Genomic DNA, 144,179 nt, shown 5'->3' on the forward strand with positions numbered 1-144,179 from the left:
CATTCAAGAAGTTTATTAACCCTTTAGGTGCGTCACAGGAATTTTTTTGAATATTTAAAAAAAAAAATGAACATCTAACTTTTTTCATAAAAAAAATACTTCAGGTTCAATTTTTTTTTATTTTACCAAGGGTAACAGGAGAAATTGGACTGCAAAAGTTATTGTGCAATTTGTCCTGAGTACGCAGATACCTGATATGTGGGGGGGAACCACTGTTTCGGTGCATGGCAGAGCTCAGAATGGAAGGAGCGCCGTTTGACTTTTTCAATGCAAAATTGGCTGGAATTCAGATTGGACGCCATGTCACGTTTGGAGAGTCCCTGATGTACCTAAACAGTGTAGACCCCCTACAAGTGACCCCATTTTGGAAACTAGACCCCCCAAGGAACTTATCTAGATATGTGGTGAGAACTTTGAACCCACAAGGGCTTTACAGAAGTTTATAACTTACAGCGGTACAATTAAAAAATCATATTTTTTCCACAAAAATGATCTTTTCACCCCAATTTTTATTTTCCCAAGGGTAACAGGACCCTAAAAGTTATTGTGCAATTTGTCCTCAGTACGCTGATACCCCACATGTGGGGGTAAACCACTATTTGGGCGCATGGCAGAGCTCGGAAGGGAAGCAGCGCCATTTGACGTTTTTGGCTGGAATTGAGATCGCACACCATGTCGCATTTGGAAAACCCCTGATGTACCAAAACAGTGGAAACCCCCCACAAATGACACCATTTTGGAAACTAGACCCCCTAAGGAACTTATCTAGATGTGTGGTGAGAACTTTGAACCCCCATGGGCTTCACAGAAGTTTATAACATAAAGCCATACAATTAAAAAATCATATTTTTCCCACAAAAATGATCTTTTCACCCTCAATTCTTATTTTTCCAAGAGTAACAGGACCCTAAAAGTTATTGTGCAATTTGTCCTGAGTACGCTGATACCCCACATGTGGGGGTAAACCACTATTTGGGTGCATGGCAGAGCTCGTAAGGGAAGCAGCGCCATTTGACGTTTTTGGCTGGAATTGAGATCGGACACCATGTCGCATTTGGAAAACCCCTGATGTACCAAAACAGTGGAAACCCCCCACAAATGACACCATTTTGGAAACTAGACCCCCTAAGGAACTTATCTAGATGTGTGGTGAGAACTTTGAACCCCCATGGGCTTCACAGAAGTTTATAACATAAAGCCATACAATTAAAAAATCATATTTTTCCCACAAAAATGATCTTTTCACCCTCAATTCTTATTTTTCCAAGGGTAACAGGACCCTAAAAGTTATTGTGCAATTTGTCCTGAGTACGCTGATACCCCACATGTGGGGGTAAACCACTATTTGGGCGCATGGCAGAGCTCGTAAGGGAAGCAGCGCCATTTGACGTTTTTGGCTGCAATTGAGATCGGACACCATGTCGCGTTTGGAAAACCCCTGATGTACCAAAACAGTGGAAACCCCCCACAAATGACACCATTTTGGAAACTAGACCCCCTAAGGAACTTATCTAGATGTGTGGTGAGAACTTTGAACCCCCATGGGCTTCACAGAAGTTTATAACATAAAGCCATACAATTAAAAAATCATATTTTTTCCACAAAGATGATCTTTTCACCCTTAATTCTTATTTTTCCAAGGGTAACAGGACCCTAAAAGTTATTGTGCAATTTGTCCTGAGTACGCTGATACCCCACATGTGGGGGTAAGCCACTATTTGGGCGCATGGCAGAGCTCGGAAGGGAAGCAGCGCCATTTGACGTTTTTGGCTGGAATTGAGATCGGACACCATGTCGCGTTTGGAAAACTCCTGATGTACCAAAACAGTGGAAACCCCCCACAAATGACACCATTTTGGAAACTAGACCCCCTAAGGAACTTATCTAGATGTGTGGTGAGCACTTTGACCCCCCCAGTGCTTCACAGAAGTTTATAATGCCCGGACGTGAAAATAAAAAATTTGTATTTTTTCCACAAACATGATCTTTTAGTCACCATTTTTTTATTTTCACAAGGGTACCAGGAGAAATTGGACCCCAAAAGTTGTTGTCCAATTTGTCCTGAGTATGCTGATACCCCATATGTGGGAGAAAACTACTGTATGGGCACACGTCGGGACTTGGAAGGGAAGTAGTGACGTTTTGGAATGCAGACTTTGATGGAATGGTCTGCGGGTGTCATGTTGCCTTTGGAGAGCCCCTAATGTACCTAAACAGTGGAAACCCCCCACAAATGACACCATTTTGTAAACTAGACCCCCCAAGGAACTTATCTAGATGTGTGGTGAGCACTTTGAACCCCCCCAGTGCTTCACAGAAGTTTATAACGCCCGGGCGTGAAAATAAAAAATTTGTATTTTTTCCACAAACATGATCTTTTAGTCACCATTTTTTTATTTTCCCAAGGGTACCAGGAGAAATTGGACCCCAAAAGTTGTTGTCCAATTTGTCCTGAGTATGCTGATACCCCATATGTGGGAGAAAACTACTGTATGGGCACACGTCGGGGCTCGGAAGGGAAGTAGTGACGTTTTGGAATGCAGACTTTGATGGAATGGTCTGCGGGTGTCATGTTGCCTTTGGAGAGCCCCTAATGTACCTAAACAGTGGAAACCCCCCACAAATGACCCCATTTTGAAAACTAGACCCACTAAGGAACTTATCTAGATGTGAGGTGAGCACTTTGAACCCCCAAGGGCTTCACAGAAGTTTATAATGCCAGGGCATGAAAATAAAAAAATCGTATTTTTTCCAGAAACATGATCAATTAGTCCCCAATTTTTTCATTTTCCCAAGGGTAACAGGAGAAATTGGACCCCCAAAATTTGTTGTCCAATTTGGCCTGAGTACGCTGACACCCCATATGTGGGAGAAAACTACTGTATGGACACACGTCGGGGCTCGGAAGGGAAGCAGTGACGTTTTGGAATGCAGACTTTGATGGAATTGTCTGCGGGTGTCATGTGCGTTTGGAGAGCCCCTGATGTACCTAAACTATTGAAACTCCCCACAAGTGACCCCATTTTGGACACTAGACCCCCCACAGAACTTATCTAGATGTGTGGTGAGCACTTTGAACCCCCAAGTGCTTCACAGAAGTTTATAACACTCGGACGTGAAAATAAAAAAATCATTTTTTTCCACAAAAATGATATTTTTGCCCCCAATTTTTTATTTTCCTAAGGGTAACAGGAGAAATTGGACCCCAAAAATTGTTTTGCAATTTGTCCTGAGTAGGATGATACCCTACATGTGGGGGTAAAACACTGTTTGGGCGCATGGCAGAGCTTGGAAGGGAAGGAGCACCATTTGACTTTTTCCACTCAGAATTGGCTGGAATTGAGATCAGACGCCATGTTGCATTTGGAGAGCCCCTGATGTGAACAAACAGTGGAAACCCCCAATTCTAACTCCAACCCTAACCCCAACACACACCTAACCCTAATCTCAGCCCTAACCCTAGCCCTAACCCTAGCCCTAACCCTAACCCTAGCCCTAACCCTAGCCCTAACCCTAGCCCTAACCCTAGCCCTAACCCTAATGGGAAAATGGAGATAAATACTTTTTTTTTAATTTTATTATTTTTCCCTAACTAAGGGGGTGATATCGGGGGGTTTGATTTACTATTTATGGCGGTTTTTATATTTGGCAGCTGTCGCACGCTAAAAGACGCTTTTTATTGTAAAAATAGTTTTTGCATCACCACATATTGAGAGCTATAATTTTTCCGTATTTTGACCCACTGAGTCATGTGAGGTCTTATTTTTTGCGGGACGAGTTGACATTTTTATTGGTACCATTTTCGGGCACGTGACATTTTTTGATCGCTTTTTATTCCTATTTTTGGGACGCAGAATGAACAAAAACCAGGGTTTCATGAATTTCTTTTGGGGGGTGCGTTTACACCGTTCCGCATGCGGTAAAATTGATAAAGCGGTTTTATTCTTCGGGTCAGTACGGTTACAGCGATACCTCATTTAGGTCGTTTTTTTATGTTTTTGTCGGTTTTATGCAATGAAAACTATTTTATATAAAAAAATAATTATTTTTGCATCGCTTTATTCTGCGAGCTATAACTTTTTTATTTTTTCGCTGATGATGCTGTATGGCGGCTTGTTTTTTGCGGGACAAGATGACGTTTTCAGCGGTACCATGGATATTTATATGCGTCTTTTTGATTGCGCGTTATTACAATTTTTGTTTGGTGGTATGATAATAAATCATTATTTTTTGCTTCGTTTTTTATTTTTATTTTTTAAGGGGTTCGCTAAAGGGGTTAACTAATGGGACAGTTTTATAGGGCGGGTCATTACAGACGCGGCGATACCTAATATGTGTAATTTTATTGGTTTTTTTTTTATTATTTCCAAAAAATGGATTTATTGGGGGAATATTTTTTTTTTTTTTCTAATTTATTTGGCGATTTTTTTTAAATTATTTTAACACTTTTTTTTTTTTTTTTACTTTATTAAATAGTCCCAGGTGGGACATCACTGTCCTGTGACAGATCGCTGATCTGTCACGTCACAGATCACTGTGACAGATCAGCGATCTGACACAGGTACTGCAGAAGGCTTCCTCATGCCTGCGCTTTGCAGGCACTGAGGAAGCCAGCTTCCTCAGGCCCCCGAAGGCCCCCGTCGCCATCTTGGATTCGGGGGCCTGGAGGAAAGGAGCCCCCCGCAGCAGCGCTGCACATTGCGCTGCCGTGGGGGGCTCAGGGAAGCACGGAGGGAGCCCCCTCCCTGCCGATGCTTCCCTTTAACCCCCGGTACACCGCGATCATGTTTGATCGCGGTGTGCAAGGGGTTAACGTGTCGGGGGCGGTCCGTGACCGCCCCTGACACATTGTGCCGGGTGTCAGCTGTGATAATCAGCTGACACCCGGCCGCGATCAGCGGCGCTCACCACGTGGGCGCCGCTGATCGCGCCGACGTACTATCCCGTCCATGGGCATAGGGGTCCAGGTCCCATGGACGGGATAGTACATCGGATGGCAGAAAGGGGTTAAAGTCTGTGAATAAATGAGTCGAGACGCCACCTGTGGTGTTCGGCAAGGGAGATGTTAAGCCGACGCTGCAAGCAGATCCTCTGGGACAGATGGTATAGTGCAGCAATGATGGTGTAGCCCTCCACAGGTAGGGCTGTAGTCCCAGGGCAGAGTAGGTGAAGTGACGGTGAGGGGAGACGTGGATGGTGCAGTGTTAGGCACAAAGATGTAGCAGTGCTGAGGAGGTTGACGTGGGAATAAGTGGAGGACACCAGGGCATGTAGTTCCAAAGCTTTACTCACAGTCTATTGCGCGTACAGGTTACCGCATCCGTGCCGTGTCCTCCAGGTCAGGGGCTCAGCCAACTTCTAGGCAAGATGAAGCACTCCTTTCCAACACTCCGCCAACATATGTGCCTTTTCTGAACGTCTCCCTTTTGCGCCTATAGTGAAGTACTCACAGTACTGAGTTACACTGGAGTTCCTCCTGTCAGATGTTCCTATGAACTCTACTTGTACGGCAGACAGCTGTAGCCTGCTTCGGGGACTCCTTACTCCTGAGTCCCGGCTCACTCACGTTGCTGTTGTGCCCCCAAGTCTTGAGTGGGAATAAAGCGGTCACTACTTCTATTCCTCCGGTGTCTGCTGCAGGACCATTAGTATCCATACAACCTCGGGGACCGGACCCCGGCCTTGCGCTGTGAACTTGGGAAGGGTTCTGCTCTAACCCTAATCCTTAGTCCTCCTCTCCTTAAGTTCCGTACTAATCCTTCTTTCTTATGGAGAGAGTCAGGCTTTCCATGAATGTCCCTTTCCTGTGCCAGCGGACCCAGTTCACTGAGGTCGGCTGCAGCACTTCCTTCATCCATCCCACTCAGGGGATCTTCTCTCTTCCACTGACTCTGTCAGACTGACTAAATCCTAAACTCTTCCCGCTCTTTTGGTGCCAACCCGTTAAACACAGCACATCCGCGGGCTGCAAGTGAAACAAAGACAGGCAAAAATCAGGAACATACAAAAATTTTTGAATGCTAAATAAACAATACTTATCTAAACTTGCCAATATGGGAGGCGCTGATCCTTGAACGTTGCAAACAATTTAACTATCTATGTTGAAATATAGTACCTAATTTAAAGTGCTTTTGGCAGTAAACTCACTACCAGCTCAAGTATTATCATTAATACATTTCTTTCACCTTTTTACTATTACTTCTAGACCTTAGGTGACAACCGCTGATGCCTGGTTCGTCAACTGCATTTTCAAATCTTTATTCAAATTTTTCATCTTTATTCAAACATTAACATGAGTCTAAACTCTGTAAAACATTCACTATTAGTCCGATTCCTAGATCTCATGACCAGCTATATCCTATATAAAATCTGTTCTATTACCATTAATGTCTCTATTAAACACTATCACTATTTACTTTTTCTATCAAAATGCTAAACATTATTATTAAGTGCAATTATGTAAAGTAGACACTGATCCAGCCAAGATGTCTTGAAATGTCCCTATTAAAGCAAGTCTATGTAAAACCAAGAGAAAGCACCTTAAGAGGTGCAACTATTTACAGGACAGTTCTGGATCACTCATTGTCCATGATCGCCACAGTTCAAATATAAAGGGCTGTCAAAGAAACTGGGCAAACTGGAATCAAAAGAAAAGCAACATGATGAACAAAAATGAAAAAGGCATAACTATGCCTATACCCTCCTGGGTAACAGTTAGTTATTAATTCCTAGTGATGGTCCCCTCCTTGGGTGGTGGAAGCGGGTTGCTTGGGCTGCTTCCAGGGGAGAACTGAAGGACATCCTCTTCTTGCTTGCGGATTGACATAAGAGGTGGTGGCAGTTGGTGGAATTGCGGCCTGAGGTACAGCAGGTTTAGCAACTTGTACCATAGGGTGTGGGACTGGAGTAGATGTTGTCTGCCTGGCCTTGGCAGATGTAATCACTACTGTGGGAGGTATTCCTGCTGGGGGAACGTAGGCATGTTCCTTTTTGTAGGCCGCAATAAAATCTTCTGGTATGCGGCGCACATTCATGGCGTACCAGCCACGTAGCCCCTCATGCCGAGTGAAAGTAACATATTCTCCCGGTTGCAGGTCTCGAGCAGGGTGTCCCCTCCGGAGGTGAGATTCAACATCCCTCCTGCTAAAGAAGAGGTCAGAGATCCTCTGGGGGTCGGAGATGAAGCCAAACCCCCTTTCATGGTTAACATTCAGGACCTGACCCCATCCCGCTGAGTCCCGGGGACCGTAGCGACCAGCACGGACCTTCTCCTTCCAGTCCAGATCAGGGCCTAGCACTGCCAGTCTCCGCTGCTCCCGTTCTCTCTGCTCCGCTGCCAGCTGAGAGGGTCTGCTGGCAATAGGACTCCTCTTCCTCCTCCACCTCTTGGGGCCGACCTCTGCCCACCGTGGACAGGGGCACTACCGCTAGGGGCTCAGATGTTTCCCCCAGGGTTTAGAATCCCGGTCCCAGACCAGGTCTAGCACGACCTGTCCGGACGCTGCAGCAGCTGTACACCCCAAGGCCTTCCCAGGTGCAGGGGCAGCAGACGTACCTGGGGCCTCCTGGCGATGCTCCGGCTCCGGTGCAGGTTTGGGACGGCAGTCAATAGCTGGAACGTCCACCGGAATAGTCCAGTCAGCTGTCGGAGGCGGCGGTGGAGCAGATGGCGGCTCCTGGTCCGGAGGGGTCTCCAGTGGGACCTGCGCAGCCACGTCAGGTCCAGGCAGGAGTTCAACTTCCTCCGCTTCAGCCTTCAGACCCCCAGAGAACTCCTCATGACAGGCCGTGCTCAGCGGTTATTGCAGCGTGGAGGTGGAGACAGGTGCCACCGGTGACAGGGCAGCGGCTGTAGGTTCCACAGGTGCTGCCTGGGGGAGATCTTGTGCAGCAGCGTCGGGCACCGCGGGTGAAGGTACCGGTGATATAGCAGCGGCGGTGGGTACCAATGGCGAGGGTACCGGTGATGGAGGTACCGATGGTGTAGGCCCATCCCGGGCGTGCTGTCAGTTCATGATCCAGAGCGCCTCCTGTCTCAACCGCAAACGGTGGGTCAGCTGAACAATCTCGTTCTCCAGCTGCTGGCGGTCCATTTTGGAAGTCGGATCGGAGCCTTCAGCCAATGCGCCGGGGAGGTTCAGCTCAACCTCTTTGCGCTGTTCGGGCCTCCTTCCTTCTTCTATCATGGCGTTCTGGCGTTCTTCCTCCTTCCTGGCCTCTTTTCCCGCCACCGGCTCTTGCTCCCCCTTCTGGGGGCTGCGTCTTCTTCCTACTCCTCCATACCAAGCCAGTATCCGAACCCCTCGGGGGGTGGGCCATGTTGCAGTTGCATAGAAGTTCAGGCAGGGGAGGCCCAGGACAGTTCGCGGTCTTTTCTTAGGACCACCCATGTTGTCACGCCCCTCTTCACCACGCCGGCGGCCATTTTGAGTGTCCATTTTACAGTCTATTAATTTGGTTATTCTGCACATTCTCAGCAATGTTTAAGTCCAATAAAACTCAGGCACACAGAACCCGGTGGCACCGGGCTTCGTCATCCTGTTCGTGACGCCAAGTTGGATCGTCCTTGTTACAGAACCACTCAGCACCCAGAATATATTGTGCAGTTATATGTATATATAATAGGTTCCATGTGAGATGCATGTCCCTAATGTATCAGCAGTGTTCACCCTCCCCCTACCTTTGTAATTCCCACAGTAAACATACGCAGGCTCCGGCCACCAGCTGCTTTTGTAATGCATGTCTGGCCTGACGCTTGTCTATTGTCCGGCCCTCTGTATCTGTGTGATATATTCTGTGTCCTGTGAGTAAAGTGTTGTCAGACTGGAAATACATGGAGAAGCAGTGATTTTTTATATGCGCCCATGCACTCAGAGGAATTCCAGCCAGCGTCCTTCATTCAGACTCCAGCCAACGCAGAGCGGACCTCCGAAAACACGGGGTGGTACTGAAAGAGGTACCCCAGCTTGGAAGACCCCGTTACACTGGTGGCAGCAGTGGGATTTGATAGCAGCCATCATGAAACACGACAGTGCAGCGCCCCCCAATGTGAATGTGGAGGAGACCGAAATCCAGAGGGAGGTAAAGAACAGACTGGTGTTCTATGGCCCAAACCCTGCAGTAGAGATCATACGAGAGGTGATGGCTGATGTGCATACTGATCTGAAGGAAAAGATGGCCGAGTGGACCAGGATAGAGCTAGCCAAGATGGAGATGGCAGAGCGGACCAAAGTGGAGCTGGCCAAGATGGAGATGGCAGAGCGGAGAGAGGAGAGTCAGTGAGCAGGGGGAGCTCTGGCCTTCGACCAGGTACCTTCAACAGTAAGCCACAAAAAGATCCAGTACAATGCCTTCCGAATGTTGGGGGAGGCAGAGGAAGACATTAATGGCTTTCTGCAGGACTTTGAGCGGCAGTGTGCTCTTCATCAAGTAAAGCCAGAGGAACGGGTTCAGATTCTGGCCAGCAAGCTGACAGGCCGGGCAGCGGACGCCTATCGCACGGTACCTGATGAGGACTGTATGGACTATGAGCGGATCAAATAAGTGATCTTGGCCCGGTATGCGCTGACACCAGAGGCCTACCGCCAAAAGTTCCGCTGACTTATAAAACGCATAACCGATACCCACGCTGAATGGGCCTGTAAATTATGGCGGTCACTGCTACACTGGGTACAAGGGAGCCAAGCAACCACTAAGGAGGACGTCCTCCAGCTCTTCCTGTTAGAACGATTCTTTAATGGACTAAACCCCGAGACACAGGAATGGCTTCGGGACAGGTGGCCAACGACTCTTGAGGAAGCCGCTCGTCTGGCCGATGAACATCATGATGCCAGGAGGCCGCAGTTGTCCGGATCAAAGGTGGTCACTAGGGGCCCGCCCATGAACCTGGAGGGCCCCAAACCACCGAAGATTGTAGGGGGACCAGCTAGAAACTCGGCCTACAACAATCCCCCTGGGGCGCGATGCCACACCTGTCGTCAGCTGGGCCACCTGCAAAGACAATGTCCCAACCGGACTTAGTATACCCAGTGGCCAAAGGCGGGAACAGCTACCTTCAGCCGGGCTGCTGTACACTGCTACCAAGGCGAAGCTGACCCGGCATTGGGGGCTACGATTAATCAAGGGGTGGAAGAGATGGAGGAAGTGCTGCATGAAGTAGACCCCGTGCAGGCAGCCCGGGCAGATAATCGACAACAGCATCGACAAGTCGTGTGGGTTAATGGGAAACGTATGCAGGGACTAAGAGATTCCGGGGCAACTTTGACCCTTGTGAAGCCTCATCTCGTCCGGGACCAAGAGAAGACGGACCGGACAGTGGCAGTCCGTGTAGCAGGGGGAGCCATACATCGACTACCCACTGCCAGGATTCACCTGAACTGGGGAGTCGGGGATGGCCTTGTTGAGATCGGCTTGATGGAGGATTTGCCTGCAGACGTCTTGCTGGGAAATGACTTGGGGCCCATGTTGTCTGCATTCTCGGTGGCCCCTCTGGCTGAGACATATCCTGTGACCACCCGGAGACAAGCTCGAGCTGTGGAGGCGGAATCACACTCAGAGGCCCAGGTAAGACATTCCAGCCCTACACGTATTCCCATAGCCAGACACATTTCTTGGGCCACCCCAGATGAATTTAAGAGGGAGTTACTTGAGGATCCTTCATTAGAGGGATATCGTGGGAAGGCACAGGAGGGGAGAGGGGTACTGGAAGGGGAACAGTTTGTATGGAAGCAGGGACTCCTCTACCGGATCACGGAGCAGCACCACACAGGGACGAGCCCCACTATAAAACAACAGCTCGTAGTTCCCAAGAAGTATAGGCAGGAGTTACTGTGAATCTCTCATGATATACCCTTGGCTGGGCACTTCGGCGTCAGTCGCACCAGGCATCGTCTGACACAAAACTTCTTTTGGCCGGGGGTAACCTATGATGTTCGTCAGTACTGCCAGACCTGTGACAGTTGTCAGCGCATTGGCAATTGGGATCGATGCAAGGCCAGATTATGCCCCCTCCCCATTCTGGAGGAACCATTTAGCCGAGTAGCGGTCGATCTGATAGGGCCGTTAGCCAAACCCAGTCCGTCCGGGAAAAAGAATATATTGACAGTGGTAGATTATGCCACACGGTATCCAGAGGCGGTTGCGTTACCTAACATACTGGCAGAGACGGTGGCGGCCGCCCTGCTCCAGGTTTTCTCACGGGTTGGATTTCCCCGGGAGATTATCGCGGACCAGGGTACCCAGTTTACAGCAGAGGTGACCAACCAACTGTGGAAGCTGTGCGGCGTAAAGTCCATTAGAAGCGCCCCGTACCACCCGCAAACCAATGGGTTGTGTGAACGCTTTAACGGGACATTAAAACAGCTCATTGGGACTTTTACCAGGACCTACAGGGACTGGGAGAAATTCTTGCCACACCTCCTGTTTGCCTATCGGGAGGTGCCCCAAGAATCCACGGGGTTCTCCCCGTTCGAGCTGGTATAAGGGAGACAGGTAAGGGGACCCCTAGACTTAGTGCTGGAACACTGGGAAGGGGAGGACCTCATAGAAGGGGTACCTATTGTACCCTATGTGCTGGAATTCCGGGACCGTCTACAAGAGCTGACCAAGGTTGTACGTGAGTACCTGCAGGTGACACAGCGGCGCCAGCGCTTATGGTACGATCGGAGGGCCAGAGAGCGCACTTTGGAAATAGGACAGAAGGTCCTGGTGTTAGAGCCTACTAAGCAGAATAAGTTTCAAGCTGCATGGCAGGGGCCCTACCAGATAGTGGGGAAATAGCCAACACAACCTATAATGTCGCCGATTGTAACGACCCCAGGGTTATCCGCATGTTCCACGTGAATATGCTGAAGCCCTACCGGGAGCGCCCTGAAGAGGTAGTGGCCATCTGTGCACCTGAAGCAGAGGATTTAGCTGGACTTCCCTTGACGGATATCTTAGGGGAAAGGACTCAATCTAAAACATGGGACCAGGTACACTTGGGCGAAGACCTAGGCCCCCGGGAGAGACAGCAGGTGGAGGCGTTGTTGAGGCTGCGACAGAGAATGTTTTCAGAGAGACCGGGGTACACTCACCTGGCACAACACAAGGTTGAGACCCAGGATCAGACCCCCCTGCGACAAAACCCCTTCCGCGTCCCTAAGTCTGTACGAGAGGGGATGCAACAAGAGATTCAAGAGATGCTGCGTTTAGGGGTCATTGAAGAGTCAGATAGTCCCTGGGCATCCCCCGTAGTGTTAGTGCCCAAGAAGGATGGGACTACACGGTTTTGTGTAGACTATCGTAAGCTCAATGAGAAAACAGTGACGGATGCATATCCCATGCCGCGTGTGGATGAGTTTTTGAACACCATCGATCTATGCAAAGGCTACTGGCAGATTCCCATTAGTCCTGACGCTATTCCCAAGTCGGCATTTGTCACCCCGTTCGGCTTATTCCAGTTTCGAGTTATGCCATTCGGGATGAAGAATGCCCCTGCGACCTTCCAAAGGCTGGCTGACCGGCTTCTGGATGGTCTCCAGGACTATGCTTGTGCCTACCTGGACGACATCGCCATCTACAGTGCGACATGGGAAGAGCATCTAAATCACCTAGAGACAGTATTGGACAGATTCCACCAGGCCGGAATCACCCTGAACCCAAACAAGTGTCACGTGGGCAAAGCAGAGGTTCAGTATTTAGGGCATTGGGTGGGAAGTGGGAAACAGCGACCAGAACCAGCCAAGATTGAGGCCATAGCCAAATGGCCCATCCCACGCACTAAAACCCAGGTCATGGCGTTTCTAGGGACATCGGGGTATTACAGGAAATTCGTTCCCAATTACAGCAGCGTAGCCAAGCCCCTCACTGATCTGACCCGTAAGAACCAACCCCGCCAGGTAACCTGGACCTCAGAGTGTGAGGAAGCCTTCCGCCAACTAAAGGACGCCCTCACCAATACCCCTGTATTGGCCGCACCCGATCCAACTAAACGTTTCCTTGTTCACACAGATGCTTCTATGTTTGGATTGGGGGCAGTACTGAGCCAAGTCGGTCCGGATGGCCAAGAACACCCGGTAGCTTACCTGAGTTGGAAACTACTGCCCCGTGAAGTAAGCTATGCGGCCATCGAGAAGGAGTGCCTGGCGGTAGTATGGGCACTCAAGGAGTTGCAACCATATTTGTGTGGACAACAGTTTTCCCTCCTAATGGACCATAATCCCCTAGTCTGGCTTAATCGGGTCTCCGGAGACAACGCCAGATTGCTGCGGTGGAGTTTAGCCCTACAACCTCTGGACTTCACCATCCACTACAGACCTGGCAAACAAAACTCTAGCCACCTCCCAACGCGCTTCGTGTTCCAAGCAGGGAGCCACCAAAGGGTGTTTTGCTACACTACTGTGTTGTGTGGGATGCAGGTGTTGGAGTGTGGTCAGGGGTCTCTACCTTACCTGGATGGTGGGGTACCACACCTCAGGAGGAGGTGCAGTACCTCTGTGGTGACTGAACTCTCAGGGGTGCCACACCAGCAAAGTATCCCCCCTTAGGATTAGCAGCAGAGTGGACCCATACATAAAAGTGTTAGCAGGATATCCTCAAGTGATAGCACCAAATTCTATAGTATCCCCATTGTAGTGCCATCAGGGTACCTCTCATTAATAGTATCTGAAAGAATCTCAGCTTAAAATATTCAGTGTTTTCGGTAGAGTTCCCTAAGCGATTTCCGTACATATCGACAAATTGTTCCCCTGACGGGTGCACATGATTTCATCATTTTTTGCATCGATTTCTTTGGACTTCTCGTAGAGATGAATTAATCACTTTTAGGTGAATCTAATACAACTTAAATTTCACCTAAGGCCTCATATTCACATGCGAAAAACTCGGACGAGTCTCACATGTCAATACCCGGCACTGCCACCGGCACTCAGGTTGGAGCGCTCAGCTGCATGTATTTCTATGCAGCATAACGCTCCGATCTGAGTGCCGGCGGCAGTGTCGGGTATTGACGTGCGAGACTCGTCTGAGTTTCTCGCATGTGAGTATGAGCCCTAAAAATTGGATTCACACGAATTAAATTTTTTTAAGATTCACTTCATACTTTGCTGGTTTTAAAAGGCTTGGGAACAGGGATAAAAATTGTACTCGCTTCTTCCCTCCTAGCCCTCAGCTTTTCCTGTCCACACAGTTTCCCAGGCGGTCTTCAGTCACAGCAGGTCTTCAGTCTATTTTGCTAAACCCATCTGGTCTTCAACACCTTTAATGCTAACTAAAGTCCCCAATACACCTTATTCTACTTTCACACTTCAGTCTTTTGGCGTCAGTCACAATCCGTAGTTTTTAGAAAAAAAACGCATCCAGCAAATTATTTTGCTGGATCCGTTTTTTTTCTCATTGACTTGTTTTAGCGACGGATTGTGACGGATGGTCACACGTTTCGTCCGTTGTGCGACGGATCCGTCGTAAAATCAGTGTCCATCGGCTGGAAAAACGTCCATAGGAACGTTTTTTGTCTCCGTCGAAAAGACTAGAATGGACGCCTATGGGCAACGGATCCGTCGCCGTCTATCATATAACGGAATCCAACGACAGATTCCGTTTTTTTTCAACTGAGCATGCCCGGAAGAATTTCCTTTCCCTTCTTTTAATTTAACCCCAAAAGCCTTTCTGGCACAGAAAATCTCTCTCGTGTTCCTTTAAATTTCCTGCTGTGGCTGCTGCGACGGATCCATAAAAAAAAATGGATCCAGTGCATCAGTTTTTTCAGATCTGCACTGGATCCATTTTTTCACAGTTTGACGGATTGTGACTGATGGCAAAAAGACTGGTGTGAAAGAGGCCTTAAAGTGCCCTTTAGTGCTTACCCATGTGGGTGAGTATCTGTCTCCAGGAACGTACCCCGATGCACGTTTCGCCATGTTGGCTTCCTCGGGGGGCAGCCAACACGGCGAAACATGCGTCGGGGCACGTTCCTGGAGACAGATACTCACCCACATGGGTAAGCACTAAAGGGCACTTTAATCTGCACCGTCACTTTATGGGAGAATTACTTTAGGACAATCACATGTACCATTCCCTTATAGTCCTGTCATCCTGCATTGGACTTTCCTTCCCTGGTTATATGGGATTTTGGAGACATATTACTATTGGCAGGGTGATGTTTTGAGTCTGAAATTGTAGTATAGTCAGATCTTGTGTTTTACTTATCATTCTACTCTCCCTTCTGGAAATTTTTTCTGTATGGTGCATATTGTAGTACCCTGGTTGTGAGTATCTCCAGGATTTTTGTTTGTCTCTCAACACCGACCACTTCATCTTTCATTACTATGTTTATTGTGGTTTTATGTGATGACTAATAAAAGGAATATTTTTATATGCTATTTTTGTCATGGTCTATGTAGGGCTGGATGCTCCTCTAATGTGTGAATTCTGATTATGGGTGGAGTTGCCCATCTCCTTTGGGGACTTTGGAAAGTGTTTTTCACCCATTGTATCGGTTATATTAAACTGATTGTCAGACATGTCTGGTGGAGGCTTATCTCTTTGAGAACAAAAAGGTTGGCAGTCCGAAATCAGATTTGCTGGATACTGTATACTCATTAACATCATCTGTTGGGGAAGAGTTTGGAGACTCCATACACATTAGACTGTTGACCGAAGCCATTGACATTGGCAAATTTTGACAACGTTTATCTAATGTTTATGGCCCCCTAAAGTCTTGTGATGAAATTCTGGTGCGGGGCAAGACACTTCACAATAACATGAAGCGCCAACGACAGAACGAAACCTATGAAGAAGACCTGCTGTGATTGAAGTCAGGGCTCATACTGTGAGGAACTGTCAGGAAGCTGCCTGGAGTAGGTGAGGGCCAGGTGAGTATTATTAAAATATTTTTCTTACCCCATTTGCTATAGTTTGGGGTCTGGAGAGACCCCAGATTGTAATAAGGTACATTTGACTCACTTTGAATAAATTGCAAACAAATACAAATTTTTGGACAAATTTCAGTGAATCTGCCAATTTAATTTTTTTTCACATCCTCTCTCCTGGGTGTCTGAACACAAGTTTTTATTTCTTTACGCATTGGCCATGGATCCTAGGTTATACCATTTCCACTTCAAACCGTATATACTGCTTATTACTGGATCGAGAAGGTCTCGACATCGCCCAGCAGAACAGTCTCGTGTGTTTCCGTGACTGATCCTGTGCGTACATCACCTCCATTATCACAGTATGCCATATTGTTACACACATGACTTGTCCTCTGCAGAGAAACACTCTGTCAGGAAGGAGACGACAGCCACACACATTACTAACGCTGCTGAGGTAAAGTGAAAGCTCAGCTGCGATTGGTTGCTCTGGTAAAGTGAACCTGAGCTCTGATTGGTTGCTCTGGTGAAAGCTGAGCACTGATTGGTGGCTACGGGCAATAAAAACAATTTTTCTGTAAGACAGTTCTGATAAATGCGGCTCGATAAGCAATATTGTACACAAAGAGCCGAATTATCTTCCCTCTGATAGTTTGTTTCAACGTGTCAGTGCAGGAACTGTCCGGAGGACTCATTTTACAAAGGGTAACTCTAGGTATGAGTACCGGAAGACTGCCAGACTCGTGCATGATGTAATTGCAATAGTTATGTGAGCGTGTGGTATTCGAGTTTCGCTATTATTGTCTATGCGATAATCATTTCTAAAATTATCACTGAAATCTCCCCAAACTTGAAAAAAGCTCAAATGCCTTCTCGTAAAATAACGCCATATTTCTACCCTGACAAAGCTAGTGATTTGTGAGACTTTTATATTATTACATTTTTTTTTGCATATTCCTGTACACATCTTTGTACTTAAAGGGGATGTCCAATATTAGACACGGATGGATGCTTTATTCACAAACTGCACCACGCCTGTGTTTGGACATTGATGTTCAGCCCCATTACGGTTAAAATGCTGAGATGTGGACAAGAGTGATTTCTGCCGCCATATTTTTAGTCAGCACTATTAATATTAATTAGGGATTGGAGAAGCAGGAAGCTCATCTGCATATTTCCGGTGCATATTTCCGGTGCATTCTGAGAAGAGGAGAAGAGTCGCCTTAAGCTGATCGATCGCTGGGACTTGCCGGGTCTCGCTGTTTGAGGACATCGCAAAACCAGGGATTGGAGAAGCAGGAAGCTCATCTGCATATTTCCGGTGCATTCTGGGAAGAGGAGAAGAGTCGCCTTAAGCTGATCGATCGCTGGGACTTGCCGGGTCTCGCTGTTTGAGGACATCGCAAAACCGCGCGCCGTTCCACCCATCATAGCCTGCATCAGCAATATGGAAGAGAAGAAAATCCACATGGTCACCTGCAACACATGCTACATGTTTACGGATCTTCCGGCCCAAAAACTCAACTTTACCTGTCAGAAGTGCAAACTTGTTGCCCTCTTAGAGGAAAAGGTGCAGGGACTGGAAGAAAGAATAGCAACATTGAAGGTAATTAAAGAACATGAGGACTTCTTGGATGAAGCAGAAGCAACCATTCAGGATTTGGAAAGTGAGAAAAGCTTCAGAGCACATACAGAGGCTGAAAAGTGGAGCCATATGACGAAAAGAAGCAAACGGATCAAGTGGTCATCACCACCCACACAGCTTAGCAACCAATATGAAGCCCTCATGCTGGAGAAAGAAAATGGCACAGCTCAGGATGATACGTATCTACAAGAGAAGACACACTATCAACAAAAGTTACTCTGTCAACAAAAGCGGAAACAAATGACTCTCAAAAACACTCACGAGCAACAAGCAGTGCATCCGGAAAGAAAAGAAGAGTGGTAGTTGTGGGTGACTCACTACTAAAAGGCACGGAGGCAACTATCTGCAGGCCGGACATAACCACACGAGAAGTATGCTGCCTCCCAGGAGCAAAAATCAAGGATGTGGCCAACAGGATACCAACTATCCTCAAATCCAAGGACGACTACCCTTTCCTACTGATACATGTAGGCACAAACGACACGGCAAGAAATGACCTACCAACTATCTGCCTAGACTTTGAAATTCTGGGGAAGAAAATAAAGGAACGGAATGTACAAGTTGTTTTCTCATCAATCCTCCCAGTCGATGGCCATGGCATCAGAAGATGGAATAGGATACTAGAGGTGAACAACTGGCTACGACGGTGGTGCAGGCAGCAAGGATTTGGATTCTTGGACCATGGCGTGAATTACCTCTACGATGGACTTCTCGCAAGTGATGGGATACACCTCACAAAACCTGGGAAACACACATTTGCCAGAAGACTTGCCACACTCATCAGGAGGGCTTTAAACTAGAAGAAGAGGGGATGGGAGGAAAAACAGCAGACAAGAACATGCAGCAGAAGGACAAACTAATCAAGGATACTGGATGTGGTGAAGAGGACCCAATACAGGGTACTCAGAAGGAAGCTAAGAAAAAGGAAGCAAAACTTCTTTCCTGCATGCTGACCAACGCAAGAAGCCTGACCAATAAGAGTGAAGATCTGGAGTTGGTAATGTATGAGGAAAAATACGACATAGTAGGACTAACTGAGACATGGTTAGACGACAGCTATGACTGGGCGGCTAACTTGCAAGGATATGATTTGTTTAGGAGGGATCGTAAAAAATGGAAAGGGGGTGGAGTCTGTCTATATATAAAGTCCACTTTCAAGCCCACACTAAGAGAAGATATACAAGAGGGAAACGAAGAGGTGGAGTCTCTATGGGTGGAGATACAAGGAGGGAAAAGTAATAAAATCCTCATAGGGGTTTGTTATAAGCCACCAAATATAACAGAAACCACTGAAAATGTATTATTGAAATAGACAAAGCAGCAAATCACAATGAGGTGATTATTATGGAGAACTTCAACTACCCCAACATAGACTGGGAAACTGAAACCTGCGGATCTCAGAAAGGAAACCAATGTCTGTCAGTGACCAAGGATAATTATCTGTCACAACTTGTACAGGGCCCAACTAGACGGACAGCCCTTCTGGACTTAATGTTAAGCAACAGGCCAGATAGAATAACAGAAGTCCGAGTCGATGGGCACCTAGGGAACAGTGACCACAATATAATACAATTCCACTTGTCCTTCAGTAAGGTGCCCTGGAAGGGGGTTACGAAAACGCTGAATTTCAGGAAAGCAAAGTTTGATCAGCTTAGAGAGGACCTTTGCCGAATTGATTGGGACAATGTCCTCAAAAATAGGAGCACAGAAAATAAATGGGAAATATTTAAATCAGTTTTACACACCCACTGCGAGCTAGCCATACCGTACAGAAATAAAAGGGCTAGGAGCAGGAGAACACCAATGTGGCTAAATAAGGATGTAAAAAGGGCAATAAATAACAAGAACAAGGCATTTAAGAAGCTAAAACAAGAAGGCAATGAAGAAGCATTAAAAATTTATAGAGAAAAAAATAAAATGTGTAAAAAACAAATACATTTAGCAAAAGTGGAAACTGAGAGACTCATTGCTAAGGAAAGTAAAACAAACCCCAAACTATTCTTTAATTATATAAACAGTAAAAAGATTAAAATTGATGGTGTTGGCCCTTTAAAGAACAATGAGGGTGAAATCATAGAGAGCGATGTGAGAAAAGCAAATGTTTTAAATACTTTTTTCTCAACAGTGTTCACACAGGAAAAGGATTTGCCAGGGGAAATGCAGAGTGATAATGTAAACTCCCCATTAAGTATTACCTGCCTAACCCAGGAAGAAGTGCAGAACCGCCTTGGTAAGATTAAAATTGTCAAATCACCAGGCCCTGATGGCATTCACCCTCGGGTATTAAGGGAGTTAAGTAATGTGATAGACAGGCCTCTATTGCTTATATTTAAAGACTCTATAGAAACAGGGTCTGTTCCTTTTGATTGGCGGCAAGCAAATGTGGTACCAATATTCCAAAAGGGGTGTAAAAGGGAACCTGGAAACTATAGGCCGGTAAGCTTAACATCTGTTGTGGGTAAAATTTTTGAAGGGTTTCTAAGGGATACCATTAGGCTGAGTTCACACGTGGCGCTTTTTTCGCGTTTCCGCGGCGGTTTTAACCGCGCGATTTTGCCACGAAAACGCGAAAAATAAGCATCCCATGCATTCCTATGGGATTCCGCAATGCTGTGCTAATGCGGAATCACGGCGATCCCGCACCCATAGGAATGCATTGTTCCGCTTATTTCCCGCATGTGGCTGTGCACACCATGCGGAAAGTAAGCAGAACAATTGCGGATGGTACCCACGGTCCGGAGGAGAGGAGACTGTCCTCCGGGCTTTGGGTGCCATATCCCTGTAAAAAATAAAATTTAAAATAAAAAATATTGTTATTCTCACCCTCCGGCGTCCCGTGCAGCCTTCCCGCTTCTCTCCACGCTCTCGTTCCCAGTAGTCCTTTGCGAAAATGCTCGCGATGACGTCCATTCTCGCGGGATCGCAAAGTCTCGCGGTCATTCGCGCGACGTCATCGCGAATTACCGCGAGACGTCGCGATCCCGCGAGAACTGACGTCATCGCGGGCATTTTCGCAAAGGATTACTGGGAACGGATGCGCGGGACGTCGGAGGGTAAGAAAAACACCGTTTTTTATTTTTTTTTTTACATTCTATCTTTTACTACTGATGCTGCATAGGCGGCCTCAGTAGTAAAAAGTTGGTCACACTCGTCAAACATTATGTTGGATGAGTGTGACCAACCTGTCAATCAGTTCTCCAAGCGATGCTACAGATCGCTTGGAAAACGCTAGCATTTTGCAAGCTAATTACGCTTGCAAAATGCTAGTTTTTCCACGGGAAAATCGCGGGAATTTAAAATGCGATTTTCCCGCGGACTGGAATTCCGGAATTCTCGCGGTAATTTCCGCGAGAGTTCCGGTACATGTGCACTTAGCCTTATGGAATATCTCAATGTTAATAAATGTTTAGCTCCATATCAACATGGATTTATGAAGGATCGCTCCTGTCAAACTAACCTGATCAGCTTCTATGAGGATGTAAGCTCTCAAATGGACCATGGAGAATCACTGGATGTCATTTATCTCGACTTCTCTAAAGCATTTGACACTGTCCCACATAAAAGATTTGTAAGTAAGATGAGAAAGCTCGGGCTAGGGGAAAATGTGTGCAGATGGGTAGGTAGCTGGCTTAGTGATAGAAAACAAAGAGTGGTTATTAATGGGGCATACTCAGATTGGGCCAGGGTTACTAGTGGGGGACCACAGGGGTCTGTATTGGGCCCCCTACTATTTAAAATATTTATTAATGATCTAGTGGATGGCTTACACAGTAAAATATCAGTATTTGCAGATGATACAAAACTATGTAAGGTAGTTAACACAAAGGAGGACAGTTTGCAGCTACAGACAGATTTGAGTAAATTGGAGAATTGGGCTGAAAAATGGCAAATGAGGTTTAACACAGATAAGTGTAAGGTTATGCACATGGGAAGGAGAAACAGATGCTAGAATTACTTACTAAATGGGAAACTGCTGGGGAAATCAGACATGGAAAAAGACTTAGGCATCTTAGTCAATAAGAAGCTAAATTGCAGTGCCCAGTGTCAGGCAGCTGCCAGCAAAGCAAATAGGGTCATGGGATGCATTAGAAGAGGTCTGGGGACACGAGATGAAAACATAATTCTCCCTCTGTACAAGTCACTCGTCAGACCACACTTGGAGGATTGTGTGTAATTTTGGACGCCGGTGCTCAAGAAAGACATTACTGAACTTGAAAGGGTTCAAAATGATAAATGGAGTTGGTTCACTACAATACCCAGAAAGGTTATCAAAATTAGGTCTATTTACTCTAGAAACGAGAAGACTTAGGGGAGACCTAATATGTATGTACAAGTACAGTATATCAGAGGGCAATACAGAGATCTCTCCAATGAACTGTTTGTACCAAGGACTGTGACAAGAACAAGGGGGCATTCTCTTCGTTTGGAGGAAAGACAGTTTCTGCACCAGCATAGAAGAGGGTTCTTCACGGTAAGAGCAGTGAGGCTCTGGAATTCTCTTCCTGAGGAAGTGTTGATGGCCAACTCACTGAATGAATGTAAGAAAGGAATGGATGCTTTTCTTGTGAGTAACAGTATAGAAGGTTACGAATAACAGAATATTATAGGTAGATGGCTGACCCAGCTTAGGGGAAGGAATTTTTTTCCCTATGGAGAAAATTGGCTTCTACTCTGTGGGTTTTTTGCCTTCCCCAGGATCAACAATGCAGAACAGCTGCACTAAAAATAGGCTGAACTAGATGGACATAAGGTCTTCCTTCAGCCTCCAAAACTATGTTACTATGTTAGTCAAAGATATGTGAATTGCTTTTTTTAACGACACCTACATAAAAAATTGAAATTTTTTTTTGAGTGATTGACGAACATTTACCTTTTACATTAAACATGGATAGCCAGCAAAGTAAAACAACCCACAAAATCTCTCATTTCAAACAGATGTCAGCAATAGAGAAAATAATAAAACATAACTTTTAATGAAAAAGTATTTAAAAAGCTACTCTTCTAAGCAAAAAGTGACATATTTAAAATCACACCCCTTGACTAACAGTGCTATGAACTAACCACAAGGACATCTGTATATATTATTTCCTAGATCCCTTTGCTCAGTCGTACATACAACTGATCCCAGTTCCAAATACCGTTAAGACTAGATTCGTATAAATGACAAACTATGATCAGAAAAAAACAAAAATAGGGAATTAAACGTAGGTCAGCAATATTCCTCTACTCTTTTAGGAACAAAAAGATCACAGTTCATGTGTGGACATATGTAAAGCAATAGGTGAGGGAAAAAAAGAACCTGTACAATTCTATAAGAAAGGAACAATCTCACCCATAGATAGAGATGGAATCAGCTGTCAGTTTTTTCAGTCCAACACAGCGAGGATCCATAGAAGGGAGTGGAGCATACTGTTCCTATCAAGCCCTGTAAAGGCTAACATAGCCCTAAGCCTCAAAACTCCCACCTTTACAAGGGCAGTCCACATCTGACCCTTAAAAATAAATAGCCCTACTTGTCCCTGTGCACCCGACGCGTTTCGTCACTCCTGTGACGTCGGAAGGTAAATATACCCCAATTTTTTATTTTTTATTCTTTTTTTTACAGGGGTATGGTACCCAGGGCCTGGAGGACAGTCTCCTCTCCTCCACACTGTGGGTACCAACCGCACATGAGACGCTTAACTTCCCGCATGGTGGGCATAGCCACATGCGGGAAGTAAGCGATTCTCATGCATTCCTATGGGTGCGGAATCGCGGCAATTCTTTGCGATTCCGCACAAAAGAATGATCATGCTGCGATTTTTTCCGCGATGCGATTCCGCCGCGGAAAAAAGCGCAGCATTAGCACAGCATGTGCGGAATGCCATAGGAATGCATGGGGGGCGTTCTGTACATGATTTTTAAATGTTTTCGCAGCGTTTTCGCGCCAAAAATCGCAGCAAAAAGCTTAAAAATCGCATCGTGGGCACACAGCCTTAATGTCTTTAATCAACTTCTGTTTCAAAATACTACATGAAAAACTGTAATGATGTTGTTTTAGAAAGTTTCAAAAATATCCAGAAAAGCATGAATATGTTTTAATCGTTTGGCATATAATTTACAATCATTATCATTATTTTCTATTTTAAATTACAATCATTCAATATCTCATAGAATTTTAGACAAAATAATACCTCTATATATATACACAGGAACGTGTTAGGTCAAGTCTCAGGATTGAAAGTCGTTGAGGTCGCAGTCCGTTTGTGATCTTTCACCTAATCGATATACTGTAAAGATTATATAGAGCAGCACAAGACATGATAGCAAGAAAAAAATCACAAAACAGTACAAGATTTATCCAGCAGTACAAGTCTATATCATAAAATGTGTAAATGGCCTCCACTAACCCATCCATAGCACAAACCCCACGGTGGTGCATGAGTAAAAAGACCATAGGTGCCAACCTCCACCCCATCATGAGTCTCTGCTAATTACGAGAAAACAACCCAGTAGATTGTGATGTCCTCTAGAATCAAACTTTGAGCCAAGCCTTTAGACATCTTTATCATTTCCTCCACCTGTCTACACAAAGTGAAAGCCTTCATAGGTTTCTAAAACTCCTTTATAGCAAGCCTCGATCTCACATTTTCTAAATCTCATTCGTCGTAGTAAGAACATGGAGTAAACTTTGCTCGTCTCCTTCAGCATTCATTTATGCCAAGGAGCCTCCATAAACCTTGATGGGTCCACTGGACGTCAAGTAGACATTGAACGTCATCATACCAAGTTGAGTTGGAGGTGGCGCCTCCGCCTTTTATTTATTAATTTTATCGAGTTTTTAAATCAGTTTTCGGGCAGCGTAGGGAAGTTCAACTATTGTATTGAACGTAGAATGTGACATTTATTCCCGTTACACATACATTCTTTTGCCTATATTTCGGTAACAAAATTAAAAGTTTACAAACTTCAAATCTTGACAAAAAAAAAAAATCAATGGGATTCTATGACTTTGAACCCCAACTAAAGAAAACATAATGAAGGTCTGTGAGCTGACACTCCAACTTTAATGGGATCCATAAGCTGAAACCCCAATCTGAGATGATATTATTATTAGGGTCTATCAGCTTAAACTTTCACCTATTCCAAAGATAAAGAGACCAATTTTCAGACTAATGTGCTTGAACCACATCTATAATTTGTGGAGTTTTCTACACTGTGTCTTTAGAAGAGCTATTCATTTTAATTGTAAGGTACAATAAGTCAACACGGATCTCAATGGTCTTCTTAGATTTCAGATCCTCGGAGTTGTAGGGAGCGCCAACTAACCTCAAAATGTTGCCAATTTTTGGGAATTTGGGGAGGTTACCAACATGGAAATCTCAATAAACTTTCTTTAAGTAGCACCTTTATCTCTTTTTAATAAACCTATACCTTATCTATAATTTAAAAGTTGATTAGTCAAAGCCAAATTGGGATATTTTTGCCCCAGAAAAATTCTAGAAAGTTCAAGAGACAACATATCACTTTTACGTCTCAATATAAAATCATTGAATAGCTCTTGGTTTGTTTTTTTTAGATACATGATTATTCTATAAATTGTAAGATTATAAATATGTTATAACCTTCTTTAATGTATATATTACTCTAGACGTTTAACCAGTCCAAAATTTCAAAACTGTAGGTCCATGGTAGGCTTGACCAATGTGAGGCAATCCTATCTCAGAGTTGATATCTTGAAGAATTGTTTTCATTTCTTTGGTTGCCCACAGAGTAAAGCTATAAATGATCATTCATGCTGGACTACCATAACCTAAGTTCTCCAAAGAATATCTGGCCTTGCCATTTGGATATGACAAATTTGGTCATCTCATATCTTAATGATCATTTTTGTCGGGGCTGTACTGTGGCGTATTCAACCTCATGGTCGTCTTCAAACTGAAAAATTGTCTTCTGGCCGTTGTAGTTTAGATCAGCATAGACAATGGAGTCCTCTTCTTCTTTTGGAGTAGACTTGTAATCCAAGTGGGCATTGTCATATGTGACCTCAACAGTGACGGCAGTCTGGTCCGTGTCCTTCAAAGTTCCTCCTTTTGTCTGTTTCGAACAGTTTTTTAGACTTCCTGACATGGCTACAAATTGGAGCTAGAAAAAATAAGGATGTATTAATACTCGATGAACAGTAAAATATTATAAAATCACTACATGTCATGATTGGTGTGATATGGGTGGAGTTTGGGAAGCTGGTACTCCTCTTTCTGCTGGCTCAAGACCTGCAGTTGGCTTTACACAATGCTTTCATTTTGCCTAAAGTGTCTTTTCGGCAACTAATGAGCTAAGTAGTGTAACACTCAGGCATAATACACAGAAATACCGAAGTATTGCAGGTCATTACTGAACGATCAAATGATTGCATGGTCAAGTCCCATCATGAGAGGAGCTAAGAAAAGGTAAAAAGTCAAATCAAGTATTGACTGTAAAGGAAAAAGGGAAACAAGTCCTCACCTCTTCAGTAGTCGCAGCGTCCTGAGAAGATGATCTGTGCTTTACTTTGGAGAAAATAATAAAATATAATTATTACCTACCATTTATGGGTTTTATTAACAACACAGATCACAGGAAAAACATTGTCAGGATAATGACACTGACACTTGGGGTGCAGGATAATGACACTGACACTCGGGGTACAGGATAATGACACTGACACTGGGGGTATAGGATAATGACACTGACACACGGGGTACAGGATAATGACACTGACACTCAGGGTACAGGATAATGACACTGACACTCGGGGTATAGGATAATGACACTGACACTCGGGGTACAGGATAATGACACTGACACTCGGGGTACAGGATAATGACACTGACACTCGGGGTATAGGATAATGACACTGACACTCGGGGTACAGGATAATGACACTGACACACGGGGTACAGGATAATGACACTGACACTCGGGGTACAGGATAATGACACTGACACTGGGGGTATAGGATAATGACACTGACACACGGGGTACAGGATAATGACACTGACACTCGGGGTACAGGATAATGACACTGACACTCGGGGTATAGGATAATGACACTGACACACGGGGTACAGGATAATGACACTGACACATGGGGTACAGGATAATGACACTGACACTCGGGGTATAGGATAATGACACTGACACTCGGGGTACAGGATAATGACACTGACACTGGGGGTATAGGATAATGACACTGACACACGGGGTACAGGATAATGACACTGACACTGGGGGTATAGGATAATGACACTGACACACGGGGTACAGGATAATGACACTGACACTCGGGGTACAGGATAATGACACTGACACTGGGGGTATAGGATAATGACACTGACACACGGGGTACAGGATAATGACACTGACACTCGGGGTACAGGATAATGATACTGACACTCGGGGTACAGGATAATGACACTGACACACGGGGTACAAGATAATGACACTGACACTTGGGGTGCAGGATAATAACACTGACACTCGGGGTACAGGACAATGACACAGACACTCGAGGTACAGGATAATGACACTGATACTTGGGGTACAGGATAATGACACTGACACTGGGGGTATAGGATAATGACACTGACACACGGGGTACAGGATAATGACACTGACACTCGGGGTACAGGATAATGACACTGACACTGGGGGTATAGGATAATGACACTGACACACGGGGTACAGGATAATGACACTGACACTCGGGGTACAGGATAATGACACTGACACTCGGGGTACAGGATAATGACACTGACACTGGGGGTATAGGATAATGACACTGACACACGGGGTACAGGATAATGACACGGACACTCGGGGTACAGGATAATGACACGGACACTCGGGGTACAGGATAATGACACTGACACACGGGGTACAAGATAATGACACTGACACTTGGGGTGCAGGATAATAACACTGACACTCGGGGTACAGGACAATGACACAGACACTCGAGGTACAGGATAATGACACTGACACTTGGGGTGCAGGATAATAACACTGACAATCGGGGTTACAGGACAATGACACAGACACTCGAGGTATAGGATAATGACACTGACACTTGGGGTACAGGATAATGACACTGACACTCGGGGTACAGGATAATGACACTGACACTCGGGGTACAGGACAATGACACTGACACTCGGGGTACAGGACAATGACACTGACACTCGGGGTACAGGACAATGACACTGACACTCGAGGTACAGGATAATGACACTGACACTCGGGGTACAGGATAATGACACTGACACTGGGGGTACAGGATAATGACACTGACACTGGGGGTACAGGATAACGACACTGAAACTCGGGGTACAGGATAATGACACTGACACTCGGGGTACAGGATAATGACACTGACACTTGGGGTGCAGGATAATAACACTGACACTCGGGTTACAGGACAATGACACTGACACTGGGGGTACAGGATAATGACACTGACACTCGGGGTACAGGATAATGACACTGACACTCGGGGTACAGGACAATGACACTGACACTCGGGGTACAGGACAATGACACTGACACTCGAGGTACAGGACAATGACACTGACACTCGGGGTACAGGATAATGACACTGACACTTGGAGTACAGGATAATGACACTGACACTTGGGGTACAGGATAATGACACTGACACTTGGGGTACAGGATAATGACACTGACACTCGAGGTACAGGATAATGACACTGACACTTGGGGTACAGGATAATGACACTGACACTCGAGGTACAGGATAATGACACTGACACTCGGGGTACAGGATAATGACACTGACACTGGGGGTATAGGATAATGACACTGACACACGGGGTACAGGATAATGACACGGACACTCGGGGTACAGGATAATGACACGGACACTCGGGGTACAGGATAATGACACTGACACACGGGGTACAAGATAATGACACTGACACTTGGGGTGCAGGATAATAACACTGACACTCGGGGTACAGGACAATGACACAGACACTCGAGGTACAGGATAATGACACTGACACTTGGGGTGCAGGATAATAACACTGACAATCGGGGTTACAGGACAATGACACAGACACTCGAGGTATAGGATAATGACACTGACACTTGGGGTACAGGATAATGACACTGACACTCGGGGTACAGGATAATGACACTGACACTCGGGGTACAGGACAATGACACTGACACTCGGGGTACAGGACAATGACACTGACACTCGGGGTACAGGACAATGACACTGACACTCGAGGTACAGGATAATGACACTGACACTCGGGGTACAGGATAATGACACTGACACTGGGGGTACAGGATAATGACACTGACACTGGGGGTACAGGATAACGACACTGAAACTCGGGGTACAGGATAATGACACTGACACTCGGGGTACAGGATAATGACACTGACACTTGGGGTGCAGGATAATAACACTGACACTCGGGTTACAGGACAATGACACTGACACTGGGGGTACAGGATAATGACACTGACACTCGGGGTACAGGATAATGACACTGACACTCGGGGTACAGGACAATGACACTGACACTCGGGGTACAGGACAATGACACTGACACTCGAGGTACAGGACAATGACACTGACACTCGGGGTACAGGATAATGACACTGACACTTGGAGTACAGGATAATGACACTGACACTTGGGGTACAGGATAATGACACTGACACTTGGGGTACAGGATAATGACACTGACACTCGAGGTACAGGATAATGACACTGACACTTGGGGTACAGGATAATGACACTGACACTCGAGGTACAGGATAATGACACTGACACTCGGGGTACAGGATAATGACACTGACACTTGGGGTACAGGATAATGACACTGACACTCGGGGTACAGGACAATGACACTGACCCTCGGGGTACAGGATAATGACACTGACACTCGAGGTACAGGATAATGACATTGACACTCGGGGTACAGGATAATGACACTGACACTTGGGGTACAGCATAATGACACTGACACTCGGGGTGCAGGATAATGACACTGACACTCGGGGTACAGGATAATGACACTGACACAATGTGTAGAGGATGACACGGACACTCGGGGTGCAGGATAATGACGCTGACACTCGGGGTACAGGATAATGACACTGACACTCGGGGTACAGGATAATGACACTGACACTCGGGGTGCAGGATAATGACATTGACACTCGGGGTACAGGATAATGACACTGACACTATGTGTACAGGATGACACGGACACTCGGGGTGCAGGATAATGACGCTGACACTCGGGGTACAGGATAATGACACTGACACTCGGGGTACAGGATAATGTCGCTGACACTCGGGGTACAGGATAATGACACTGACACTCGGGGTACAGGATAATGACGCTGACACTCGGGGTACAGGATAATGTCGCTGACACTCGGGGTGCAGGATAATGACACTGACACTCGGGGTACAGGATAATGACACTGACACTATGTGTACAGGATGACACTGACAATCGGGGTGCAGGATAATGACGCTGACACTCGGGGTACAGGATAATGACACTGACACTCGGGGTACAGGATAATGTCGCTGACACTCGGGGTACAGGATAATGACGCTGACACTCGGGGTGCAGGATAATGACACTGACACTCAGGGTACAGGATAATGACACTGACACTATGTGTACAGGATGACACTGACACTCGGGGTGCAGGATAATGACGCTGACACTCGGGGTACAGGATAATGACACTGACACTATGTGTACAGGATGACACTGACACTCGGGGTACAGGATAATGACACTGACACTCGGGGTACAGGATAATGACACTGACACTCGGGGTACAGGATAATGACACTGACACTATGTGTACAGGATGACACTGACACTCGGGGTACAGGATAATGACGCTGACACTCGGGGTACAGGATAATGTCGCTGACACTCGGGGTGCAGGATAATGACACTGACACTCGGGGTACAGGATAATGACACTGACACTATGTGTACAGGATGACACTGACACTCGGGGTACAGGATAATGACACTGACACTATGTGTACAGGATGACACTGACACTCGGGGTACAGGATAATGACACTGACACTATGTGTACAGGATGACACTGACACTCGGGGTACAGGATAATGACGCTGACACTCGGGGTACAGGATAATGTCGCTGACACTCGGGGTGCAGGATAATGACACTGACACTCGGGGTACAGGATAATGACACTGACACTATGTGTACAGGATGACACTGACACTCGGGGTACGGGATAATGACACTGACACTCGGGGTACAGGATAATGACACTGACACTATGTGTACAGGATGACACTGACACTCGGGGTGCAGGATAATGACACTGACACTATGTGTACAGGATAATGACACTGACACTCGGGGTACAGGATAATGACACTGACACTCGGGGTGCAGGATAATGACACTGACACTCGGGGTACAGGATAATGACACTGACACTCGGGGTACAGGATAATGACACTGACACTATGTGTACAGGATGACACTGACACTCGGGGTGCAGGATAATGACACTGACACTATGTGTACAGGATAATGACACTGACACTCGGGGTACAGGATAATGACACTGACACTTGATACAAAGTGCCAATAAGTTACCTTTAAAATGTCTTAGACAGTAAATCAGCATGGAGATGGTGATAATAAATACACAGAGCCCTCCCAGGCTTGATGCAATGTATAGCAATAATGTAAAATTCTGAATAGTATCTGTTCCCTTTGGGGTATTGCCTGGGGGAGAAACAGAGGAAGAACATAACAGATGTTGAAAATTATCAATAAGATGTCAGTATCGTCAGGTTCCACATTGCATTCACGCCATTGAACTTTTTGACATCTGAGTTTAGGGTATAAATACTTTGGACTAAATCAAACTATTTTCTTTACTTTTTACTTATTAGTAACTTTGATTGATCTCCTAGTTATCAATGCTTATAATGAGATAATAAATAATATGAGCCACACAGATCTCTTACACCTGATAGGAGATGATTGGCAGGCTCATAGAGGTGAGAGTTTAGGACCCAGAAACTCAGGTAGTTGACAAGTCCCACCCATGCTTGTCTTTCTCTCTGTCCATTGGCCTGGGAAATTCTATCACTGTCCAATCACAACCTGTTATGTGTCCTCTTATAAACAGTTGGTAAAAGGGGAAATTACAGAATAAATTTAGGTGAAAACTTTCTTTTCATTTTGTTCTTGAAGGAATTTCCATAAAATGCACGAAAATTACCAACAACTTTATGCAGATATTTCTCTTAGAATAGGAAGCATTTACCTGTCTCTGTGGTATTTATTGTGGTGACATTTTCGGTCACACTTTCTCCTGAAAATGAAACAAGACAATAATCTATCTGGTCCGACAAAAAGGGAAAATATGTGTTACATCCTCATTTACATGCTTGACCCAGTTGTTGTGAGCGTATGACTCAAACTAACTTTATATCCTAAACAAAAAGTCTGTTATTTATTTTGCTTTGCTTTTTTTTATTTGTATCTTTTGTTTTAAACTGTTGATATGCTATATTCCCATATAGAAGCTGAGCTCACACCAAACCTGCCAGATACCGGTTGTGTAATAGCAGAGATCAGAACTAGCTCCGATTGCTGCTCTTTTCGTGCAGCTGTCTAAACATGTGCATCGGCTCCCATTGACTTCCCACGACGCAATCGCAGGGAGCCAATTGTTTTTTGTGGCAGCCAGGGGCTAAAAGACTAAAAGAAAAAGTTGAAAAGAAAATTGAAAAATTGAAAAAAAAAATAGAAAATATAAAAATTGGAATCATGTTTTCTTTCCAACAGTAAAAATAAAGAAAGGGGAGAAAAAAAAAGTAAAGCTGATATCACAGCGCATACAAAAGTCTGACCTATCAAAATCTAAAACGGATTAATCTAAACAGTAAAAGATGTATAGAGTAAAAATAAATCAGATTGAGAAAACTGTGGGGGCTTTTTGCTCCCTAAAAAAATCCAGTAAAATGTAATCATAATGTCACACGCACCCCAACATTGCAAGAATAAAAAAAATCAGCTTGAGAAATGAAAAACAAGCCCGCGCACGGCTCTATCGACGCAAAAAAAATACTTTCTCCAGCACTTTTTCTGCCTTTCTCCTAAGGCCTGTTTCACACTGCAGTTTTTTTACGTCAGTCAAAATCCGCCAGAGTGTAAAAAAACGGATCCGTTTCGGTTTTGCACAAACGGCTGTCACAGGATCCGTTTTTTGGCGGATCTGTTTTTGGGGCCAAGGTGCTGAAATTTTGAAATTTAGAGTGAAATGACTCTGGGAGGAGAGAGGGAGAGAGAGAGAGGGGGAGAGAGAGAGAGTGGGGGAGAGAGAAAGAGATATTTTCCGGCGCCAGAATGGAGTTTGGGGTTAAATTTCTGGCAAGGATATCCGCTATTTTGACGCAGCCAAAAAACGTTTCCTTGTCCGTCAACTCAAGTCAGCGGACGCCAAAATTATGGCCGATCCCTCAAAAAACGGATCCAACGGATGACCATCCGTCAAAATCCGCCGCTAATGCAAGTCAATGGGGAAACAAACGGATCCGCCAAAAAAAAGGCGGATTTGTTTTTTTTTTTTTTTTTGCAAAACGGTGGATTTTGACTGATGGCAACAAACGGAAATGTGAAACAGGCCTTAGCGAACCGGTATGCAACTTCATTAATCTACAATCACTGAAGGCAATAGTTCTGATGAAGGCCTAAGAATTGGCCGAAACGTCAACGTCTACAGTGGATAATTAATAAAACCATAATCACATATTTGGGAGTTTTTCTTTAATCTTCGCAAAAAAATAATAAGTTAGGAGAGTCTCAGTAAAAGTCGACTCAAACCAAATTTTCGTTAACAAATTTTACATTTTTTGTTTCATCACTTAAATTTAAAAAAAATCTTTTGAAAAAAATATACACACTTTGTATTACTGTAATATTACTGACCTGGAAAATCATACTACCGGGTAATTTTTATTGAAAAATGTATACAAGAAAACAAATGAAACCCCAAAAAATGTCAGAATCACATTTTTTTCATCATTTCACTGCATTTTTCAGCACTTTGTAAAGTAAAATGAATATTGTTGAACTACAACTTGTCCCAGAAAAAAAAAAAAAAAAAAGCCCTCATACGGCTATGTGGAAAAAAAATATTAAAAAGTTTTATCTCTTGACAGTAGGGACGAAAAGAATGTAAGCACAGAAAGAAACATCGCCCAGTTGGAAAGGGTGTAAAAGAATGTGGCTTTAACTCTATGGAAAATTCAATCTGTTAATTACATGGAAAAACTATTTTACAAGATATTGTTTCATATAAAAGTTATTTAAAACCGAATATTTCCTTTACAGTTAATTTTTTAATAATTTTTTCATTAGATTTTATTTGTATTAAACAAAAGAAAATAAATTAAAACAACACTTAAAAAAAACCCAAATATAATATTTTTAAATAAATCTATTATGCAAAAATAATTTTTTTTTTAGCACTAACTTTACTCTTTTACTTTATTCCAAAATTTATCTTGGAAAAAATAAAGTTCGCCATTTTATTATTCTAAAACCAGGCTGACTGATTGAAAAAGATATTTGAAAGTCAGAAAACTTTTTAAACTTTTTGCCTCTATGCTGTGAGCCTCCTGCACAGAAGCAATAGCTGAGCCCAGAATAAAAAAAATTGACTCAATTTTTATATATTTGCTTTCCCGGCAAGTAAAAAAAGCAGAAGAGCAGACAAAAAAATAAGACAAAAAAAGCTGACATTTTTTATCAAAGTACTGTACAAGCAATATACAGTAATAGCTAATATAATACTAATAATATAAATAATATACGGTAATTCACTATTATATTATTCTTATATAATTAATTATGTATTGACAATATAATAATATTAAAAAGAATATAAATAACAAATGTGACACCGAAAATAATATTCGAATAATAATAATATTAATATATTGTTATATTGATAATGAACATATGATATATTAATTATATAATACTATTAAAAAATAATATAACTAATATTTAATATAATAGCTAATATAATATTTATATAATATAATAGATTATTCTATTATTTTGAATTACATTGTTATATTATATTATTACATATAAATTATATTATTATATTCTATATTAACAATATAATATAAATAATAATAAAACTATTACATAACATAACAGCTAATATAATACATATTAGAATAACTTGAAAAACATGTAATTGGGCTCCATCTTCCAGGTGCTAATTATGTTTATGGCTTTTTGTGTGACAGATGATTCAAGGAAATTAGCCAAACCAGAGGGATATCATAAGGAAGATACCTCAAAGAGCAGATGTGTTTTATTTTTTTTTTCAAGAGCGTGAGATCTCAATCCAAGTGAGCAAAAAATATGAGTGGTGCCACACAATAAAGTGCACAAGGATGTGGTGCATGGCAGCCCACTCCAATATACTTTTCCCTATCTCTCTGGACAGAAAGCCGAAGAGAGAATCAGGGATCGGTGGAATCCCCTCAACAATGCTTTGTGAGTGCCCGGTATTCTCCCAGTATCCTCCCAGGCTGCCACCTCAGAGGAACTGAGAGCTCAGTCTGTGTAATGTAGTGTCTGCAAAATATGATGTTTTCTGTTGGAACCTTCTAGAAAATCCTCCATTCTATGAGAAAGTAGCCTGTCAGCTTTTTGCAGCCTCTCCTCTCCTTCTGCCCCCTCCCCATTAGCAGCTGTCTGTGTGTGTGTTCTCTGCCAGCACCTGAAACCTGATATGGAGCATTTCCTCTTGAAGCACTCCCCCCTCCTTGCCCGGCCAGGACAGGAAGTCCTTTGTTCTCTGGAAATGTGCTGGGATCAATATGGGAAGTATTAAAACAATTCATATCACGGGAACCATACACCTCAGAGATGTAAAACTCACATTTCTGCAAAGGACACGAGGCCAGCTTTCTGAGTCCTAATTTTCACGGTTATAACCTCACCAGAAACTGAAATATGGATTGCTCCCAAATAGAGGGTCTTAATTGTGGCATGCTTGGTGTTTTCGGATTCTATTCGGTAAATCACAAACAATGATGCCCTATATGTGTTTGTGCGGGCTCCCCTCGCTAAGATATAGTTATTCTAAGTTTTGTAGCCAAATCATAGCTTGAAGAGAGGAAGGTGGGACCTTCCCAGACCGCCCATTTCGTGAGGTCACAGACCCAAAAGGATAAAGGATTCCCTCCCCAAACTCAGGCAGAGCAGCTCAAGTCCTCGTGCCAGAGAGACATGCCGATGAGTGGGGACGTTTGGTTAAGCGCCCCTCCAAGCCAAATGGGATGCCTATAGAGTCATAAGCAACTGTGAGTGTTACCTTCTGTTTTCATCCATTTTGTTTTATACTTGTCTCTGTACATATGTAATGTCTCAATTTTATAGCAACTTTTATCTATATAATCACTGCCCTCATTTTGGGGAATAAATGATATAATAATTCAGTCTGTCTTCATGCTCTAAGAAACGAACTATACGCCTCTTTTAGATAATCGCTACTGATTTCAGGGGTTTGCCACGGACCCTCTTAATTTAAGTCTGTGAATTAAGAAAAGCGTGGATGGTGGCAGCGTGGTGTGTGCGATTGATTAGGCGAGTTGGCAGGACAGAAGGGTCTTATATTGCTGTATGAGGGGCTGCGGCCACAGCATTGATAATTCCCTTACTGCAGTAGTCTAATTTCCCATGCACAACAAGCAGCCCGTCCGTCGACTAATTATCCTAGGTGCAGTTCCCTGACTGACCTGAGGGTAAGGGGGGCACCGGAGAGCTGCGAGTTCCAAAGTGGGACTGAGAAAGTGGGATATACATAAATCCCCGCAGCATCTTGGAAGGTTGTTAGCAGTGGTGGGGCATCCAAAATACCCCCCCTGCGGTAAATTGTTAGAGCAAGGTTAGCTTGCTGCATTTCTGTCACATGGTGCCAGTGGTGGGATAACTAAGATAAGCCCCCACTGTGCCTGTGATAGCCGTGTGCCGGCAGTGTGTCGCGTCTCTCCGTCCGCTGATACACCCGTGTCAGTGGTGGGATTGTGACATATTGGTAGAGTTGAGCGATACCGTCCGATACTTCAAAGTATCGGATCGGAATGGATCGGCCGATCTTAAAAAAAAGTATCGGTATCGCCGATTCCGATACCGGAAGTCCCATTCAAGTCTATGGGACTTCCGGTATCGGAATAAGAAAAATCCTGTTTTTCCCTTGTACAGCCTCTCTGGGGTCTGTACGGGCCTTTCGGGGGGCTGTGCTGGCCTGCCAGGGGGTCTGTGCAGGCTCCGGTGGTCTGTGCCAGCCTGCCGGGGGGCTGTGCCGGCCTGCCAGGGGGGCTGTGCAGGCTCCGGTGGGCTGTGCCGGCCTGCCGGGGGGCTGTGCCGGCCTGCCGGGGGGCTGTGCAGGCTCCGGGGGGCTGTGCCGGCCTGCCGGGGGGCTGTGCAGGCTTCGGGGGTCTGTGCAGGCATCGTCCGATGGGACTACAAGTCCCATCGGGCGATGCCTGCTACCATGACAGTGATTGACACATTAGCCAATGATGGGACAGTAGTAGTCCCATCATCCGGCTAATGTGTTGAATGTAAAAAAAAAAAAAAAAAATTACATGCTACATACATACAACATGCATACTACATACATGCTACATTCATACTACATACTACATACATGCTACATTCATACTACATATATACTACATGCAACATACATACTACATATATACTACATGCATGCAACATACATACTACATATATACTACATGCATGCAACATGCATACTACATATATACTACATGCTACATACATACTACATATATGCTACATACATACTACATATATACTACATGCATGCTACATACATACTACATACATACTACATATATGCTACATACATACTACATGCTACATACATACTACATATATACTACATGCATGCTACATACATACTACATGCTACATACATACTACATACATACCACATACATACCACATACATACTACATACATACTACATACATACTACATGCTACATACATACTACATATATACTACATGCATGCTACATACATACTACATGCTACATACATACTACATATATACTACATGCATGCTACATACATACTACATGCTACATACATACTACATGCATGCTACATACATACTACATGCTACATACATACTACATATATACTACATGCATGCTTCATACATACTACATGCTACATACATACTACATACATACTACATACATACTACATGCATGCTACATACATACTACATGCTACATACATACTACATATATACTACATGCATGCTACATACATACTACATGCTACATACATACTACATATATACTACATGCATGCTACATACATACTGCATGCTACATGCATGCTACATACATACTACATACATACTACATGCTACATACATACCACATATATACTACATACATACTACATACAATACATTCATACAATACATACATAGACATACAGTACATATAACATAGAGTAACATACTTACCAATACTTGTCACATTGTTCCCCGAAGCCATTGTCTTTTACGGAATAAATATTAACATAACAAACCACAAAAATACTCACCCACGATCCGAAGCAGTCCACGAGTGTGTCCCACGACGATCTTGGGTAGAGAACTGCAGCATCAGCTGTTGCTGCCGTTCTCTACGGGCTGCAGGAATCCAATGACGGAAGGTAGGTATCCTTCCGCACTGTATTCCTCCGCCACTTAAAAAAAAAAAGTCCCTAGTCTCACTTTATGCCATTGCTGCGTGGGAATTCCCACGCAGCAATGGCATAAAGTGAGACTAGGGACTTTTTTTTTTTTAAGTGGCGGAGGAATACAGTGCGGAAGGATACCTACCTTCCGTCATTGGATTCCTGCAGCCCGTAGAGAACGGCAGCAACAGCTGATGCTGCAGTTCTCTACCCAAGATCGTCGTGGGACACACTCGTGGACTGCTTCGGATCGTGGGTGAGTATTTTTGTGGTTTGTTATGTTAATATTTATTCCGTAAAAGACAATGGCTTCGGGGAACAATGTGACAAGTATTGGTAAGTATGTTACTCTATGTTATATGTACTGTATGTCTATGTATGTATTGTATGAATGTATTGTATGTAGTATGTATGTAGTATATATGTGGTATGTATGTAGCATGTAGTATGTATGTAGTATGTATGTAGCATGCATGTAGCATGCAGTATGTATGTAGCATGCATGTAGTATATATGTAGTATGTATGTAGCATGTAGTATGTATGTAGCATGCATGTAGTATATATGTAGTATGTATGTAGCATGTAGTATGTATGTAGCATGCATGTAGTATGTATGTAGTATGTATGTAGTATGTATGTAGCATGTAGTATGTATGTAGCATGCATGTAGTATATATGTAGTATGTATGTAGCATGTAGTATGTATGTAGCATGCATGTAGTATATATGTAGCATGTATGTAGTATGTATGTAGTATATATGTAGTATGTATGTAGCATGTAGTATGTATGTAGCATGCATGTAGTATATATGTAGTATGTATGTAGCATGTAGTATGTATGTAGCATGCATGTAGTATGTATGTAGTATGTATGTAGCATGTAGTATGTATGTAGCATGCATGTAGTATGTATGTAGTATGTATGTAGTATGTATGTAGTATGTATGTAGTATGTATGTAGTATATATGTGTTATGTATGTAGTATGTATGTAGTATATATGTAGCATGTATGTAGTATGTATGTGGTATGTATGTAGTATGTATGTAGCATGTAGTATGTATGTAGCATGCATGTAGTATGTATGTAGTATTTTTTTTTATTTTTTTTTTTAACATTTAACACATTAGCCGGATGATGGGACTACTACTGTCCCATCATTGGCTAATGTGTCAATCACTGTCATGGTAGCAGGCATCGCCAGATGGGACTTGTAGTCCCATCGGACGATGCTTGCACAGACCCCCGGACATCAGCACAGCCCCCCGGCAGGCCGGTACAGACCCCCACAGGGTGCACAGACCCCCGGACATCAGCACAGCCCCCCGGCAGGCCGGTACAGACCCCCACAGGGTGCACAGACCACCGGCAGGCCGGCACAGCCCCCCGGCAGGCCGGTACAGACCCCGGGCAGTCCACACAGCCCCCCGGCAGGCCGGCACAGCCCCCCGGCAGGCCGGTAGAGACCCCCGGAAGGCCCGAAATGACGGCGCATCATGATGCGCACACACCGCGCATCATGATGACGTCAGGCTGTCAATCAACTTTGAACTTCCGATTCCGATATTGAAAAAATATCGGAAGTCGGTATCGGAATTCCGATACAGCAAGTATCGGCCGATACCCGATACTTGCGGTATCGGAATGCTCAACACTACATATTGGTGACACAGGGTCCACTGTCCGTCGCGTTTTGGTGGCAGCGGGACCCCCGTTCGTCACAGTCTGCTTCAGTTCTCATCCAAAATAAGAAGCCAGGGGTTACAGGGTGGAGTGGAATTTGATGGCCACACAATCCCCTCTCTGGAAATGGTAACCCATATGGGAATTGAGTCCCGAGAAGTCAAAAATAAAAATCGTGGAAGATTTACAGTTTAAAACTGATCAATCAGATCTTCAGCTGGGAAATGTAAAATTTTACATCTTAGCCAAAAGACCTAGAATAGGGGTGTACAGAATTGTGACGTGACTGATATGGGGCCCCATACTGTGAATTCTGGTGCCCCACGGTCAACCCCTAAACCTTTTGCTCTCAAACTACTATTCCCATGGCTTCAGTTTTTGGGGCCAAGGGAGAAGCTGCTGCCATATTCACTGATAAGAGCAGATACTTTAGGTGTCTTGCCACCCTGACAGTGCACAACATGGTGTCAGTTGGCTAGGAGGACTTGACGTTGGGTCAAAGGATATATTGTTAATATAAGAGACCACCAGTTGGTGTAGAGAGTGTTATACTTCAATATGTGGCATGAGACAGAAAGCTCTCATTTTTTCTAACGTGCATACCTTTCTCCAAGGATCATGGTCTATCAGTTTCCCTCGGCAGCTGCTGTCTCCACAAGAAGAAACCAAACCCCCCTTTGCATTGGCCTATGAGCTTATATAATTTGCAGTTTACATGATCACAATGAAAACCTATGGGACTCACCAGCAATATTAAGTTCTACCGGGCGACCCATTATCTGCTGATCATTAAACTTGGCTTTACATTGATAATATCCAGTGTCGTTAATTTGTACAGAGTCAAATTTCAGAACATAAACAGTGCTGTCTTCTCTCTTGTCCTCCAGCTTAAAGTAGATCACATCTCTGGTTGTCAAGGGATCACACTGTTGTCCCGCTATTTTACACCAAGTAACATTCGGTAATTCCAGGTCACAGAGCCGCACCAGGCAATGCAGGACAAGAGACTGCCCCGATAATGTGCCAGAGTTTTGGTTTCCTGCCATGGTTATTCCAGGTGTACACGATGATCTGTCTCCTACAGAAAAGACCAAAAAGACTGTTACCAATGTAGACATGTAAAACCCAATTCCACCCAAATCCTGAGCGCCCCTATTCATTTTATTGTGTCGATCATTCCCAGTAATGGCAGCTAAACGCCATTCGAAAGACACCACAATGGCTTTATTCACCTAGGAAAGCAAAAATACAAATGCCCTAGCAAAAACTTCAGATGTCAGCATTTCATTAGCCACACACTCCATTTTACGTAGGTCATAATTTGTATTGAAACAACAATGCAATCTCCATATTTTGAATGCAACCACTAGACTACACAATGGTAGTGATACCACCATTAAGAAATTCAACAATGTAGGGCCCATATGGAAGGACTGACCAAAGTGGCACTGTCCCAGTAATAACATCCATGTGGAAGCTATCATACTTTTATGCTCGGCACAAACCCCTACCAATAATATTTTGACAACCACAACAGCAGTACCTATCACCTCGTGGGGTAAGGATGATTCTGAGAAAGGTCAGGAATCAGCCCAGAACTACACAGGAGGACCTGGTCAATGATCTGAAGAGAGATGGGACCAAAGTCTCAAACATTACTGATAGTAACACACTACGCCATCATGGATGAAAATTTTGCAGGGCACACAAGGTCCCCCTGCACATGCCAGAACATGTCCAGGACCATTTTATGTTCACCAATGACCATCTGAATGATCCAGAGGAGACACAGGAGAAGGTCATGTGGTCAGATTAGGCCAAAATAGAACTTTTTGGTTTCAACTCCACTCGCCGTGTTAGGAGGACGAAGAAGGATGGGTACAACCCCAAGAACTCTGTCACAACCATGAAACATGTTGGGGAAGCATCATACTTTGGGGGTGCTTTTCTGTAAAGGAGACATGACGAATGCACCGTATTGAAGGAAGGATGGATGGGGTCATATATAGAAAGATTTTGGCCAACAACCTCCTTACCTCAGTAAAAGCATTGGGTTCCGTAAGAATCATTTCAAGGTCCTGGAGTGGCCTAGCCCATCTCCAAACCTGAGTTGAAACTGAATGTTTCCCAACGACAGCAGAATCATATAATGTTAGAGTTGGAAGGGGCCTCAAGGGTCTTCTTGTCCAACCCCCTACACAATGCAGGATTCATTAAACCATCTCAGACAGAATTCTGTCCAGTCTCTGTTTGAAGACTTCCATTGAAGGTGAACTCACCACCTATCGTCACAGCCTGCTCCACTAATTGGTCACCCTCACTGCCAAAAGTTTTTCTAATATCTAATCTGTATCTTCTCCCTTTCAGTTTCAAAGGGAGAATGCCCAGCTTAAAGAAAGGGAGTCCAGTCCCTGGAGTGGATTTTGAGCTGGGCATTATGTTTACATAGTTCTCCATGGCTGGGTGTCCATAGTTGGGCCCCGATCCTGCTCTGCCCTATTCACATTGAGGTCATTTTTGACACATGGTAAGGTTTTAATATTAGTGACCATATGGGACCATCCCGACTAGGTACTATTGTCATGGTGGGATGGCTTTTACGCTTCTTTTTTTAATCAAAAACAGTGTTTTCTAAGTCCCCTATGTTATTTAGATGCACTATTACATTTACTTATATACTGCAAGGTATGTGTTCATTTTGTTTCTATCTTGAGTTTTATAACTAGCAAGTAGCAGAAACCGCCCCAAGAATAACCATCCGCTTCTCAGTTTCCGAAACCTAAAGCGGTTAAAAGAAGCAACAAAGGAGTGGATAAGTGCACAGCAATGTTGTTTTTATGTACTGTGCATTATGTTATTTTTTTTTTCTGTGAGTCTACGGTGTTTTTTCAGGTGGATTCCAGATAGATTCCACCTAAAAAAGACATAGTGAACACATACCCTTGTTATGCAACAAAATCTCTTGGTTCTATAATCCTCTACGACTTCATCCACATCCACAACTGGACACGTTCTACATTTCGTTGTCAGTTCCTAGTTTCAGGTTATGGTAGCCCACATTCACCTCACCTCAGACACACAAGCACGCTAGGGATTTTTTGTTTTTTTTCTATCACGTGTACTAAAGAAGAAAAGGGAAGTGAAATAAATTGTTTGGTCTTCTACGATAGACCTTCTGTACCGTACCCTGCCTGGGCTTCTTTTCATTCTAGTGTCATGTTTTCCATTTGATTCCTGACAATGACCTAGTGTAGTTACAGTTGAAACCAGAAGTTTACATACAGGTTTGTATGTAAAGCAAGGTGACCTACAAACCTGGATCCTTTAGGCTATGTGCACACGTCCGGAATTGCGTTTCTGCCACGTTTTTTCGCCTCGAAAACGCTGCAAAAACGCATAAAATAAGCAACCCATTGAATTCAATGGTATTCCGCACAAGCTGTGCTAATGCTGCATATTTTTCCCCGGCGGAATTGCATTGTGGAAAAAGACGCAGCATGCTCATTCTTTTTGCGTAATCGCAGAATCTACGTTATCGCGAGACCGCTAGTCATCAAAGGTCATTGCCGCAAGGCATCGCTGGGACCGGGACTTGCCGGAAGCATCACTGAGGCCTGGGGACGATGCGTGGGACACCGGAAGGTGAGAATAACACGATTTTTTATTTTTTAAATTATTTTAAACTTTATATCTTTTCACTACTGATGCCGCATAGACAGCCTCAATAGTAAATAGTTGGTCACACTAGTCAAACGCTATGTTTGACGAGTGTGACCAACCTGTCAATCAGTTTTCCAAGCAATGCTACAGATCGCTTGGAAAACGCTAGCATTCTGCAAGCTAAATACGCTTGCAAAACGCCAGTTTTTCGTGGGAATTACGCATGCGGATTTCTCACGTATTTCCCGCGGCAGGGAGTTGCGGAATTCCCGCCGAAATTTCCACGGGACGTGTGCACATAGCCCTGCTGCACCAGTTGTGTCAGTAGGAATGGGCCAAAATTCCATCCAACTATTGTGAGAAGCTTGTGGAAGGAGAACCCAAACGTTTCATCCAAGTCATTCAGCTTATGGGCAATGGTACCAAATACTAATGAAATGGATTGAAACTTTTGACTTGGAAGTAAGTAATAAAAATTCCTTAAAACATTCTCTCTCTCTCTCATTCTGGCATTTGGCAAATATTAATAATTATGGTAATCCTAATTGACCTAAAACAGGAAAGGTTTATTCTGATTTCATGTCAGATATTGAGAAAAACCTGCAGATGTGTCTTTATATATAGTGGATGGAAACTTCTGGTATTTTGTATTTAGAAAACTTGTCCCATGGAAGGCCATATTGGTGGAGGCACACTCCCTTCCTATACTTTTAGCATGAACCGTACAGCAGGATGTCTCAGCTTTATCTTAGTTGTTCCTGGAAGTGTTGGAATCCAGACCCCTCCACTATAGACCAAATTGTGACAGGTCAGCTGCATACAGACCCTTTGTACACATTAGATGAAAGTTGGCCAAATCCACCGATTTCGGTAAGATTGGCCAACCATGTATATTTGGACCTCTGACTCTTCCCTGACCCATGATTTCAGGGAAGAGAAGTATCCGGCCATTGAAATGTAAAGTTCCTTTTAGTCTACACAAAGGCAATGTTCTACTAGACTCCTCATAGCAAACAATGGAGGGCGTTCTTGTGTATGGTGGTGCCGAGAGATAGGCAACAGCCGAATGATTGTCCGATAGCTATCTATTGTGTATGGAGGCCTTTTAGAATATTATGTGTTACTATCCTGCATTACCTAGGCCTCCAGTAGTAAAATAGACATGTCATTAATTGGTGCAGCCACTAATTATACTGAGATGACTCTACTAATAGTGAAAAGCGAACGTGCAGGTGTTATCTGAGTGTCTTCGGCGTGCTCGAATACTACTGTATGATCAAGTCCCCCGGCTGCAAGTCTCACAGATGTTAGACAGCCCCCACACATGCGGGGATTACCTGTTTGTTAGGCAACAAGCAACAGTCTGGTAACAGTCGCGAGACATGCAGCCACAGGGACTCGAACATATTTTTCGAGCACGCAGAAGACACTCAGTTAGCAGTCGAGCATGCCGGATAACACCTTATCCGCCCACGTTCGCTCATCACTATCTGATCATTCTGCTTCTGTCTACACAACAAAGATGTCAAGTATGATACAATAAAAAGAAAGGAAGGAAAACTAGAGATGAATAAGCCAAAAAAAAAAGATGAGAAGAAATATTAGGGCTGAGATTATCCCATATAGCGCAGCTATAACACGTCTCATGGTGACATCACTGTTTGGCGTTTTGAATAGGGCTGCCGGAATATTTATTATACTTATTGATTACACTGCACATACTATGGAGAAGTAAATGACAAATTTAGCTTTCCTATATCCTGCATACATTATTTTTATTTCTTTCTCATGGTTGCTCATTTTTACGTAGAAAATTCTGCACAGTATCTTTGCCCATCTTTGTCTGCCATCACTTCCCTGATGCTCAACTTCACAGAGATTAACACTTTTGTCATATCCCCAGACCTGAGTACAGACAAAGCACCAGGTCAGTCTTTGTTACTCTCACTTTCATCCCTCTCCATTAATGTGTACACTCTTGGAGTCTTCTTCCAGGTTGCGTATGACCCCCCAAGGATTCATCCCACCATTTTCTTGAGGACTTTGCTTCTTGTCTTCCTCATTTCATATCTTATAAAACTAGGGCTGGTTCCAGGCTTATTGAGGCCCTTGGTCAAGTCTCATTGAGCCTCTTTTTGCTTGTAATTTTTCTTATTTGCCCTCCAAGAGCTATAAGTTCTTTACTTTTCAAACAAAAGGAAGAATCAGGAAGAAGAGAGTCATTTCACCAAATAGCGGACTACTTCTATTCATTGTAGATAGTTAAAAAAAACTTCATCACCGGTATAGATTAATCCACATGCCGTGAGTCTGCTGCATTTCCGGTATTAGTTCTATCCCGGATCCAAGCATTCATTGACCATGAACCACTAAAACACTAGTGCATGCCCTTATCATCTCCCGCCTAGACTACTGCAACTACCTACTCTGTGGCCTCCCCTCTAGCACCAATCCAATCACTCTAACACCACTCCAATCCATCCTACATTCTGCTGCCTGACTAATCCACCTGTCTCCCCATTATTCCCCAGCCTCTCCCCTATGCCAAGCACTTCATTGGCTTCCTATCGAACAGAGGTTCCAGTTCAAAACCCTAACTATGACATACAAAGTCATCCACAACCTGTCTCCTCCTTACATCTGTGACATGGTCTCCCGCTACATACCCACACGCAACCTTCGATCCTCCCAAGATCTCCTTCTCTACTATCCTCTTATCTCTTTCTCCCACCACCGCATACAAGACTTCTCCCGTGCTTCCCCCATACTCTGGAATTCTCTACCTCAACACATCAGACTCTCGCCTACCATGGAAACCTTCAAAAAGAATCTGAAGACCCACCTCTTCCGACAAGCCTACAACCTGCAGTGATCCTCAGTCTACTGCACCGCCGCACGACCAGCTCTACTCTCGCCTACTGTATCCTCATCCATCCCCTGTAGACTGTGAGCCCTTGTGGGCAGGGACCTTTCTCCTCCTGTACTTATGTGTCTTGTATTTATTTATTGTACTTGTCCATATTTGCCCCTTTTCACATATAAAGCGCCATGGAATAAATGGCGCTATAAAAATGTATAGTAATAATAATAATTTAAACCTGTGAGACTGGGCAATTCTTAACCCATTTGAGAAAGCTGGACCGTGAAACGCTCATCAAGGGGCTTCTAGGCGAGCTGGGGGAGCCATCTCTTTATACACTCACTGGCCACTTTATTAGGTACACCATGCTAGTAAGGGGTTGGACCCCCTTTTGCCTTCAGAACTGCCTCAATTCTTCGTGGCAGAGATTCAACAAGGTGCTGGAAGCATTCCTCAGAGATTTTGGACCATATTGACATGATGGCATCACACAGTTGGCGCAGATTTGTCGGCTGCACATCCCTGATGCGAATCTCCCGTTCCACCACATCCCAAAGATGCTCTATTGGATTGAGATCTGGTGACTGAGGAGGCCATTTGAGTACAGTAAACTCATTGTCATGTTCAAGAAACCAATCTGAGATGATTCGAGCTTTATGACATGGCGCATTATCCTGCTGAAAGTAGCCATCAGATGTTGGGTACATTGTGGTCATAAAGGGATGGACATGGTCAGCAACAATACTCAGGTAGGCTGTGGCGTTGCAACGATGCTCAATTGGTACCAAGGGGCCCAAAGAGTGCCCAGAAAAAATTCCCCACACCATGACACCACCACCACCAGCCTGAACCGTTGATGCAAGGCAGGATGGATCCATGCTTTCATGTTGTTTACGCCAAATTCTGACCCTACCATCCGAATGTCGCAGCAGAAATCGAGACTCATCAGACCAGGCAACGTTTTTCCAATCTTCTACTGTCCAATTTCGATGAGCTTGTGCAAATTGTAGCCTCAGTTTCCTGTTCTTAGCTGAGAGGAGTGGTACCCAGTGTGGTCTTCTGCTGCTGTAGCCCATCTGCCTCAAAGTTCGACGCACTGTGCGTTCAGAGATGCTCTTCTGCCTACCTTGGTTGTAACGGGTGGCAATTTGAGCCACTGTTGCCTTTCTATCAGCTCGAACCAGTCTGCCCATTCTCCTCTGACCTCTGGCATCAACATGGCATTTCCGGCCACAGAACTGCCGCTCACTGGATTTTTTTTCTTTTTCGGACCATTCTCTGTAAACCCTAGAGATGGTTGTGCGTGAAAATCCCAGTAGATCAGCAGTTTCTGAAATTCTCAGACCAGCCCTTCTGGCACCAACAATCATGCCACGTTCAAAGGCACTCAAATCACCTTTCTTCCCCATACTGATGCTCGGTTTGAACTGCAGGAGATTGTCTTGACCATGTCTACATGCCTAAATGCACTGAGTTGCCGCCATGTGATTGGCTGATTAGAAATTAAGTCTTAACACACAGTTGGACAGGTGTACCTAATAAAGTGGCCAGTGAGTGTATATGGGTAAGCTTGAATGAATGATTGAAAGAGTGGGAGCTATCATGGGGCACTGCTCTTTTGACACCTTTGTATGTTGTTAGCTCGCTCTCCTCAGCCACTTGGATATTATGGATTAATGAGTGTTATCCTTATTCAGCTTTCCTAGGATGTATTTTGCTTTTCCTTTTTGTCTCAGCTTACCTTCATGTCTCCTCCATTGTTTCATACCTGTATGGGTTACATTCATTTTTACTGAATTATATATTTATATGTGATTTTGACCAAATAAATATTTATTCATTTATTGATCATGCTTTGTGGGATTTTTCTACTCCACTTTTTTGTTTCTTATGTCTTTTGGAGTTATTCTATTAACCCAGTTATCTTGGGTGTTGATTCTGGGAGAGTAATACTGATTCACTCTCGGACATAATTTAATTTTTTGCTTGATGATTGTTGTTCTGAGGGTAGGACATTTTATTAATTTGGACAATTACGTACGTGGCGATATGAAATATTGTCTTATTTTTTAGATTTAATTTATGTTCTAGGAAAGACGGTGATATGAACTTATATTTTTTATTTTTAACATTTTTCATTGTCCCTCCCCCAAGGGGCTTAAACAAGGGATCACTCAATTTTTTTGTACAATACACTGCAATATTGTAATATTGCATTGTGTTGTAAAATTGCTAGTCTCCTATGAAGCCCATCCGCAAACATGGTAGACATAGGGGCCTTTGGTAAGCTGCCATAAATGCAATCATATTGTTGCTGGGTCAGTGGGGGTTGGAAATAGGGGTCAAACTCTTGAGTGCCTCGGTCCTGATACATAGCACAGCCCCACAAACTTCTCAGTACATGAAGTGCACACATCCACCAAGCGTTGACACCTGGGCATAGTGTGCCTCACAGGCATCGTGGGCCCTACACTGACCTGCATTGTCAGGTACTGGTTCTCATTATTGGTGACTTTAACATTTCCCTTGAACTTGACACAGTCAAACCTGACTTTTCTGTAGTATTTTCTGAACAGTATCTCGCTAGCATTGCCCAACTTTGCTTATTTTTGCACAAAGCAGAGCATATTTGACCCACATTTGCTGCTTGCTTTTGTTTCAGGTGGTAAATTTTCCAACCACAGCATCCTCCTGCCGTTCTCTGCTCATCAAGGCTGAAAATTACTCTTATATGTATTCAATCAGTACATTCTGCATATTGTGTACATTAATAATATTCATGACATTTTAGTAGGCTGGATTGAACAGATATGAAATGGGCCCGAAGAAACACGTGTCTGATGCGTTGAACTACAGCCTTGCAACCCAGACAAGGATTACGGCGTGGGACAGAACATCGGACAGGTGAGGGATCTGGTTCTTTTTTATTTTTGTTTTATTACAGGAGACGAGGGCTTCAATGGAATGGGCGTTAGGTGAGTATAACTGATTGTTATTTTTAAATATAGAAAGGAAGAGTGTGTTTTGTTTTTATTTCAAATAAAAGACTTTATTCTGGCTGTGTCTTTATTTACAATACAACCTTAGGACTAGCATTGGATATGTGTCTTATACACCCCTCTCCATTATTAAGCCGTGGGCTTGATGTCACCATAAAATTCAAAGGCGACATCAATCTCACAAATATGAACCCCACTTGCCACCGCTACAGTGAAAGTGGGAAGAGCTAATAGATACGCCTTTTCTGGGCAGCTGCAGGCTGCTATTTTTAGGCTGGGGGGAATATACATGGCCCCTTACCTGCCTGAGAATACTAGCCCCCGGCTGTCTGCTTTTGCAAGGTTGATTGTCAACAATGGGGAGAACCCCACAAAATTTTTTAAAATTATTTTTTTTAAATAATTAAAAAAACAGCATGGCGGACCCCTCTATTCTTGATAACCAGCCTTGCTAATGCTGACAGCTGAGAGTTGCAGCTCCCAGCTGTGAGTTTTGCTTGGCTGGTTATTAAAAATACAGAGGAACCCACAACAGTTTTTTAAATTATTTATTTAGAGCACAGGCGCCAATGAATACTTCCATCTGCCGCCGTCTGCTCTCACTGTTATTAGCGGCAGCAGGCGTAGGCTGATGGAAGCAGTAGTCCCATCAGCTGATTCTAGTGACCAGAGGTAAACTTTATACCTCCGATCACAGCTGCGGTCTCCCTCTGTCATTCGATAACTTAGGAACCGTGGCTGTCTGACTGGCGGTAATAATTTTACCGCAGATCAGAAGCAGTGTTTGCCGCGCTGTCATACACATGACAGCATGGCAAACACTGGATGTTCGAGACCCCATTCAAGTGAATTCGGGTCCAGGTATAATTCTGTTACCCAAACCCGAACTTTTTTTTAACTGTTCAACCAAACCCACTGGATCCGAATCTCCAGGGGTCCGCCAATCTCTAATAAAGATGAAATGGGTCCACCACTACTTTCAATATAGTGTATGACCACATGCTGTGGTTCTAATGCTAGTTTTAATCATAGTACCAAGTTTTAGTAATGTTATTGCATTCCTGGTGTCAGTAACTACAGGAGGGTACTGAGCTGCCAACAGTTGGCACATCAATGCGAACTGTGGCAAGAAGGTTTGCTCTGTCTGTCAGCATAGTGTCCAGAGGTTGGAGGTGCTACCAGGAGACAGGCCAGTACACCAGGAGACGTGGAGGGGGCCATAGGAGGTCAACAACCCAGCAGAAGGACCGCTACCTCCACCTTTGTGCAAGGAGGAACAGGAGGAGCACTGCCAGAGCCCTGCAGAATGACCTTTAGCAAGCCACAAATGTGCATGTGTCTGCACAAACGGTTAGAATTCGACTCCATGAGGATGGTTTGAGGGCCTGACATCCACAGATGGGGGTTGTGCTCCCTCGTACCGCATCCAGCCTCTGGACACTATGAGGAGAGACACAGTAAACCTTCTTGCCACAGCTTGCATTGATGTGCCATCCTGGATGAGCTGCACTCCCTGAGCCACTTGTGTGGGTTGTAGAGTCCATCTCAAGCTACCACGAGTGTGAAAGCACAACCAACATTCAAAAGTGACCAAAACATCAGCCAGAAAGCATTGGTACTGAGATGTGGTCTGTGGTCCCCACCTGCAGAACCACTCCTTTATTGAAGGTGTCTTGATAATTGCCAATAATTTCCATCTGTTGTCTATTTGCATCAGAGCATGTGAAATTGATTGTCAATCAGTGTTGCTTCCTAAGTGGACAGTTTGATTTCACAGAAGTTTGATTTACTTGGAGTTATATTCTATTGTTTTAGTGTTCCCTTTATTTTTTTGAGCAGTGTATGTCCAAGGAAGCATTACCAGAGATTCTTTTCTGAGGGTGTGTACTTTTTTTGCCTGCATGACGTTGAGCAATCAAACAGCTGGAGGCATCACTTTGGAGAAAAGAGAACATGCCCTCAGAAAGTCAGAAGAAAATGTCTTATCCTGGGAAACGTGTGACTACAGACATGCCTCCACTTAGCTATGATCTCTGAAGCTACTGTGCAGTATAAAGCAGAATGGAGTGTAATTAGAAACACCTCCAGCTTTCACTTCACAGCAGTCAGTGTGGAGCAGGGGGATACAGCTGAGTTGACAGTGCTCTGAGGGTAGAGCTGCAGCTGCAGAGGTGTTTGACATTCAGCTCTGCATTACTCCCTTTCTAACCACATTGACTGCTGCAAAATGAAAACTGAAGGAATAATTATACTCAGCTATGCAGTATCCCTTGCCCCTATACTGATTGTCCTGAGATGAAAACTGAAGGTGATTGTGATGAGAGATCTGGAAGTGTTTGCAATCACACTCACCTCTGCTTTATTCTCACTCCCCCACACTGGATGTTGTGAGTTGAAAGCTGGATGTGTTTGTGATGAAAGAAGATCTAGAAGTACTTGCAATTACACTCAGCTCTTCTGTATTCTCTCTTCCCCTCCCCACACTGATAATCCTGATAAAATCTGAAAGTGCATGAAACTCACCTCTGCCCAAAGCTGCCAGTGGGGCTGTCAGTCAGGAGAAGGCATGTTCGGTTTTTTTTAGGTGCTTAACACCTCTTGCTTACGATTAGTCAATGTCATGCAGGGGAAAAAGTACACTCCTCCAGAGACACATCTCTACTAGAGATGAGCGACTGTCTTTTTTAGGGTCGAGTCAGGTTTCATGAAACCCGACTTTCTCAAAAGTCGAGTCGAACGAAATCGGCCGACTATAGGGAAAAGTCGGAAAAAGTCGTGAAACACGAAACCCAATGCAAGTCAATGGGGAGAAAAGTCAGCAGTGAGTGGAGGACTGTAAACACACCTGGCATGAATTTTAACCCCAGAGGCAGCGAAATCTCTCTCTCTCTCTCTTCTCTCTCTCCCTCTCACTCTCTCCCACTCCAGCTATGCTACGCTTCTCTCATTGGCTGAAAAAAGTCACGTGCAAGCATTCGGGGAAACCCGACTTTGACGCTTGGGTCGCCGACCGCATGGCCAACTTCACGCTGTGGTCGGGTTTCATCTCATGAAACCCGACTTTGGCGAAAGTCGGCGACTTTTCAATCTGACCGACCTGTTTCACTCAACTCTAATCTCTACTAATGCCCTTGCGGGTGTGGGGAGGAGGACCCCCATATAGTGTTTGGGCCGGAACCAAGGGGACCGCCATCAGAGTTATTGAAGGAAGCACAACAGGGGAATTACAAAGGGAGACATGCGACTGAAGTTGTCAGGGCAACAGGGGGAGGGGCTAGGGTAAAAGGAGCAGGGGACGCGCTGAAGTGGCAGTTGGGGAAGAGAGGGAGTGAAGGCAGGACGCAGGGTGACTTGCAGGGGCACCGAGAGGAGCCTGCGAGGAGAAAGCAGCCGATTTACCGACAAGAGAGACGTGAGAGACTGTGCCCAGAGACTGCTCCCCGCTCCCGTTCTGAGAGAATTATCCCCGCTAACCCCCGCTTTGGAGAGAGAGGAACTATACCTCCGGTTGTGGCCATGAGTACCGGTAACCAGGCCTCAGAGACCTGGGCCCTTCCCCCCAGCCTTCCCCCATCACGCCGACCCGGCCATCATCGGCCTCAAGATACGCCACCTTGTCACAGGCGGGATTAAAGGCTCACTACCCTGGCTTAGGAAAAGACTCCTTGGTAAAGGACGGCTACAGGCCTTTCTGGGGAACTGCGTCATCACCGCGCGCCACCTCCATCATTTACTTCAGGGCCTGTTGAGCCCCAACGGCATTGCTTTCTTCAGGGCCTGTTGCGCCACAACGGCATTGTTTTCTTCAGGGCCTGTTGCGCCCCAACGGCAGCGTTACCTTCAGGGCCTGTTGCGCCCCAACGTCCCCGTTTCCTCCAGGGCCTGTTGCGCCCCAGCGGCAGCGTTTCCTTCAGGGCCTGTTGCGCCCCAGCGGCAGCGTTTCCTTCAGGGCCTGTTGCGCCCCAGCGGCAGCGTTACCTTCAGGGCCTGTTGCGCCCCAACGTCCCCGCTTCCTTCAGGGCCTGTTGCGCCCCAACGTCCTCGTTTTCTTCAGGGCTTGTTGCGCCCCAACGTTATTATTTTCTTCAGGGCCTGTTGCCCCCATCGACATCACTTTCCCCAGGACAACCGCCTCAGCGACCTCAACGCGGCCACGCTACCGAACCCAGCAGTCCCTGGAAGGCTAAGTGAAACTATATTTGGCTAAGATTGTTGAGTCCCTGCGTGGACTGTTGGTGTTGTTCTTTTTCTTTGTTTTGTTCAGCCTAGCCCATCGGCTAGAGTTATATAAAAGTAATTTCGAAAACCATCATTCGTCTAGTGTCTCGTCACTGCATCCTGCGAACCTGTCCGACCCTACATTTGGCGTAGTCAGCAGGATGCAGTCTCCGAGCATAGACGGTGGTGGTGCAGGTCAGGGGAAAGCTGTAGAATCTGTAAATAATGACGGTCCCCGTACTAGCATTTCATTGGGGGCCATGCTGAACAACCTGCCTAGATTTTCCGGCTCCAATACTATGCTATGGAGCTGGACAGAGCGAATGCGGGGGCTCTTTCGGATGCACCCAATGACCCCTGACCTGGAAGCTGAAGTGGCACTCATGGCCGTAGACGGGGAGGTGCGGAGGTCAGTGAGGTTGAAACCTCCGGGGCTCCGCAACACTTTTGAAAAGGTGTTGCAGATAGTGGAACAGACCCACGGAGATCTCACTGATGTGGGAGAGTTAAGGACCCGTGTGTTTAGTCGGATGCAGGCAGAGGGGGAGACGATTACTCAGTATATGAATGTGCTCCAAGAATTGCATACGGCTATTGAAAGAAAAGACGGGGTAGGGGTAGGACCTGTTGACATTACCCTACGTGACCTACTGGTGACTGGACTGCGAGATCCACTGATAAAACAGGCATTACGGGAACAGATCAGAATGAATTCCCAAATAGACTTTTCAGAAGTGGGAAGTCAGGCACGGGTTCGGGAGCAAGAGCAGGGGATGGCGGTCCCCGTGGGGAAGGTCCGAGGTGTGGAGGCCTCCTCGAACACAGTTGAGGAACCCCAGTGGGTGGAGGAGATGAAGCGAGAATTGAAAAATATTAAGAGCGAGTTGGCTGAAGTAAAGAGAAGAACCGAACCAGAGACTGGACGACCCAGTGTTAATCCCGGTCCCTGGGGGTCACGTTCTCCGCGGGGTGGTCAACCTATACCGGCCCGGTGTTATGAGTGTGGAGAACCAGGCCACTTCGCCCGAGAGTGTCTGCGGCGTGGGAGATACCCACCCCGGCGGCCATTAAACTAAAGGGCTCTGGGCTGGGGGGACGCCGCTCGGAGCCGAAAACCACAACTAGGGGTGGTGGAAGTCCCGAAGATTTGATAGCAAAGTGTCCGGTAGTTTGGGCAGAAGTAGAGGGCCGGGCCGTCCGGTGTCTGGTGGACACGGGGTCCCAAGTAACCACTATGCCCGCAGCGTACTTTCAACAAATCTTTCCAGAGGCAGCAAGGCCCCAGTGGGGACCCATGATTAGACTAGTAGCCGCTAACCAACTGCCGGTCCCGGTTGCCGGGATAGTGTGGGTGCAGATGACGTTGTGCGGTAAACCCCTCGGCCGCAGAGGGGTGGTGCTGACTCAAGGAGAAGCTGATCAACGACACCCCGTCACCCTAGGCATGAATATTTTAAAAGAGTTTGGTAACCTGTTGCTTAATGATCCCACACAAAGGACACTGAAGCAGTGGGGTTCTCGCACAGCTCAGGGACAGGTATTCCAGCAGCTGGTGCGAGGTGCGCGGGTGCATCGGGACTGCCAGGAGGGTGAGGCTCTGGGTAAGGTCATCGCGTCAGCGGCACCCCTGCTTGTGCTGCCTCCTGGACAGACAGTGGTGGCCCTGCCAATTCGGACCCCGATACCTTTGGAGGGCGTAGAGGTGCAGGTGGAGCCGTGTCACTCAGAGCACTTACCTCCTGGCATACTGGTGGCTCGTTCCCTCGCTACGGTGCGAAAAGGAACCGTCCTGGTCCGCTGCGTTAACCTTGAAGACAGAGATACCATTCTGAAAGCACGGACTGTACTGGCCAAACTAGTAAAGCCTTTAGAAGAAGTGCTGCCCGCTCCTGCGGTTCAATTCCGAGTACACCCCGAGGATCCTTGGGAGGTAACAATACGAACCTTACAGGCCCACGAAGTCTCGACACAAGAGAAGGGCCAAAATATTTTGGAGCAGATGCGGGCCGAGCTTTCTGGACTAACTGCGGCCCAACTTTCACAAGTAAAAGCATTGCTGGGACAGTACCACGAAGTATTTGCTAGTCATGAGGACGACTTTGGGTGTACCACCGCCATCACTCATGAGATCCCCACAGCAGGAGCGGCCCCTATCCGAGAACGATATCGACAGATCCCGCCACAACTCTATCAAGAGGTGAAAACTTTGCTGGCTCAGATGCTGCAAAAAGGGGTGATACGGGAAAGTCAAAGCCCTTGGGCGGCCCCCATCGTGTTGGTCCGGAAGAAAGATGGTACACTACGATTCTGTGTGGATTATCGTAAATTGAATGCTTGCACTATTAAAGACTCATACCCACTGCCCCGCATAGAAGAATCTCTGTCTGCATTGGGCAAAGCAACATATTTTTCGACCCTGGACTTGGCCAGTGGGTACTGGCAGGTGCCCATGTCAGAAAAGGACAGAGCTAAGACGGCGTTCATAATGCCCATGGGACTGTTTGAGTTTAATCGTATGCCATTCGGGCTGGCCAACGCCCCCGGGACCTTTCAGCGATTGATGGAGCAATTTTTAGGAGATCTCAATTTTGAGGCCACGTTGATCTACCTGGACGACATCATTGTCTATGCCGCCTCCTTCGAGGACCACCTGAAGCGGTTGGGACAGGTACTCAGCCGGCTGCAAAAGTACGGGTTGAAGGTGAAGCCTCAGAAATGCAACCTATTTCGCTCTCAGATTGAGTATCTGGGTCATGTCGTTTCGGCAGAGGGTGTGAGGCCGTCCCGAGAGAAGGTTGCTGCTATCCAGGAATGGCCTACCCCCGAGACGGTGAAAGACGTGCGGGCTTTTCTGGGGTTAGCTGGATATTACCGTCGTTTCGTAAAGAATTTTGCATGTCGAGCTCGAGCCCTGCATGACCTGCTGAAGGGGGCTCCCGCTGGGGCCAATGGACGAAAAATCCAGTGGCAACACCCTCAGGAAGAGGCCTTCCGAGATCTTAAGGCTGCACTCTCGGATGCCCCAGTGTTGGCTTATGCGGATTTCTCTCAGCCGTTCATCCTGCACACTGACGGGAGTCTTCACGGGCTAGGGGCTGTGTTGTCACAGGTTCAGGATGGCCGGGAGAGGGTGATCGCTTATGGAAGCCGTTCACTCCATGACTCCGAGCGTAACCCTGACAATTACAGCTCTTTTAAACTCGAGCTCCTCGCAGTGGTGTGGGCTATGACGGAGAGATTCGCAGAGTACCTAGCGGGCTCCGAGGTGGTAGTGCGAACTGACAACAACCCACTGGCTCATTTGGAAAACGCCAAGTTGGGGGCTTTGGAGCAGCGATGGGTGGCCCGAATGGCGAAGTACAATTACAAGATTATTTACAAAAGATGGGCCGAGAATGTTCATGCAGATGCTCTCTCCAGGATTCGACATACAACTCCCGGACAGAATCGAGATGAAGAATTAGAAGGAGAGGAAATACCGTTCGCTCTTACCGCTGCCGTGCTCACCAATGTTGATGCAAAAGTATCTTCCCCAGAGGCCCACAGGGGCATCCTGGAACAATCTCGGGATAAGTGGATACAACAGCAACAAGAAGATGAAGAAGTTGGACTTCTCCATGTCATGATCACGTGTGTCAGGACGCAGATGTTACCGCAAGGTGGACCCATAACACACGTGACCCTGGATACACCGCCTCCAGTGGGGCGCATTTAAATAATAAAACGTGCAGGTGGATACGCCGCCTCCACCCGGCGAATTTAGGTATTACACGTTATGCATACAATAATCAGATAATAAAGGGGGAACCTGGGAAACTTTAACAATGGTGGGCCCTGCGATAGGGAATGGGGACATGGAGACCTCCTAAGCTCCCCTGAGCCAGTGTCCCTGCACTCCTACCATTCCCTAGACAGGCTCCGCACCTGTCGCCGCACGCGTACCTTAACGCCCTTGCTCACCCTGACCCTAAACCCTCACTAGGGAATGGTCGGTGCGGAGACTAATCCCACCACTGCACTAATAACACACATGAGGAAAGAGACAATACAGGGGAAACACCACTTAGCTTTGCTCTGTTGTGTGCGCTCCTAGCAACAGAGCCCTCCACCTGAGTGCATCTTCTCCTCCACCTGGATCCATCACCATAACAGGATCCTTCACCTTAGTGCAGCCTTGGAGCAGAGTCCAACACCAGTTGCAGCTGCTTAGTACCAGAGTCCCAAGGAAGTGTTCAGCTTCTGCCACGAAGTCAAGCATGCTTGAGTCCAGCTCAGCAACCAAGTCCCACATGGTGAGTGCCACTCTCCATAGTCGCCACTCCACCAGCCCATGCAGACACTTCCCGCTGACACCATCACTGCGACTCCACCACGCCATGCCAGCCCTTCGTCCAGACACCATAGCTGAAACACGTCCCCCCTGGCTAAGCTGCGCCGGACTCCTCACCAGCTCCATCCTTCCTCCAGGCTCTCCAACCAAAAGTGAACACAAACTCACAATATCACAGGCAGTGAGTGAACACCCTGAGCACACCTTTATAGGGTGTCACACCTGATCCATAATTAAGTGAACATTAACCTAAACCTAAGGTGCGATACCATTCCCCACCACCGGGCAACTTAGAATGAACGACACCACGTGTGATAATTCTAATGGCCACCGGGGGCAATCACGACACACTTTGGAACCAAAGGAAAAAAGTTCACTTAATGCATTTAATACCGCCAGATCCAACACTGGATCATGACACTCCGGACATGGGTCGCCGCTGGTCAATTACCCACTGATACTCAACGACAAACTTTGACCCAAGACCTGTCGCTGATGCTGCGACAATGGGAGAGACTGATTATCCGAAAGGGACTACTGTACCGTAAAATCACTTCGCAAACAACCTCAACGACTGTTTGGCAGGTGGTTACACCCGGAGCTCAACTACACGAGCTGGCTCAAGAGGCTCACGAAAAAGGGGCCCACTTTGGAGTCAAAAAGACTTTGCAATGGTTACAACAGAAAGTTTATCACCCACGCTTGTCAGCTGTTGTGGAAGAAGTTTGCCGTACCTGCCGCTTATGTGAATTGGCCTAACCGCCTGCTCAGAGGGCCACAACACAGACGATTGTGACTTCAGCACCCTTTGAGCTCCTGACGGTGGATTATCTGCACATTGGTCCCGCATTCCAGGGATACGAACACTGCCTCGTCATGGTGGATCATTTCACCAAGTTCGCTGTGGTCACCCCTACTCGAGACCAGACAGCGGAGTCAGCCGCCTCCGCAATTTGCAGAAACTTTATACAAGTGTACGGCTGTCCTCAACGTATACATTCCGACCAGGGAGCATGTTTTTTGGGGAAAGTTAAGGAGGAACTACATCATCTTTATGGGATTGATAAATCCCGGACCACACCATATCACCCGCAAGGGAATGGGGCTTGTGAGCGATTTAATCGGACATTGATTCAAATGCTACGCACTTTGGAGAGTGACAAGAAAGCTCGTTGGCCTGAATATGTTTCTGAATTAGTATGGGTTTATAATAATCGGGTACATCGAGTTACGGGCTATACTCCTTATTTCCTGCTGTTCGGACAAGAGGGTAAAGGGATCACGGAGGTAGAGTTGGACCCCGAAGAGCCTCGGCCCTGGACCGGAGTGTCATCTTGGGTCCGAAATCATCGCCACAGGCTGCAAACTCTTCACCGAATTGTACATACCAAACTTCAAGACTGGGAACACCCAGGGAAGAATACAACCTCCCCTCCCCATCTCCAAAGCGGGGACCGTGTGCTTGTACTAGATCAACGCCCCCAGAATAAACTGAAGTCACGTTGGGAAGAGAGTCCTTATCGGGTACTACGCCGTATCCATCCAGAAGGACCTGTGTACGAAATACGGCCCGAGCAGGATGAAACACTGCCCACCCGCATTGTGCATCGCAATATGTTACGCCCGTGTATTTCCACCGACCCAAAGCAACTGAAACCTGTCCCGAAGACATCCGAACCGGAGTCCATATGCTGGGACTCGGAAGACGAGGATTTCCCTCCAGTTCCCAAGGGCCCTCCACCCAATAATGAGCCAGTTGACACAATTAACCCACCAGCACCATGCAGCCCACCGACGTCCACCACCCCAGAAGATTCCACCCCAGTCGAACTTAGACGCTCCGAGCGGTCAACAGCCGGCAAACCCCCCGAACGGTATGAACAAGATCAGTTCGTATGGCAACGAATATTAACACCTTTACAGGCCAATCTTAATAGACTAACTCCCTCGCCCGAGGACTGGCGAGCTTACAGGGTGGAGGAGTGTGGGGAGGAGGACCCCCATATAGTGTTTGGGCCGGAACCAAGGGGACCGCCATCAGAGTTATTGAAGGAATCACAACAGGGGAATTACAAAGGGAGACATGCGACTAAAGTTGTCAGGGTAACAGGGGGAGGGGCTAGTGTAAAAGGAGCAGGGGACGCGCTGAAGTGGCAGTTGGGGAAGAGAGGGAGTGAAGGCAGGACGCAGGGTGACTTGCAGGGGCACCGAGAGGAGCCTGCGAGGAGAAAGCAGCCGATTTACCGACAAGAGAGACGTGAGAGACTGTGCCCAGAGACTGCTCCCCGCTCCCGTTCTGAGAGAATTATCCCCGCTAACCCCCGCCTTGGAGAGAGAGGAACTATACCTCCGGTTGTGGCCGTGAGTACCGGTAACCAGGCCTCAGAGACCTGGGCCCTTCCCCCCAGCCTTCCCCCATCACGCCGACCCGGCCATCATCGGCCTCAAGATACGCCACCTTGTCACAGGCGGGATTAAAGGCTCACTACCCTGGCTTAGGAAGAGACTCCTTGGTAAATGACGGCTACAGGCCTTTCTGGGGAACTGCGTCATCACCGCGCGCCACCTCCATCATTTACTTCAGGGCCTGTTGAGCCCCAACGGCATTGCTTTCTTCAGGGCCTGTTGCACCCCAACGGCAGCGTTACCTTCAGGGCCTGTTGCGCCCCAACGTCCCCGTTTCCTCCAGGGCCTGTTGCACCCCAGCGGCAGCGTTTCCTTCAGGGCCTGTTGCGCCCCAGCGGCAGCGTTTCCTTCAGGGCCTGTTGCGCCCCAGCGGCAGCGTTACCTTCAGGGCCTGTTGCGCCCCAACGTGCACGTTTCCTTCAGGGCCTGTTGCTCCCCAACGTCCTCGTTTTCTTCAGGGCTTGTTGCGCCCCAACGTTATTATTTTCTTCAGGGCCTGTTACCCCCATCGACATCACTTTCCCCAGGACAGCCGCCTCAGCGACCTCAACGCGGCCACGCTACCGAACCCAGCAGTCCCTGGAAGGCTAAGTGAAACTATATTTGGCTAAGATTGTTGAGTCCCTGCGTGGACTGTTGGTGTTGTTCTTTTTCCTTGTTTTGTTCAGCCTAGCCCATCGGCTAGAGTTATATAAAAGTAATTTCGAAAACCACCATTCGTCTAGTGTCTCGTCACTGCATCCTGCGAACCTGTCTGACCCTACACGGGCATAGCACAAATTATAACATAAACTTTACAATGCATCTCCAGATTTATGTAGAAACATAGTAACATAGTAACATAGTTAGTAAGGCCAAAAAAAGACATTAGTCCATCCAGTTCAGCCTATAAAATTCTGTCAGAGTTAATCCCCAGATCTACGTCCTTCTAAAGAACATAACAATAACTCCCTAACAGTAAAGAATCCTCTTCTATGTTGGTGGAAAAACCTTTTCTCCTCCTGACGCAGAGAATGCCCCCTTGTGACCGTCACATTCCTTGGTATAAACTGATCCTTGGAGAGATATTTGTATTGTCCCCTTATATACTTATACATGGTTATTAGATCGCCCCTCAGTCGTCTTTTTTCTAGACTAAATAATCCTAATTTTGATAATCTCTCAGGGTATTGTAGTTCCCCCATCCACTTTATTAATTTTGCTGCCCTCCTTTGTACCCGCTCTAGTTCCATTATATCCTTCCTGAGCACCGGTGCCCAAAACTGTACACAGGCATCCATGTGCGGTCTAACCAGAGATTTGTACAGAGGCAGTATAATGCTCTCATCATGTGTATCCAGACCTCTTTTAATGCACCCCATGATCCTCTTTGCCTCGGCAGCCGCTGCCTGGCACTGGCTGCTCCAGGTAAGTTATTCATTAACTAGGATCCCCAAGTCCTTCTCCATGTCAGATTTACCCAGTGGTTTCCCGTTCAGTGTGTAATGGTGATATTGATTCCTTCTTCCCATGTGTATAACCTTACATTTATTATTGTTAAACTGCATCTGCCACCTTTCGGCCCAAGTTCCCAACTTATCCAGATCCATCTGTAGCAGAATACTATCTTCTCTTGTACTGACTGCTTTACATAGTTTTGTATCATCTGCAAATATCGATATTTTACTGTGCAAACCTTCTACCAGATCGTTAATAAATATGTTGAAGATAATTGGTCCCAACACCGACCCCTGCGGTCCCCACTGGTCACAGCGACCCAGTTAGAGAATATACCATTTATAACCACCCTCTGCTTTCTATCACTAAGCCAGTTACTTACCCATTTACACACATTTTCCCCCAGACCCAGCATTCTCAACATTTGAATCCGTATATTTAACATAAACATTATACTTGTACTCATTCTTATTATGCGACACTAAAATGCATTTTAAAAATTATGTTTTAGTAGAGTTGAGCGACTTTTGGTTTTTTAGGGTCGCGTTTCGTTTCGTGAAACCCGACTTTTCCAAAAGTCGGGTCGAGCAAGATCGTCCGATTATAGGGAAAAGTCGGGGTCGTCCCGAAACACGAAACCCAATGTAAGTCAATGGGGAATAAAAGTCGGCAGTGAGAGGAGGACAGGAAACATACCTACAGTGCCCATTTGAATGCCAAAAGCATCAATTCTTCTTACTTAAGCTTGTCAACCTTAATTAACTTCATAATACAAGTTACGCACTGAAAAATGGGGGTTATTTGGCTAAAGTTGTGGGGGGGTAGGGCTGGCTCCAGGTTTTCATGTGCCCTGGGCGAAAGAGCGCCCCTTTAACACATACCACAACTCATCATGCTCCGATACGGCAGAGAAATAGCGGTATAGTACAATGAAAAATACTTCACTTTTTACATCTCATGACGAGGCCCATCTATTTCTCCATACAGAATCATTGGTCCCATATAATGTTTGAAACAGTATATGATGAGCTCCACATAATGCTACAGTATATGTTGGTCCCCATGGATGAAGCTCCACTGTCTTATGGGCCCAAATAATGCTCCAAACATAATGGGCCCCATTTCTAATGCTCTAGTGTATAATGGGCCCTGTAAATGCTGCTCCAGTGTCTGATGTCCACCTTTGGAATGTTCCAGTGTATGGTGGGCCCCATCTATCATTCTCCAGAGTATAGTGCTCCCCAAAAATTGCTGTCCCAACATTGAAAACAATCAAATAAGTCTCCTCACTAGGGAATCCCTGTACTTGTCTGGACTCCTCGTCGTCCCCATCTTCCATCTCACTGCACAGTATTTCAACCTTGCAAGTGCTGTGATCCTGAGCAAGCAGGGGGGGCCCACTCGTTGGCGACGGCACTGGCACAGGGCCCCTGATAGTACGGTGGTGTGTCTGATGGCGGGTGGGCCGAACCTGCACTTTCATCTGCAGCTTCCTCTTTGTCACCGTGTAAGATGGAACTGTATATGGGAAGGGTAACCTGAGTTTCATCAGGGTCAGATTCAGGCCGTGTAACGTGCGAGGGGAATGTAGTGGTCTGGGTCAATGTACCAGCAGATTCATCGAGCAGTGGCTGGGCATCAGTGCACTTGTGTCGCCCCCAGGAGTACGGGCGCCACAGTGGCATTACCTTCCTCCTAGGGAGTGTGATGTCATGCTTGGGAGCAACGAAGGATCTCTCTAGCAGGTTAACTGATTGGGTGGCGTTATTCCCACGAGTCATGACCCTCCAAACTGTGTTCATGAAGGCAAAGTGTTTGTTTTACGTGGGCAGTATGGTTGCAAAGCTGAACCTTAAAGGAATGTCCAGAAGGGCACCACCAGGAGTGGAGCCTACGGTTAAATTCGACTCCACCTGGGAAACCTCAACCATGCCAGCTACAGAACAGATGCACACATTGCAAGCTTAATTCCGTTAACGAACGAGACTCCGTCATGCCCCGCGGTCCGAGTCCGGCTTACTAGAGGGACACGTGAGGCTCTGGCACATGAGATTGGCCAATAACTGGTGTGTCATGCCATTACATGTCCGTGGCTGCATGTGCGCTACACTGAAAAGGCCAGCGTTTGTCGCTTACAGGTGCAGATAACCCGCTGAACAACGTTAGTGATGGGGATCACTGATGACAATTATTACCCGCGAACAATGATTTCCCAGTAAGAGCAGGTCAACCGCAGTTCCGGAATTAGGCCTAACCGTCATTCCTGAAAAAATTAAAAACTTACGTGTGCAAACCACAGGTGCTGTAGCTTGCTTAACAGCTCGCCAGCCGTTCTCATGCCCAGTATGGATTGCACGTGATTGCACAAAGGTTAGAAAGGGTACCGTATCCCCGGATAACATGTATGGATAGCGTACACATTCAAAATATATGTCTATACATCAGGAGGCAGGCTCAGACGGTGTTAGGCCCAGTATGGATTGCACGTGATTGCACAAAGGTTAGAAAGGGTACCGTATCCCCGGATAACATGTATGGATAGCGTACACATTCAAAATATATGTCTGTACTTCAGGAGGCAGGCTCAGACGGTGTTAGGCCCAGTATGGATTGCACGTGATTGCACAAAGGTTAGAAAGGGTACCGTATCCCCGGATAACATGTATGGATAGCGTACACATTCAAAATATATGTCTATACATCAGGAGGCAGGCTCAGACGGTGTTAGGCCCAGTATGGATTGCACGTGATTGCACAAAGGTTAGAAAGGGTACCGTATCCCCAGATAACATGTATGGATAGCGTACACATTCAAAATATATGTCTATACATCAGGAGGCAGGCTCAGACGGTGTTAGGCCCAGTATGGATTGCACGTGATTGCACAAAGGTTAGAAAGGGTACCGTATCCCCAGATAACATGTATGGATAACGTACACATTCAAAATATATGACTATACATCAGGAGGCAGGCTCAGACGGTGTTAGGCCCAGTATGGATTACACGTGATTGCACAAAGGTGAGAAAGGGTACCGTATCCCCGGATAACATGTATGGATAGCGTACACATTCAAAATATATGTCTATACATCAGGAGGCAGGCTCAGACGGTGTTAGGCCCAGTATGGATTGCACGTGATTGCACAAAGGTTAGAAAGGGTACCGTATCCCCGGATAACATGTATGGATAGCGTACACATTCAAAATATATGTCTGTACATCAGGAGGCAGGCTCAGATGGTGTCAGGCACAGTATGGATTGCACGTGATTGCACAAAGGTTAGAAAGGGTACCGTATCCCCTGATAACATGTATGGATAGCGTACACATTCAAAATATATGTCTGTACATCAGGAGGCAGGCTCAGACGGTGTCAGGCACAGTATGGATTTGACGGCTCAGATTACACAGCGGAGGAGCAGGGAGAGGTAAAGATTGCAAATGCTGGGGCCCTGCCCAAGCAAGGGGGGCCCACTCGTGGGCGTCGGTACTGGCACTGGGCCCCTCATAGTACGGCGGTGTGTCTGATGGCGGGTGTGCACCACCACCGTCAGAGACACTTGATTGCACTATGAGGGACCCTGTGCCAGTGCCCGCACCCAAGAGTTGGCCTACCCACCTGTCCAGGGCAACGGCACTCGCACGGTGTCGTGAGCTAGGTGGTGACCCCGGCCATGGGGGGGGAGGCAGCACAGTTAGGGAGTTTTAGAAAGTGGCATATGTTGATGTTGGACATTCAGCTGATGCAAAAGGCGAAATAGGTGAAGTCCCAGGAAGAGGTGGACCAAAGCAAGCCATTTTTCTGTCACCCTATGTGTCATCAGGGGAAGGTGGGACAAAATCCTTGGAAACCCATGCATGGTTCATTTTAATGAAGGTTAGATCATCCACATTTTGGGTTGACAGACGGGTCCTTTTTTCTGTCAGGATTGATCCAGCTGCACTGAAGACTCTTTCCGATAGCACACTTGCAGCTGGGCAAGCGAGCTCCTGTAAGGCATATTGGGCCAATTCAGGCCAGGTGTCCAGTTTAGCGGCCCAATAGTCAAAGGGGAATGACCTGTGTGGGAGAACATCGATATGGGAGGAAAAGTAGTTTGTAACCATAGTTGACAACTGCTGTCTCCTGTCACTTTCCATCGATGCAGTATTACCAGTTGTGTGAGCGGTATTTGAAAAATCAGTCCACAACATTGTCATGAAACCCCTGTCTCCAACGCCACTTCTGCTGTGTGCACCACGAACACCTCTGCCAAGCTGCCCCCGGCCCGTACGGCTCGTGTGAGAACCATCACCGCTGCTGTGTGCTGGGAATGCCTCAAGCAACCGATTTACCAGAGTTGCTTGTTTATTAGCCAATATTAGGTCAAGGTTCTCCTGTGGCATGATGTTTTGTAATTTGCCTTTATAGCGTGGATCCAGGATGCTGGCCAACCAGTAGTCGTCATCGTTCATCATTTTGGCAATGCGTGGGTCCCTTTTTAGGATCTGCAAGGCATAATCTGACATGTGGGCCAATGTTCCCGGTGTCAATGATGCACTGCGAGTGCTGGTTGGAGGAGCACTTTCTGGCAAATCCACATCCCTCCAGTCACGCACAAACCCTGTACCAGACCTTGCCACGCCAACATTTTCACTTGCCCCACGAGATGCATCCTCCTCCCCTAAGTAATCATCCCCATCATCCTCCTCCTCCTCCTCTTCTTCCTCCACCTCGTCCAGGAGAGGTCCCTGAGCAGACAATGGCTGAATGTCATCAAGGATTCCCTCCTCCTCTTCCTCCTCATCAACATTGGCTGCAGACGCCTGCTCCTTAAGGTGCGTCAAAGTTTGCATGAGCAGACGCATAAGTGGGATGCTCATGCTTAGGATGGCGTCGTCTGCGCTTACCAGCCGTGTGCATTCCTCAAAACACTGAAGGACTTTACAGAGGTCTTTCAGCTTCAACCACTGCACACCTGTCAACGCCATGTCTGCTCTCAAAGTGCCTGGCCGTGTATCCTCCCACAAATGCATTATGGCCTGCCTCTGCTCGCACAGCCGCTCCACCATGTGCAGGGTGGAGTTCCACCTTGTTGCAATGTCGATAATGAGGCGGTGGTTGGGAAGTTGGAGCAATCGCTGCAGCTTCTGCATACGAACGGAGTGTACAGGCGACCGGCGGATGTGCGCGCACAGTCTTCGCACCTTCTGGAGCAGGGCTGTTAACTCCGGATAATTTTTGAGGAAGCACTGCACCACCAGGTTCAAGGTGTGAGCCAAGCAAGGTATATGGCTGAGTTTTGAAAGGGCTATGACTGCCACAAAATTACGGCCGTTATCACTAACTACCTTGCCTGCCTCAAGATGTACACTGCCCAGCCATGACTCAGTTTGTCGCTTCAAGTACTCGGCCAGCACCTCGGCGGTGTGTCTGTTGCCCAAACACATCATCTTCAACACAGCCTGCTGACCCTTTCCACTAGCTGCTCGATAGGGGGACACATCGTGTGCAACAGTGGCAGCTGCAGATGGAGTGCTCGTACGACTGCGCTCTGTGGACGAGCTTTCGCTTCTGGAGGAGGAGGAGGACGAGGGTCGAACGCCTACAGCCAACTGTTTCCTATACCATGGGCTAGGCAGCACTGTCCCACCACCGCTGTCCCCTGTGGACCCTGCATCCACCACATTAACCCAGTGCGCAGTGATGGACACGTAACGGCCCTGGCCATGCCGACTGGACCATGCATCAGTTGTGAGGTGCACCTTTCCGCTCACTGACTGCTTGAGTGCATGGACAATGTGGTCTTTCACATGATGGTGGAGGGCTGGGATGGCTTTGCGAGAGAAGAAGTGGCGACTGGGTAGGTCATAGCGTGGTACTGCATAGGCCATGAGTTCGCGGAAAGCTGTGCTTTCCACCAACCGAAAGGGCATCATCTCAAACGAGATTAGTTTGGCAATGTGGGCGTTCAAACCCAGTGTACGCGGATGAGAGACTGAGTACTTTCTTGACCTACTCATAGTGTCTGGGAGGGTGAGCTGGACTTGAGAGCTGCATATGGTGGAAGTAGCGGTGGACAGGGCGGACTGAGAGAGGGTTGATGATGGTGATGGAGTTGGTGTTCTTTCTGATGGCCTAGAATCAGTCTTTCGTTGATATAACAGTGGGATTCCCTGACTGCTGTGGCCTTGCAACGACACCTCAACATTTGCTGCTGTGCTAACCGGTGGGCTTACAGTGGGGGAAACAATGTAGCGTTGCTGACTACCTTCGTTGTAATCAGTTGCACATGTGGCACTTGAGGTTTGGTGTTGTGTCCACGCTTGCAAGTGCATGCTGGTTAAATGTCTAAGCATGCAACTGGTATTCAAATTTTTCAGATTTTTCCCTCGGCTAAAGGTCTTTGCGTACTTCTTACAGATAACCTTGGCCTGATCATGAGGATTTTGGTCAAAAAAGTGCCACACTGCACTCTTCCTACTTTGGCAGACATTTTGCGGCCTAGCACGCTGTGATCTTTTGACCCTCTGGACAAGCTGTCCAGCAACTCTTTTGATGTTTGGAACCTGTCTTTGGAGTGCTCCGGGCCTGCCAGATAACAGCTGTTGCGATGTCGATGTCTGCTGTGGATGCTCCTCATCTGAGCTATTGGAAGCAGCACCCTCTTCCCCCAATGGATGCCAATCTGGGTCAACAACTGGGTCATCCATCACCTCCTCTTCTATGTCATGTGCACCTTCCTCTGTGTCACCGTGTATGGTGGTATAGTGTGCGGGAAGGGGCACCTGAGTCTCATCAGGGTCAGAATCTGGCTCTGTACACTGCGAGGACAATGTAGTGCTCTGAGTGAATGTACCAGCAGAATCATCCATCAGCGGCTGTGCATCAGTGCACTCCATGTCAGATTCATCTTGGCCTGGGTAATTCACCATTTGACTTGATAATCCAGGCATGGTATGTGAAAACAGCTCCATGGAGTAATCAGTAGTATGGCCTGCGTCATCCTTCAATCTTGGTTGAGGTGAAGGACACAAGGAAAGGTGTGGTTCATGAACATGAGCCTCCAATGACGACTCAGTGCTTTTACTTTTTACAACTGAAGAAGAGGAGGCGATAGAGCTGGAGGCTGAGTCAGCAATGTAAGACAAAACTTTTTCCTGATGCTCTGGCTTTAAAAGCGGTTTGCCAACTCCTAGAAAACTAAGCGTTCGAGGCCTTATGTAGCCAGACGATGACGCAGGCTCAACACCTCCTGCATTCGGTCCTATTTTGCTCTTGCCACTACCATCAGATCCACCACCAACACCATCATTACCAGCTGCCAACCCCCGCCCAATTCCACGGCCTCTTCCACCAGCCTTCCTCATTTTTGGTAGAAATGTAGACAAAATCCAACAAACTATATAGTAATGTAAAACAAGGTACAAGGTGTCTATAGGACAGGGGAGATTTTGAATTTCTGCAGACACTTGTGGACACTGGACACTTTTGGATTGTGTGAGGCCCACTGATATCTGAGCGCTATGTCACAGGCTCGATGGCACAGCTGTGACAAAAGTGACGAGAGGATAAGGGAGATTTTGAATTTCTGCAGACACTTGTGGACACTGGACACTTTTGGATTGTGTGAGGGCCACTGATATCTGAGCGCTATATCACAGGCTCGATGGCACAGCTGTGACAAAAGTGACGAGAGGATAAGGGAGATTTTGAATTTCTGCAGACACTTGTGGACACTGGACACTTTTGGATTGTGTGAGGCCCACTGATATCTGAGCGCTATGTGACAGGCTCGATGGCACAGCTGTGACAAAAGTGACGAGAGGATAAGGGAGATTTTGAATTTCTGCACACACTTGTGGGCAGCGTCGGACTGGAACACCTTGGGCCCACCAGAGAAAATCATTCTTGGGGCCCACTATGTAGCTGCATAGAGTTAAATACCAGACCACCAATTATGCGGTAAAACACGCTAATATCCGGGTATAATATAAGGTTGTACATGTCTTAATTATGTAGCAGGAGTTGGGGTAGCCCACTCATAGAATATAAAGCAGCCCCCTCACATAGTATAATGCAGCCATCTCATAGAATATAATACTGCCCCCCTCATAGGGTATAATACTGCCCACCTCATAGGGAATAATGCACCCCCTCATAGGGTATAATGCACCCCCTCATAGGGTATAATACTGCCCCCCTCATAGGGTATAATACTGTGCCCCCCTCATAGGGTATAATACTGTGCCCCCCTCATAGGGTATAATACTGTGCCCCCCTCATAGGGTATAATACTGTGCCCCCCTCATAGGGTATAATACTGTGCCCCCCTCATAGGGAATAATGCACCCCCTCATAGGGAATAATGCTGCCTCCTCATAGGGTATAATGCTGCCCCCTCATAGGGAATAATGCACCCCCTCATAGGGAATAATGCTGCCTCCTCATAGGGTATAATGCTGCCCCCCTCATAGGGAATAATGCACCCCCTCATAGGGTATAATGCTATATAGATATAGAGTTAGATAGATATAGATAGAAAGATAGATGTAGAAATAGATAGATATAGAGATAGATAGTAGATAATGGATAGAAAGTAGATAATGGATAGATATAGATAGAAAGATTCAAAGAGATAGATAGAGATAGATAGAGATAGATATAAAGAGATATAGAAAGAAAGATAGATAGATAGATAGATAGATAGATAGATCGATAGGTAGATAGATATAGAGATAGATAGAAAATAGATAATGGATAGATAGATATAGAGATAGATAGCTATAGATAGAAAGATATAGAGATAGATATAGATAATAGAGATAGATAAGAGATATACAGAAATAATAATAATAATAATAATAATAATAATAATATAGACATATATAGATAGATATAGAGATAAATATATATAGATAGATGGCTATAAATAAAAATAGATATAGAGATATATATAGAGATAGATAGATAGATAGATAGATATAGAGATAATAGATATAGAGATAGATAGATAGGTAGATAGATATAGAGATAGATATAGAGACAGATAGATATAGAAAGATAGATATAATAGCTAGATATAGAGATATGTATAGAGATAGATATAGAGTTAGAAAGATAGATAGATATAGAGAGATATAGAGATAGCTAGATAGATAGATGGATAGATAGATATAGATAATAGAGATAATAGATAGATATAATAGATAGATGGATAGATCAATAGACAGATAGATAAAGAGATAGATAGATAGATAATGAGATATAGAGATAGATATAGAGATATAGTGTTAGATAGAAAGATAGATATAGAGATAGATAGATAGATATAGAGATAGATATGGATATAGAGATAACAGATAGATATAGAGATAGATAGATAGATAGATAGATAGATATAGAGATAGATATAGAGAGAAACAGATATAGAGATAGATAGGTAGATAGATATAGAGTTAATAGATAGATATAGAGATAGATAGAGATAGAGAGATAGATATAGAGAGAGATAGATACAGAGATCGATAAATAGATAGAGAGATAGATATAGATATAGATAATAGATAGAGATAGATAAATAAATAAATATAGAGATAGAGTAAGATAGAAAGATATAGAGATAGGTAGATATAGATAATAGAGATAGCTAGATAGATAGACATAATAGATAGATATAGATAGAGATAGAGATAGATGTAGAAATAGAAAGATAGATATAGAGATAGATATAGATAATAGATAGAGATAAATAGATAGATAGAGAAAGATAGATAGATATAGAGATAGAAAGATAGATAGATATATAGAGAGAGATATAGAGAGAAATAGATATAGATATAGAGATGATATATATAAGATAGATATAAAGATAGAGATAGATATAGAAATAGATAGATATAGATAATAGATAGAGATAGATATAGAGATAGATAGATATAGATAATAGATAGAGATAGAAAGATAGATAGATAGAAGAGAGATAGAGAGAGAGAGATATAGAGAGATAGATAGATAGAGACAGATAGAGAGAGCGAGAGAGATATAAAAAAAACAAACAAAACACAATACTCACCTCTCCTCCTCGCTCCCACGCTGATTCCGGCAGCCGGCTTCAGTGTCAGGAGCTGCCCCCTCTGCCAGACACACAGCGGGTGCGCGATGTAGTGACGTCATCGCGCACTGGCTGTGAGCCAGGAGCAGAGAGGACTGAGGGCGGCGCCGGCCCTGATGCAGAGCAGCTTACTGGGCTGGGGGCGGGGCCTCTGGGGGTGGAGACCTGAAATGATATTCACTGCTTCGCAGTGAATATTCATTTCTCTTTAGCAGCGGGGACAGGGGCTCCTGCCTCCTGACACCCGCTGCTGCTCCGCTGGCAGGGGCCCCCATAGCAGCTGCATGGTGTGCGACACACCACTGGCTGGGGGCCCCTGGAGCAGCGGGGGCCCTAGGCAACTGCTGGCCCTGTATGCCAGCAGGTGCCAGGGCCCACCAGATGCCAGGGCCCACCGGAGAATCCACCGGTTCTCCGGTGGGCCAGTCCGACGCTGCTTGTGGACACTGGACACTTTTGGGCTGTGTGAGGGCCACTGATATCTGAGCGCTATGTCACAGGCTCGATGGCACAGCTGTGACAAAAGTGATGAGAGGATAAGGGAGATTTTGAATTTCTGCACACACTTGTGGACACTGGACACTTTTGGATTGTGTGAGGCCCAATGAATATCTGAGCGCTATGTGACAGGCTCGATGGCACAGCTGTGACCAAAGTGACTAGAGAATAAGGGAGATTTTGAATTTCTGCAGACACTTGTGGACACTGGACACTTTTGGATTGTGTGAGGCCCACTGATATCTGAGCGCTATGTCACAGGCTCGATGGCACAGCTGTGACAAAAGTGACGAGAGGATAAGGGAGATTTTGAATTTCTGCACACACTTGTGGACACTAGACACTTTTGGATTGTGTGAGGCCCAATGAACATCTGAGCGCTATGTGACAGGCTCGATGGCACAGCTGTGACCAAAGTGACTAGAGGATAAGGGAGATTTTGAATTTCTGCACACACTTGTGGACACTGGACACTTTTGGATTGTGTGAGGCCCAATGAATATCTGAGCGCTATGTCACAGGCTCGATGGCACAGCTGTGACAAAAGTGACGAGAGGATAAGGGAGATTTTTAATTTCTGCACACACTTGTGGACACTGGACACTTTTGGATTGTGTGAGGCCCAATGAATATCTGAGCGCTATGTGACAGGCTCGATGGCACAGCTGTGACCAAAGTGACTAGAGGATAAGGGAGATTTTGAATTTCTGCAGACACTTGTGGACACTGGACACTTTTGGATTGTGTGAGGCCCAATGAATATCTGAGCGCTATGTGACAGGCTTGATGGCACAGCTGTGACCAAAGTGACTAGAGGATAAAGGAGATTTTGAATTTCTGCACACACTTGTGGACACTGGACACTTTTGGATTGTGTGAGGCCCAATGAATATCTGAGCGCTATGTGACAGGCTCGATGGCACAGCTGTGACAAAAGTGACGAGAGGATAAGGGAGATTTTGAATTTCTGCAGACACTTGTGGACACTGGACACTTTTGGATTGTGTGAGGCCCACTGATATCTGAGCGCTATGTCACAGGCTCGATGGCACAGCTGTGACAAAAGTGACGAGAGGATAAGGGAGATTTTGAATTTCTGCACACACTTGTGGACACTGGACACTTTTGGATTGTGTGAGGCCCACTGATATCTGAGCGCTATGTCACAGGCTCGATGGCACAGCTGTGACAAAAGTGATGAGAGGATAAGGGAGATTTTGAATTTCTGCACACACTTGTGGACACTGGACACTTTTGGATTGTGTGAGGCCCAATGAATATCTGAGCGCTATGTGACAGGTTCGATGGCACAGCTGTGACCAAAGTGACTAGAGTATAAGGGAGATTTTGAATTTCTGCAGACACTTGTGGACACTGGACACTTTTGGATTGTGTGAGGCCCACTGATATCTGAGCGCTATGTCACAGGCTCGATGGCACAGCTGTGACAAAAGTGACGAGAGGATAAGGGAGATTTTGAATTTCTGCACACACTTGTGGACACTGGACACTTTTGGATTGTGAGGCCCAATGAATATCTGAGCGCTATGTGACAGGCTCGATGGCACAGCTGTGACCAAAGTGACTAGACGATAAGGGAGATTTTGAATTTCTGCAGACACTTGTGGACACTGGACACTTTTGGACTGTGTGAGGCCCAATGATTATCTGAGCGCTATGTGACAGGCTCGATGGCACAGCTGTGACCAAAGTGACTAGAGGATAAGGGAGATTTTGAATTTCTGCAGACACTTGTGGACACTGGACACTTTTGGATTGTGTGAGGCCCAATGAATATCTGAGCGCTATGTGACAGGCTCGATGGCACAGCTGTGACCAAAGTGACTAGAGGATAAAGGAGATTTTGAATTTCTGCACACACTTGTGGACACTGGACACTTTTGGATTGTGTGAGGCCCAATGAATATCTGAGCGCTATGTGACAGGCTCGATGGCACAGCTGTGACAAAAGTGACGAGAGGATAAGGGAGATTTTGAATTTCTGCAGACACTTGTGGACACTGGACACTTTTGGATTGTGTGAGGGCCACTGATATCTGAGCGCTATGTCACAGGCTCGATGGCACAGCTGTGACAAAAGTGACGAGAGGATAAGGGAGATTTTGAATTTCTGCACACACTTGTGGACACTGGACACTTTTGGATTGTGTGAGGCCCAATGAATATCTGAGCGCTATGTGACAGGCTCGATGGCACAGCTGTGACAAAAGTGACGAGAGGATAAGGGAGATTTTGAATTTCTGCAGACACTTGTGGACACTAGACACTTTTGGATTGTGTGAGGCCCAATGAATATCTGAGCGCTATGTGACAGGCTCGATGGCACAGCTGTGACCACAGTGACTAGAGGATAAGGGAGATTTTGAATTTCTGCAGACACTTGTGGACACTGGACACTTTTGGATTGTGTGAGGGCCACTGATATCTGAGCGCTATGTCACAGGCTCGATGGCACAGCTGTGACAAAAGTGACGAGAGGATAAGGGAGATTTTGAATTTCTGCAGACACTTGTGGACACTGGACACTTTTGGATTGTGTGAGGCCCACTGATATCTGAGCGCTATGTCACAGGCTCGATGGCACAGCTGTGACAAAAGTGACGAGAGGATAAGGGAGATTTTGAATTTCTGCACACACTTGTGGACACTGGACACTTTTGGATTGTGTGAGGCCAAATGAATATCTGAGTGCTATGTGACAGGCTCGATGGCACAGCTGTGACCAAAGTGACTAGAGGATAAGGGAGATTTTGAATTTCTGCAGACACTTGTGGACACTGGACACTTTTGGATTGTGTGAGGCCCAATGAATATCTGAGGGCTATGTGACAGGCTCGATGGCACAGCTGTGACCAAAGTGACTAGAGGATAAGGGAGATTTTGAATTTCTGCAGACACTTGTGGACACTGGACACTTTTGGATTGTGTGAGGCCCAATGAATATCTGAGCGCTATGTGACAGGCTCGATGGCACAGCTGTGACCAAAGTGACTAGAGGATAAAGGAGATTTTGAATTTCTGCACACACTTGTGGACACTGGACACTTTTGGATTGTGTGAGGCCCAATGAATATCTGAGCGCTATGTGACAGGCTCGATGGCACAGCTGTGACCAAAGTGACTAGAGGATAAAGGAGATTTTGAATTTCTGCACACACTTGTGGACACTGGACACTTTTGGATTGTGTGAGGCCCAATGAATATCTGAGCGCTATGTGACAGGCTCGATGGCACAGCTGTGACAAAAGTGACGAGAGGATAAGGGAGATTTTGAATTTCTGCAGACACTTGTGGACACTGGACACTTTTGGATTGTGTGAGGCCCACTGATATCTGAGCGCTATGTCACAGGCTCGATGGCACAGCTGTGACAAAAGTGACGAGAGGATAAGGGAGATTTTGAATTTCTGCACACACTTGTGGACACTGAACACTTTTGGATTGTGTGAGGCCCAATGAATATCTGAGCGCTATGTGACAGGCTCGATGGCACAGCTGTGACAAAAGTGACGAGAGGATAAGGGAGATTTTGAATTTCTGCACACACTTGTGGACACTGGACACTTTTGGATTGTGTGAGGCCCAATGAATATCTGAGTGCTATGTGACAGGCTCGATGGCACAGCTGTGACCAAAGTGACTAGAGGATAAGGGAGATTTTGAATTTCTGCAGACACTTGTGGACACTGGACACTTTTGGATTGTGTGAGGCCCAATGAATATCTGAGGGCTATGTGACAGGCTCGATGGCACAGCTGTAACCAAAGTGACTAGAGGATAAGGGAGATTTTGAATTTCTGCAGACACTTGTGGACACTGGACACTTTTGGATTGTGTGAGGCCCAATGAATATCTGAGCGCTATGTGACAGGCTCGATGGCACAGCTGTGACCAAAGTGACTAGAGGATAAAGGAGATTTTGAATTTCTGCACACACTTGTGGACACTGGACACTTTTGGATTGTGTGAGGCCCAATGAATATCTGAGCGCTATGTGACAGGCTCGATGGCACAGCTGTGACAAAAGTGACGAGAGGATAAGGGAGATTTTGAATTTCTGCAGACACTTGTGGACACTGGACACTTTTGGATTGTGTGAGGCCCACTGATATCTGAGCGCTATGTCACAGGCTCGATGGCACAGCTGTGACAAAAGTGACGAGAGGATAAGGGAGATTTTGAATTTCTGCACACACTTGTGGACACTGGACACTTTTGGATTGTGTGAGGCCCAATGAATATCTGAGCGCTATGTGACAGGCTCGATGGCACAGCTGTGACAAAATTGACGAGAGGATAAGGGAGATTTTGAATTTCTGCAGACACTTGTGGACACTGGACACTTTTGGATTGTGTGAGGCCCAATGAATATCTGAGCGCTATGTGACAGGCTCGATGGCACAGCTGTGACCAAAGTGACTAGAGGATAAGGGAGATTTTGAATTTCTGCAGACACTTGTGGACACTGGACACTTTTGGATTGTGTGAGGGCCACTGATATCTGAGCGCTATGTCACAGGCTCGATGGCACAGCTGTGACAAAAGTGACGAGAGGATAAGGGAGATTTTGAATTTCTGCAGACACTTGTGGACACTGGACACTTTTGGATTGTGTGAGGCCCACTGATATCTGAGCGCTATGTCACAGGCTCGATGGCACAGCTGTGACAAAAGTGACTAGAGGATAAGGGAGATTGGATTGCTTTTAAAAAAGCAGTTTGCAGAGCAGTGGGTAAACAGCAATGCCAGCCTGTTAGGAAGCCTTAAAAGGCAGCCCAATAACCAACACCACTGATACACCACAATATAGCCTCCCCTTGCACTGCACACACAGTGACTGGTGTGTTGTGCAGGCCAAATCGCTAGCAGCAGAAGCAGTTTTTTTGTGTTCTCAGCAGGACAAAAAAAAAAAATTGGGATTGCTTTTATAAAAGCAGTTTGCGGAGCAGTGGGTAAACAGCAATGCAGGAATGTCAGGAAGCCTTAGAAGGCAGCCCAACAACCAACACCACTGATACACCACTATACAGCCTCCCCTTGCACTGCACACACAGTGACTGGTGTGTTGTACAGGCCAAATCGCTAGCAGCAGAAGCAGTTTTTTTTTCTTCTCAGCAGGACAAAAAAAAAAAATTGGGATTGCTTTTAAAAAAGCAGTTTGCGGAGCAGTGGGTAAACAGCAATGCAGGAATGTCAGGAAGCCTTAGAAGGCAGCCCAACAACCAACACCACTGATACACCACTATATAGCCTCCCCTTGCACTGCACACACAGTGACTGGTGTGTTGTGCAGGCCAAATCGCTAGCAGCAGAAGCAGTTTTTTTGTCTTCTTCCCTGCCTAACGCTCTCCCTACAGAATCAGCAGCAACCTCTCCCTAAACTGAGATCGGCAGAAGTAAGATGACGGTCGGCGTGCACGCCCTTTTATACCCCCTGTGACGCCCACCAAAGCAAGCCAATCACTTGCATGCCCTTCTGAAAGATGGTGGTGACCCCTGCCTATGTCATCACGTTGCCCACAGTGTCCGTGGATCCTGATTGGCTGAAAAAGAGCGCAAAACAAACTTTTGAAACGCGACTTTGGCGCGTAAGTCGCCGACCTCGTGGCCGACCTCATCCTAGGGTCGGGTTTCGTTTCATGAAACCCGACTTTGCCAAAAGTCGCCAACTTTTGAAATTTTTCGACCCGTTTCGCTCAACTCTATGTTTTAGCATAGCCATTGGAGAATATTTGCTTAGTTTCATCACTTTGACTGATTTAGGGTTTTTATCTGGGGTCTTAGATCATTTTGAGATTTGTTCTGGAATCTGAATTCATTTACAGGTCTGGTTGGGGGTCTGCATTTATTTTAGGAGAGCTGATCTGTGTTATGGATTAATTTTGGACTTGATCTGAATATAATTTTGGATCTGCTCTTGAGTTTTAATGAATTAATTTTGGGTGTGATTTATGGTCTGAATTGATTTATATTGGGTTCTGATCTTGGGTCAGATATCAGCTAAAACTTTGGTCTTGAGTTTGATGCCGCCTTTACCATTATCTTAGATTCTTCATCTATGTGGTTGATGTTGTGCGCAGCACCTTTGCCCCAACAAATTCTTACCATTTGTGAGGTCATGCAGGATGTTGTGGTGTCACAAGAGTTGTGCTGCCTGTTCTGCAAAACTGCAAATCTAATTGTAGCCTGAGGATGATGCATTGAAAAAACCATGCTGAGAGTTGTACTTTTTTTTAGCTATAGCAGGGGTGGGCAATTAATTTTCCCAAGGGGCCACACGAGAAACTGGCACTGCTGTGGAAGGCCGAACCAATCGGCTGAACCTAAAGGGGCTGTCCGAAACCAAAGGTGAATTTCATATTAAATGTATATCTATTCAGTGTAATAATCTAATATACTTCAATGAAAAATTCCCTAACGTATCCTCTACACTCTGACTTCCTGTCTTTTTTTTTAACGTCCCATGACATTTTGCTTGAGATTGTCCAGGCATGCTGGGATACTCGAATGAGCCGTCATCAGGGGGCAGAAGCTGTGGTCACTGCTGCAGCCACTGCCCCTCTCTGGGATGAGGCGCCATCAGTGATGTCTGTTTTGGAGTTTTGGCTAGTCTTGCTCACCTGATAATGCCTTGTACATAAATTCAGACGTATACTCAGTATGAGCTCCCTGTGCTATATTTCTTTGAATACACAGTGACAGTGCGCTCCCTGTGCTATATTCCTTTTAATGCACAGTGACAGTGCGCTCCCTTGCTGACTCTAAGGAGAAGAGATGACCCGGCAGGGACCAGTCCAGTCTCTGAAACAGATGATGCTTCTTTTCATGGTGGGGAAAGCAGCTGTGGCAATGACCGCATCCTCTGCCCCCTATTGATGTCCTGTGTGAGTACCCCAAAATGCACTGGGATTCTCAAACAAAATGTCATTGGAAGTTTAAAAAAAAAAAACAACACAAGCAGACAGGAAGTTAGAGTAGAGAAGGAAAGGTAGAAATTTTTTAACTGAAATATATTAGAAAAGTGATTAGATTATAAATTAAATTTAGTATGAAAGTCACCTTTTGGTTTTGGAACACCCTTTAATTCTGCATAATGTTATTTTTATCACTTTATAAAAAGCAGTTGCTTATGTGATGAAGTTTACATGAGCATATAAAAAAAAAATCATGATTTTCATCCAGAAATAGACGACTTTCCATCTGTATTGTCATCCATATGGCATCCATTTTTAGACATCAGAAATGAATAAAAATTAAAAGAAGAAATACAGTGTCCTGTGTTAGTAATGGAAAAGTATTCACAAAAATCGGATACTATACGGATGATTCATATGGCATCCAATTTTTTTTATTTTTGCACACCCATAGACTTCAACAGGCGGGACACTGAAAAAAAGTTATTCTCCCACCTCTAATCCACATGCAGAGATCCACATCACATATGGGGCAGGAGCTGACACCGTACCCTCCTGAAGGTCTGTTTATGGCTTTGACCACATTGTCTACAGATCAACAACGTATTATCACTGGGAAAATAATAAAAGAGAGAACTCATCATGGATGAGGCTAGACCTCCATTCCTGACTCCATTGTTGTCTTGCCCTGCACCATAATAGCCTTTTGAGAACTGTTGTGTGAGGTCAATGGACAACTGAAGCTGGATGTCTGGCTCCTAGCCAATGTCATGTAAACACCTTCTCATGGTTTGTGTAGACAATGTGTGCCTTAGATTTTGGTATGTGAGGTCTAATCTCACTTGCAGTACATAATTAATCAGTTTGAGCAATTCTTTGAATCTGAAACTACATGGGTAACAGATAGAAGAGGCCTTTCAAAGGCAAAGTCACACCGATCCTACTCCCGGGATTAGGGTTTGGAGTGGCATAATGTATGGGGGCCGGACTCATCTAGTTTTATTTCCATGTCACTAACAATTCGTTGTTACATTGGTTTGATGAAGAAACCAGTGGTGCAGCCATTTCTCAGAAGCAGTTTTCAACACGACTACCACAAGCTGCGTTTCTTCGTGCTCTTCGAGCAGCTTGTGTGGCCTAAACCTGCTCCCATGGCTGCAGCATCTCCAGACTAGTCTCCCATTGAGCACATCTGGGACGTCATTGGTCGGTGATTACAATGAAGCTGCCAGCAGAGGATCTTGATGTTTTGCCAAAGTGCATTCTGAGGAACAGCCTTCCTCAAACAACCATTATTAACCTCACTGATAGTGGAAGAGCTGGGATTTCTGTACTTGGTGATTATAGTTGATGCAGAATATATCAAAAGGGGTTAAAACTTTTTTTTTTTCATTTTTTCATGATTTACAAATGCCTTCATCCTGTGATTTCAATAACTCCATAACTTTTCCTTCTTGCTATTGCAATTTCAATGTTGAGAAGTGGATATGCCTGCTGAAAAAAAGTTAAGAAAAATGGTCAAAAGGCAAGTTTCCCAAAGGAGTTAACTGAGAGACCCTTAGTGAGAGCGAGTAAAGTCACACAATTCTGCAGTATCAATATCAGCAGCCCACTGTATCTCTGATCCTCAGTTGAAATAAAGGTAATCTTCTGTTATAATTCACTGGTCAGATGGATACCAGGCACCGGGACCACCAGCCATGAACTGCAGACTCTGTTATATTAAAGTTCATATCTTCGGTCTCCTTTGGACCAGGGTCCTAGTTTTAGGCTCAGAATGTGCACCAGAGTTTCAGGAATAGAATAGGGTCCAGTATGGGGGTTTTTTTCGTTAACCCTTTGCACGCTTTTTTGTTGCTTTAGTGTGGGACTGTGGGAGCTTAGCGCTCTTGCCTCCTACATGCTCAGAGCCCAGGCCACGCTCCCCAGCATAATATACTGTAACTCGTTTTTCTTCCCTTTCAGGTTACATCGGGGGCTTATCTACAGCATTACAGAATGCATTACAGAATGCTGTAGATAAGCCCCTGATGACGGTGCCGGCAGGTGATAGTCGAAAAAATAGGTGACAGATTCCCTTTAAGCAACCTCGTGAATGTTTTAATGTTCCACAGGTTACTGATAGGGGTTGCCGCATATGAAACATTTCTTGCATATTAATTGGATATGCTATACATGTCAAGGTCCACCATGTGCTCAGCAATTTTCAGTGCATCCACTTATACATGCATTGCCACATCTATTCCTAACAGTGGCCACTAGCCCACCATTTTGGAGGTAAATATGGGGCTATTGGGATTTTATGGATATCCTATTTACATGCCCTCAGTGTCCCAGGTGGGTCAACGTGACACCATCTGTGATGAGGGATCTTACAACATGACAATACTTCATACCACCAAGTAAACATGGAAGAAATGGAAGGCTCTTGAATGGTCACGTCAAAGTCCCAGAGATGTGAAACGCGGTGCATAGGAAAATCCCGCAAATATTCAAAAACAAAGAAAATACTTTATGGAAAAGGAAAAATAAAATCTCTTAACTAACATCAAAGGCAGGTAGGTTTATGAAATGTGTGCTCAAGAAGGTTTCTGCCAAAGGAGGCAATCCCATGAAATGATAGAAGACGCCTACTACAAAGCTTGTCATCCTCGTGGTCATTCCTGCAGATCTGCTTATGTCCTCATACAAAATCCAGTTTTGGCACCTCTTGCTGATTATCCTAAATTTTAGTTTTTATTCTATGGGGTCGATCTTCGACACTTTTCTGGCTTAAACGTGCTTGAAATTTTTCAACATCTTTGGGCAACTCGTGGAAACTTTGCAACCTTTTGGCATTTTCGCACACAGTTTTGATCACCAAGTTTTGTCTTTTTGAAAAGTGAGAAGAGTTCAGCCTGGAGGAGGCCTTGCCGAGAGGGTCGGACAACTGCAATATAATTTATGCCCTAAATGTGGTGTAAAGTTATAACAGAATTGTGCTCCTCTATCAGACTGGAGTAACATTTCTTGTGCTGGTGCATGGCAGCTAAATTATGGGCCAAATTAATAAATTTGGTACATTTTTTTTTCTTCCAGCACACAGGTCATCAAGACTGGTGCGCAAAACCACAGCCTTGATAAATGAGTGCCTATTTGTTCTTACAAACAAATTTTTTATGATGTTTTTGACCCACTAACTCTTTTTACGACCATTTTAAAGTCCTGTAAAGAAAACTATTAGACCTCCGTTTTTCACGGACAGAACACATGTCCATTATAGTCTACGGTGCTGCTCACATGTCTGTATTTTTTCGCAGACCGCGTGTCCACCAAAAAAATCAGAGCTGTCCATTTTTGATCCAATCCACAGATCGAAGTCACCCATAGGTTTTTTTTTTCTTTTTAGGGTCAGTTTCCACCAGTGCTTAGATCAGGCTTTCAGCAATCTTGGTACTTTTGTCTGTTCTTACCATCAGTGATTATTTTTATAGGCACAAAAAAATAATTAAAAACCTTCTACCCATCACAGTGTTAAAACAGACAGTACACAAATGGCACATGGATATCATGTGTGTATGGAGTCTGGGATTTTGACAGACCCATAGACTTGTATAAAAAACAGACATGTCTCCATGATTTTTTTGCAAAAAACACGTACGAGTAAATACCAACATAGACTATAGTTGTATACGTGTTGTAAAAAAAATTATGGTTGGGCTGAATTAACACATCTGTGTTTACCAGTCCATACTTGGACCGTGATGTATGACCAGACCTCGGGGCTCCTAGAGGCATATATGAGGCTGTGAAATTGTGGTCAGAAGACCTGTGGACAGTTCATAAATTGTGGTCCGAGTACAAACCGCAAAACACAAATGTGTGAAATCAGACTTGTGAAGAGTGACAACCCAGGCCTGGCATATCAGAGTGAAGAGACTTAAATGCCATGTATGCTCCTCTGGGAAATTAAATATGCAAATTTCCTCTTCAGAGAGGAAGAGGACTTGAATTCTAGTGCCACATATTGGAAGTAGCAATCCTAATAGTCAATATCGACCCTTTAATGAACCTTACTACATGACTTAGGATAAAAAACCTGGTGCTCACTCTCATGGGATGGGGTGCTCATCAATTTTCGAAGCTGCCATAAAAATGATTGGACAGAGACGTGTTTGCCACCTTTTCATTCTGTTAGACCATGTCTTGCGAGCCCTGTTCTCAAGATAAATGTAGGTCCCATCTATATCCTAACCATATGCTATGAATGTCCAAGATGGGACAACACCTTTGAGATGCATTAAGAAACTTAGAAAAATGAAAAACGCCCAAAACTCAAAAATGCTCAAAGGAATATTTCGCCCATAAACCTTAGGATAGGTGATCAATAGTGGACCAACCCCTAGATGCTCCATCTATTGGAAGAATAGATTCCACCAAAGTTTTCGAACTGTTTGACTTGTGTATCGTGATTACGCTCTTGCAGCCATCGTCCCATTAAATACAATCGATGACCCAATACATCATCAAGGTTTACTAGTAAGTCATCGTGTTACATCACAAACTCAGCCCCTATTCATATCCACGACAAACTGAGCTTCACAACATCTATACGACTGTCAAAATGATGTTTCCTGAAGGTTTGATATAAGTACTCACCATTCACCAAGCTCCTTGAGGGTGATAACATGACAATCATGTAGAGCACAACATGGCCCCTCCAAGAAGCTGGCGCCAATGTGTCCATGGTTCTCAGGTTTCTATGTGGCAGTGATTAGATTTGTCATCATTTTGCTAATAAATGGTAAGGGTGAGACCCAGTCCTGCGAGTACCGGAATTGTTTTCATAAGTTGTCGTAGCAGATCTCAGCACGGTCTTCAAGAGTCAACTTCTCACTTTCGGGTGAGCTATATTTCATGCAGATAGACAGCTGCTATATAGAATGAAAATTTTCACCGCAGCCCACGGTATGAGGAACACAACGACGTATCGCACTCCTCATCTCTACTCAACTTCCTGTTCTTCTACAGAAGAAGCAAATCTGGCCTCATTAACCAGCAATGGTCGAGATAAAGTATCTCATCACTGATGTCATACAGAAGAGGTCATTACAGAAAGTATTGGTGCTGATTTTTTTTTTATGCAATTTCTTTGCAAATGTATATATATATATATATGTTTTTAGATATTTTTTTCTTTTCTGATATTTATGTAATATTTCATTTGTCATTGGTTTCTATTTTTTTAGACTTTTGTATGTATTTTATTCTATATGTTTTTTTATTTTTACTTGTTTCACTTTTTCATGTATTTTATTTGATACTGTAAATGTATTTTTATAAGTATGATTTTACATGTTTATTTTATCAATGCTTTATGTTTTATGTGTTTTACTTATTTGCATTGTATTTTTTATTTTATTTTTGCATTTAATTATATGTGCTTTATTTTATTTTGTTACATAAGTATTATTGATTTTATGCAGGTAGTTTTTATAAATGTTATTTTCTACATTTATACTTTTATATCTTGTATTATGTATTTTATGCTATCTTGTAGTATGTATTTTTAGGTCTATGTTCATTGATATTTATATGCATGCTTTATTTATTTTCATATTATATATGTATTATTTTATGTGTGTTTTTTCATATTTTTTATTAGTACTTTTTTATTTTTGTTTTATATTACAGTACTTTATTTTCTATATGCTTTTTTCATTTACATTTTCATTGTTTAGAGGAATGTTTTATTCATTTTTGTGCCTTTTTTTTTGCTATTTTGACAATAAAGATAAAGAAAGTACCGTGTTTCAGATGTGATTTTATAGGCCACAATGTAGCCTAACATAGGAAATTGGGAAAAATACCAATAGAGGTAGATAACAGCAAATGAAAAACAGAATAAAAAGTACAAGAATTGATAAGGGTGTCTGGGATACATTAGGTTGCACATGTCCCAAAATGCAGCTCCAGGATGATTCCTAAAATGCATGTGGCCCAAAAAAAAAAAAAAATAGGGTGCCTCGGCCAATGGCGACCCTGGTTGTTGATGGAGAGCGAGTTCATAAGCCAGCGTGTGACGTCAAAAAACCTTCAAGAACAAAAGCATCATTGCTCTTTTACTTCCTACGCATTTCGGAAATCTTTGATTCCTTCATCAGGGAAGAATGGAAGGATGGAATAGAACACAGTCAACCCCGATGAAGGAAACAGAGATTTCTGAAATGCGAAGAGAATGATCGTTATTTTTTAAATGTTCTGTATTTTACATACTGTATGCATATGTTGTTACGTTTTTATTTTACCTACTTTTATATTTATATGTATTTTTTTTCCTTTTAATCTCATTTTGTAGTACATTGCTTATTGTTTGTTTTACTACTGTGATGTTGATATTGTTGATACTTTGATGACTTTGGGTCAACAATATCAGATCGTGGTATGCCAACCAGCTATGTTCAGTGCCGGCGGTAGCCAAATAGCAGCAGTTTTGGAGCTGAACACCACAGATCCATCAGCTGTTTAGTGGCTGCTTCTGGGTTCTTCAGCTCAGCTTTTATTCATTTGGGGGCGTCAGACACTCACCTGTTTGATATTGATGACCTATCCAAAGAAATGGTCATTTATATCAAAGTGATGGAATAACCCTTTTATTAGTTAAACTATGTAAAATAACACATGATTAAAAAGTAAGAGCTAATTGGAATAGAGTCTCTTAAATTAAAAAGGCTGAGCCATAAAAGCAAGTTATCACCTTTCCACAGGACAACAGGATAATTAATTACTAGGGGTTCCACCGATTCCAAGAACGGGGCTGTGGTCCATATGGTCGTGAACAGACACCATCATTCAATGTGTAGGGACCTGCAAGAGATAGCTGAGTACATCGCATAGCTATTTCCTGCAGTGCTTTAGGCAATGACTAGAGCAATAGTGTGTATACAGGGCCACTGGTCCATTTTAATGGGACTCTGCCAGCAGGATTTTGCTACCTCATCTCAGAGCAACATGATGTTGACTCCAAAGATGTATCACTTAGTTTTCCTAGTGCAGCCGTTCTTACACAGTCAGAGATTTTAGATTTAGAATGAAGCAGAGTTGATGAAGCTAACCCCGCCCACACCAGGCTCTTCACATACAAAGTCCATAGACAGTGAGGTGCTTGTTGCCAGAACAGTCCAGCAATGTTAATGTCTTACTGATAAATACTTCACAGTTAGTAAACAACAGCATGTACTCTGACAAGTGACACATCCCTGAATTCTATGTTTCAGCCTCTATCTCCTGCTGTCTTCAGATTACATAGAAAAAACCTGCTGACGGTTTCCCTTTAACAGTGAACTACAGAGCGCCATTTTCTGAATCAATTGAAGTGTCAGTGGTGGTACTCCAGCAATAAACACATTGCCATCTTTCCTGTGAATAGGTGAGAACTTACTTGCATGGTCAACTTCTTTATGGCTTCTTCGTTTGTTGTGGCTGATGTCCGAAATGTCCCTCCTTCTAGTTAGAGGTGTTGGTGGACACTGAAGATACTTGCAGCAGAGGATGCAGATAGCATTGAAGATTAATCACTTGGCAAAATACCCAGGGCACACTGGGGGACAATTGGCCAGTGAGTGCTCTCATGCACTGGTCTGGCTGTCTTTAGAAAGACCGCCCGGACCAGGGCTAATTCTACTGAACACCTTTCCCATGAGCAGAACACTACTCAGACAACACAGGGTGAGAGTGGATCACCCACAATCAACAACATACAGTGGGGCAAAAAAGTATTTAGTCAGTCAGCAATAGTGCAAGTTCCACCACTTAAAAAGATGAGAGGCGTCTGTAATTTACATCATAGGTAGACCTCAACTATGGGAGACAAACTGAGAAAAAAAAATCCAGAAAATCACATTGTCTGTTTTTTTTTTCATTTTATTTGCATATTATGGTGGAAAATAAGTATTTGGTCAGAAACAAAATTTCATCTCAATACTTTGTGATATATCCTTTGTTGGCAATGACAGAGGTCAAACGTTTTCTGTAAGTCTTCACAAGGTTGCCACACACTGTTGTTGGTATGTTGGCCCATTCCTCCATGCAGATCTCCTCTAGAGCAGTGATGTTTTTGGCTTTTCGCTTGGCAACACGGACTTTCAACTCCCTCCAAAGGTTTTCTATAGGGTGGAGATCTGGAGACTGGCTAGGCCACTCCAGGACCTTGAAATGCTTCTTACGAAGCCACTCCTTCGTTGCCCTGGCGGTGTGCTTTGGATCATTGTCATGTTGAAAGACCCAGCCACGTTTCATCATCAATGCCCTTGCTGATGGAAGGAGGTTTGCACTCAAAATCTCACGATACATGGCCCCATTCATTCTTTCATGTACCCGGATCAGTCGTCCTGGCCCCTTTGCAGAGAAACAGCCCCAAAGCATGATGTTTCCACCACCATGCTTTACAGTAGGTATGGTGTTTGATGGATGCAACTCAGTATTCTTTTTCCTCCAAACACGACAAGTTGTGTTTCTACCAAACAGTTCCAGTTTGGTTTCATCAGACCATAGGACATTCTCCCAAAACTCCTCTGGATCATCCAAATGCTCTCTAGCAAACTTCAGACGGGCCCGGACATGTACAGGCTTAAGCAGTGGGACACGTCTGGCACTGCAGGATCTGAGTCCATGGTGGCGTAGTGTGTTACTTATGGTAGGCCTTGTTACATTGGTCCCAGCTCTCTGCAGTTCATTCACTAGGTCCCCCCGCGTGGTTCTGGGATTTTTGCTCACCGTTCTTGTGATCATTCTGACCCTACGGGGTGGGATTTTGCGTGGAGCACCAGATCGAGGGAGATTATCAGTGGTCTTGTATGTCTTCCATTTTCTAATTATTGCTCCCACAGTTGATTTCTTCACTCCAAGCTGGTTGGCTATTGCAGATTCAGTCTTCCCAGCCTGGTGCAGGGCTGCAATTTTGTTTCTGGTGTCCTTTGACAGCTCTTTGGTCTTCACCATAGTGGAGTTTGGAGTCAGACTGTTTGAGGGTGTGCACAGGTGTCTTTTTATACTGATAACAAGTTTAAACAGGTGCCATTACTACAGGTAATGAGTGGAGGAAAGAGGAGACTCTTAAAGAAGAAGTTACAGGTCTGTGAGAGCCAGAAATCTTGATTGCTTGTTTCTGACCAAATACTTATTTTCCACCATAATATGCAAATAAAATGAAAAAAAAACAGACAATGTGATTTTCTGGATTTTTTTTTCTCAGTTTGTCTCCCATAGTTGAGGTCTACCTATGATGTAAATTACAGACGCCTCTCATCTTTTTAAGTGGTGGAACTTGCACTATTGCTGACTGACTAAATACTTTTTTGCCCCACTGTATACCACATTCCAAGCAAGTAGTCAAGATGGTGCAAATGACATAATCTCTCTCTTCCGCTGGCTCGCTGGGGATTAGAACCTCCACAACACAGGGCATCAAAGGCCAACTACCCCAATCAGTAGCACCCAGCTTTTGGCGGGCACGCATAGAGATGAGGTAGTAGCAAGTTTAGGAAGCTGATCGAGCACAGTAAGGTATGTGGCCAGGTGACCTGATTGTCCCAATCTGGGTTCTCCAAATGTCTTTGTTGTTTCAGTGATGAGCAGTGGAGCAAATCTGTATTCTATCAGCTGGAGCCATGGTTCATTAGCTGATGTCTTGTAGAACCACACTGGTTACAGAGACAGGCCCTTTTCATCCCACAGGATTGGGGGAAGGTCGGGGAATGTAATCCCACATTGTTCAATTTGACTTCATATTTGTCCTCCAAGTTGTGCAGACTAGTACACCCCAGGAGGATGATGCTATACTAAATTAGCAGGCATTCTACAAATTGACATACAACAAGGATCAAGGAACAGTCTCACATGAAACAGTGGCTCAAGTCCCATGACCCCTTGAAAGGAACAGGATGACTGGCAAAATTAAGAATAATTCACACCAGTGGCCAGATTGACGCTATGTCATCACACATAGTACTAAGCGCTTCAAACTAAAGGAAAGTAGTATGCAACTGTTCTTCAGGCTAGATTCATGGCTTCAAAACATGTTTTGACAAATTCAGAATTTCCACCAACCTTGGCTGCAGAAGGAGATATTTCAAGCAATTACTCATTCTGTGATGCTTTGGATGATGTGTAGTATGGAGCGGGATGGTAGCCATGGGTGAGGCACTTGCCTTCTTCTTTTATTTACCAGTGCACTACATGACAGTGTGGGTCCTGGCTGGGTGTTTGTACTCGTAGAGTGAAGGCCTTACACACATGCAGGCTGCCTTTAGCCGGTGGTGTTGGCCAGCAAGGACCATAGGTTTTGGAGTTCAATAAAGGAGATTTTCGTGCTTAAACACAGTGTTTACTAAAAGAAAACGGTAAGAGTTACGTAGAGAAAGAGTAGCGGGTACAAAAGCTTATGGACATTTCCTTTAAAGTATGAAGCATTTTCATTTACATAGTATCCTTCCTCTTTAGTCTACTCCATCGCTAGTGAGAAAAAACACAAAACTTGAGCTTGGTTTGAGTTGGTACACATGCAGCATGTAACTGCATGTTCACATGGCCATAAAGCATACAAAACCTACAGAAGACAAAATGAAAAAAACCCTGCTATAATTAAATAAGTAAAAAGCAAAAGTGCATTTAAATAATACAGAGTTCTTAGTAATACTGTATTTGATCAAACATAGCATAAAAGCCGTCCCACCATCGACAAGGTGACTCTGTGGTCAGGGCGGTCCTACACTGTCTAGTATTAATAACCTTATCATGTGTCAAAGTTGACGTCATTGTGAATAAGGGCAGACAAGGAAACTTTCTTTCATTTTGCCTTTTGTAGGTTTTCCATCGCTAGTGAGGCACACTGTTTCGTCCTACTTCGTCACAACCCAGCTTCCATGTTACAGTCCTGATCAGCAAGTTTCTTTCCTCACTCAGTGGTTCCACATATTGTTTCTTCCACTACCGGGCCCTGGATCAACCTCTCGGGACCCCCACTAGTCCCACAAACTAAGTCCTGTTAAGGTCCGTTACCTTCGGCATTTGCAAGCTCAGGATTTTTGTATCTAGGCATCCTATCCATGAACTCTTCTCCGGAAGGTCACAATGACTAGTAGTCAGTCACTTCTCATAAAGATCTCACTATCCCTGTCCTTAGGTCTCTTTTTTACTGTAAGCCACCCATGGCAGCACTGCTCGATTCACTCTGCAAAACCTACCTAAATACAGAAAGCCGTCTCTTTAGCTATCACTAAATGCCACCCACTATGGGCTAGTTGCAAACATTAACTATATCCTATCTTACCCTAATGTCACTACCTAAACTATAGTCAACATCTATCCCTATATTATACACTACATTGCTATAAATTACTAACGCTACCTGTGACACTATGCATGACCACATCACAATACCTATATACCAAAGACGTATGACATAATTCACATTACACAATACACATGAGGTAATTGGTATCTTCGGGGATAGGAACGCTGAGGAGTCATAGGGGGCCGGATTGGGGGGTGGTCCACTGCTTACCACGACTGGACGATGCAAAGACGAGACGGAGGCAGAATTCAGTTGTAACAGATCCGGGTTTATTGGCCGTTCTCCTGACAACCTTAGCCATGCACCGCAGTTCCTTTACAGCTCTCCATTTCCAGGCCCGAGTACCTTTCACCTTTCCTTTAGTCGTGATGATGCCCCTCACGGATCTTTTGCTGGGGCTGTCCTAGACCAATCTACCGCCAGCGCTTCACCTGCCCGAGGTCGTCGTCCAACCAGTACCCCTGGGGCCTCGTCTGTCCTGCGGTACGTCGTGTCAGGGCCACCCCCCTGACTGTCTTCTGTCTTCTCCTGTCAGTCCTCTGGTCGAGCTCTTCACCATTCTTCGTCTTCTGTCCTGAGTCTTCCTTTGCTGAGCTCCTCCCAGGACTAGCCTGCCTGGAACCCTATCCTGTTCTATTTATCCCCTCTCTCACCGGGAATTCCCCTCCTGGGTTCCTATCTCCCCGCCCCCCATGACTAAGCATTTCTCAAGCCATAAGCTGATTTTGAGTCCTAAGCTACTCCCCCCTGCCATCTTGTGGTCATTTCTAGGTACTGCACTCTCCTATCCACCTTTCCCAGCTGTCACCCTTCTATCCTGTCAATCTCCGTCTCTAGTGCACAAACCGTCCCCTCCTACTACTCCTACTACCAGTCACGTCTGTCCGTCAACTCACCTTCCCCACAGAGGCACAGTCCACCATCCTTACAGATGCAATGAAGTAATAAAAACTGCTTTGCATTCAGCTTTACTAAAGTCTCATTCAGATGTTCCTTTTTTACATTCATGTTCTATCCCATGGCTTTCACGGATCAAACACGTGCCAAGTATAGTGTATGAGGCTGTTCTCATGTCCCTATTTTATTGCTGAACAAATCCCATCCAAAACTCTGGAAAAAAAGGCCTTTTTTTTGCACATGAGAAAAATCATTGATGTCTGAATGCGGCTTAAGAGGAAGTTCTACATGCGTGATCTGAAGTGCCGGCTCCTAAAAGATTTTCACTTCATAAAAAAATCTAGGTAAATCCCTTGTAAGAAACATCCCTTTTTAGTAACTTTCTCACGCCTCAGAAAGTGTTGTTTCCACTTGTGGAGATCGAGGTGTGGGTGTTTTTACAGCAAAGCTCATTGGGACAAAGGTGTATATTCACTCTCCTTCAGAAGGAAAACTGTCTTGGAGAAATGTTAGTTTGTAACAATGCTAGTTGTGTGCTAGTTGTGTGCCTTGCATGATATGTTGAAGTTCGTTCTCTGGTCAGATGAGACTAAAGTAGAACTTTATGAGCTAAATACAAAACGCTATGTGTGGTGGGGAATCTAGAGCTGCACATCATCCTGAAAACACCATCCACACAGTCACACATGGTAGTGGAAGCATCATACTGTGGGCATGCTTTTCTTCAGCAGGGACAGGGAAGTTAGAATCTGTGGCAAGACTTGAAAATTGCTGATCAAAGACGTCTCCATCTAATCTCACTGAGCGAGGTGGCCCCACAAAGTATTGACTCAGGGGGTCTTAATACAAATGCACAAATGCACAATTTTCAGATTTATATTTTTAAAATAATTAGAAAACCTGATATCATTTTCTTTTCACTGCACACATACCCACTACTTTGTTTTGGTATCACATAAAATCCCAATGAAATAGATTTAAGCTTGTGGGTATAATGTGAAAAAAATGTGGAAAACTTTACGGGGTATGAAAACCTTTTCAAAGCACTGTACAGTAGTGTTTAAATTAATTTTCTCTTGGCAAAAAAACAAACCAACAGAAAAAGACAATAAAATAGAAGGTTTTTATATGGTATTTGTTGGATAATCCATGTGGCCATTCCCCCTGAGTTAGGAGAATTACTTTTGAAGTACACTTTACTAATGTATAGGCTGTTATGGTTATGCCAATAACAAATATATGTTTAAAATTTTATGACTGGGGATCTAAACTTAAGAGATTGTATTAGGACAATTTTACTACTGGTGATATGGCTTTTTTTTGGTGAAAAAAAATTCCGAAATTTGTTAAAAAAAATATATACAGTGGGGCAAAAAAGTATTTAGTCAGTCAGCAATAGTGCAAGTTCCACCACTTAAAAAGATGAGAGGCGTCTGTAATTTACATCATAGGTAGACCTCAACTATGGGAGACAAACTGAGAAAAAAAAATCCAGAAAATCACATTGTCTGTTTTTTTTTCATTTTATTTGCATATTATGGTGGAAAATAAGTATTTGGTCAGAAACAAGCAATCAAGATTTCTGGCTCTCACAGACCTGTAACTTCTTCTTTAAGAGTCTCCTCTTTCCTCCACTCATTACCTGTAGTAATGGCACCTGTTTAAACTTGTTATCAGTATAAAAAGACACCTGTGCACACCCTCAAACAGTCTGACTCCAAACTCCACTATGGTGAAGACCAAAGAGCTGTCAAAGGACACCAGAAACAAAATTGTAGCCCTGCACCAGGCTGGGAAGACTGAATCTGCAATAGCCAACCAGCTTGGAGTGAAGAAATCAACTGTGGGAGCAATAATTAGAAAATGGAAGACATACAAGACCACTGATAATCTCCCTCGATCTGGTGCTCCACGCAAAATCCCACCCCGTAGGGTCAGAATGATCACAAGAACGGTGAGCAAAAATCCCAGAACCACGCGGGGGGACCTAGTGAATGAACTGCAGAGAGCTGGGACCAATGTAACAAGGCCTACCATAAGTAACACACTACGCCACCATGGACTCAGATCCTGCAGTGCCAGACGTGTCCCATTGCTTAAGCCTGTACATGTCCGGGCCCGTCTGAAGTTTGCTAGAGAGCATTTGGATGATCCAGAGGAGTTTTGGGAGAATGTCCTATGGTCTGATGAAACCAAACTGGAACTGTTTGGTAGAAACACAACTTGTCGTGTTTGGAGGAAAACACGACAATCTTTAGCATAGGGTGCGCAGATTGTGCGCTGGCCATGCGCAAGTAGGATTTTGGCGTGTGCTGCGCACTTTTGAAGGTGTGCCTGTGTGCGCCGAACGCAGCATGTTGCATTTCGGCACGCTCGGCGCACCTTCAAAAGTGCGCAGCGCACGCCAAAATCCTACTAGCGCATGGCCAGCGCACGATCTGCGCACCCTATGCTAAAGATAGGGTGCGCAGATCGCAAGCGTCCATGTGCAATAGTAGGCGGCGATGACCGGATGGGGCGGGCAGGGAGCCGGCAGGGGGCGGGGCTTAGCGGCGCCGTGCGCTGCGTGGAATAAACGCTAGTGTGAAACTAGCCTGAGCCAGCGTTTTTACTGATGCCATTTTGCGACAGAAACAATGTTTTGATCGCCTCTTATATCATTTTTTGTGGTGTTGTGAGAGGTTGAAAAACACAAACATGACGTTTAGATTTTTTTTTTCTGTTATTACAGAGTTATCAGATCAGGTTAATTAGTTTTATATTTTAATAGACCAGACTTTTATGGAACTAGAGATACTAATTAATTGTTTTTTAATTTTTTTTTTATTTCATTACTTTGAAAAAAGAAATAGAGGGCGATTTCAACTTTTATATATTTTTTTCCTCTTTCTAAAAACTATTTTTTTCACTATTCACTGTATTTGTTATTCCCAGCCAAGGACTTAAACCTGCGGTTATCCGATCGCATGCACTTTACACAGTAATACTGCAGTACTGCTGTGTACAGAAAAAATCATGGTCTCCTTGAACTCCAGACAGAAGTTCGTGTTCACAGGGGAGCCATCATGACAGGACCCAGTGGGTGACGGACTTTTCAACACTGGGTCCATAAGCCATGGTTTATATATGCATGTAGTATATAGCCCCAAGGCGCTGGAGAGATAGAGGCCAGAGGTGGAGTCCGAGTGCAGCCAATAATATGAATAGTTTATTACATATTATACTCACTGATCCTGAGTTTGTAATTTTCTCAGCATTTGTTGATTGTTTTGGAAGAATAATTTGGTTTTCAGAGCCAGGAAAATAGATATTTATTGAAGTTTCAAAGTAACAAGAAATTCCCACCAAAATACTTTGCGAATGACAGTCAAAAGTAAAAAAATAAATGAGAGAAAAGAATATAAATAGAAGAAAATAATGAAGTTTATGTTCGTATAAAGTTAACTAGTCTCAGAATTTCTTATTGATGGACATGGGTGAACCTGAACGGTACAGCTCAGAGTCACTACCTGACACCTAGTGTCCATGCATGGACCCTGAACACAGACTTCTCCTGGATGTCCGTGTCAGTGGTCAGGTTCGTCAGCCTGAACAAAGCTTGTTGAAAGTTTGCAGCACAGCCAATCAACAAGCTTTTTCTGAGTTTTTCTGTGATTGGCATTTCAACCCAATCACAGCCATGTCAAGTATTGGCATGGCTGTGATGGGCCGAAGCACTGTTTAAAAATAAAAATAAAAAAAAGATGTGGGGTTGCCTCTATTTTTTATAACAAGCACAAGTAAATCAGACAGCTAAATAAACGGCGTGGGATCCCCCCCATTTTTGATAAGTAGCCAAGCTAAAGCAGACAGCTGGCATTCTCAGGCTGGGAAGTGCCAAGGATCTTTGACCCTCTGAAGCCTTAAAATAGGATCCCGCTTCCACCCCAGAATAGGCGCATCTGTAGGGTTGAGCAGGTTCACAGGATGCAGTGACGAGACACTAGACGACTGATGGTTTGCAAAATAACTTTTTATCTAGCTTTAGCCACTGGGCTTGTTTGAACAAACATACAATTGCGAACCAAACAAACAGTCAACGCAGTGACTCAACAATCTTATTCAAATTCTAAAGCCACTTAGCCTTCCAGGGACTGCTGGTTTCGTGAGCGTGGCTGCGTTGAGGTCGCTGAGGCAGCTGTCCTGAAGTCTCGCTTCCCCAGGAAAGAATGGGGCTCAACAGGCCCTGAAGAAAGTGATGATGGTGGGGCGCAACAGGCCCTGAAGAAAGCAATACCGTTGGGGCGCAACAGGCCCTGAAGAAAGCGCTGCCGCTGGGGCGCAACAGGCCCTGAAGGAAACGCTGCCGCTGGGGCGCAACAGGCCCTGAAGAAAGTGCTGCCACTGGGGCGCAACAGTCCCTAAAGGAAACGCTGCCGCTGGGGCGCAACAGGCCCTGAAGAAAGCGATGCCGCTGGGGCGCAACAGGCCCTGAAGGAAACGCTGCCGCTGGGGCGCAACAGGCCCTGAAGAAAGCGATGCCGTTGGGGCGCAACAGGCCCTGAAGGAAATGATGGAGGTGGCACGCGGTGATGACACAGTTCCCCAGATGACCTGTAGCCGTCCTTTATCAAGGAGTCTCTCCCAAAGCCAGGGTAGCGAGCCTTTTATCTTGCCTGTGACGAGGTGGCGTATCTTCAGGCCGGTGACGGCCGGGTCGGCGTGATGGGGGAAGGCTGGGGGGAAGTGCCCAGGCCTCTGTGTCCTGGTTATGGGTACTCACGGCCACAACCTGAGGTAAAGTTCCTCTCTTGCCAAGGCGGGGGGTAGTGGGGATGCTTCTCTCTGAACGGAAGCGGGGAGCAGTCTCTGGGAACAGTCTCTCACGTCTCTTGTCGGTAAATGTCCAGCTTTTTCCTCGCAGTCTCCTCTCTGTGCCCCTGCAAGTCACCCTGCGTCCTGCCTTCACTCTCTCTCTTCCCCAACTGCCACTTCAGCGTGTCCCCTGCTCCTTTTACCCTAGCCCCGCCCCCTGTTGCCCTGACAACCTCAGTCGCATGTCTCCCTTTGTAATCCTCCTGATGTGATTCCTTCAATAACTCTGATGGCGGTCCCCTTGGTTCCGGCCCAATCACTATATGGGGGTCCTTCTCCCCACATTCTCCCACCCTGTAAGCTCGCCAGTCCTCGGGCGAGGGAGTTAGTCTATTGAGATTGGCCTGTAAAGGTGTCAATATTCGTTGCCATACGAACTGGTCTTGTTCATACCGTTCGGGGGGTTTGCCGGCTGTTGACCGATCGGAGCGTCTAAGTTCGACTGGGGTGGAATCTTCTGGGGTGGTGGACGTCGGTGGGCTGCATGATGCCGGTGGGTTAACTGTGTCAACTGGCTCATTATTGGGTGAAGGGCCCTTGGGAACTGGAGGGAAACACTCGTCGTCCGAGTCCCAGCATATGGACTCCGGTTCGGATGTCTTCGGGACAGGTTCCAGTTGCTTCGGGTCGGTGGAAATACACGGGCGTAACATATTACGATGCACAATGCGGGTGGGCAGTGTTTCATCCTGCTCGGGCCGTATTTCGTACACAGGTCCTTCTGGATGGATACGGCGTAGTACCCGATAAGGACTCTCTTCCCAACGTGACTCCAGTTTATTCTGGGGGCGTTGATCTAGTACAAGCACATGGTCCCCGCTTTGGAGATGGGGAGGGGAGGTTGTATTCTTCCCTGGGTGTTCCCAGTCTTGAAGTTTGGTATGTACAATTCGGTGAAGAGTTTGCAGCCTGTGGCGATGATTTCGGACAAAAGATGACACTCCGGTCCAGGGCCGAGGCTCTTCGGGGTCCAACTCTACCTCCGTGATCCCTTACCCTCTCGTCCGAACAGCAGGAAATAAGGAGTATAGCCCGTAACTCGATGTACCTGATTATTATAAACCCATACTAATTCAGAAACATATTCAGGCCAACGAGCTTTCTTGTCACACTCCAGAGTGCGTAGCATTTGAATCAATGTCCGATTAAATCGCTCACAAGCCCCATTCCCTTGCGGGTGATATGGTGTGGTCCGGGATTTATCAATCCCATAAAGATGATGTAGTTCCTCCATAACTTTCCCCAAAAAACATGCTCCCTGGTCGGAATGTATACGTTGAGGACAGCCGTACACTTGTATAAAGTTTCTGCAGATTGCGGAGGCGGCTGACTCCGCGGTCTGGTCTTGAGTAGGGGTGACCACAGCGAACTTGGTGAAATGATCCACCATGACGAGGCAGTGTTCATATCCCTGGAATGCGGGACCAATGTGCAGATAATCCACCGTCAGGAGCTCAAAGGGTGCTGAAGTCACAATCGTCTGTGTTGCGGCCCTCTGAGCAGACGGTTTGGCCAATTCACATAAGCGGCAGGTACGGCAAACTTCGTCCACAACAGCCGACAAGCGTGGGTGATAAACTTTCTGTTGTAACCATTGCAAAGTCTTTTTGACTCCAAAGTGGGCCCCTTTTTCGTGAGCCTCTTGAGCCAGTTCGTGTAGTTGAGCTCCGGGCGTAACCACCTGCCAAACAGTCGTTGAGGTTGTTTGCGAAGTGATTTTACGGTACAGTAGTCCCTTTCGGATAATCAGTCTCTCCCATTGTCGCAGCATCAGCGACAGGTCTTGGGTCAAAGTTTGTCGTTGAGTATCAGTGGGTAATTGACCAGTGGCGACCCATGTCCGGAGAAGTCCAACTTCTTCATCTTCTTGTTGCTGTTGTATCCACTTATCCCGAGATTGTTCCAGGATGCCCCTGTGGGCCTCTGGGGAAGATACTTTTGCATCAACATTGGTGAGCACGGCAGCGGTAAGAGCGAACGGTATTTCCTCTCCTTCTAATTCTTCGTCTCGATTCTGTCCGGGAGTTGTATGTCAAATCCTGGAGAGAGCATCTGCATGAACATTCTCGGCCCCTCTTTTGTAAATAGTCTTGTAATTGTACTTCACCATTCGGGCCACCCATCGCTGCTCCAAAGCCCCCAACTTAGCATTTTCCAAATGAGCCAGTGGGTTGTTGTCACTTCGCACTACCACGTCGGAGCCCGCTAGGTACTCTGCGAATCTCTCCGTCATAGCCCACACCACTGCGAGGAGCTCGAGCTTAAAAGAGCTGTAATTGTCAGGGTTACGCTCGGAGTCATGGAGTGAACAGCTTCCATATGCGATCACCCTCTCCCGGCCATCCTGAACCTGTGACAACACAGCCCCTAGCCCGTGAAGACTCCCCTCAGTGTGCAGGATGAACGGCTGAGAGAAATCCGCATAAGCCAACACTGGGGCATCCGAAAGTGCAGCCTTGAGATCTCGGAAGGCCTCTTCCTGAGGGTGTTGCCACTGGATTTTTCGCCCATTGGCCCCAGTGGGAGCCCCCTTCAGCAGGTCATGCAGGGCTCGAGCTCGACATGCAAAATTCTTTAATAAACGACGGTAATATCCAGCTAACCCCAGAAAAGCCCGCACATCTTTCACCGTCTCGGGGGTAGGCCATTCCTGGATAGCAGCAACCTTCTCCCGGGATGGCCTCACACCCTCTGCCGAAACGACATGACCCAGATACTCAATCTGAGAGCGAAATAGGTGGCATTTCTGAGGCTTCACCTTCAACCCGTACTTTTGCAGCCGGCTGAGTACCTGTCCCAACCGCTTCAGGTGGTCCTCGAAGGAGGCGGCATAGACAATGATGTCATCCAGGTAGATCAACGTGGCCTCAAAATTGAGATCCCCTAGACATCGCTCCATCAATCGCTGAAAGGTCCCGGGGTCGTTGGCCAGCCCGAATGGCATACGATTAAACTCAAACAGTCCCATGGGCATTATGAACGCCGTCTTAGCTCTGTGCTCTTCTGACATGGGCACCTGCCAGTACCCACTGGCCAAGTCCAGGGTCGAAAAATATGTTGCTTTGCCCAATGCAGACAGAGATTCTTCTATGCGAGGCAGTGGGTATGAGTCTTTAATAGTGCAAGCATTCAATTTACAATAATCCACACAGAATCGTAGTGTACCATCTTTCTTCCGGACCAACACGATGGGGGCCGCCCAAGGGCTTTGACTTTCCCGTATCACCCCTTTTTGCAGCATCTGAGCCAGCAAAGTTTTCACCTCTTGATAGAGTTGTGGCGGGATCTGTCGATATCGTTCTCGGATAGGGGCCGCTCCTGCTGTGGGGATCTCATGAGTGATGGCGGTGGTACACCCAAAGTCGTCCTCATGGCTAGCAAATACTTCATGGTACTGTCCCAGCAATGCTTTTACTTGTGAAAGTTGGGCCGCAGTTAGTCCAGAAAGCTCGGCCCGCATCTGCTCCAAAATATTTCGGCCCTTCTCTTGTGTCGAGACTTCGTGGGCCTGTAAGGTTCGTATTGTTACCTCCCAAGGATCCTCGGGGTGTACTCGTAATTGAACCGCAGGAGCGGGCAGCACTTCTTCTAAAGGCTTTACTAGTTTGGCCAGTACAGTCCGTGCTTTCAGAATATCTCGGTCTTCAAGGTTAACGCAGCGGACCAGGACGGTTCCTTTTCGCACCGTAGCGAGGGAACGGGCCACCAGTATGCCAGGAGGTAAGTGCTCTGAGTGACACGGCTCCACCTGCACCTCTACGCCCTCCAAAGGTATCGTGGCCCTAATTGGCAGGGCCACCACTGTCTGTCCAGGAGGCAGCACAAGCAGGGGTGCCGCTGACGAGATGACCTTGCCCAGAGCCTCACCCTCCTGGCAGTCCCGATGCACCCGCGCACCTCGCACCAGCTGCTGGAATACCTGTCCCTGAGCTGTGCGAGAACCCCACTGCTTCAGTGTCCTTTGTGTGGGATCATTAAGCAACAGGTTACCAAACTCTTTTAAAATATTCATGCCTAGGGTGACGGGGTGTCATTGATCAGCTTCTCCTTGAGTCAGCACCTCCCCTCTGCGGCCGAGGGGTTTACCGCACAACGTCACCTGCACCCACACTACCCCGGCAACCGGGACCGGCAGTTGGTTGGCGGCTACTAGTCTAATCATGGGCCCCCACTGAGGCCTTGCTGCCTCCGGAAAATTTCATTGAAAGTACGCTGCGGGCATAGTGGTTACTTGTGACCCCGTGTCCACCAGACACCGGACGGCCCGGCCCTCTACTTCTGCCCAAACTACCGGACGCTTTGCTACCAAATCTTCGGGACTTCCACCACCCCTAGTTGTGGTTTTCGGCTCCGAGCGGCGTCCCCCCAGCCCGGAGCCCTTTAGTTTAATGGCCACCGGGGTGGGTATCTCCCACGCCGCGGACACGTGAAGTGGCCTGGTTCTCCACACTCATAACACCGGGCCGGTATAGATTGACCACCCCGCGGAGAACGTGACCCCCAGGGACCGGGATTAACACTGGGTCGTCCAGTCTCCGGTTCGGTTCTTCTCTTTACTTCAGCCAACTCATTCTTAATATTTTTCAATTCTCGCTTCATCTCCTCCACCCACTGAGGTTCCTCAACTGTGTTCGAGGAGGCCTCCACACCTCGGACCTTCCCCACGGGGACCGCCATCCCCTGCTCTTGCTCCCGAACCCGTGCCTGACTTCCCACTTCTGAAAAGTCTATTTGGGGATTTTCATTCTGATCTGTTCCCGTAATGCCTGCTTTATCAGTGGATCTCGCAGTCCAGTCACCAGTAGGTCACGTAGGGTAATGTCAACAGGTCCTACCCCTACCCCGTCTTTTCTTTCAATAGCCGTATGCAATTCTTGGAGTACATTCATATACTGAGTAATCATCTCCCCCTCTGCCTGCATCCGGCTAAACAGACGGGTCCTTAACTCTCCCACATTAGTGGGATCCCCGTGGGTCTGTTCCACTATCTGCAACACCTTTTCAAAAGTGTTGCGGTGCCCCGGAGGTTTCAACATCACTGACCTCCGCACCTCCCCGTCTAGGGCCATGAGTGCCACTTCAGCTTCCAGGTCAGGGGTCATTGGGTGCATCCGAAAGAGCCCCCGCATTCGCTCTGTCCAGCTCCATAGCATAGTATTGGAGCCGGAGAATCTAGGCAGGTTGTTCAGCATGGCCCCCAATGAAATGCTAGTACGGGGGCCCTCATCATTTACAGCTTCCCCCTGACCTGCGCCACCACCGTCTATGCTCGGAGACTGCATCCTGCCGACTACGCCAAGTGTAGGGTTGAGCAGGTTCGCAGGATGCAGTGATTAGACACTAGACGACTGATGGTTTGCAAAATAACTTTTTATCTAGCTTTAGCCACTGGACTTGTTTGAACAAACATACAATTGCGAACCAAACAAGCAGTCCACGCAGTGACTCAACAATCTTATTCAAATTCTAAAGCCACTTAGCCTTCCAGGGACTGCTGGTTTCGTGAGCGTGGCTGCGTTGAGGTCGCTGAGGCAGCTGTCCTGAAGTCTCGCTTCCCCAGGAAGGAATGGGGCTCAACAGGCCCTGAGAAAAGTGATGATGGTGGGGCGCAACAGGCCCTGAAGAAAGCAATACCGTTGGGGCGCAACAGGCCCTGAAGATAGCGCTGCCGCTGGGGCGCAACAGGCCCTGAAGGAAACGCTGCTGCTGGAGCACAACAGGCCCTGAAGAAAGCGATGCCGCTGGGGCGCAACATGCCCTGAAGGAAACGCTGCCGCTGCCGCTGGGGCGCAACAGGCCCTGAAGAAAGCGATGCCATTGGGGCGCAACAGGCCCTGAAGGAAATGATGGAGGTGGCGCGCGGTGATGACGCAGTTCCCCAGATGACCTGTAGCCGTCCTTTATCAAGGAGTCTCTCCCAAAGCCAGGGTAGCGAGCCTTTTATCTCGCCTGTGATGAGTTGGCGTATCTTCAGGCCGGTGACGGATGGGTTGGCGTGATGGGGGAAGGCTGGGGGGAAGTGCCCAGGCCTCTGTGGCCTGGTTACGGGTACTCACGGCCACAACCTGAGGTAAAGTTCCTCTCTCGCCAAGGCGGGGGGTAGCGGGGATGCTTCTCTCAGAACGGGAGCGGGGAGCAGTCTCTGGGAACAGTCTCTCACGTCTCTCTTGTCGGTAAATGTCCAGCTTTTTCCTCGCAGGCTCCTCTCTGTGCCCCTGCAAGTCACCCTGCATCCTGCCTTCACTCTCTCTCTTCCCCAACTGCCACTTCAGCGCGTCCCCTTCTCCTTTTACCCTAGCCCCGCCCCCTGTTGCCCTGACAACCTCAGTCGCATGTCTCCCTTTGTAATCCTCCTGATGTGATTCCTTCAATAACTCTGATGGCGGTCCCCTTGGTTCCGGCTCAATCACTATATGGGGGTCCTCCTCCCCACACATCCATAAGATGCGCCAATTCTGGTGTTTTGCCTTGGCTCTCCCCACTTAGCCTGGTGCGTTGGCAAGCGGGTAATATGTCAGCTGACATCAAGCCCAGGGGTTAGTAATGGAGAAGTGTCTATCAGACACCCCGATTACTAATCCTGTAGTGAAAATTAATAAAGACAAACACAGAAAAAAGTCCTTTAATTGAACAAAACACTTCACGACAATTACCCTCTTTTTCCCATTTATTAACATAAAAATAAAAAAACAAAGTAATCCTCACCTGTGTGCCATTAATCCATAATGATGATGTCCCACGACAATCCCCAACTCTGCTACATCTTATTGCATTGCTGAACGGTGACAGTGATGTTACCGCTCAGCCCAGCAACCAGATCAGACTGAGCTGAGAGTAAGAACACAGTTTCATGTGAACGGCGGTGATGTCGTTAAGGTTGCATCATTTCTGGGGCAGCTGAGGGCTGGTGTTTTTAGTTTCGGAGGAGGCCAATATCCATGGCCACTTTCCCGCCTATTAATATTAGCCCGCAGCTGTCTGTTTAGCTTTTGCTGGTTATTGAGTATAAGGGGGACCCCACATCATTTATTGGTAGGATCTTCCCATTTTAATAACCAGGTAAGGCTACGCAGACAGGTGTGACCTGATATTAATAGCCTGGGAAGCTTCATGGATATTGGCCCTTGCCCAAAATAATAATACCAGCCCACAGCTGTCTGCTTTCCCTCAGCTGGCTATTAAAAATAAGAGGGATCCCAAGCCATTTTTTTCATTATTTATTAGGTAAATACATGTACAGTAAGCTACACACACACTGCAGTAATTTTATCAGTGACATGTTTCTACTATGCATAGACGCCAGTTGGTGAATACTCTCATCAGCGTGCGCTTGCTGCTATCAGCAAGACCAGGCGTATGCTGATGAGAGCAGTACTCATCTGCCGACGCCTGACAGTCAGTAACCTTTTCACCACTGGCCACAGCTGCTGGCTCACACGCTGTCATCTGTGTGAAAGCGTGGGAACCACAGCGCTGTGACCGGAAGTAACGTCAGTAAGGTTACCGCCAATCAGAGCCAGTGGCAGTGTGGGAACCGCAGTTTGGGCCACCCATTCATTTGAATAGGATCTGGGTTCAGGATTGAGTTCGGGAACTGTTTTGGAACCAAAGCCGAACTTTTAAAAAAAAAAAAAGTTTAGCCGAACTCAACAGACCCAAACATCCATGGGTCCATCCCTACATTATTAACCCCTTTGTAGAAATATCTTTTTGAATTTATAACCTTTTGCTGGTCCTCAAGCAAAATGGCAGCCAGCGTCCATAATTTGGCTGAATCCACATGGAAGCTAATTACAAAACAATTTGCAATCTGGCAATTGCGGATTTTTGTAATATTCGAGCACAATTCAATATCAACCGAATGTATTAGCTCATCAGTAATTTTAACATTTAATAAAATGAAAAAAGGGGAAAAGTCCCATGTGTGGTGAAATTGCTGAAAAAAAAAATTCTGCAAATTGCTTTTTTTTACGATGTTCATGTTATGGTAAAAATTACCTGACAACCTGATTCTCCAGGTAATTACAATCAACGGTGAAACCAAACTTATATAGTCACTTTTATACTTCAGTGGTTAAACTACATTTGCTTGTGTCAACCCGTTTTACAAGACCCGTAACATTTTCTGTCTGTGCAGCTGTTTTAGGGCTTGTTTTTTGTGGTGTTATTTTAGGATACAGTAGTTTCGATATTTTGATTACCGTACTTCCTTTTTTTGTGGCATTGCAATATCGAAAAAAATCTACAATACTGATTTTTACATTTTTTTCTTGTTTTGGCATTTACCGCTCAATTATTGATAGATGAGGCTTTTGCGGGCATGGTATTGAACACGCGGTCATCTGATGAGAGAGAGAGAATTTTTTCTCTGTCCGCCAGAAATGATTTCAGGGTTAAATTTCCTCCTGACTTCATTCCTCCGGGCATGCGCTGTATAAAAATGTGGATCCTGCAGTAAAAAAAACGTTACATGGTCCGTCCAGGCGGACGCCAAAAAATTGACGGATCCGCAAAAAAACAGGTCCAACGGATGGCCATCCGTCAAGATCCGCCGGTAATGCAAGTCAATGGGGAAAAAAACGGATCCGCCAAAAAAAATGGCAGATCTGTTTTTTTGCAAAAACGGCGGATTTTGACTGATGGTCAAAAACGGAAGTGTGAAACAGGCCTTACAGAATACTAGGCTTTTAATTTTGTCGTTATGCCAAAATATTGAGGCATGAAGCTTGACAGTTATGCAGCTTTACAGAGGAATGGAGCTTGTCGATGGAGGCCTTACATGGGGAGTGATGAGATTAACAATTTGCAATTATTAGCAACTCTTCTTCCTTTATGTCCTGGTGGTTGAGCGTTATCGTAAGTAAACGGTGCCTCAATGCAACCACTCAAATCTTGATTTTTTTGGGGGGGGGAATTATGCTTGAACCCAACTTCTAAGGGCCTATGTCACTAAAATGACAATGAACAGAGCAGGAAGTGTTGATATGGGGAGATATGCAGGTAGACTCTTTCCGCAAATGACCTATGTCCTGGGTCATTGCCCCAACTTCATGGTTGCCTTCAAACCTGAATTTTCTGATACTGTCCCAATTTTTTAGAAAGTATCCCACAAATTCAGGGATAATCCCAAACCCTGCCTAAAAGTGGACTTGGGGACAAGTTCTTGTGGTATTGCCCAAAAGGACTCCATTTTCAAACTCAGTGATGGTGTGAAATAGGCTGCAGAAGTGGTCACATTTTGGTCCTGGGGTCCATAGGTTGACCAAAAGTACCTTTGCCAAAATGAAGATGTATAATGAAATAGGGTGAAGAAGTGGTCACACTTGGGTCCTGGTGTCTATCGTTTGCCTAAAAAATCTCTGCTAACATGAGGATGCGGTAAGTGACACATTGCCGATGGAGTGGCCTTTGTTACAGATATTGCGTTGAGAACCCAGACTTTTTAGTACGCGGATATTTTCACTAAAAGGTCTAATTTTATTTTTAGACTTGGTGGAAATACTCTCTCAGCTCAGACTTTATGACATTCAGTCACCTTTCAGTGTTCCACGCACATATTCACACAAGAGCTTCATGTGGTGGCTGTAATATCGCTGCGCTACCAAAAATAGAAAACTTTTTATCAAGAGGAAACGACGACAAGAAAATGACACTTACGGTTTGTGGGAGGCAAAGTGCATGACCAGAGTTAAAAAAAAAATGCTGGAGAAATGGGGCCATCTTTCACAAAAATAACCTGAAACAAGCCAAAGTACAAAAATTGCACACTAGGAAATGGCCCATGTGAATGGGGGGATTACAGAAGAATTGTGAACTGTTTGTATAGAACCATGGACAACCACATATTTTTAAGTCTACATGTTATAGTTCCTTAAACCTTATCTTCTAATTTTAGCTAGACAGATAGTCAGATACCTAGTGTAAGAAAATAGCTGGCAAAATAATGGGCCCGATTATTTGGTCCAGGTTTTAGGAGCGGCCAGAAGAGCTGGGTGGGACTGGTTGCTCCCATGCCTCCACTCTGGAAATTGAAGGGCTTATTTAAGGTAGCTGTGCTGCCTCAGAGTTGTCTGTGTGAGGAGATGGAAAGACCTATTGTATGCTGGTCAGTCTCTGCTAAAGCTTAACACTGGATTTAATTTTGAACTGGTGAGCCGTATGGACTGTTTGTTTATTTGTGCGTACCTTTTACACTGGAGCAAAGGTTGTTTGTTTTCCTTTATGCTCTCCTTTCATAAATCTACCTGTTTGCACCAGGAAACTTTATGCTGCTGTAAACCTGAAGGCACTGCCGGAAAGCAAGTGATCCTTAGAATAAATAGATTCATTAGATAGATAGATAGATTTGCCTAAAAAAAAAAGGAAAAGAGACATAGGCCTACGATTTATCAAGGTGTTTTTGCCCAATTCTGGCATAAAACACCAAAATGTTCCACATTTTTGGACCACTAAAAATTGTTCAAAAATTTTGACAAATAGAGACATCTGGTGTCAAGAAGGTAAGGTTGCACGACCGCTAAACCACATTGCATTTGCATTATACAACCCTATACTACACCAACGAAGAGCTAATAGAAAAATAAAAAATCCAATACCAGTCAAACGTTTGGACACCCCTATTCATTCAATCATTTTCTTTATTCTTGTTGGACTGTGCACATTGTAGATTCAGACTGAAGGCAGTAAGACAACAAAGGAGCAGATACGGGAACGAGGAGTAAAGAAATGGTATTAAGTAAGGCAGAATATAATGTCAGGGCTCATACTCACACGCGAGAAACTCGGACGAGTCTCGCACGTCAATACCCGACACTGCCGCCAGCACTCAGATCAGAGCGTTCAGCTGCATGTATTTCTATGCAGCTGAGCACTCAGGTCCCGAGTGTAGGCGGCAGTGCCGGGTATTGACGTGCGAGACTCGTCCGAGTTTCTCGCATGTGAGTATGAGCCCTTACACTTTAGAATCCTGAGAATAACCCCTATTTACTCTGATAACAACTTTATTACACCACCCCTGCCATTTTTTCTAGCAGATACGTCAGGTCATCACCTGGAATGGCTTTCAATGAACAGGTCACGTCATCAAGAGCCTATTTGTGGAATCACTGGCCTTCAGAAAGTGTTTTCAAACCATCTGGTGTGTTTTGCAGATGAAACGCTTATACATTACACATTCATATATTATATACTAATTTCACAACTGTTATAAACCAAAACATGGCAAGAACCACTCAACTAAGCAAAGAGAAACAAAAGTCCATCATAACTTCAAGACATGAAGGTCAGTCAATACAGAAAATTGCTAGAACCTTGAAGATATCCTCAAGTGAAGTCAAATACACTATAAATTGCTGTAATAAAATTGCTTCTCATGAGGTCCACCCCAGGAAAGGACAATCAAGAATGACCTGCTGCAGAGGATAAGTTCACCAGAGTAACCAGCAAATTGACAGCAGCTCAGATAAGCTCTGATAAATGATGCACAGACATAGAGTAGCAGAGATATCTCAACCTCCACTGGCCAGAGAAGACTGAAAAGTGGTCTTTATGGTTGAATTGCTGCAAAGAAGCCGCTACAAGACAAGAAGAAGAGATTTTTTTGGTGAAAGTATTGCAAGGACTTGATATTATATCAGTGGACATCTGTGTTGTGCTTCAATGAGTCAAAATTTGAGATTTTTGGTCCCAACCACAATATGTTTGTGAGAAAAAGGGGACAGCAGATGATGTGGCGCGGGGCGAGATCGGTCCGAGAGGTGAATAAGGCTAGGATAAAGGTTAATCGCACAGTGTCCCGTTTTATGGCAAGGAATGGGGCAATGGTGGTGCGCCACATGGATTTGGAATTGGGGGAAGGGGATTATTGGAGGAAGGATGGGATTCATCTGAATGCGATCAGATTGGACGTATGGTGTTTGGCAATCCAAGAGGGCATAGAGAAAGGCTTAAAAGTGTGGCGGGACACAAATGTTTGAGGGGTCAGAACATTTGCGTTGGTGGCGTGGCGGGAGTGGTCCTCGAGGTTGGTGGTGCCAGGAAATGGCGGTTTGGAGGGGGGGGGGATCTGTAAGGTCCTGGACTCCCCCTTGGGCGGATTAATGTGGAACAGAACATAATGGTTACACTGAGGAATGGAAGCGGAAATACGTGGGTATTTCGGGCGGATATTGTCCGGTTGAGTCTATTAGGGTCTCTGAGCTGGTGTTTCACGGCAAGAGGCAGGACTCGTACTGGGGACAAGGTTTATGGGGTCATTGACCTGTGGCAGTTACAATTTTAGGGCCTCGAGGACCGCCCCTCCTTTGGGAACATTGTTTTGTAAATGTTTTGTTAAAATGTTAATAAAAGGCTGCTGTGGCCAATTTATCCAATAAAGGTGTGCAAGTCATCATTTAATGGGTTCGGCAATCCTAAAGTAGATGGGGGGATTCTATAGGTATCGCGAATACCCATTGTCATGTGGTGTAACTGCAAAGCATTGAGGCGGAGGTGTGATCATGTGGGAGGTGGTGAGGGGGCGTGTTGAGGGTGACACTCTTGGTGATTTATTACAAATTTAAAAGAAAAACACAAATAAAATAATAATCATGTACAGTTGTGCTCAAAAGTTTTTGCTTTCTTGGCCTTTTTTTCAGAGAATATGAATGATAACACCAAAACTTTTTCTCCACTCATGGTTAGTGGTCGGGTGAAGCCATTTATTGTCAGACTACTGTGTTTTCTCTTTTTAAATAATGACAACCCAAAACATCCAAATGACCCTGATCAAAAGTTCACATACCCTGGTGATTTTGGCCTGATAACATGCACAGAAGTTGACACAAATGGGTTTGAATGGCTACTAACGTTAACATCCTCACCTGTCACCTGTTTGCTTGTAATCAGTTTGTATGCATAGAAGCTGAGTGAGTTTCTGGGATCCAGACAGACTCTTGCATCTTTCATCCAGCCACTGACATTTCTGGATTATGAGTCATGGGGAAAGCAACAGAATTGTCAACGGATCTACTGGAAAAGGTAGTTGAACTGTATAAAACAGGAAAGGGATACAAAAAGATATCCAAGGAATTGATAATACCAGTCAGCAACGTTCAAACTGTGATTAACAAATGGAATATCAGGGGTTCTGTAGAAACAAAACCAAGGTCAGGCAGACCAACAAACATTTTGTCCACAACTGCCAGGAAAATTGTCCGGGATGCAAAGAAAAACACACAAATAACATCAGCTGAGATACTGGACTCTCTGAAAACTAGCGGTGTGGCTGTTTCAAGATGCACAATAAGGAGTGACATGAACAAAACTTGGCTGCAGGGTCTGTGGCACCACCTTTTATCCACAGGCATAATCGCGATCTTGTTGTTTTTCACGTTATGAATTGCCCTCATCCCTGGCACACTGATATTAGATGCTTCCTTTCTCTGTTTATCCAATTTTGTGGACTGCACCAAGTGTCTAAATGAGTCAATATATTGGTCCGACGTGGTGTTGTGGCCAGGTAGAGGTGTCTAGTTAGATTTTTCCTTTTTCCGGAGCCATGAAGAGGCCTTCACGAGGGAACATGAAAGTATCTCAGGAGCCATTACCAAACACCAGGTCACATGTTGATGCGTCTAAGAACAGCTTGTGTGGCCTAAACGTGCTCCCATGGCCTGAAGTGTCTCCATACATGTCTCCCATCAAGCACATCTGGGACGTCACTGGTCGATGATTACATAGGAGCTGCCAGCAGAGGATACTGATGATTCGCCCCGAGTGCATTCAGGAGCAGGACCTTCCTCAGACGACTAATAATAACCTCACTGATAGCAGCCAAAGCTGTAAGTGCAGGATTTCTACACGTCTCTCATACTCCAGACTGAAGAAATTCAGACGTTTTAAAAATCTTGTTTCCATTTTTTCATCATTTGCTGATCATTTCTTACATTTATCCGTCCATCCTGCGATTTCCAGAACTCCACAACTTTTCCTTCTTGATTTTGCAATTTCAGTGTTAAGGAGTGTGTAGATAGATGTTGTGGCTGATGGGCTCTCATGAATTGTCCAATTCAGTACCTTAATATATAAGTATATTCTGTATAGCAGTAATGCGGTTTACATTTCATATATCCAGAATCTGCATGCATCTTATCGCTTACAGAGTGCTGCTGTATGCTTTTTCTTTGTATATTACGCTGTCAAAGCAGCTTTCACCTGTTCACACTTGTTTTATTCTGTTCAGAGGGGCTGGTCAGTTTTTTTTGTTTCTAGATAGACTAAATATTTCCCCTTGATTCAGTATCACAGATTATCACTTTTATCTCATCGATTCTTCATTAGAGGAGTCTAATTCTTGTGGTGAGTCCGGCATCAGTCACGAGTGCCCCAATCTTCACAAATTATATCGAAGGATTCTGTCGGTGGATCTCCGTCCATAGGTCGTTGTGATGTCTCAGTGAGATTATTTTTATTGCAGTTTTTAGAAGGGGGCACATATTTTACCTGCAAAATAGTTGATAACATTTAATCGGTTGGTTGCTTCCAGTTAAGTATATGGTAGTATTGTATAGCTGACGCACAGTTCTAGGCAACCTGAGATCCTGCCACCGGCAGAAGACTGTAACTGGACAGATGTGACCACCCTTAACTCTCCACAAATGTCTTGTTGCATGTTTTAACCCAAGCCGAGCCCACATCTTTTTTGGCAAATGATGGCAGTGATACACAACCATCATGTGCCTCTAACAGCCGCTGGTAGGGCGGATGTTAACCTGTTAAATGCTGCTGTCAATCTGTGACAGAGGCACTTAATGTGCGCAGCAGGGGGGCACGCCAGTCTATTGGAACCCAATGAACGCAGGGCACCGATGACATGCCATGACGGCCAGGGGTCTGATGAAGACATTTGTGCCTCTCATGACGGTAATCCTTTTTACGGCTTGTCTGACAAGGGGTGTGTCCTTGTACAAAATGGGAGTGGCTTAGCAAGAATAATAGCTGGCGTTCATACTGTGGTATTCCTGTATATAGCACAAGCATTCAGATGATCACAGGAACTAACAGCTACAGTAAAAAGTGAAAAAGTGTTTTGAAAAAAGTATGAAAAAATAAAAATTATATAAAAAATTTAAATCATCCCCCTTTTTCCCCACACTAAAAAAATAAGAAATAAAACAAAAATTAAAAAGACACATATTTGGTATTGTTGCGTTCGTAAGAGTCTGATATATCAAAATATAAAATTAATTTAATCAAATTTTTTAATTAATTTAATTTAATTAATCCGACGTAGCAGGACAAAAAAAATCAAAATGTTAGAATTGCGTTTTTTGGGCCGCCATAGCAATACAAAAAAAATGTAGTAAGAAGCGATCAAAACATTGTACCAACCTAACCTAACTCCAGTGGCGTAGCAACTGTTTGTGGCGCCCGGGGCGGTCGAAAAATTTGCCGCCCCTTTGGTCGCTGATAATCCGGAAGAATCCGAAGAGCCCACACTACACTCGAAGATCTAATTTTTAGTCTACTACTAACTCTGCTGTTATTATTTCTAAATTTCTAGACTTTCATCTTCTTGCAGTTCTCTCTCTCTATATATATATGTGTAAGTATTAGCGTGATGACACTACTGAACCTCCACCACTGCCCTGCCGAGAGCTGCACCATAAAACAGTGTAAGGAGACCCACGTGTCTTCCCCCTGCACAGACCCACAGTACACCCCCTACAGAGCCCTCATGTTCTCCCCTTGCACAGCCCCCCTCCCCCGTGTACCCCCCTGCACAGCCCCTCCATGTCCTCCCCTACACAGCCTCCCCATGTACCCCCCAGCACAGCCCCCCATGTCCTCCCCTGCACAGCCCCCCATGTCCTCCCCTACACAGCTTCCCCATGTACCCCCCTGCACAGTCCCCCATGTCCCTCCTACAGAGCCCCCCCATGTCCTCCCCTGCACAGCCCCCCATGTCCTCCCCCTACAGAGCCCCCTCATGTCCTCTCCCTACAGAGCCCCCCCATGTCCTCCCCCTACAGAGCCCCCTCATGTCCTCTCCCTACAGAGCCCCCCCATGTCCTCCCCCTACAGAGCCCCCTCATGTCCTCTCCCTACAGAGCCCCCCATGTCCTCCTCTGCACAGCCCCCCATGTCCTCTCCCTACAGAGCCCCTCCATGTCCTCCTCTGCACAGCCCCCCATGTCCTCTCCCTACAGAGCCCCCCCATGTCCTCCTCTGCACAGCCCCCCATGTCCTCTCCCTACAGAGCCCCCCCATGTCCTCCTCTGCACAGCCCCCCATGTCCTCTCCCTACAGAGCCCCCCCATGTCCTCCTCTGCACAGCCCCCCATGTCCTCTCCCTACAGAGCCCCCCCATGTCCTCCTCTGCACAGCCCCCCATGTCCTCTCCCTACAGAGCCCTCCATGTCCTCCTCTGCACAGCCCCCCATGTCCTCTCCCTACAGAGCCCCCCATGTCCTCCTCTGCACAGCCCCCCATGTCCTCTCCCTACAGAGCCCAACTGTTTTGCATAATATCAGCTATATGAAGATGTAGGCAATCCAACTCCAAGGATTAGGGAGCCTCAACTTTAGAATTAGTAAATGGGGGAGAGGGAGTAATTACCTAGATGCCGCCCCCTGTAGCATAACATTACATGATGGAATGAAATTCAAGGGGCAATCACATACCGCGGTGTCTCCCTCCCCTCACAGACATCATGGGCAGGCTGGGCAGCGCTTCCCGCCGTCCCCCTCACTCACCGGCTCCTGTGTCCCGGGATCCGCTCCTCCTGCGTCACCTCAGCCACACGCCACGTGTTCTTCTGGCAGCTCCGACCGAACAACCAGCCCCGAGCGGCCAACACCTCCGCCCAGCACCGGCTCAGGAGCGGAAAGCAGCCGGGGCTCCGAGTCCGAGTCCAGCAAGGCAGTGGCGTAGAAGGTAGAAAGCGCCTGCACTGTGCCTCCGCGGAGTCCGCGCTGTTCTCCCAGTCAGAGGAGAGGAATTGAATTGCTGCTGCCGCCGCGCCGCCCCCACACACGTGCCGCCTGGGGCGGACCGCCCCCCCCGCCCCCCCCACGCTACGCCACTGCCTAACTCATAATATAAATTAAAACATTGGCTAGGGGTTAAAAAAAAATCCATCACACGGGTCCATATCCCAAAAATTAAAAATGTTACAGCTCTTGGAAAATGGCGAGACAAGCAAAAAAAAATTTTTATAGAAATTTCAGAAATTTTTTTCACCACTTAAATAAAATAAAAAATACACGTTTAGTATCAGCGTTCTCGTACTGGTGTAGAAAATCATATTTCCCGGTGATTTTAACCATAAAATGAATGCTGTAAATAAATTTAAAAAAAGTTGCAGAATTCTGCTTTTTTTTTTTTTTTGCAATTTTGCCACACTTGGAATTTTTTACCCTCTTTCCAGTACATCACATGATAAATGAATGGTGTCATTGGTGTCTTTCAAAAGTGCAACATGTCTTGTGAAAAAACATACACGGGTATGTGGACGGAAAAACTAAAAAAAAAAAACCTTATGGCTCTTGAAATAAGGAATAAACGGAGATAAAAAAAAATGGAAAAACAGCCTGGTCCTTAAGGGGTGAAGATCGTCATTTCGGACCATTTCGTAAGGTATTGAACCAAGAGACGGTAACTAATGACAGGTCAGTGGGAACTCTTACAGGTCAGGTGTTCTAAAAAGATGCACACATTTATAGTTCGCTTCTTAAGGAAATCTAGAATGGGAGGAGACACAGATTAGATATTAGAAAAAACTTTTTGACAGTTAGAGTGATCAATGAGTGGAACAAGCTGCCACGAGAGGTGGTGAGTTCTCCTTCAATGGAAGTCTTCAAACAGAGGCTGGACAGACATCTGACTGGGATGATTTAGCGAATCCTGCTTTGAGCAGGGGGTTGGACCAGATGGCCCAGGAGGTCCCTTCCAACTCTACCATTCTATAATTCTATAGAAAATCCTTATAATTGATAGATTGGGAAATATTCCCCCGCCTTTACCTTGCAAGAAATTAATTTGTTGCTCAGTTCCATTTTTCCTGCAGAATAAAAATTAGAACAATTAGATTCTTCAAAAGACGACATCAAGGCACATTTATCAACACTGTCTTATTTTAGACAGCGAAAATTTAGACCAGACTGTCTAAAAATGCTGCAGACTTATCTCGGCGGTCCAGGCTCTTGTAAGAGCGTCTAGTCTGAGTTTGCACCACTTATTAGTTGGCTTACTTTGTACCAAAAATTAACAATTTTTGCTAATTTTTTGCACGTCAGTTTCTGCCTTTTTCCGGCTAAGCCCCTCCCATTTTCTGCAAGGGCACGCCCCCTTGTCACAAAAGTCTTTAAAAAGTGTCTAATGCTAAATAAATATGTTTATGGCGCAAACTAAGCCAGAAATCTGGTGCATTTGTCATGTTAAATCTCCCACAATGTCTTTACATTTTTCTCTTAAAACGTTCAAGTTTGAGCTTTCAGTAGTTTACAAATCTCATGAGAACATGTTAGAAAATTTAATGGTTCAGAAATTCTCTAAAAATTCAAAAAATTTTCACTAATATTAGTGACCACTAGAAGAAATTAGTAAAAGGATTGTAAAAAAAAAAAATTGGATTTTGCTATAAATTTCCCCCATAATTTGGATTCTGATGAAACAATTTTTTTTGGGGGGGGATTCAATTTATGTGAATTATAGCTGGATGTCATTTTGTTTGTTTATGAGGGCTGAGAACAGGTTAAAAAAAAAACCACAACAAATTTTTATACTCTCCTCTCATTGGCCCTCCAACCTACTGATTGACTCCTCTATGGCCTTCTTCTCCTTCTAAGTCTTTGATCATGTGTCTTCACTGATTAGACCCCATACGGTCATGTCTGGCCAGAATTGACGACCAACGCGCCCCACGTAACAGAAAGAAGTGAAGTCAAAGTCAGCGCCTGCCCGGTGGTCAGGAAGGAGAAGGAAGCCGAGGAGGTGCTGACTGCAAATCAAGGTGTGAGAGGGACAGCGGCGTGCCAAGTAAGCGGTGGGCCAAAAAAGTGGTGAAGTTAAGAAATTTTTCTTACCCAGCTGATAAAATTTGGCCCAAATTTTTTTTCCGGTGCCAATAAAATCTGTCCTTCCAATTCAAATTTTGGGAGATTCGGTGGACTCCATTAGCCGAATGATCACACAATGTCAATGTCTGAAATGTATTTGGCCGAATGGTTGGTCAAGAAACAGATCCAAGAATCATCCGATGTTGAGAGAATAGTCCCAGAAAGATCGATCATTCTTCACCCGGTGTCATTGAATATTTATGGCCAGGTTGATCATCAAATGGTCAATGGGGATCAAAAGGTGTGCAACTGGGCCAGCGCAAGGAGCGTTCACTGTGCGAGCGTTGGTCAAGGATTCAGCCATTTTTGTCTCGTGCTCGTGGTCAAGTGTAGAAGCTCGGAGAACCGCTCTTCTACAGTGGTAGAAGGTTGTAGAAAAAACAAATGTGGTAAACGATCACATCAAGGAGTAGGGAGAGGAGGGGGATGCAGCTGCAGTGTGTGAGATGGCATACTGTGATAGGAGAGGAGGAGATTCAGGGGGAGATACGATTGTCTCAGTGCTCTTACATCACACCGGACAACACCAGTGATGGAGAGAGGTGCGCTCACCTCTCAGAGGGAAGGAGGCACAAGGTCTGCAGGTTACACAGAGCATGTTGGCATCTAAGTAATACTGAGTCTGAATCTGCGATCTACAAATTATGCAACGGAATAAAGAAATCTAGTGCAAAAAGAATTTAGATTCTGAATGTCGAAAACGGGGAGGAAATTACCAAGAAAAGCAGCAAGAAATGTTTAGATGTTCAATGGAAAAAACAATAAAAACATAACAAAGGTCAAACAGTACAGCACATTGAGAATATGGAATTTCCCGGACCACTGATACATCTACAGAGGCATGTAAAAGTTTGGGCACCCCTGGTCAAAATTGCTGTTATTGTGAACTGTTAAGTAACTTGAAGATGACGCATGTTGTTTGTATTTTAGGAAAAAAATATATATTGTCATTGTTTACATTTTAAAATAAAAAAAAAGGAAAATGGGCCAATGCAAAAGTTTGGGCATCCTTGGAGATTTGTGTGCTCAAATAACTTTGACCATGGTTTCAGACCTTAATTAACCTGTTAGTGTTCTGGATTGTTCACTATCATCGTTAGGAAAGGCCAGGCGATGCAAATTTTCCAACTTTATTAACACCCAGCCTCCTCTAACCCTGTGCCAAAAAACAGCAGCCATGGGTTCTTCTAAGCAGCTGTCTGGCACTCTGAAAATGAAGGTGGGGGAAGTCTACAAAGCAGGAGGAGGCTATAAGAAGATAGCAAAGCGTTTTCAATTGCCCTTTCCTCAGTTCGAAAAGTAAATAAGAAATGGCAGTTACCAGGTGGAAATCAAGATAAGGCCTTGAAGACCAAGCAAGATTTCAGTGAGAGCTGCACATATGATTTCTGGAGAGGCAAATCAGAACCCCCACTTGACTGCAAAAGACCTTCAGAAAGATTTAGCAGACTCTGGAATTGTGGTACATTGCTCTACTATTCAGAGACACCTGCACAAATATGGCCTTCATTAAAGAGTCATCAGAATATAATCTCTCCTGAGTCCTCCCTATAAAATTTAGCTTCAGAATTATGAAAAGAACATCTAAACAAGCCTATGCATTTTGGAAACAAGTCCTCTGGACAGCAAGATTAAAATAGAGATCTGTGGCCACAATGATCAAAGGTATGTGTGGAGAGAAAAGGGCACAGAATTTCAGGAAAAGAACATCTCACCAACCATAAAGCATGGGGGAGGATCAATCATACTTTGGGGTTGTGTTGCAGCCAATGGCACAGGGAGTATTCCATGGGTAGAGGGAAGAATGGATTCAATGACATTTCAACAAATTCTTGATGCAAACATAACACCATATGTAAAAAAGCTGAAGGTGAAAAGAGGAAGACGAAGAGGATGGCTGCTACACATGGAGAATGATCCTAAACACACGTCACAATCCACAATAGATGACCTCAAAAGGTGCAAGCTGAAGGTTTTAGAATGGCCCTCACAGTCACCTGATCTGAGCATCATTGAAAATCTGTGTCTAGACCTCAAAATAGCAGAGGAAGCAAGACGGCCGAGGAATCTCACAGATCTGGAGGAATTCTCCAAGGAAGAATGGAGGAAAATCCTTCAATCAAAAATGGAAAGTCTCTTGTCTGGCTACAAAAAGCATTTACAAGCTGTGATCATGCAAAAGAGGGTGCTACTAGGTCCTAACCATGCAGGGTGCCCAAACTTTTGCATCAGCAAATTTTCGCTTTTGTAATTTTTAAAATGTAAAAGATGACAATATTTTTTTTTTTGCCATAAATACAAAGGAAATGTGTCATCAGTAACTGTAGGCCTCCTAGAGATCATTTCATCTTCCTTAACTGTTCACAATACTGTAACAGAAATTTTGACCAGGGGGGCCCAAACTTTTACATGCCACTGTATCTTTCTATTATTTATTTTACTCATTTATATAGCACCATTAATTCCACAGCTCTTTACAGATATCATCATCACTGTCCCTGATGGGGCTCAAAATCTAGAATCCCTATCAGTATGTCTTTGGAATGTGGGAAGGAAACCGGAGAACCCGGAGGAAACCCACGCAAACACGGGGAGAACATACAAACTCCTTGCAGATGTTGTCCTTGGTGGGATTTGAACCCAGGACCACAGCGCTGCAAGGCTGCAGTGCTAACCACTGAGCCACCATACAGTGCTAACCACTGATCCACCATACAGTGCTAACCACTGATCCACCATACAGTGCTAACCACTGAGCCACCGTACAGTGCTAACCACTGAGCCACCGTACAGTGCTATCCACTGAGCCACCATACAGTGCTAACCACTGATCCACCATACAGTGCTAACCACTGATCCACCATACAGTGCTAACCACTGAGCCACCGTACAGTGCTAACCACTGAGCCACCATACAGTGCTAACCACTGATCCACCATACAGTGCTAACCACTGATCCACCATACAGTGCTAACCACTGAGCCACCGTACAGTGCTAACCACTGATCCACCATACAGTGCTAACCACTGATCCACCATACAGTGCTAACCACTGATCCACCATACAGTGCTAACCACTGAGCCACCGTACAGTGCTAACCACTGAGCCACCGTACAGTGCTAACCACTGAGCCACCGTACAGTGCTATTCACTGAGCCACCATACAGTGCTAACCACTGAGCCATTGTGCTATCTATCTATTAGGTTTGACAAATCAAGTGTAAAGTAGGGAATCTGTGAAGTGACCGGTTTATTCTCTGGACGCTTCTGCTCAGAAGCTGCCGTTCTCCATACTTAAGAGTGAAAGACGCGAGCGGAGGAGCTGCAGCAAGAATGGCGGCAAAAACGCCGCTGCAGCTGCTTCCGGAAGTTGGCGCTCTTTGTTTTGGCAACAAATGAATCTGGTAATGATGCGACCTGTCGCCGGAGCGCTCAGTTATCAGTGATCACAGGGATTTACCTTTCCCTTGGTGAAGAAAGCAATAAATCCACACGTAGAACACAACGGTCACCCACAGCCGAAGCGCTATAGAGAAGTACGTGATCCATGTTTTACTTCTGTCCCGAATTACGCGTCCTGATGGTAAAAAAAAAATAAGAGAAGTGATTAGGATCAAATGTCTTTGTTATCTGATTAATCTAAACATGCAGCGCTTCAGTGTAAAGCATGGAGGAAGACAAACAAACCCGAGCCTGTGACGAGACGGGGCATGGATTTGTGACTGCCGTAGACTACCAATAGACAATGCAGCTAAGCTGGAGTCACTGATCATAGCGGGGCCCTAGTGGAGGATGATGGAAAAGCGGCCAAAATTTGGGCTTCCAGAACCCATCTCTGTTCTAATCTTTTGATAAAACTGGTCGTCCAGCAGATGTGTGTATATATATAATTCTATTTTTATATTTTGAATTAATTAATTTTTCCTTTATCTTTGCAGATTTTAAGAGAATGATAATATTACTATAAATAATATGAAAAATAACATACTCCGGATGAATCACCTCTTAAAGCGATAGCGACATCATTGTTGTAATACAGTGCCCTCTAGTGGTGAAAGTGAAAAATTCCCGCTCCTGCACTGAGTAGATTGCATCTATTTCTGCAGATCCCTTCTTCTTCTTTCTTTCCTGATAAAGGCTCACATTAATAGCCTGCTGTACAGTCCCATCCTCACATATTGGTTCCCATAGGACAAAACCCACCCACTCCATTCCGCTTACATTGATCTGAGCCAATAATAACCTTAACCCCTTAAGGAGAAAATGAACTATTCATTAAAATAAGGTTGGACACTTTATTTTCTTTTACTTATCACAATCGGTATTAAAAAATGCAATTTGTAATTTTCACACAGCGATCACTGGGTTTTATTTACACTGTTAACTTTTTGTTATTTCAGGAGATGACACATTTACATTAATAACAATGGTCAGATCCGCCCGACCCTATGTTTTGTATTGCAGCATCTGAGCATGTGCAAAGGTCATTGTAAAGAGAGGGGAAGGAGGTGAGCTGTGCCATCACCTATTGTGAATGGTGGATCCTGTGTTATATAGAGGTGTTATCAGTCATTGTACAGGAGGAGGAGGTGAGCTGTGACATCACCTATTGCGGATGGTGGATACTGTGTTATCTACTGTATATACAGTTGTGGCCAAAAGTATTGACACCCCTGCAATTCTGTCAGATAATACTCAGTTTCTTCCTGAAAATGATTGCAAACACAAATTCTTTGGTATTATTATTTTCATTTAATTTGTCTTAAATGAAAAAACACAAAGAGAATTGTCCTAAAGCCAAATTGGATATAATTCCACACCAAACATAAAAAAGAGGGTGGACAAAAGTATTGGCACTGTTCGAAAAATCATGTGATGCTTCTCTAATTTGTGTAACAGCACCTGTAACTTACCTGTGGCACCTAACAGGTGTTGGCAATAACTAAATCACACTTGCAGCCAGTTGACATGGATTAAAGTTGACTCAACCTCTGTCCTGTGTCCTTGTGTGTACCACATTGAGCATGGAGAAAAGAAAGAAGACCAAAGAACTGTCTGAGGACTTGAGAAACCAAATTGTGAGGAAGCATGAGCAATCTCAAGGCTACAAGTCCATCTCCAAAGACCTGAATGTTCCTGTGTCTACCGTGCGCAGTGTTATCAAGAAGTGTAAAGCCCATGGCACTGTGGCTAACCTCCCTAGATGTGGACGGAAAAGAAAAATTGACAAGAGATTTCAACGCAAGATTGTGCGGATGTTGGATAAAGAACCTCGACTAACATCCAAACAAGTTCAAGCTGCCTTGCAGTCCGAGGGTACAACAGTGTCAACCCGTACTATCCGTCGGCGTCTGAATGAAAAGGGACTGTATGGTAGGAGACCCAGGAAGACCCCACTTCTTACCCCGAGACATAAAAAAGCCAGGCTGGAGTTTGCCAAAACTAAAAAGCCTAAAACGTTTTGGAAGAATGTTCTCTGGTCAGATGAGACAAAAGTAGAGCTTTTAGGGCAAAGGCATCAACATAGAGTTTACAGGAGAAAAAAAGAGGTGAGTCGCCCTCCCAGGGCTGTGGGGTACTCAGTACCGGGCCGGTGTCAGCGGGATGTGTCACAGCAGCAGTGACCCGGACCGTGGCTCTGGGCGCCCAATATCAATGGGGGAATGTAATGTAGTTAATGGAATGGAATAGTTTGTGACGCCACCTGTGGTGTTCGGCAATGAAGGTGTTAAGCCGACGCTGCAGACAGATCCTCTGGGACAGATGGTGTGGTGCAGCAATGATGTTATAGCCCTCCACAGGCAGGGCTGTTGTCCCAGGGCAGTGTAGATGTGGAGACACTTAGATGGTGTAGTGTCCGGCGCAGGCTATGTAGCAGTGTCAGGCACACGGACGCAGGAAGGAATGGAGGACACCAGGGCATGTAGTTCCAAAGCTTTACTCACAGTCGGTAGTGCCCGCTTCTGTGCCGTGTCCTCCGGGTCAGGGACTCAGTCAACCTCCAGGCAAGATGGAAAGCTCCCTTCCAACACTCTGCCAACTTATGTACCTTTTCTGAACGTCTCCTCTTATAGCGCCTTTAGGTGTGAAGATCTCCTAGTACTGAGTTACACTGGAGTTCCTCCTGACAGATGTTCCCAAGAAATCTACTTGTATGGCAGACAGCTGTAGACTCTCTCTGGGACTCCCTTCTCCTGAGTCCCAGCTCCCTATACAATTGCTGTTGTGCCCCAAGTCTTAGATGGGAGTAGTGCATTTACAGCCAACTACTCCACCGGTGTCTGCTGCAGAACCATAAGTGTCCATACAACCTCGGGGACCGGGCCCCGGCCTTGCGCTGAGAACCTATAGGCAGGGTTCCTCTTCTAACCCACGTCCACTCTGTTCTCTCTACTCCTTTGTTCCGTACTTGTTTTTCTTTCTTATGGAAGCTTCGGTTGCAGTTCTACGTCTTTTGCCTTCTTTTCCTTTCCCGTGCGAGCTGGCTCAGATCACTGAGGCAGCTGCAGCACTCCTTCCTCCATCCCTTCTTCCAGGGATCCTCACTCCTGTCTGAGTGGCTTCCTTCCTCACTGACCTTCTGTCAGACTGAACCTCACATCCTACACTTTCCCACTCTTTTATGTATCTTAACTCCACCCACCTCCCAGCACATCCAGTGTTCCATACAGGGAACCACCAGAGGTGCTCTGCTACTCTCTAAGCAATGAGCCGCAATGTGGTTTTGCAGAACTACCCTGTTGTGTGGGGTGCGAGTGTTGGAGTGTGGAAAGGAGTTCCCTCCTTACCTGGATGGTGGGGCACTACACCTCAGGAGAAGGTGCAGTACCTCTGTGGTGACTGAGCCTCAGGGGCGCCACAGATACATTCAAAGAAAAAAACATGGTCCCTACAGTCAAACATGGCGGAGGTTCCATGATGTTTTGGGGTTGCTTTGCTGCCTCTGGCACTGGACTGCTTGACCATGTGCATGGCATTATGAAGTCAGAAGACTACCAACAAATTTTGCAGCATAATGTAGGGCCCAGTGTGAGAAAGCTGGGTCTCCCTCAGAGGTCATGGGTCTTCCAACAGGACAATGACCCAAAACACTTCAAAAAGCACTAGAAAATGGTTTGAGAGAAAGCACTGGAGATTTCTAAGGTGGCCAGCAATGAGTCCAGACCTGAATCCCATAGAACACCTGTGGAGAGATCTAAAAATGGCAGTTTGGAGAAGGCACCCTTCAAATATCAGGGACCTGGAGCAGTTTGCCAAAGAAGAATGGTCTAAAATTCCAGCAGAGCATTGTAAGAAACTCATTGATGGTTACCGGAAGCGGTTGGTCGCAGTTATTTTGGCTAAAGGTTGTGCAACCAAGTATTAGGCTGAGGGTGCCAATACTTTTGTCTGGCCCATTTTTGGAGTTTTGTGTGAAATGATCAATGTACAGGAGGAGGAGGTGAGCTGTGACATCATCTATTGTGAATGGTGGATCCTGTGTTATCTACTGTATATAGAGGTGTTATCAGTCATTGCACAGGAGGAGGAGGTGCGCTGTGACATCATCTATTGTGAATCGTGGATCCTGTGTTATCTACTGTAAATAGAGGTGTTATTAGTCATTGCACAGGAGGAGGAGGTGAGCTGTGATATCACCTATTGTGAATGGTGGATCCTGTGTTATCTACTGTATATAGAGGTGTTATCAGTCATTGTACAGGAGGAGGAGGTGAGCTGTGATATCACTTATTGTGAATGTTGGATCCTGTGTTATATACTGTATATAGAGGTGTTATCAGTCATTGTACAGGAGGAGGAAGTGAGCTGTGATATCACCTATTGTGAATGTTGGATCCCGTGTTATCTACTGTATATAGAGGTGTTACCAGTCATAGTACAGGAGGAGGAGGTGAGCTGTGATATCACCTATTGTGAATGGTGGATCCTGTGTTATCTACTGTATATAGAGGTGGTGTCAGTCATTGTACAGGTGGAGGAGGTGAGCTGTGATATCACCTATTGTGAATGGTGAATACTGTGTTATCTACTGTATATAGAGGTGGTATCAGTCAGTGTACAGGAGGAGGAGGTGAGCTGTGATATCATTGTGAATGGTGGATCCTGTGTTATCTACTGTACATAGAGGTGTTATCAGTCAGTGTACAGGAGAAGGTGAGCTGTGATATTGTAGGGTCGGTGGTGGGGTGCCGAGCTGGGGGGGGGTGGTCCTACTTTTGTACCGCGCAGAGATGATAACAGAGACTCGATGAGGCAGATTCTGGGTGCAACAGATCCAAGTTTATTTCATTACTTGCCGTCCGCCTGACGGCCTCCGCAGCACACCGCACGTTTCTTCACTTATCGGCCCTCCGTTTCCAGAGCCGTTTACACACCGTACTTTTACAATAGGGACGTACATATGCGTACTGTCCCTCCTTCACTTGTTCGACGCTCCTGACAGGTCCGCCACTGTGGCCGCCCTAGGCCCAATAACCAACAGCGCTTTCACTGGTCAGTCGTCGTGTCAAATACGGTATATGGCACTCACTGCCTCGTCTCTTCTGCGGTATCTTTCTGTCAGGACCACCCCCTGACGTTTCCTCTCTTCAGTCCCCTTGGTCGGATTCTCCTCAGGGCACACAGACTGGCGAAGTCCTCCTGTCACCTGGGCTCCCCCTGGGGACTGGAACTTTCTGGAACCCTCCCTCAGTATTTATAACTTCCCCGGTTCCTTGAAACTGTCACTAACTGTCACCACGCCCCCCATGACCAACGGTTTCTAAAGCCCTAAGCTGCTGTAAAGTCCTTTGCTCACACTCCACCCTGCCATCTAATGGTCATCCCAAGGTACTGCACATCCACTACACTTTTCTAGTTGTTTCCCCACTGTAATCACTGTCTCCTACCTACACTGTGCAAACCTATCTTTCTTCACTCTGACTAGTCCGTCCGTCCGTCAGGTCACCTTCCCTACACTCCCCCTTCCTTTGTCCATTGTCGTCCTCGACAATCGTCATCCCTGCCTTCGTCGTTCTGAATCTACACCTACATTCTGTTGTCGGACCAGAAGTTGAGCCAAACCCACTATCTGCGGGGGCCGAACCATACTGGGAGCACTATGCTCTGAGCAGCCTACTGCTACTCACCAGCGCGCACGCCACATGACAACGTCTTTCAAATTGGGCAAGGTACACCCGTATTCTCTCTACGGCGTGTATCTTTCCCCTACTCTCCCCTACTGTTACCTTTCACTATCCGGTACGCCATGATCGAGGCCACTCACCTACCAGATCATTGCCGGCGCCCGCCTTTCCTTCTTCAGGGGTGTCCGTGGTGTCGGGGACCTGACCTAGGACGGCTGTCTTTCTCACGTCTTCCAACTCATTTTCCTTCTTTCAATTACATGTCATGGTCGGCGTCCCGGTCTCCCAGACCTCCTCAACTCTTAGATCCCTACCAGATCTCACACTTTCCTTTGGTCCCGCAGACCTTCCCTTACCCGGACCTGTTGCATTTTACTTTGCATATTATACATCATACAACTTTATAATAGCACAAGTACCCATTTTTTTATAATTTTTTTTTTTTCCATTTTCTCTTACTTTTAAAACCAAAATATAACATAACATTGCATTTCCTCTTTCTTCCTCCCCCCCTTCCTTGGACCTGGACACTCCTCCACTTTTCCGTATCCCCGTTCTGTCAGGTAAACATATTTTCGTATATAAAGAACATAGAAAGAAGAAAGAGAGAGAAAATAGTTGCATCAGTTAAACAACAACAAAACTTTTTTCTAAATGCAACTGTCCTTATAATCTGCACAACGGTGCATCGAACTCCTGACAGTCTATACCACTCTCAATGGACAGAGGTGAGGGCTCCACGGGGATACTGAGGGTGTCCATTCAAGTCCTCTTCTTTTCCATGACGGCCTCTCCTTGAGTGTGGAGCAGGTTCCACACTTCCTGCTCCCGGGCCTTTTTCTTCCTGATCACCTCCGCTTCCCACACGGAGAGAACAGCACGGGCCCTGGAGTCCGGTGGGCGGGACTCCGCTGAAAAAGACCGCAAGACAGAAACGGCCGAAGATTTCTGCGGCCCAGCAGCCGCTGGGGTCAGGTGGCAAATGGGGAGAACCGGGTCCTCGGGGGCTGGAATCACAGGGCCCGCTAAATCGGTCGCAGCCGACTCCAGCAGCGGCATAACCGCGGCCTCAGGACAGGCCGCATCCACTACTTCCAACGGAGTCGGAGTAACGGCCGATTTCAACGATGCAGCTGCTATTAGCAGGGAAAGCGCAGCAGCGTCTTCTTTGGGTGAGCTCTGCACTGGTGACTCCGGGCGGGGTAGTTCGGGGACATGAGCGGGGGCCTCGCTCAGCTCTGCATACACCACGGGGCCCGTGGTAACTAGGCCTTCCGGTGCGCAGGGGGCCGCGTGCTGCAGCAGAATGGTGGGGGCCGCTTGCGGAGGCACTGGTAGGGCCGGGGGTACTCTCACCTTCCCCGGCGCTGCGGCCTCCGTTTCATCATCACGCAGTTTCCCCCGCAGCCTCCGTTCCTTGCTCCACTGTCCTGCGGGCCTTCCCTCCGGACTCGGGGGCTCCGCTGAGAAGTCCTCTGCTGGTATTGGTGGCAGCCGTTCTCGCTGACTCCCCTCAGGCTCCGCTCCCCGGCTCAGCATCCCGCTGCCTGCCCGTAAATCTGAAGATGACTTCTGGTGCAGCTCCATCTCTCGCCGCCATTGCCACTCTAGGCGGCCGATGCCCCGACACCCGCAGCATCTCATACCGTCCGTTGGGCAGCACTCGAATGGCGTCAGACAGCCACAGCCAAGTTTTTCTTCTGTGCCACTCCTCCTGCTGGGTGGGGCGTTGGCAGACCTTTCCATCCATCTGCCAGGGTCCAATATATGGAAACGTCGGTCTCCGGGCATATATTGCTTCCTTTTGGGGTACGTTGGAGGGGGTCCCAGTCCACTCTGAACAACTGCAAACACCCGGACCTCTCCTCTGCGCTGAAGTAATACCGCCATCTTGGGCAGAATCAGCTACTGCCTTGGATCCTCTGCAAGCAACACAGATCCGACACAGCGTCCCAATTTGTAATCCACAGGTCAGTAATTTTTAGTCCACAGGTATTTATAATCCGAAATAGAGCAGTCCAAGTTTTCCTCAGTCCTTCAGTTGCAGGCCTGCCGCAGAAGATAGCGTATTAGCGGCGGCGATCCTGCCGACTACGCCAAATGTAGGGTCGGTGGTGGGGTGCCGAGCTGGGGGGGGTGGTCCTACTTTTGTACCGCGCAGAGATGATAACAGAGACTCGATGAGGCAGATTCTGGGTGCAACAGGTCCAAGTTTATTTCATTACTTGCCGTCCGCCTGACGGCCTCCGCAGCACACCGCACGTTTCTTCACTTATCGGCCCTCCGTTTCCAGAGCCGTTTACACACCGTACTTTTACAATAGGGACGTACATATGCGTACTGTCCCTCCTTCACTTGTTCGACGCTCCTGACAGGTCCGCCACTGTGGCCGCCCTAGGCCCAATAACCAACAGCGCTTTCACTGGTCAGTCGTCGTGTCAAATACGGTATATGGCACTCACTGCCTCGTCTCTTCTGCGGTATCTTTCTGTCAGGACCACCCCCTGACGTTTCCTCTCTTCAGTCCCCTTGGTCGGATTCTCCTCAGGGCACACAGACTGGCGAAGTCCTCCTGTCACCTGGGCTCCCCCTGGGGACTGGAACTTTCTGGAACCCTCCCTCAGTATTTATAACTTCCCCGGTTCCTTGAAACTGTCACTAACTGTCACCACGCCCCCCATGACCAACGGTTTCTAAAGCCCTAAGCTGCTGTAAAGTCCTTTGCTCACACTCCACCCTGCCATCTAATGGTCATCCCAAGGTACTGCACATCCACTACACTTTTCTAGTTGTTTCCCCACTGTAATCACTGTCTCCTACCTACACTGTGCAAACCTATCTTTCTTCACTCTGACTAGTCCGTCCGTCCGTCAGGTCACCTTCCCTACAATATCACCTATTGTGAATGGTGGATCCTGAGCTATCTACTGTATATAGAGGTGTTATCAGTCATTGTACAGGAGGAGGAGGTGAGCTGTGAAATCACCTCTTGTGAATGGTGAATACTGTGTTATCTACTGTATATAGAGGTGTTATCAGTCAGTGTTACAGATATAGTGATTACTAGTAATATGCTTTTTTATTTTTTTTCATTTTAAAACTTTTTGGATGGGGAAAAAAAAATTTTTCTAATTTTTTTAAATTTTTTTTAGCATATTTCAGTTTATTTTTTAATCTTTCAAGGAGACCTTGACCTTCGATCATCTGATCACTTGTAATATGCACTGTATTACTTTAGGTCCGTAGTACAGATAAGCTCCTGTAGAGACCAGACAATGCCCGTCCAGATAAACCAGACTCCCCTTTATGCGTCTTACCGTTTGCTCCTATGACATTGACAGTGATGACATTCCCGGTTATCCGCCGTCTTCCATATTCTGTTGAACATCGGTAGTGCCCGGTGTCATTCCTATGTGCTGGCACCAATTTCAGCACATACATGTTGTCTTCCCATTCATAGAATACTCCCCATCCAGATGTCACAGCCTTGCAGCCGTCTTCTCCTTGCGTCCTACACCAAATCACATTGGGCAATTCCTTGGCGCAGACCCGGACCATACATCTTAGTATTAAAGCCTGTCCTTCTGTGATACTGGACGGCGCGTTTGGTGGGATAATTAGTGATGGTACGCAGGAAGATCCTTTTTCTATAACAATAATATATACACACAGCAGGTGAAATAAGTATTGAACACATCACAAATTTTCAAGTACCGTAAATCTATTTTTAAAGGTGCTATGGACATGAAATTCTCTCCAGATATCAGTAACAACTGATCAAATCTACACAGGCAAAGAAATCAAACCATAGATGTCCATAAATTATGTGTATTAATGAGAAATGACACAGGGAAAAAGTATTGGACACACTGCAAGACTTCTCCTGTTTTGGAGAAACTAGTCGCAGGCATTGCTCAAGTGTGACTTTGGTCCATTCGTCCATACAAATGCATATCACATCCTGATTGTCCCTTGGGCTCCTTATAGGAACTCTGAGTTTTAGTTCCTTCCACACATTTTCTATTGGATTCAGGTCTGGTGATTGGCTCATGCCGGTATCCTTGCATGCATCTGATACTCCCTCCAGGCAGGGATGCCAACTTACTTACTGACCAGGCCACCCTGTCATGTCTCCTGCTCCAGCTCCTGCGTCTCAGCTTTGGCACACACCACACGGCTCCCCTGACGGCACGTGCGAGCAGCTGCACTTCAGTCTCTTGAAAAGACGCACACTATCCTATGTGTCCCCAGCCAATAGCTGGGAGGCACTTAGTACTTAAGGCACTTCCACCTGTAGGGGGGTGCCTGAGGAACAATTGTAATGAGTTAGTCTGCAAGCTGCTAGCCCTGTTATCAGGGCCCTGTACCAGATTTGATTTCCAGTATCCATATTGTCTGAGACAATCTTGAAACTGATCCTAAACCTGAAACCACTCCTGCAGTACCTGAACCCAAAACTGCTCTGACATCCGACAGTATCTGGCGGTACCGGAACCTGAAATTGCACTGGTGGTACCTAAACCTGAAACCGCGTCAGCAGTACTTGAACCTGAAAATGCATTTGTGGTACCTGAACCTGAAACTGCTCCGGCAGTCCCTGAACCCGAATTGGCAGTACCTAAACCTGAACCGGCTTCAGCAGTACGTGAACCTGAAAACGCACCTGTGGAAACTGAACCTCAAACCGCTCTGGCAGAACATAAACCTGAAACTGCACATGCAGTTTCTAAGCCAGGAACCACTCAGGTGGTACATAAACTGGTACCACTACCCTATCCCATCTGTATTATGACTACTATCTGTTCCACCAGTATTTGGTCCCACCTTGGACACCGGGTTTGTGTCTACTGTCCAGATCTATGAGGTCAGCTGCTGATCTACTGGGATCTGCCCTGTAGTAGCACCTGGAGCTAATGTGGAAGTAATTATACAGCGGGAGAGCTAATGCGAGGGTCATTGTACAGCGTGGGAGCTAATTTGGGGGTCATTGAACAGTGAGGGAGCTCATGCGGGGGTCATTATACAGCGTGGAAGCCAATGCGGGGGTCATTATACAGTGATGGAGCTCATGCGGAGGTCATTTTACAGTGAGGGAGCTAATGCGGGGGTCATTGTACAGTGATGGAGCTCATGCGGGGGTCATTGTACAGTGATGGAGCTCATGCGGGGGTCATTGTACAGTGATGGAGCTCATGCGGGAGTCATTGTACAGTGAGGGAGCTCATGCGGGGGTCATTATACAGTGATGGAGCTCATGCGGAGGTCATTTTACAGTGAGGGAGCTAATGCGGGGGTCATTGTACAGTGAGGGAGCTCATGCGGGAGACATTGTACAGTGAGGGAGCTCATGCGGGGGTCATTGTACAGTGAGGGAGCTCATGCGGGGGTCATTGTACAGTGAGGGAGCTCATGCGGGGGTCATTGTACAGTGAGGGAGCTCATGCGGGGGTCATTGTACAGTGAGGGAGCTCATGCGGGGGTCATTGTACAGTGAGGGAGCTAATGCGGGGGTCATTGTACAGTGAGGGAGCTAATGCGGGGGTCATTGTACAGTGAGGGAGCTCATGCGGGGGTCATTGTACAGTGAGGGAGCTCATGCGGGGGGTCATTATACAGTGAGGGAGCTAATGCGGGGGTCATTGTACAGTGAGGGAGCTCATGCGGGTGTCATTGTACAGTATGGGAGCTCATGCGGGGGTCATTATACAGTGAGGGAGCTAATGCGGGGGTCATTGTACAGTGAGGGAGCTCATGCGGGTGTCATTGTACAGTATGGGAGCTCATGCGGGGGTCATTATACAGTGAGGGAGCTAATGCGGGGATCATTGTACAGTGAGGGAGCTAATGCGGGGGTCATTGTACAGTGAGGGAACTCATGTGGAGGTCATTTTACAGTGAGGGAGCTAATGCGGGGGTCATTGTACAGTGAGGGAACTCATGTGGAGGTCATTTTACAGTGAGGGAGCTAATGCGGGGGTCATTGTACAGTATGGGAGCTCATGCGGGGGTCATTGTACAGTATGGGAGCTCATGCGGGGGTCATTGTACAGTGAGGGAACTCATGCGGGGGTCATTATACAGTGAGGGAGCTAATGCGGGGGTCATTGTACAGTGAGGGAGCTCATGCGGGGGTCATTATACAGTGAGGGAGCTAATGCGGGGATCATTGTACAGTGAGGGAGCTAATGCGGGGGTCATTGTATAGTGAGGGAGCTAATGCGGGGGTCATTGTATAGTGAGGTAGCTAATGCGGGGGTCATTGTATAGTGAGGGAGCTAATGCGGGGGTCATTGTACAGTGAGGGAACTCATGTGGAGGTCATTTTACAGTGAGGGAGCTCATGCGGGGGTCATTGTACAGTGAGGGAGCTCATGCGGAGGTCATTTTACAGTGAGGGAGCTCATGCGGGGGTCATTTTACAGTGAGGGAGCTAATGCGGGGGTCATTGTACAGTGAGGGAGCTCATGCGGGGGTCATTGTACAGTGAGGGAACTCATGTGGAGGTCATTTTACAGTGAGGGAGCTAATGCGGGGGTCATTGTACAGTGAGGGAGCTCATGCGGAGGTCATTTTACAGTGAGGGAGCTAATGCGGGGGTCATTGTACAGTGAGGGAGCTCATGCGGGGGTCTTTGTACAGTGAGGGAGCTAATGCGGGGGTCATTATACAGTGAGGGAGCTCATGCGGGAGTCATTGTACAGTGAGGGAGCTCATGCGGGGGTCATTGTACAGTGAGGGAGCTCATGTGGGGGTCATTGTACAGTGAGGGAGCTAATGAGGGGGTCATTGTACAGTGAGGGAGCTAATGAGGGGGTCATTGTACAGTGAGGGAGCTCATGCGGGGGTCATTGTACAGTGAGGGAGCTCATGCGTGGGTCACTGTACAGTGAGGGAGCTAATGCGGGGGTCATTGTATAGTGAGGGAGCTCATGCGGGGGTCATTGTACAGTGAGGGAGCTCATGCGGGGGTCATTGTACAGTGAGGGAGCTCATGCGGGGGTCATTGTACAGTGAGGGAGCTCATGCGGGGGTCATTGTACAGTGAGGGAGCTCATGCGGGGGTCATTATACAGTGAGGGAGCTCATGCGGGGGTCATTGTACAGTGAGGGAGCTCATGCGGGGGTCATTGTATAGTGAGGGAGCTCATGCGGGGGTCATTGTACAGTGAGGGAGCTAATGCGGGGGTCATTGTACAGTGAGGGAGCTCATGCGGGGGGTCATTGTACAGTGAGGGAGCTCATGCGGGGGTCATTGTACAGTGAGGGAGCTCATGCGGGGGTCATTGTACAGTGAGGGAGCTCATGCGTGGGTCACTGTACAGTGAGGGAGCTCATGCGGGGGTCATTGTACAGTGAGGGAGCTCATGCGTGGGTCACTGTACAGTGAGGGAGCTAATGCGGGGGTCATTGTATAGTGAGGGAGCTCATGCGGGGGTCATTGTACAGTGAGGGAGCTCATGCGGGGGTCATTGTACAGTGAGGGAGCTCATGCGGGGGTCATTATACAGTGAGGGAGCTCATGCGGGGGTCATTATACAGTGAGGGAGCTCATGCGGGGGTCATTGTACAGTGAGGGAGCTCATGCGGGGGTCATTGTACAGTGAGGGAGCTCATGTGGGGGTAATTATATAGCATTGGAGCAAATACTGGGGTTATACAGTGTTGGAGCTAACGTGTCAGCCATTACACAGTATGGAGGCTACTGTGGGGGCCATTATACAGTGTAGGAGCTACCATTAAAGCACGTGTGGGCTAATGTGATTTCAAAAAGGAGGCATTTTACTATGTAATGGGCACAGTGATGGCATTACTATGTGGGGCAGTAATAGGGACACATACGGCAGCAGCAGCTCAGTATTGGGGTATCAGCAGGATGAGGGGTTTGTGCAGGTTGGGGATAGATGGAGACCGGTGCAGGAAATGTGAGAAGTGAAATGTGTCTTTGTTGTATTCTCTGTAGCCGAGTCCTGGCAGGAGAAGTCGTCATGTCGGTCTGGGCCAGATGGAAATGAAGTGAAAAGTGAATGATTCCATCATAAAGAACGTCAGCGGTAAGTCATTATCTGTAACTCTGCTGTGATCTATTACATGTTCTGCAGGACTGGTATCTACCACTATATGGTCACCGTATGGCGGTAATATCAGTATTGGTTTTTGTGGAGTTTTTTTTTCAGTTATAGCAGGGTCCTCTGCTGAGGTTCCTCAATACCCCCTATTAGGGTGCACCACCTTATTTGTAATCAGGGGTTGGGGGCACACTCAGATATTTCGCCGCCCCCGAGCTGAAACCTTAGCTAACCCCTCTGCCCCACACCATGATGTTTCCACCTCCAAACTTCACTGTCGGTATGGTGTTTTTTGGGTTGTTATTCAGCGCCTTTTAGTCCCAAAATATGGTGCGCATTATGCCATGCAAAGAGAGATTTTCCAAAGCTGATGGCTAAGGAGTACTATATATGCAAGGGACAAATAAGCAATTCCCTGGAATATCCCTTTAAAATAAGTCACACTAGGCGATCATTAACCCTTGGACTTACGGTTCATGGTAGTAAAGGTCAGAGGCAATAGAGCAAGAATCCCAAGAAATTCCTTCCACATGACGGAAAGCTGAGTGTCCACGGTCCTGTGTATTTCTTCGGGTGCCGGTCCTTGCAGTTTTGTGCCTCTCACCGACTCCAAATTTTGGTTTAACTGTTGTGGGTCTATAATTATAGCTGAGCTTCTGCTTTCTCTCGTGTAGACATCCATGTTCTATCTATAGAGAAGCCCCAAGGTCTAATTCCTGTTGGTAAGAACAGCGACAGACTCACTAGCACGGTGTCACGCCTGATCATTTTTGCAAATGGGACAGGTATAAGTAGAGCACGACACATTCACAACGAAGTGTTCTTATTATATATCATTTATAATATAATACAATAGTGCAACTATAACAGTGCCCCGTAATAACAAATCTACAGTGCCTTATTCTAGTGGGAGCCATAGGGTTCTCTAAAAGGCTACCACGGTGCACCGTAACAGTACCAACCCCGGGGTAGGACACGACAGCATCAACAGCTCTGCAACAACAGTGCCCCATAACAGTGCCATCAATGGCTTCCCAAAAACAGTACAGCCACAATACTCCACAGTGCAAGCCATAAGACCTTATTAGAGTACCCACCATAATACCCGATAACAGTGCCATCCACAGCTCCTGCCACAACAATGCAGCCATGAAACTCCATACCAGTGCCAACAGTGCCATGTATCCCATACCAATGCCATCCATGGCTCCCCAATAACAATGCAACAACAATACCCCGCAACAGTGCCAACCATAATATCGTACAACAATGTCAACCACAGTGCCCCATAACAGTGCCAGCCACACCACAGTGCCCCATAACAGTATCAACCACACCACCGTGCCACATAACAGTGCCATCCACGTCTCATCAATGAGAAGGCAACCCTAATACCCAATAACAATGACAATCACAGTGCACAGTAAAATGTGGATCCCAGTACTCCTTACAAAGTCCAGTCACAGAGTCCCCATAACAGTATCGGAGTGCACCATCACCAACCTAATCGAATTGCTGCATAAATGCAAGACACAGAGCTCTAAGAAAGTAAAAGCCGTTATACTGCTATAATTTTCTAAGACGGCATCTAAAACACCACAGTATTAATGTAAAAATTCAACAATCATGCCCCATAACAGTATCAACCACATGACAGTGCCCCATAACAGTGCCATCCACACGACAGTGCCCCATAACAGTATCAACCACACGACAATGTCCCATAACAGTATCGACCACATGACAGTGCCCCATAACAGTGCCAACCACACCACAGTGCCCCATAAGTGCCAACCACACCACAGTGCCCCATAACAGTGCCAACCACACCACAGTGCTCAATACCAGTGCCCACCACACCACAGTGCTCAATAACAGTGCCAACCACACCACAGTGCCCCATAACAGTGCCAACCACACCACAGTGCCCCATAACAGTACCAACCACATCACAGTGCCCCATACTAGTGCCCACCACACCACAGTGCTCAATAACAGTACCAACCACACCACAGTGCCCCATAACAGGGCCAACCACACCACAGTGCTCAATAACAGTGTCAACCACACCACAGTGCCCCATAACAGTATCAACTTCACCACAGTGCCCCATAACAGTGCCCATCTCACCACAGTGCCAACCACATGACAGTGCCCCATAGCAGTGCCAACCAGACAACAGTGCCCTATGGCCATGTTTCCCAAAACCTGAAAATGTTAAAGTTACAAAAGACAGAGTATGTGCACCGCAAGTAATAATAATAATAATAATAATAATAATAATCTTTATTTATATAGCGCCGACATATTCTGCAGCGCTTTACAGTTTAACAGTTCCAAACACAAGTCATAAGTAATAACGTTAACAATGCATTAATTAAAGCAAAATAAGACAAAATAAGCCGCCCCTGCTGGTGAGAGCTTACAATCTACAATGAGGTGGGGGAGATACAGCGGACAGCTGTGTATTTACAGTGATGGTCCAGCCATCTTGAGTCAAAGTCATTTTGATATTGCAGTGCATATGTTCATTATATTTGTTTTTGTTTTATTTTTATTTTTTTTTCAGGCAGTTTCCAGATGGAATCTTCCTGAGCTAGACACTGTGTGCACATCCCTCATAAGAGCTGTTCTATGGCAGACACTTAGCACCTTTTTCACATTATATGATATGGCGCTCTCCAGTGGATGCTATTAGCGCTGCCTTCTAGTTTATAATGTTGATAGTTGCTTAAAGCCAAGTACAAAGTCTGAGACTAAATTGTTCTGTATTATCTTAATTGGAAACATAATCTGTGGATTATCCTGTGGATCAAGGTCTGACAGATATTCTCTTCCACAATATCAACTTATGTAACATTCCCATATATCACATATAATAATAAATGTTATTTCTATAGCGCTGACATATTCCGCAGCACTTTACATTTCAGAGGGGATTTGTACAGACGATAGACATTACAGCATAACAATAATCACATAGATCATAACAGATACCAAGAGGAATGAGGGCCCTGCTCGCAAGCTTACTGTCTATGAGGAAAAAAGGGGAGGAATATGTTCCTGGCAGCAGCATTCAAGACAGATTGGAGAGGGGAGAGTTTGGTAAGAGGGAGACCAATTAGAAGAGAGTTACAATAGTCGAGACGAGAATGAATAAGAGAAACAGTAAGAGTTTTTGCAGAATCAAAAGAAAGAAAAGGTCGAATTCTAGAAATGTTTTTGAGGTGCAGATAACAAGAGCGAGCCAGTGATCGGATACGATACAACCCATAAACATCACAATAAAATATCAAATTGTTCAATATGGCAAGTCGCCATCAAGTAAGGCGTGAATTGGAAATGCAGTGACTGCTATATGTCCAGGTAGGTCAGGGGTTAACAGGGATGATCCAACATCTTACACAAGGCCACTGCACCTCCTTGGAACACAAATCAGTTCATCTGATCAACTAAGATTACAAAAACAACTGAACTATGAGAACAAAACAGGTGACACACCACCCCACCAGGACCAAGGTTCATCATTGGACCATTACAGATTAATTTATCAAGCCAGTCTACCAAGAGTGATTGCAACACTCAATTGACCAGAAGAGATTACATAACCTAACCACCAGACCACCAGGGATTACAGATCAGGGATTATAAATATTTTATGGGACTACCTGGTACTAAACAGGTGATGCATAAGTGATCACCAGGATCAAGATTCAGCATTGCATCATGAACGATTGTATAATCTAGACATTCTACCAAAGGTTCCATGGACTAAAAGAGATTTCGTTATCAAGCCACTAGACCATCAGGTATTAAACATCACGTCTTTTGATTTTACAGAAACCATTCTAATAACAGATTACATAATTTCATCATTAAACCATCAGATATTACAGATTGGGTTAAAAAAGATTTGACCACCTAGGATTACATAATTTAGTCACTGACCAAAAATCAATTGGACTACCAATGGTTATAAAGATCACACCTGATGGTCAGTGGAACATGCTTTGTTCAGTAGCGGCTAGTCCAATGAACTTTATAAACTTTTGTGGTACAGATAGTATAGTCACCTCAAATTTAATCCGTAGAAGACCACTCAACAGCTGGGGTCAGGTTTAGGATTGGCCCACTAAGAATTACGCAAGCAGCCACTCTACAATCAGTGAGTATAAAGCTGGGCCAGAAAAAATAACATAAGTAAATCACTCTAATACCAGTGATTATAGAGTACTACTGGGCCAAAAAAATAACATGAGTAAGTTATTCCACCACCAGTGATTATACTGCGGAGTCAGAGGAGTTAACATGAGTAAGTTACTCCACCACCAGTGATTATAAAGCTAGGTGATAACATAAGTAAATCGCTCTTCCACTAGTGATTAAATTGTTCAGTCAGAAGAGTTATCAAAAGTAAGTTACTCCACCACCAGTGATTATAAAGCTGGGCCAGAAAAGCTAACATAAGTAAGTTATTCCACCACGAATGATTATACTACTGAGTCAGAGGAGTTAACATAAGTAAGTTATTCCACCACCAGTGATTATCCTGCGGAGTCAGAGGAGTTAACATAAGTAAGTTACTCCACCACCAGTGATTATACTGCTGAGTCAGAGGAGTTAACATGAGTAAGTTATTCCACCACCAGTGATTATCCTGCGGAGTCAGAAGAGTTAACATAAGTAATTTACTCCACCACCAGTGATTATACAGCTTGGTGATAACATAAGTAAATCACTCTCCCACTAGTGATTAAACTGTTGAGTCAGAAGAGTTATCAAAAGTAAGTTACTCCACCACCAGTGATTATAAAGCTGGGCCAGAAAAGTTAACATAAGTTACTCTAATACCAGTGATTATAGAGTAGTACTGGGCCCAAAAAATAATATAAGTAAGTTATTTCATCACCAGTGATTATACTTCGGAGTCAGAAGAGTTAGCATAAGTAAGTTACTCCACCACCAGTGATTATAAAGCTGGGCCAGAAAACTGCGGGTACGGTTGAGTTTGACGGAGAATTATGTTCAGAGAGATAGTGAATAGGCTATATGTAAAAGGACTTTGATTAGGGAACGTGATAGACTGCACTAAACAGATGTGTTTTGATGGATCGCCTAAAACTGTGTAAGTTGTGGTTAGACTTAAATTCTTGTGGTAGAGCATTCCAGAGGAATGGTGTAACTTGTTAGAAGTCTTGGAGTCGGGAGTGGGAAATACGGATTAGTGCGGATGTTAGTCGAAATTCGCTTGAGGAGCACAGAGGACATGTAGGCGGATAAATTGAAATGAGGGAGGAGATGTAGTCTACAACCAGAGATTATACTGCTGGGTAATAATAATAAGTAAGACACTCTACCACCAGTGATTATACTGTTGGACCAGAAGAGTCCAAGAACATTACTCTATAACTAGTGACTGTAAAGTTGGGCCAGAAGAGTTAACAAAAGAAAATCACTCTACCACCAGTGATTATACTGCTGGGTTAGAAGAGCTGGCATAAGTAAGTTACTCTACCACCAGTGACTATACTGCTGGGTGAAAACATAAGTTAGTTACTCTACCACCAGTGATTATACTGCTGGGAGATAACATAAGATAGTTACTCCACCACCAGTGATTATACTGCTGGGTGATAGCATAAGTAAGTTACTATACCACCAGTGATTATACTGCTGGGTGACAGCATAAGCTAGTTACTCTACCACCAGTGATTATACTGCTGGGTGATAGCATAAGAAAGTTACTCTACCACCAGTGATTATACTGCTGGGTGATAACATAAGTAAGTTACTCCACCACCAGTGATTATACTGCTGGGTGATAACATAAGCTAGTTACTCTACCACCAGTGATTATACTGCTGGGTGATAACATAAGTAAGTTACTCTACCACCAGTGATTATACTGCTGGGTGATAACATAAGTTAGTTACTCCACCACCAGTGATTATACTGCTGGGTGATAACATAAGTTAGTTACTCCACCACCAGTGATTATACTGCTGGGTGATAACATAAGCTAGTTACTCTACCACCAGTGATTATACTGCTGGGTGATTGCATAAGTAAGTTACTCCACCACCAGTGATTATACTGCTGGGTGATAACATAAGCTAGTTACTCTACCACCCATGATTATACTGCTGGGTGATAGCATAAGTTACTCTACCACCAGTGATTATACTGCTGGGTGATAACATAAGTTAGTTACTCCACCACCAGTGATTATACTGCTGGGTGATAACATAAGTTAGTTACTCCACCACCAGTGATTATACTGCTGGGTGATAACATAAGTTAGTTACTCTACCAACAGTGATTATACTGCTGGGTGATAGCATAAGTAAGTTACTCTACCACCAGTGATTATACTGCTGGGTGATAACATAAGTAAGTTACTCTACCACCAGTGATTATACTGCTGGGTGATAACATAAGTTAGTTACTCTACCACCAGTGACTATACTGCTGGGTGATAACATAAGTTAGTTACTCTACCACCAGTGATTATACTGCTGGGTGATAACAAAATTAGTTACTCTACCACCAGTGATTATACTGCTGGGTGATAACATAAGTTACTCTACTACCAGTGATTATACTGCTAGGTGATAACATAAGTTAGTTACTCTACCACCAGTGATTATACTGCTGGGTGATAACATAAATTAGTTACTCTACCACCAGTGATTATATTGCTGGGTGATAACATAAGTTAGTTACTCTACCACCAGTGAATATACTGCTGGGTGATAACATAAGTTAGTTACTCTACCACCAGTGATTATACTGCTGGGTGATAACATAAGTTAGTTACTCTACCACCAGTGACTATACTGCTGGGTGAAAACATAAGTTAGTTACTCTACCACCAGTGATTATACTGCTGGGAGATAACATAAGATAGTTACTCCACCACCAGTGATTATACTGCTGGGTGATAGCATAAGTAAGTTACTATACCACCAGTGATTATACTGCTGGGTGATAGCATAAGCTAGTTACTCTACCACCAGTGATTATACTGCTGGGTGATAGCATAAGAAAGTTACTCTACTACCAGTGATTATACTGCTGGGTGATAACATAAGTAAGTTACTCCACCACCAGTGATTATACTGCTGGGTGATAACATAAGCTAGTTACTCTACCACCAGTGATTATACTGCTGGGTGATAAAATAAGTTAGTTACTCCACCACCAGTGATTATACTGCTGGGTGATAACATAAGCTAGTTACTCTACCACCAGTGATTATACTGCTGGGTGATTACATAAGTAAGTTACTCCACCACCAGTGATTATACTGCTGGGTGATAACATAAGCTAGTTACTCTACCACCCATGATTATACTGCTGGGTGATAGCATAAGTTACTCTACCACCAGTGATTATACTGCTGGGTGATAACATAAGTTAGTTACTCCACCACCAGTGATTATACTGCTGGGTGATAACATAAGTTAGTTACTCCACCACCAGTGATTATACTGCTGGGTGATAACATAAGTTAGTTACTCTACCAACAGTGATTATACTGCTGGGTGATAGCATAAGTAAGTTACTCTACCACCAGTGATTATACTGCTGGGTGATAACATAAGTAAGTTACTCTACCACCAGTGATTATACTGCTGGGTGATAACATAAGTTAGTTACTCTACCACCAGTGACTATACTGCTGGGTGATAACATAAGTTAGTTACTCTACCACCAGTGATTATACTGCTGGGTGATAACAAAATTAGTTACTCTACCACCAGTGATTATACTGCTGGGTGATAACATAAGTTACTCTACTACCAGTGATTATACTGCTAGGTGATAACATAAGTTAGTTACTCTACCACCAGTGATTATACTGCTGGGTGATAACATAAGTTAGTTACTCTACCACCAGTGATTATATTGCTGGGTGATAACATAAGTTAGTTACTCTACCACCAGTGAATATACTGCTGGGTGATAACATAAGTTAGTTACTCTACCACCAGTGATTATACTGCTGGGTGATAACATAAGTTAGTTACTCTACCACCAGTGATTATACTGCTGGGTGATAACATAAGTTAGTTACTCTACCACCAGTGATTATACTGCTGGGTGATAACATAAGCAAGTTACTCTACCACCAGTGATTATACTGCTGGGTGATAACATAAGTAAGTTACTCTACCACCAGTGATTATACTGCTGGGTGATAACATAAGTAAGTTACTCTACCACCAGTGATTATACTGCTGGGTGATAACATAAGTAAGTTACTCTAGCACCAGTGATTATACTGCTGGGTGATAACATAAGTTAGTTACTCTACCACCAATGATTATACTGCTGGGTGATAACATAAGTTAGTTACTCCACCACCAGTGATTATACTGCTGGGTGATAACATAAGTTAGTTACTCTACCAACAGTGATTATACTGCTGGGTGATAGCATAAGTAAGTTACTCTACCACCAGTGATTATACTGCTGGGTGATAACATAAGTAAGTTACTCTACCACCAGTGATTATACTGCTGGGTGATAACATAAGTTAGTTACTCTACCACCAGTGACTATACTACTGGGTGATAACATAAGTTAGTTACTCTACCACCAGTGATTATACTGCTGGGTGATAACATAAGCAAGTTACTCTACCACCAGTGATTATACTGCTGGGTGATAAAATAAGTTAGTTACTCTACCACCAGTGACTATACTGCTGGGTGATTACATAAGTAAGTTACTCCACCACCAGTGATTATACTGCTGGGTGATAACATAAGCTAGTTACTCTACCACCCATGATTATACTGCTGGGTGATAGCATAAGTTACTCTACCACCAGTGATTATACTGCTGGGTGATAACATAAGTTAGTTACTCCACCACCAGTGATTATACTGCTGGGTGATAACATAAGTTAGTTACTCCACCACCAGTGATTATACTGCTGGGTGATAACATAAGTTAGTTACTCTACCAACAGTGATTATACTGCTGGGTGATAGCATAAGTAAGTTACTCTACCACCAGTGATTATACTGCTGGGTGATAACATAAGTAAGTTACTCTACCACCAGTGATTATACTGCTGGGTGATAACATAAGTTAGTTACTCTACCACCAGTGACTATACTGCTGGGTGATAACATAAGTTAGTTACTCTACCACCAATGATTATACTGCTGGGTGATAACATAAGTTAGTTACTCCACCACCAGTGATTATACTGCTGGGTGACAACATAAGTTAGTTACTCTACCACTAGTGATTATACTGCTGGGTGATAACATAAGTTAGTTACTCTACCACCAGTGATTATACTGCTGGGTGATAACATAAGTTAGTTACTCTACCACCAGTGATTATACTGCTGGGTGATAACATAAGTTAGTTACTCTACCACTAGTGATTATACTGCTGGGTGATAACATAAGTTAGTTACTCTACCACCAGTGATTATACTGCTGGGTGATAACATAAGTTAGTTACTCTACCACCAGTGATTATACTGCTGGGTGATAACATAAGTTAGTTACTCCACCACCAGTGATTATACTGCTGGGTGATAACATAAACTAGTTACTCTACCACCAGTGATTATACTGCTGGGTGATTACATAAGTAAGTTACTCTACCACCCATGATTATACTGCTGGGTGATAACATAAGCTAGTTACTCTACCACCCATGATTATACTGCTGGGTGATAGCATAAGTTACTCTACCACCAGTGATTATACTGCTGGGTGATAACATAAGTTAGTTACTCCACCACCAGTGATTATACTGCTGGGTGATAACATAAGTTAGTTACTCCACCACCAGTGATTATACTGCTGGGTGATAACATAAGTTAGTTACTCTACCAACAGTGATTATACTGCTGGGTGATAGCATAAGTAAGTTACTCTACCACCAGTGATTATACTGCTGGGTGATAACATAAGTAAGTTACTCTACCACCAGTGATTATACTGCTGGGTGATAACATAAGTTAGTTACTCTACCACCAGTGACTATACTGCTGGGTGATAACATAAGTTAGTTACTCTACCACCAATGATTATACTGCTGGGTGATAACATAAGTTAGTTACTCCACCACCAGTGATTATACTGCTGGGTGATAACATAAGTTAGTTACTCTACCACTAGTGATTATACTGCTGGGTGATAACATAAGTTAGTTACTCTACCACCAGTGATTATACTGCTGGGTGATAACATAAGTTAGTTACTCTACCACCAGTGATTATACTGCTGGGTGATAACATTAGTTACTCTACCACCAGTGATTATACTGCTGGGTGATAACATAAGTTAGTTACTCCACCACCAGTGATTATACTGCTGGGTGATAACATAAGTTAGTTACTCCACCACCAGTGATTATACTGCTGGGTGATAACATAAGTTAGTTACTCTACCAACAGTGATTATACTGCTGGGTGATAGCATAAGTAAGTTACTCTACCACCAGTGATTATACTGCTGGGTGATAACATAAGTAAGTTACTCTACCACCAGTGATTATACTGCTGGGTGATAACATAAGTTAGTTACTCTACCACCAGTGACTATACTGCTGGGTGATAACATAAGTTAGTTACTCTACCACCAGTGATTATACTGCTGGGTGATAACAAAATTAGTTACTCTACCACCAGTGATTATACTGCTGGGTGATAACATAAGTTACTCTACTACCAGTGATTATACTGCTAGGTGATAACATAAGTTAGTTACTCTACCACCAGTGATTATACTGCTGGGTGATAACATAAGTTAGTTACTCTACCACCAGTGATTATATTGCTGGGTGATAACATAAGTTAGTTACTCTACCACCAGTGAATATACTGCTGGGTGATAACATAAGTTAGTTACTCTACCACCAGTGATTATACTGCTGGGTGATAACATAAGTTAGTTACTCTACCACCAGTGATTATACTGCTGGGTGATAACATAAGTTAGTTACTCTACCACCAGTGATTATACTGCTGGGTGATAACATAAGCAAGTTACTCTACCACCAGTGATTATACTGCTGGGTGATAACATAAGTAAGTTACTCTACCACCAGTGATTATACTGCTGGGTGATAACATAAGTAAGTTACTCTACCACCAGTGATTATACTGCTGGGTGATAACATAAGTAAGTTACTCTAGCACCAGTGATTATACTGCTGGGTGATAACATAAGTTAGTTACTCTACCACCAATGATTATACTGCTGGGTGATAACATAAGTTAGTTACTCCACCACCAGTGATTATACTGCTGGGTGATAACATAAGTTAGTTACTCTACCAACAGTGATTATACTGCTGGGTGATAGCATAAGTAAGTTACTCTACCACCAGTGA

At 45.3% G+C, this 144,179-nt stretch overlaps 1 protein-coding gene across 1 annotated transcript; it reads right to left on the bottom strand.

The window, feature by feature from the left end:
* Window positions 1–23,548: 23,548 nt before the first annotated feature.
* Window positions 23,549–84,388, bottom strand: BTLA (B and T lymphocyte associated). Its single transcript, XM_073577169.1, has 6 exons — window positions 84,082–84,388; window positions 40,751–41,083; window positions 31,834–31,881; window positions 31,155–31,286; window positions 25,978–26,021; window positions 23,549–25,617 (listed from the first exon to the last, which is right to left on the bottom strand). Exons 1-6 carry the CDS (start codon window positions 84,167–84,169, stop codon window positions 25,357–25,359), a joined length of 906 nt encoding a protein of 301 aa, XP_073433270.1. The 5' UTR covers window positions 84,170–84,388; the 3' UTR covers window positions 23,549–25,356.
* Between the last annotated feature and the right edge of the window lie 59,791 nt (window positions 84,389–144,179).

This window comes from Dendrobates tinctorius, unplaced genomic scaffold, assembly GCF_039654945.1.
Source record: "Dendrobates tinctorius isolate UK_male_01 unplaced genomic scaffold, ASM3965494v1 ptg000054l, whole genome shotgun sequence".
NCBI lineage: Eukaryota > Metazoa > Chordata > Amphibia > Anura > Dendrobatidae > Dendrobates > Dendrobates tinctorius.

Coding starts and splice junctions, on each gene's coding strand:
- BTLA (XM_073577169.1), bottom strand. CDS start 84,169: ATGGACACATTGGCGCCAGCTTCTTGGAGGGGCCATGTTGTGCTCTAC. Junction 31,287..31,833: donor AATAAATACCACAGAGACAG/GTAAATGCTTCC, acceptor TTTCTCCCCCAG/GCAATACCCCAAAGGGAACA. Junction 25,618..25,977: donor ACGCTGCGACTACTGAAGAG/GTGAGGACTTGT, acceptor TATTTTTTCTAG/CTCCAATTTGTAGCCATGTC.